General features: G+C 43.7%; 1 protein-coding gene and 1 pseudogene across 1 annotated transcript; both read right to left on the reverse strand.

Moving 5' to 3' along the window:
- Positions 1 to 9475: 9475 nt before the first annotated feature.
- On the reverse strand, positions 9476 to 96427 carry LOC142831549 (uncharacterized). Its single transcript, XM_075941775.1, has 16 exons — positions 96311 to 96427; positions 59259 to 63671; positions 57253 to 59162; positions 55905 to 55976; positions 54576 to 54647; positions 49351 to 49422; positions 47866 to 47946; positions 28514 to 28585; positions 24361 to 24435; positions 20522 to 20640; positions 16530 to 18250; positions 15625 to 15726; positions 10919 to 10968; positions 10066 to 10099; positions 9845 to 9990; positions 9476 to 9608 (listed from the first exon to the last, which is right to left on the reverse strand). The coding sequence occupies exons 1-16, from the start codon at positions 96425 to 96427 to the stop codon at positions 9512 to 9514; spliced, it is 9153 nt and encodes a 3050-aa protein (XP_075797890.1). The 3' UTR covers positions 9476 to 9511.
- Positions 52234 to 52372, reverse strand: LOC142832088 (U1 spliceosomal RNA; annotated as a pseudogene).
- Positions 96428 to 117488: the final 21061 nt, after the last annotated feature.

A 117488-nucleotide genomic window follows, 5' to 3' on the forward strand; every position in this document is an offset into this window, starting at 1 on the left:
ACGACAATCATGGAGTCCACTGCTCACTGTACTATTGTATTGTTTCTGAATACGGTTTCCTTGCCACTTTGCAATCTGTGTTGCCTGGATTCTTTAAACAAGATGCCAAGAGTCTGGAAATGTTGATCCAGGCAACAATGTCCAGCAACATTTCCACGGCCCACTTCAGCTCTGAGGAGCCAGACAGATGGTGCATAGCAGCTCATCTCCTTACAAGTTTAATGTCTCAATTCTTTTCCTATTTCCCTTATTTATTTCATCGTATGTGTGTGTGTGTGCATGTGTATAGACGTGCATGCCACAGCAAAATTTGGAATGGACATGCAGGGGGTCAGTTCCTTCCTCCACGTGGGACTGAACTTGAGGCATTGGGCTTGGCTCCTGTCCTCTGAGCCATCTCAACAGCTCTGGCCTCAACTCTTGGGGAGGATGTTGTGTGGCTAGACAGGTAGTAGCAATCTTGGAGGCCGCTGAGGATAGTCTCATTATCTGCTTTAGATTCTAGCTCCAGTTTACCATATAAAAGGATGGAGGAACAGGGGACTTTCTTGGGATCCTCTAAAGGACAGCTATTTTCTCTTGGTTAAAAGAATAGAATCTTAACTTCTCCCTCAGATGCTAACTAGATATAACAGTCTAATCTGCTTCCAGGATTAGAGAGATTACATACTATTGGCCCCTCAAAGTGGTCCTGCCAGTCACCTGGTCAAGAGACCACCCCTCAGGGAAGCTGATTTAGCTGAAGGCTTGCTAAGGGGATGGGAGGAATAATTATCCCCTTAATGAAGTGATGGACTTACACGCCCCAGATGCCGCTTCAGACCCTCACTGCTAAGCCCACCCTCTTTTCTCATTTTCTAATTCTAAACCGAATCTTTTTCTTTTCCCCTTTCTATGCCTTCCTTAGATGCTGAAAAAAAAAACCAGAAGCATGCTTGCCATAGCATATGGAGATTTGTTTTCCCTAAAGATCCTATAGCTCCTTACAGACCCCCACTACTGACTTAAAAGGCGTCTTCCTCCCACACCTCCATCATCTGCCTCAGCAGCTTCAAGAATTTACAACTTGTCCGGCCTGTTTTTCTTGCAAGATACAGTAAAATGACCCTTCAGCTTCCTCCCAAGATCCTTTTGAAATTATTTTAGCAACCAGACTAAGAACATTGTTACCGTTGCTGAACTCCTTTTTCCCCTAATGGACAAAATGCGGGTTCTTTGCATGGCTTCTTTGCAAAATGACCCTGAGTCCTCCTTTCAAACTTCCAAACAAGCTTTGTGCTCAGTTGGAACCTCCAGTTCACCTATACTAGATCCGGAAAGCCCCATTCCTCTCTCTCCTCTCTCTCTCCAAAGTCCTCCCTCTCAGAGAATCTCCAACAGAGGGAAGGCACCAAAAAACCCAGTTCCACATTTCTGGTGGCTACAAGAGCTTCTCCCCTGAAGTTGCCAGCCTCCCAAGTTCTTGCCTAAAGCACTCAGCTTTTGATCGTACTTGGGCACAAACCCAGCTTGTGACAGACATGTCATTACCCCTTGCCTACAACCTATATAAGCTCCCTGCTTTAATCCTGGCAGGGGTGTGACTTCTCCTGCCTCTGTCTCTGGGATTGGAGAACTCACCTGGGGAGTTGCTTTACTCAACCTGTTCATTCACTTTTTCAATTCAGCTTAACCTGGCTTACTGTGTGGACAGAGGAACCTGATATCATGATATAGAAAACCTATTACTAGCCGGGCAATGGTGGTGCACGCCTTTAATCCCAGCACTCGGGAGGCAGAGGCAGGCGGATCTCTGTGAGTTCGAGACCAGCCTGGTCTACAGAGCTAGTTCCAGGACAGGCTCAAAAGCCACAGGGAAACCCTGTCTTGAAAAACCAAAAAAAAAAAAAAAACAAAAAAAAAAAAAAGAAAACCTATTACTCCCACAGAAAAGGAAGCGCCCTTCTGCCACCATTGGGCGCTTGAGGCATCTCCTAATTTTCTTAGAAACTTGGTTCAGGCTAAACAAATACTTGTGGCTTCCATGCAGAAAAGAGTATCAGGGTGACCCCATCCAAAGAAGAGTTGGGGGTTTATAGAAGATATTTTACTATAGGCTTAAGAGAGTTAAAAGAGATCCCAGAACAAAAGGCACATTCAAGAGCATGGGTGGCGGGGGAGCGAGCAGGGCTCCACTGCCCTTATAGGAGTCACATGTACTATAGAGACCGTCATTTTGGCGGGGTTTGAAGTGTCTTTAAAGGTGGGTGTGGGACAGAAATCAGATCTCAGGGTGGTTCCCGAGGAGGAGCTGAGCATTTAAGAGGATTCCAATTGATAAGGTAAAAGTCTAGCTCTCAGGAATGAAGGTCGGTGGGATTGCTTCCCTGTAAACAAAGTTAAGCCTTGTTTGGATTCCCAAGAGACCTCTGGGAGAGAAGGCTGACAAGGCCATCTGTGCCATCTTTAAACCTGCTTCGTTGTTAGTCTAAATTCCAAAAGGTCCTTATTTTAAAGAGTATTTTTAATTACTTATATCTATATTGGTGCAGGTGCCCATGGGGGCCAGAGGTATCTGATCTTAGGGCCCCTGGAGCTGGGGTCACATGTGGCTGGGAGCCACCTGACATGGGTGCTGGGAACAGAACTTGGGTTCTCAGGCTTCTGTGGGTGACAGAGTGGAGCTGCGTTGCTGTCTCCTTGATATAGACCTTCTTTTAACCACCGAGCCAGCCCTTCACCTACCGTTTCCCCCTTAAAAAACATCTTTAAAGGCAATACTATATCTTTGTCAGCAGCCTTCAGAGCGCAAGTTCGTTGTGCTGTTATCCTTGCTTCTCAACCCAAACTCTAGGTGAGGGCCTCTTCTCCTTTATCCCCATCATTTTCCATCTCTCTAGCCTACCTCAGTCCACTTCCTGGGAAATTCATGAATTTTTAAAAAATGAAGGAAAGTATTGGTGTATTGATAAGGAAGGACGTTGCCATACTCAGGCAGTAAGTAGTCTAGACTTTTGAAAAAAAAACTGAAACTATCCATGCTAGCCAGAGGAGAATGGTTTTTCAGAGGTGGAAGATGGCGGGGAAGGGGGGCAAGAGGGAGGGGGCAGCGGCTCCATGGGTTGAACAGCTACCTCAAAGGACCAGGAAAAGGTACTTTAACAAGCCGGGGGCGGGGGACTGGGGCAGGCAGACATAGGGAAAAGGTTAGTGACCTGGGAACCGCACTTGGTTTCTGTGCTATGCACATACACTTCTCATGACCCGCCCAGCATTCCAAGGTCTGTGCATACATGTTCACATACTATATGCACACCTTGGCAGCCAAGACTCCTGCCTGAATCTGCAAGCGGCATGCATACTTCACTCTGAACAACTGAATGAACATCTCCTCCCCTTAAGGACCATCCCATCCAGCCACAGATTCCATCCAGTCATACACCAGCTACATCCAGTTACAGGGGTGGAGGGGGCCTCTGGCTTGAACTCATCTTGCCTGTGTGAAGTCTGAATGAAAATGGCCCCCATAGACTCGGAGGCAGTGGCTTTATTGGAGCTGGTGTGACCTTGCTGAAGGAAGTGCATCACTGGGGTTCAGGCTTTGAGGTTTAGGATGCTCAAGCCAGTCCCAGTGTCACTCTCTCTTGCTGCTGCCTTTGGATCTGCATGTAGAACTGTCAGCTACTTCTCCAGCGCCATATCCGCCTTCATGCCGTCATACTTCCCACCATGACAGTGGACTAAACCCCCAGAACCAACTGTACGCCACCCCCAATAAGATGTTTTCCTTTATAGAGTTGCCGTGGTCATGGTGTCTCTCCACAGCAATCAAAACCCTAACTAAGAAGGTGTGCTTGTTCAATAAAGCAAATTGAGTCCTCTAAGGGAATTTGTAGGGGAAAGTCCCTATTAGCTTTTTTGTGCCCGTGCTCAATACATGTGCATTCCATGTGCAGTAGAAAAGAGGATGCAGAGCTTTAAACTGTCTACCAAACCAGCGATCACCCCCACCCAGGCAACATCCTGAGGCCCTGACTACCTTCACTCATTCACTCTTATTTTAATTAATTTATTAAACTTCATTTTATATTCTAGCTAAAGTTCTCCCTCCCATCCTGCCCTCTCTTACCTCCCCCCAGCCTATCTCCCACCTACCCCCCAAAAGATAAGAGCTCCCATGGGGAATCGGTACAGTTTGGCACATTAATCTAGAGCAGGACAAAGCCCCTCCCCTCTGCATTAAGTCCGAGCATGGCATTCCCTTAGAGGGAATGGGATCTATCAAGTTACCTCAATGCACCAGGGATAGATCCTGACCCCACTGCCAGGGGTCCCTCAAATAACTCAAGCTTCACAGTTGTCTCTGGCATATGGAGGGCCTAGTTTGACCCATGGAGGCTCCACGGCTGTCTGTTGAGCTTGGTTCAGGTGTCTCTGTAGACAACGCCAGCATGCGCTTGACCTTCCCTGTTCATGTATTCCCTACTCAAGTTAAAACAGTGTTGATTTAACAATAGGCATTAAATCTTTTAATTGCTCTATGAATGGGTTTCTCCAATGAAAACAGGTAATGATTATATCAAATTTGATATCAGGTTCTTGTAGGAAGTCCCTTAGGTCATTTCCTGATGGCAAAATGTTACCTTGTCTGTCCCTTGTTGATCTGAATTCATTAGTACAATGCTGGTCTTTGCCACACCTCTGCATACTCCTGGGGCCTTCTTTAAAGGTTAGCTCTAGAAAAAAAAAACTGTTTCTAGGAATGCCTTGCCTACAATCCCTTATCAAATGACCTTGCTTTCCATAATTAGAACAGCTTATATTTTGATTTTTCTTAAAATTTTAGAAATATCTTTTACTATAGAGTAGCATCATAAACGTGAGATCCAATAGCAATCTGTAATCCATTCATCTGTTGGTGCTGATCTTGTCTTTAAAGGCACAATCACCCCTTTGCATTCTGAATTAGTATTTTCAAAAGCCAGAGATTCCATTAATTTTGTCTGACTTCTGGATATACTATTCTATTTATATCTGAAGTTAATCTTTGCAAAATATCAGTGTGTGCTTTTTGGGGGCCTTGTATAATTTTAGTAAAGGACTCAGACTTCTTTCCTGATTCTTCAACCTTGTCCCAAGCATTTAAAGTTGCTAAACGACATAGCACCAAGGTATGATCATCAAATTTAAGCTGCCTTTGTGATTCAGCATATTGACCTTCACCTAGAAACCAATCTTTGGAAATATTAATGCCTCTAACCCTATTTCATTGTTCTATGCTCCTCACTTCCTCTCTCCACCATGTTTGTCATTGTAACTGAGGACCAGTTTCCCATATTGCTGTTGCCCAGTCTTTCTAGTCCTGGGAGATAATTCTGTTCTGAGTTTAATATGATGTTAATATCTACTTCATGTAGGATGAATGCTTACCATATGAAACAACCATTTCCTTAAATCTCTTCCAATCTAGTATTTCTATAGAGTTCTATTAACTTCTTGAAAACTTTGAGGATGTCTATAGTCTCCTTGTAGTTCTTGTATACGAACTGGATAAACTAAGGTTGCATCCTAACAACCTTGGGCTGCTCCTCTTCAATTTCACCATGCAGTGATGTAGTAGGTTCTTGTCTAAATTCCTCTGTTTGTAGTTTTCTTATTTTCATTTATATGTCTTTCCAAGGATTGCAGCTTATCAATCCACTTTTCGTATTTGGCACAGGAAAACCACTGTGACGATTAAGGATAAAATATGATTTACTGGACTGATAGTAATTATAACAATTGATATTATGTCAATCTCAGATAAGTCATTTATCTTTTCATTTCCTGCTTCTAATTTCAGTCTTTCTGTATCACTCTACAGGATTCTAATTCCTGAATTATGATATTTCTCATCCTTAACCTGAGAAATGTTCCCCTTTTAATATTATTTAACTCTTTGAGGACATTCTAGGTGTCTTAACAAACCTGATGTCTTTCCTATTTGTCTGCAGCTGGCATGATTTCTCTGCCACACATTGGAGCACCAAATGTTGCTTTTTGACTAAATCTCAATTATTCAATTTAACAATATAGACTGGAGAGCCAGATGCTGAAGTGAACACCTGCAAACTCAGATAGATAGATAGATAGATAGATAGATAGATAGATAGATAGATAGATAGATAGAGTGAGAAAGCACCTGCATGACCCTCCTCAGCTGACATCCCAGGATTGTATTCTCCTATGCCATCTCAAAGGAAATTCTTCCAACTGGATGTCTCTCCTTTCTGTTTCCTGTGTGTCTCTCCCTCCACAGACTTCCTCTTATTCTCTATGACTTTTTCCTGTCAACTGGTTGCTTGTTCTGCCCTTGACCTGTGATTGGTTTTATTTAATCATGATTAGAATATTAAAACAGAAAACCTAGATATAAGGTGTGTGGTAGGGCTGAGCCACAGCACAACTCATGGCTTTCCAGTAAATAGTACAATCTCAGGGTTCACAGTGTAATCAAATATCCTGCAACATTAGGTCAATCTTTATTTCAGAGTCTTTGTTTCCACCTGTGCATCTATCTTTGCCTGTGGAGATTACTGCAGAGAGGCTGCAACAGAAAAACTCCAGACTTACTCAGAGGGCTTAGGGGAAGAAGGAAAAATAAGGAAAACCAAGCTGATGGTGAGGTGACCCTGGTGGATGCAGTTTCCACATGCAGCTCTGGCCAAAGCCTGCAAGCAACTGGCAAGGAGCTATTTCATAAATTTGTGCCCCAAAAGTTGGGTGCTAGTTGAAGCATAAATCTAATTAATCTTATCAATAAAAACCAGAAGTTAGAATTGGGGGTAATATCCTGAAAGATTAGAGAAGCAGAGAGAGAGAGAGAGAGAGCCATAGTCCCTTCCTACCTCTTTCATCCTCCATCTAAAAAGGCCAAGATCCTGTCTCCTTTCTGAACATACCTCCAGACCTCTATGGTTAACTAGTGGCTAGCTCTATCCTCTGACTCCAAGCAAGCTTTATTTGTCAGAACACAAACAAAACTCACATAACTTTGGTGGGAGGAGCAGGAGCCAGCTGTTCACACTGCATCCACACTCAGGGAGCAGAGGGAGATGAAAGCCAGGGCTTCACTTTTCCACACTGTTGAACTACCCAGACCTTTCCACAACTTACTTTTGGTCATGGTGTTTAATCACAGCAATAGTAACACTAACCAGGACATTATTAAAATAGTGATTTCCAAGAAATTGAAATTTCCCCACAATCTAGTGATGGGAAAAGGAAAAAGCCGAAGCCTGGGTCAGTCAGAGATTCTCAACAATGTGCCAGAGAGACGGGATCAGAGCTATGTCATGAACAGGGTTACTTAGTAATGTATACTTCTTGCCCTCTATTTGAATCTAAACTTTATGTCAGGACCAAGAAGATGGACTCGAGGAGTCCACTTCCCAATGTGGCCACATTGGATAAATCTTCTTCTCCTTTTCATGACTGTTTCCTCTATCAGCCTTTTGAGCCTAGTTTGTTTTGAGGGCTGGGACATAGGCTTGCACCCTAACAACTCTAGTTACCCTCTTTATCCAGAATGATAGCAGTTTCTAGATAACCATTACTCTAAGTTCTTAAACACACAGACACGGAAGGTCAGGGCTCCTCTTGTCTGGGGCTGCTCTGTTCTCACTACATGTCCTTCTTCCCCCTTCACGATGCTTCTGATGACCATGAGGGTCAGGTGTAGCTACAGGTCCTTACCAGGAGAATCAAGACGATTTCTGACGATGGCGAGGGCCAGAGGAGGGAGGAAGGGATGATAAGAGGGATATGGCCACCTCAGAAATAGGGATAGATGATCCAAGCAGGAGACTATAGCCCCTGACTTCTAACACCGTTTCCCTTATGTCTAAAAGATATGAAGCCTGGCACAGTTATGCATGCCTTTTATCCTGGTACTCGTAAAGTAGAGGCAGGTGGATCTCTGTGAGCTTGAGGCCACGCTGGTCTACAAAGTGAGTCCCAGGACAGTAAGGGCTACATATGGAGACCCTGTCTCTAAAAACCAAAATAAATAATGCTAATAATAATGAATGGTAATATTAAATAAATTGATGTGGAAAGTGCTTGTGTTGCCAGTTCTAGGGTGAAGAATAACGTTTCTCAAAACTTGTTTTCAGAAATGAACAATGTAAGCAGCTGTGTGGAAAGACCTGGCCCAGGCTTTGGGAAGCCCAGCAACAGAGGCTCCTCTATTCTTGTTTGTCAGCTTCTCTTTGTTTCTAACTGTTACCAAGGTCAACAGCCCTTCCACTCAAGTGTAGCATTGGAGCTGGCTTGAGAGTTTTTGTCCCTGTGTCAACATTGTAACTAAAGTGCCCAGCTCTGTGCCTGGTCCATCCTTGGTCCTCAGGAAGAGTGGCATCAACTTCCATATGGATGCTGACTTTTGTCCACAAAAGGTTTGTGTTTCTCCAAATCCCTGTCTCTGCAGCATGACAGGGTAAGGGCTGAGAGGCTTCGGTCTGTAAAGGTCTAATAGCTTATGATGATGTGTGGTCTAGGGTACTTGAGCAGGCTGCATTCTGCTTACATTCCAAGTCCTGTGGCCTGGACCTCACTGGTAACCTCGAGGTGGCCCAGACTAACCTTGAAGTTGTAGGAATTCTCTTGTCTGGACCTCCCAAGTCCTGAGATTACAGGCCTGCCCAACCCCAGCTACTCGAAGACAGTTTGGAACAATGCTGCTATGGTAGTTTGTTGGGGCAAATGGCAAAAGACATAAAAGTCCAGCCCAGGGCTTGGCACTGAGTACACACACCATTCCAAGGGGGCAGCGGTGGGTGCAGCTTCCACTGCCTCCCCTGTCTTCAAGATACTCCCTATTCTTGTCCTTTAAGATGCCTTGCTAACGACACCTCTTTTGCAACCAGCTCACTGACCAGCCAGGTGAGGACTAGAGGGCCACTGGCTCTGCTTGGACCCATAGCCAGCCACGCAGGCCGGTGGTTCCCCAGCCACACTGCTTCTCTGGGGACCCAGAATGCTGAGCATCCATGACAGGTGCCGGTCTTTGTATCACTGAATAGTCAGTATTTTTTCTGTGTTCAGTAAGCACATTCCCCATTTTGAAATCATGTGTGTGTGTGTGTGTACGGGGGGGAGGAGAGGAGTGTCTAGGTTCATGCATGCTATGGCAATCACGTGAAAGTCATAGGACAATATTTGGGAGTTGGTTTTGGCCAACCACCTTGTTGAGGCAGGGTCCCTTATCTGTTTTTTTGCTCTGTACTCCAGGCTAGATGACTTTAAGTGATTCTGTCTTCACCTCCTATGTTGCCCACGAGTGCTTCCATTACAGATGCTTGCTACCCATGCAGCATTTTTTTTTAAACTTGGATTCTAGATCATTGGCTTGCATGGCCACTGCTTTCACGTGATAAGTCATCCTACTGGCTCAGCTCTAAACTGCTCTACATCGATTTTCATTTACTTGTGTACAAAGGCCTTTGACACTCACGAATCTACCAACAGTAATTTATTAATAAATGATAGCAGATCATTCTGTGCCTTCAGTGTCATCAGCTGCTTCACTCTCTTCTGCTTCAGAGACTGACAGATTCCGGGCCGGCGGCATCACTTTTCCCTTGACGTCCCTGGAAGAAGAGCAATGCCAAGACTTTCAAACTTTGAAATGAGGAACTTGACCTTAGCTTCTCATTTGAGCTAGACATTTACCGTGATACATTTTGAATGGTAATATCGTCCTGTGCAGAGGACTCCTTGACCTGCATTCCCTCAGTCATGCTCTTATTTCATATGTCATGTTCGAATAAATCTGTGAGCCACTGAGCATCTTGCCCTTAGCTCCTCATTTGAGCTAGACATTTACCTCGATACATTCTTTTTGAAAATCTCCTCCTCTCCAGAGGACTCCTTGTCCTGTAGATCCTGAGCCATGTTTTTCTTGCGTGTGTCGTGAAGAGGTCTATACATATCCCTAAGCCATAGTGGCCACCTTAGCCAGAAAAATCCTTCCTAGGAAAGAGAAAGGGAGACATTAGTTCTGTTAGCCCCACCTTCTCCAGCCACAGCACCGAGTCTCGGGCTTACCTGACTCTCACTGTCCTTGTAGTATTTCTTACTCCTTGGAAGAAAACACATGCAGAAGACAGTTAGTAATTGTGCTGTGCTGTGCTGTGCTGTGTGTGTGTGTGTGTGTGTGTGTGTGTGTGTGTGTGTGTGGTGTTGTCTGGGGACATCTCGGCTCTCCCCATAACAAAGATCACCCCAGCACTGGGACTTAAAAATTCCATGCATATCTGGCTGTTGTAAGGCCCCACAATGCCCCTGGGGAGATCTCTGCCTGTGAATTGTCCTGGAGCAGAGGCACCAGCATGACAGTAGCCCCACTTATTCCACTGAACCAACTTCTCCCTCTGAAGAAGCCACCCTGGGCAGGAGCCCTTTGCTCTCCTGCAGATCAGCTCTCACAGGCAGACTTGCTGAGGAGAGGGAGGGGCTGCTCCTGCTTGCCTAGCTGCTTTATCCTCCAAGTACAAAGCCCAAGTCCACAGCACAGCTCACAGACTCACAGGGTTTCACCCTGCAGCCTGCCTCTGCTGAGGAGTTATAAGAGCAGTTTAAAGGGCACAGCTAGCTGTGCATGGTGGATCATGCCTGTGATTCCAATCCTTGGGAGCCTGGAACAAGAGTCTCAGGCCAGCCTCGGCTATGTAGTGAGTTCTGTATGCTGCCAGCAGCAGAACAGGCACAGCCTAACCTCCTTTCCTTAAAGAAATGGTGACAGTTGGAGATGTCTTTGTTAGTCTTGTGTACATTTGCCTTTTTGGGGAGCCAGGCAAGCCATTAGGGGAAATAACATTCTTCCTGAGTTTCCCAATGAGACCCAAGCTCTCTGCTAGCTCTCAGGTTCTCTTTGAACAATTGCTAATCTTGTATTTACCCTGTGGACTTTTCTTCATCTCCACGTCTTGCTGCTCTGTGAAAATAAATCTGTTTTGGAAGAAAACATGATCATGATTATAACAGTGACTGAAGTCTCCAATCTATATCTACTCCCTTTCCTTAGCTGACATCTACCCGCTGCTCTTCTCTTCTGTAGCACCTCATTTAGGGGGTCCCATGTAGTTGGCACTTAATATGGTGTATTGACTCTTTTACCTAAAATTAAACAAGTCCTAATAAAAACTCTTAAAAGTCAAAGAATATCTTTAACTTCATCAACGTATATACGAGAAGAGCAAGAGCAGAATGTCTCTGACCACAGCCACGAGCCTTTGTCTCTGGTGAGCTTCTGAAATGTAATATGGAAAATAAACATGGTATTGAGGAGGAGGGAACTATTATTGCTATTATCTGAAACAATGAACAACCAAAAAGTCCAAGACAATCGACTAATATTTCATTAGAATAAGAGGATTCAATACTGTTGGCTAGTCACAAAATACAGACAAAATACAGAGAGCAGGATACAGAGCCCAATAGATTTTGCACGTATCTCCCATACAAACTAAGCAAGTTCTCATTTATGATAGCAATGGAGATGGGCAGTGTTTCAGAACAAATGTAACTTAGGATGAGTAAATTCTCTGATGAAAATGCTAATTATTTTCAAGAACACTAAGAAATGACAAGCCACAGAGAGAGTTTCTGTCTAAAAAGAAAAGGCAATCTAGAACAGCAAAAGCTTGTGGATCTGTCTCGGTGTAGAGTGCAGGGCCTGGTTTAATCTCAAAGAGGAGGAGAGGGAGAAGGAGGTGGCAGCAGCAGAGGCAGCAGTGAAGGTGAGGCATGTTGGAAAGGCATCAACCGTCAAAGTAGAACTGCAAATGCCATGTCGTCCTATGCAATCTGATCTTTTCCCCACTTCCGTGTATGTGCCCACATGTGTGGTGAATGTGTGGGCACATGTGCATGTGTGAATGATTACGGAGGGTTGAGGTTGATGTTGGATATCTAGATAGCTCTTCCATCTCATTCCCTGACTCAGATTTCATCAAATCCAGAGCTCACTGATATGACTAGCCTCATTATGCAGCTCGTTCTTGGGCAATCCTACGTCTGCCTTTGGGATGGGAATTACAGGTGGCCAGCATGCCGCCATGTCTGACTGGAATTCCCCAGGTCCTGAGAATTTTTTTTTAATATTTATTTATTTATTATGTACACAGTATTCTGTCTGCGTGTATGCCTACAGGCCAGAAGAGGGCACCAGACCTCATTATAGATGGTTGTGAGCCACCATGTGGTTGCTGGGAATTGAACTCAGGACCTTTGGAAGAGCAGGCAACACTCTTAACCACTGAGCCATCTCTCCAGCCCAGGTCCTGAGAATTTTAAATCTAAAGTCTAATCTTCATGTTTGTGTGGAAAGTGCTTCAACCACTGAGCCATGTCCCCAGTACAAACATTTATTTTCTTTTTTCTTCCTTTTTTCTCTTTCTCTTTCCTCCCTTCCTCCTTTCCTCCCTCCCTCTGTCCCTCCCTCCCTTTCTCACTCTCTCTTTCTTTTCCTTTCTTTTTAAACAAATAAGATCAGCTGACGTTTGGTAGGGAAATGTTAAGAATGATTACACAATGTATGGAAAACAGAACAGAGAACAGGAGCTTGCCCTGTCAAATCAACAGGAGTTATCCAGCAATGTGGGGCTCAGTTAATGTAACCAGCGGGAGTTACCCAGCAGTGTGGGGCTCAGTTAATGTACAAAGCAACTCTGATTAATGCTGTGCTTCTTGACTGGTGCAAGAACAACGTCAGGATCAGGTAAGCATCCAGATGGAGATGCATCTTAGACCAGTGAAGAAAGAGTCAATTAGTCAATATAAATTATTTCACATCTAGATATTCTTGTGAGGGAGGTTGGTCCCTGACTCAACCATACCCGCCAAAAATGAAATAAATTCTAGGCAGATTAAAAGAATCTATAAATAAGAGGCTGGAGAGATGGCTCAGCAGTTAAGAGCAATGGCTGCCCTTCTGGAAGATTGTGCAATATTCCTATGCACTGTGTAAATATATGTCACTGTATACACAGAAGGAGGCACAGGCCGGTAGATGAGTGGCCTCGGCTACAGACACTTTCCTTTTCCACTGGGTTGTTTTACCACGAAATATATTAACGCTTTGGGTGGTTTGCAATGGTTTCCTAGTACTCTCACACTCCCAGTACTTCCTGTTTGTCTCTGAGGGGGCGAAACTGACCAGTGAAGGGTCCGGGTGCAGGCTTAGGGATCAGGGGAATGAATGGGAGATTTACTCTTGGTTTGGCCACTGGGCCTAGGTGCTCTTCACCCTAGGAGAGGCTGATAAGCTCTTCCCAGAGGAGTCTGAGATTAGATCAGACAAAGAATGGAGAACTCTGTGCTGTGCTCAGCAGGCACAAGCCTTCTATCCCAAAGGATGTGGAAGACAGCGTCCAGACCCAGCAAAGGCCTCTGCCTATGGAGTGGAAACAGACAACTCTTCCCCCACCTCACATTCATTCTTAAAACCACTGCTATTTTCTCTCACTCATTTCTTCCTCATATTTAGTAAAATATGTTTCTTTAAGGTGAAAAGTATCTTTTAGTAGCTGCCCACGAATCCCTCAAATGACCAATTGTTAGAGTGATATTTCAGAAGTCTTAGTGTCTGGGCAGGTAGCACAGTGGTAGAGAACATACTTAGCTTGCACAAGACCTAAAATTAATCCCCCAAACCTCGCCTATACATGCAAATGGTTAAGAATAACTGGTCTGTCCATTGCTTTTCTCTATATGATACTTACTTTTTAAAAAAAATATCGTTAGACTTTTTAGACAGTGTTTAATGTAGCACAGGTTGGCTTCAACTCACCATGTAGTTGAGGGTGGCTAGAACTCCCTATTTTCTTGCCTCTGCCTCTAAGGTGCTGGAATTAGGGGAGTGTGCCGCCAAGCCTGGTTCTGTATGCTACTTTAAATATGCATTAGATTTTTATTTTTCTTTGTTTGGTAGTTAACTTAATGTCAGTTTTCTCCTCAACACTGTCTGAGTAGGGTCTCACCCCAACCTCTGGCATCCATTTTGGGATGTTGGATAGAAAGTTCTATTTCAAGCCCCCTCTCCTGGGAGTTGCTGCAGTCCAGAGTCCATCTCTGAGAAAGCCCGCAAAACGGTGACCCCTCCACAGAGAGGGTCAAGACCACTCCTATAGGCTATTTAAACTGCCCCTCAGAGAACAAACACATATTCTCCCCAGTTTTCCTTCCTCCTCTCCATGTTCTGCCGGAGGACCACCCAGGAGCGCTGCTATCCATTAAACCTGGGCTTTTTCTAATTAGGTTTGATCTGGTCTGATTTGGCTTATTCCATCCGTCCGCAGAGAGGTTTGTTGGGCCAAAAAAGCTTTACAAACACCTTGACTATCTACTACAGGAAAATACGGTGTGCGTCCAGTCCTCACAGATACCATCCAAACGGGCAGAAGAGAATGAAAATGCGCGTGAAGGGCTGGAGAGATGCTTCGTGGTTAAGAGCACAGCCACTCTAGCACACACTGCTCCTCCAGAGGACCTAGGACTGGAATTCCAGCACCCACATGGTGGCTCACAACCACCTCTAACTTGGTCCAGGGGATCCCACAACCTCTTCTTGCCTCTGAGGGCATCAGGCACAGAGGGGTTTTTCCAGGGTATGCTCCTCTGGGATGAAACATTTCTTCTAGGAGGGAAAGGGAAGGCTCACTAGACTCAAGCAGTAAATGGGAGGTAAACAAAAGGTCACAATCTTGAAAAACAAAATCATGCAAGATTCTTGAGGGCCCCTGCCCAACAGAACCAAGGGGATGAAGTTGCTGGGACTGGAGACTCTGAGCGGTAACTGCAGATGGAGACAACCGACTGTGGCAGGGGCTGGTGCTCTGCAGGCAGAGAGAGCCCAGAATTTGGGGATTTGGGGAGCTGCTGCTCATGTTGGGAGAGGATTTCAGGTGATGCGGCTCTTTTAGAGTCACACTTGCTCCTTGTAAATTAGTAACCCTAATAAAGAGACTCACTGCTTCACCAAAATGGTGCAATGTTTACTGTGGTCTGTCATGGACTTTCTCGGTAAGTAATGTGTGTGTGTGTGTGTGTGTGTGTGTGTGTGTGTGTGTGTGGTCTCCCCAGAAAAACATCTATCACACAACAGTGGCGCACAGACATGCATGCAGGCAAAACACCTATACACATAATTTTTTTTAAGTACAAATAAATTCCAGCACAGTGGTGAACAGTACACTCCACTAAAGAACAATATAGGACTTTACAGAGATTTCCCTGGAGGTCACAACCACATTAGGTGTGGAGGTGCTGTCTGTACAGGGGCCAGAGGACATCCTCCCGGAGGTCATGAACTGATCCCATGCTGATTTCTGCCTTCTAGCCTCAAAATTCCACCATCCTCACTGACAGAGAACTCTCCACTGCTCCCACAGCCTCTCACAGCAACACCACCAGGCTGACACCAAATCAGAACGTTACATAATGACCTGACATTGAGGAGCCCGACTTCAGAGAGTACCTGTGGACACTCGGGGACATTATTTGTAGACAGAGAGGGTCAGCGGCTCAGGTTTTCAGTTCGTGGCCTCTAAACCTATGACACAGACCGAGCACATTCTGGACACAGGAATGTATTGTTGTCCTTACCTCAACGAGACAGAAAACGATAATCAACACTGTCACTACTACAGTTACAGACATTGCCAAGATGACTTTGTTGTTGTAGCCGTATCCCGGAACTTTTGTGTGCTAAAAAGTACAAGATAAATGAATAAATAGGCATTTCTGTTGCCAAATAATAAAGTAAAAAGAATTAAAAAAAGTAAAGGCTAATTGCTCAAAAGTCATTCTTGAGCTGCGCTTGGTAACTCATGTATATAATCTGGGAATTGGAAGTTAAGATAGGAGGACTGCCATGAGCTTGGTATCAACTTCGGCCACAAAGTGAGCAGGCTATTTTGGGCTATACAGTGATATTCTGACTCAAAGAACCAAGGCCTCAGGATGTACTTCTGTGGTTGAACCCTTTGTTTAGCTTGTACTAGGTGCTAAGTTTGATCTATATGGAACAACAAAACAATATTTCTTTTTTTTAAAAAAAAACCCTAAAAACATTCTTCCAGGTGAGTAGCTTTCTTATTTATAAAAGATCATACTGAATGCAATATGCTACATGATTTTTTATAGTACATTTTATTATATTCTGTGTTTTAAGTCTGCTTCCATGTCTTAAATTTAGAAACGCAGTAAAAGTTAGGTGTGGTAGCAAACACATTTAAACGCAGCACTGGGAGGCAGAGGCAGGTGGATCTCTGTGAGTTCCGGGCCAATTTGGTTTGCATGAGAATTCTGGGAATCCAGGGCTACACAGTGAGACCCTGTCTCAAAAACAAAACAAAATAATACAGTACATATAAAAATACAGTGGGAATCATTGTGTTGGCTGGGCTAGAGTTATGCGGACAATACAAGATCTGAAGTAGGAGGCCCTGGTCTTTCTGCTTAAGTGACTGAAAGGGTACACAGGACCCATGTTCCAGCACCGTCCTCACCTGACTTTGTTCCAGATCCTTCTGTTTGCCTTGGGTTTCTGTGCTTTCATTGATGTAGTTCTCAGTTTTCCACTGGTCCGTATCCCAGTCGGCCCTGGACAACTTGAATTCTTGTTTCTCACTGAGAAGCTTCATCAGGAGGCCGGTTCTGGAGATGAGCTTGGCACAGAACAGTTGTACACGGGGGTCAGAGCAATCCATCTTCAAAGTCCTGATCACGTGAGAAATAAGCTTTCTCACGTTGTTGTTGGGGATGAGGGGCTGCAGCTGCTGGTTTAGCTGAGATTCAAAGCGTTCACCTGGTGACATCAGTAATGGGTAAGCAAAATCTTTGAAATGGTCATGGGAGTCAGACCCCAAGGTGAAGTCTAACTGTGGCTTGCTTGTTTGCTGAGCAGTTGGAAGTAAATCAGATGTAGACCCATTAGACTCTACAGTAGGATTCTCAGGGGGCATATTTTCTAATGCAGCTTCTTTAGGCCCAGTGAGGGCTAGTTTGAGGATGTTTTCTACAGTATCATCTATTGCTGCCTGATTTTCTTCAAGTTTTTTTGTAGGAGGTTCTAAGGCAGCATCTAATTGTGAAAAAGGCTTTTCTGCATAACTCAGGTCTCCTAAAGATGAAAAGACCCCTTCTGCAGGGGAATTTACCAGGCTCCTCACTGCAGAGGATGCTGGACTCTTTGCAATCAACCGGAAATGAGATATTTTCTTCCTAAGGTTTCTATGTCTATTTTCAGACAGTAAACTAGGGTTAGACCCCTTCGTTCTTTTCGCATTGGCATTTGCACTTTCTAAAACAAAAATGGTGTAAGACAAGTCTTTTCGTCTGTCTATGAACTCAGGCAGCGATTCTGTATTGGGAGTCTTGTCCACCAGTGACTCTGCTGTGGAAGAAGACACTGCCTCCCCATGCTCCTTTCTGAGCAAGGGCTCTTGGTGGGAGGAATTTTCTACTAAAGTCTTGGGCTTCTGTACCAGACTGAGCTGCTGCAACACCGCTGTGGGTGGGCTCCCGAGCTGTCCGTCTTTGGCAATACTCTCCATAGGCGTCTGGACACTCTGCTTATTCCACAGGCTCTTGTCACTCACTCCCTTAAAGTGCCTTTTCTGTATGCTTCCTGTCCCCTTGAGTACTCTGTTCAGGCTGTGGAGTCTTTTCTCTGCCTTGTCAATTTCTGCAAGACTGTTTTCCTCTGCCTGGGCAGGTGCCCATCTCTTTCGTTGTTTAAATTTGGGACTCAAGTGGCCAGACTGCTGCATAAGCATGGCAGTTTTCTCTTTCTTCCTAACCTCACCAATCTCTACATCTAATAAATTGTCCAGAAAATAAAGTTTATTCAGTTTATTTTTGTAAGCCATCTTATTTGCTTTTGGTACAGGGTTAAGAGCAAGCCTCCTTGAATCATTTTTGTAGGATTCCAGTGAACTGTCTGCATTTTGTACATTAGAAAACAGTAGTTTTATGAATGGTAACAATGTCGACACCACATCTTCCAGATTTCCCTCTGAGAAATATGGCAGTATGTAATTCAGGGCACTAATCACATCACTTTCATCATTAAAGTCGAGCTGCTCGTCCATGAAGCCTGAAGAGCTAAGATCATCTTTTTCTGAATAGGCTCTCTCTGGTTCAATAGTGACCTCAGTGCTGGTGTTCTCCTTCCGGGCCTGCAACACCTTCATGAATGGTCCTTCGGGGTTTCCTATAGATGCTTCAACTGTCAAAGATGGAGAGATTGCTTTGGGTCAGAAAATGCTGGCAGCCCTTTTTCAGTCCACGGTCATTCAACCCAACCAAGTAAATCAGGGGCCAGCAAATACCGGAGGAAGTGAAGAGAAAACTAAACTCAAATTTAAACCTATGAATTGGCAATGACAACCAGAGAGGACAGAACTAGCAAACTAGCTGCTTAGAACACACAAGCGTGCACACAGGGCACTGACGGAGAGTTGTGCACGTTCCTGCCTCAGCAAAAGGGTGTGGTTGGAATCCAGGGTCTCACTAAATAGCCTATATGGCCTTGGAATGGCTCCTTTTGCCTCAGCCTCCCAAGTAGGTGGCATTAACACCACGTACCACCACACTCAGTTTAGAAAAACACTTAGAAAATCATTTGCTACCAGACATGGTGGCATACACCTGTGATTCTGGCAAAAAATTTCCAGAGTCAGAGACAGGCAGATCTGTATGAGTTCAAGGCCAGCCTGGAGTATCCAGGGAATCTCAGGCCAGTCAAGCCTATATAATAAAATCCTGCCTCAAGAAACAATCAAACAGTTAATTAAAAATCACACAACTGATCCGCGGATAGAAAAAACTTGAGGCTGAGCACAAATACAGACCTGGCCAATCTGGGCATGTTCCATTAGGAGAGGCTGGCAGCATTTACTGATTCTAGAACGAGAAGTTCTTGGATTCCAAATAAAAGTGCATAGTAGTGTTAATAAAAAAACTGCAAAAGAAAACCAAACAAAACCATCTACACCTGCCCTATAGGTCAGGGGTGCTTGAGACCATGTACATAAAGCCAGCTTTAGACCACAGTGCAGTATATAAGAGACCACTGCAGCAAGGTGCCAAGCACAGTGCACATATAGTTCACATATTACCCCTCCCATTCCAGTCCATTTCTGCTCTTTTCATGTATGGAAATTTTTATATGTATATCCTTCTTTTGCTTTTTTGAGACAAGGTTTTACTGTGTGGTCCTGACTGTTCTGGAACTCATTCTGTAGATCAGGTAGGCCTTGAACACACAAAGATCCACCTGCCTCTGCCTCCCAAGTGCTCGGATTAAAGGCATGCCCCCTTGCAGCAGCCACCACCACCTGGCTAATAGGTATGTACTTTCAAAGGATTCATTTTACGTATATAACTGTTTTGCCTGCATTTGTGTGTGTGTACTTCATGTGTGCCTGGCCTGCAGAGGTCAGGCCAGGCACAGGATCCCCTGGAACTGGAGTTATGGATGATTGTGAGCCACAGTGTGGATGTTGGGAACTGAACCTTGGTTTTCTGCAAGAGCAGCAAGTACTTTAAACCACTAAACTATCTCTCTAGTTTTGTGTTTGTGTATGTATGCTCATTCATTCATACATACATACATACATACGTGTCTGTAAGTGCATGATGTATATGTGTGATGGTTTGAGTGTGGAGATCAGAGGGGAGCCATGTGGAGTTTGTTCTTTTCTTCTACCTTTATGGGGGTTCCAGGGATTGATTAAGATCACCAGATGTGTGTGGCAAGCATCTTGACCCTCTGAGTTATCTCGTTTGCCCACTCAACAGTCATATTTTTAAATAATGCATTAATATCTGAGAGTTCAATTTTCACAAGGGAGAAATTTAGAAGCTAGGGAGTTTTATTACGAATGAAGGAATAGAAATAAACAATTGTTAGTTTAAATTTTAGGAACATCACAGAAGGGGGCATGGTGGTAGAAAGCTTGTAAGAGCCAGAGGACCAGGAAGTCAGATGTGAGATTCTGTTGTCTAGGAGTGACAAGAAAGTTATGTTTATGATACCTCAAAATACAGTTGCCTACACACACCCAGAAAAAGCACAACACTGGCATCCATGCTAAAGGTCACAAGGTCCCACTCCTCGACAAAGAGCTGCAGAAAACTGAGGGCCTCTGAGCGAGGCAGAGTCTATCCCTCCCATGGATGAGCTTCCTAACTGGCTATCCAATAAAAGTGGTCAGCCATGAATCAGATACATACAAGCAACATAAAAAAAACTCAGCAAGTTCTATTATAGATTTATGTGTTTATATATCTGTATATATAGCAATAATAATCAAGAAAAAGTCAATTTGAGAGGGAGGAGATATGGGAGAGGTTGGAAGGAGGAAAAGGAAGGCACGAAGGGAAGTGATTTAATAATTAATTTTAATTAAAATAAAAAGTAATTTAAAACGAAATTATCTTTACCAGTTAAACATTATATGTCAAAATTAAAACATTCATCAGGCAAGAGACTCACGACAATGTGTGGTGTTTGTCAGACATCCAGTATGGCAATGCAGTTTGACTGTCTTGCAGACAACCTCAATATCAGCTTTATATTTGCAGAGGCAGCAGGCCATATGTCTAGGTAAGATTCTATAAATGGAAAAACAGAGAATTGGTTTACTGGAAAAGCCTTACTGAGGTACAGAAGAGGCAGGCCAAGGCCACCACAGGGTTGCAGAGGACAGAGTTCTTGAGGCATGTTCAGTTGGGTGGGGACTCAATGGCAAATTGCTGCTCTCTGATACTGAAAGTAATCATGGAGGAGGACAGAGGTGTTCAACAGAAGAGCAAGTGTCGTGTGTGCGTGCGTGTGTGTGTGTGTGTGTGTGTGTGTGCGCGCGCGTGTGTGTGCGCGCACACCTATAACAAAGGTGACAGGAACAGAACCAGGTGACACTGATGGTAGAAGTCCCTCTCCTCAGCTTAAGTCTCACTCTGGGTTGGTCATGCACAGGAAGAAGGGCCTGGGCAAGCCTCCAACCTAGGTAGAATTTATTTCTGTTTAAGTGGAAGATACTAGAAGTCATCTTAAACCTAAAACTTCCTCCTTTAAGCTATGTCATGTAGTTCAATGGCATCAAGGATCACAACTGACCAAGCCTCATAATGTGCAGCTGAAAGAATAAGGGCTGGGGATGCAGCTCTTTGGTATGGTACTCCTGTATCAGTGCAAGGTCCTGGGCTTGATCTTAGAATTATACACACACACACACACACACTCGCCTCACAAACACACCACACAACTATACAAGCATACCACATACACACATACCATATGCACACATACACACATATGACACATGCACACACACATATACAACACACAATACACATACACACACACACATAGACCACAGTAAGTAAAATGTAATTGTAAAGAGAGTCCATGAATTGATAACAGTACTCAAAAACAAAAGCTGGGTAATTCTCTAAAAGAACACCAGTTAATAAATGTGTCAGTTTAGATCACCAAGTAACAATTGCTTCAGACAAGTTTATCTTTAGGCACATCCACGTGAAAGATGCTTGGGAGGACACGTGGTACAGCAGCAGTGAAGGCCCATTGAGGAGGACGTATGGTACAGCAGCAGTGAAGGCCCATTGAGGAGGACACGTGGTACGGCAGCAGTGAAGGCCCATTGAGGGGGACGCGTGGTGCAGTGAAGGCCCATTGAGGGGGACGCGTGGTGCAGTGAAGGCCCATTGAGGGGGACGCGTGGTGCAGTGAAGGCCCATTGAGGGGGACGCGTGGTGCAGTGAAGGCCCATTGAGGGGGACGTGTGGTACGGCAGCAGTGAAGGCCCATTGAGGGGGACGCGTGGTGCAGTGAAGGCCCATTGAGGGGGATGTGTGGTACAGCAGCAGTGAAGGTCCATTGAGGGGGACGTGTGGTACAGCAGCAGTGAAGGCCCATTGAGGGGGACGTGTGGTACAGCAGCAGTGAAGGCCCATTGAGGGGGACGTGTGGTACAGCAGCAGTGAAGGCCCATTGAGGGGGACATGAGGTACAGCAGCAGTGAAGGCCCATTGAGCGGGAAGCATGGTACAGCAGCAGTGAAGGCCCATTGAGGAAAAGCTTTCCTTCTGGTCAAGAGGATGGGACTCAGATCTGGGACATTAGTGACATCATTCCAGTTGGGCAAGTCAGCCACCCCTGGAAGGGAACACTCCACAAGAAGGTAGACCCAACTTAAACCATGCTAATGAGGTGAGAACGGTTTTCTCTTAGATGAGACAATCTCTTCTCCTTCCCAGAATTCCTGGCCTCCCTGCGGTTGCTGTGGAGTCGCCACGCCCTCCTGAGTCCTTACTCTGAGAGCTGCTATTTTCAGTTTCCTTCTCTTCGATCCCATTCTAGATGCTGGCCACAGCCTGATGCGCGTTTTCTAGTCCTTTGGGCCTGTCCGCCCCCCATGATGCTCTCTGATCCCCTTTAACTACGTAGCTGTTGGAGTGGCGTGGTCTCCCCCTTTCCTCCTTTTGTCTGATACTTCCAGGCAGCAGCTGAGCCCACAGCTTGCTTAGTCTGTTTGTTTACTCTAATTGGCTTCAAGGTTCCTTTTGAGTCCATTCCTAACCCTAATTTCCCTGGTAACATGTGGTATCTGTAGTGGGGCTTCCCCAAATTCCCATAGATTATTTACCTTATAAGTACCATGTTTAGCCAGGTGGTGGTAGCCCATGCCTTTAATCCCAGCACTCGGGAGGCAGAGGCAGGTGGATCTCTGGGAGTTCGAGACCAGCCTGGTCTACAAGAGCTAGTTCCAGGACAGGCATCAAAGCTACAGAAAAACTTTATCTCAAAAAAAAAATATACATACCATGTTTAAAACCAACTTAAAGGACTTCAACATACCACCTTTGGGTGATCGGATTTGACACAATAGGCCACCTGAAATTCCCGTCAGGAAGGCAGTGCCAGATGCTTGTCCTGAACTATTCATCAGGAAACAAAGACAGATTGAGATGCCAATCTATAAAACACACAGACATGAGTAAGAAGCCAGACTTGATGATCACAAGTTCAAAGTAACCTAGGCTACAGGAGGGACCCTGCCTCATAGCCAAAACGAAACCAAACCTCAACCAGAACACAAGACACCTCATTCAGTGTGGACTCTGACTTAAAGTAAGCATACATGGTAAAAGGTCGTTTGCATATGACTAAATATTATAGAACACCAACTAGTAAAGAGTTAAGATGGCAACGACACAAACAGCACTTGAGATGAGCTAGCAGGAAGGCAGGAAGGCAGGCTTGTTTTTTTTTTTTTTTAATGGTTTTTGGTTTTTCGAGACAGGGTTTCTCTGTGGTTTTGGAGCCTGTCCTGGAACTAGCTCTTATAGACCAGGCTGGTCTCAAACTCACAGAGATCCACCTGCCTCTGCCTCCCAAGTGCTGTGATTAAAGGTGTGCGCCACCACTGCCCGGCCAAGCTTCTTTTGTATCCCAGACTGGCCAGGAACTGCTAGTGTAGTTGAGGATGGCCTTGACTCGGAAGGACAAGTATTCACCACGATGCTGGTTTGTGTCCAAACCCAGGGCATTATGCACACTAGGGTTGACTTTACCCGCTGAGCTATACCCCCAGTCCAGAAGAACACTGTTTAAAGACATCATGTTTTCTCGTCCTCTGCTGGTGAGATACGCTAAAGATCATGCTCAGTGAGAGAAGATGGCCAAAAGGCCACTGTGGGATGTCATTTATGAGATGTTCTAGGGGAAAGAAAAGCTATAGGGCTAGAAATAAGATTGGTGTATCACAGGGGCTGGCGGTGGGAAGGGTACAAACATTCAGGAGGGATCCTTAGGGAGGGGACAAATGGTCTATATCAGTTCTGTAATAGTGGTTAGGGAACTAACTATGAAAGCTTCACTAAACTATGCATTTGAATTAATTGCATGAACATTATATCTCAATACCTCAGACTCAAGAAATAAGGCAAATCTCAAAAGAATTTCAAATACAAGAAATTATAAAGAAAGCTAGGGCTGACAAGAAGGCTCAGCAGAAAGTCCCCTGTCATGCAAACAACTTTGATCCCTGGAACCCACAGTGTAAGAAGAGAGCCATCTCAGAAAGCTGTCCTCTGCCTTCCATATTCACACTCCTGCCTGCACACACACATGCACACACACACACGCACGCACTCACTCGTGCACAAACACATCTGTACACACATATGCATGCATGCATGCACACACACATCTGCACACACACACGCATGTCTGCACACACATGCGTTCACACATATACACATTAACATTTTTAAACGTAAGTAAACTCATCCTAAGAAAGTAACCCTTACAGATGCTCCAGCTCCAGGGTCATCATGAGGATGTTCTCAAGCGCTGTCATTGGCACATGTGTTTTCCCCAGGTCTCTGAAGGAGAGAGATTTCATTAGGAACCATTTTCATCACAAGCGGTCACTTATGCTCTGGTTTTCCTATAAAAGTATCTGGTTTAGGAATTTATTGTTGGGCTTGGAGAGATGGCTCAGAGGTTAAGAGCATGCACTGCTCATGCAGAGGATCTGAATTCACTCTCCAGCACCCACGTTGGGCAGCTCAGAGTCACATGGAACTCCATCTCCAGAGCCGCTGCCACCCTCTTTTGGCCTCTCCCACACATGTGGGCATATTAGCACACACACACATACAGTTAAACATAACTAAACGTAAAATCTATTGCCATTGAAGATTATTTCATAGAGCTCTTTTCGAAAAAAAAGAGCGGGTTTAATATTTGCTTAAATCAATAATCTCGGCATAGAACACAGTCTGTCTCCATCACTGTCTGACTCTCATTTTGATCCCGGCATAGAACAGAGTCTGTCTCCATCACTGTCTGACTCTCATTTTGATCTCGGCATAGAACAGAGTCTGTGTCCATCACTGTCTGACTCTCATTTTGATCCCGGCATAGAACAGAGTCTGTCTCCATCACTGTCTGACTCTCATTTTGATCCCGGCATAGAACAGAGTCTGTCTCCATCACTGTCTGACTCTCATTTTGATCTCGGCATAGAACAGAGTCTGTCTCCATCACTGTCTGACTCTCAGTTTGATCCCGGCATAGAACAGAGTCTGTGTCCATCACTGTCTGACTCTCAGTTTGATCTCGGCATAGAACAGAGTCTGTCTCCATCACTGTCTGACTCTCAGTTTGATCCCGGCATAGAACAGAGTCTGTGTCCATCACTATCTGACTCTCAGTTTGATCCCGGCATAGAACAGAGTATGTCTCCATCACTGTCTGACTCTCATTTTGATCCCGGCATAGAACAGAGTCTGTGTCCATCACTGTCTGACTCTCAGTTTGATCTCGGCATAGAACAGAGTCTGTGTCCATCACTGTCTGAGTCTCATTTTGATCTCGGCATAGAACAGAGTCTGTCTCCATCACTGTCTGACTCTCATTTTGATCTCGGCATAGAACAGAGTCTGTCTCCATCACTGTCTGACTCTCAGTTTGATCCCGGCATAGAACAGAGTCTGTGTCCATCACTGTCTGACTCTCAGTTTGATCCCGCATAGAACAGAGTCTGTCTCCATCACTGTCTGACTCTCAGTTTGATCCCGGCATAGAACAGAGTCTGTGTCCATCACTGTCTGACTCTCAGTTTGATCCCGCATAGAACAGAGTCTGTCTCCATCACTGTCTGACTCTCAGTTTGATCCCGGCATAGAACAGAGTCTGTGTCCATCACTGTCTGACTCTCAGTTTGATCCCGCATAGAACAGAGTCTGTCTCCATCACTGTCTGACTCTCATTTTGATCCCGGCATAGAACAGAGTCTGTCTCCATCACTGTCTGACTCTCATTTTGATCCCGGCATAGAACAGAGTCTGTCTCCATCACTGTCTGACTCTCATTTTGATCCCGGCATAGAACAGAGTCTGTGTCCATCACTGTCTGACTCTCATTTTGATCCCGGCATAGAACAGAGTCTGTCTCCATCACTGTCTGACTCTCATTTTGATCCCGGCATAGAACAGAGTCTGTCTCCATCACTGTCTGACTCTCATTTTGATCCCGGCATAGAACAGAGTCTGTGTCCATCACTGTCTGACTCTCATTTTGATCCCGGCATAGAACAGAGTCTGTCTCCATCACTGTCTGACTCTCATTTTGATCCCGGCATAGAACAGAGTCTGTCTCCATCACTGTCTGACTCTCAGTTTGATCCCGGCATAGAACAGAGTCTGTCTCCATCACTGTCTGACTCTCATTTTGATCCCGGCATAGAACAGAGTCTGTCTCCATCACTGTCTGACTCTCAGTTTGATCCCGGCATAGAACAGAGTCTGTCTCCATCACTGTCTGACTCTCAGTTTGATCCCGGCATAGAACAGAGTCTGTCTCCATCACTGTCTGACTCTCAGTTTGATCTCGGCATAGAACAGAGTCTGTCTCCATCACTGTCTGACTCTCAGTTTGATCTTGCACACACCCTACTGCAGCTGTCACTCAAGTTTCTTTTCACTTTAATTTCTAAACACCCAATTCCCATTTATTTAAAGTCCTTTCAGTCAGTATATACATCTATATTAAAAACACAGGAAGCTGGGTATTTTAATTTTTGAGGCAGGGTCTCTTTGTTAGCCCTGCCTGGCCTGAACTCACTATGTAGACCAGGCTGGCCTCAAATTCTGAGCAACCTACCAGCTTCTGCCTCCCGAGTGCTGGAACTAAAGGCACACCACCATACAGAGCTCCCCTCTCACTTCTTTTTTTTTTTAAACAAAATATTTACTTATTATTTATGCGTATGTGTTCAGGTGCCTGTTGAGGCTAGAAGGACCGAGTTCCAGGTGGTTGTGAGCCACCTGGTATGTGCTGAGAACTGACCCTGGGTCTTCTATAAGAGTAGTAAGTCCTCTTAACCACTTAGCCATCTCTCCAAACCCCTTTCCTTCTTAAAAAAAAAAAACTGATTTTTTTTTAAGTGTGTGTGCACGTGCACAGAAGTCAGAGGTGTCAGATTCCCTGGAGCTGGAGTTACAGGCAATCGTGAACATCCCAGTGTGGTTGCTGGAAATCAAACATAGCTCCTCTTTGTAAAAGTAGTATACACTGGGGCTCTTAAGCCATTAAGAATTTTGCTCTTCAGGAGGATTGGGGTTCCATTTCCACATCCACATGTGGCTCACAATCGTCTGTAACTCCAGTCATCTGGCGCCCTCTTCTGCCACATGTGGGCACTGCATATTCAGGTTGCCTAGACATTCACAAGGAAAAGAGCCACACTTGAAATATTTTTTATTTAAAAGGTAGGGTGGATCTGGGAGAGAAAGAAAGTGGGGAGGAAAGACTGGGGAAGAGAGCTGGGGTTGGGATGTAATATATATAAGAGAAGAATAAAAAAGAAAGAAAAATAGTATACACTTATGACTGTGCTTTCTGAGAAGATATTCCTACATTGTTTACATATACATCTCTATGTTCTTCAACACACTTTCCTCCTCAGCTGAATGTCTTGCCCATTGTATCCTTTATTTACCTTTTTCATGTGTGTGTGTGTGTGTACATGTGCCACAGTGTGACAGAGGAGGGTTATCTGTCTATGTGTTATTCTCATTGGTTAATAAATAAAGAAAACTGCTTGGCCTAGGTCAGAAGATAGGTAGGCAGGGAAGACAGAACAGAATGCTGGGAGGAAGAAGGCAGTGAGTCCGACACCATAGCTCTCCTCTCTGAGATGGACGCTGGTTAGACTCGTCTTGCTCAAAGCCACAGTCAAATGGCAATACACATTAATAGAAATGGGTTGAATTGATATGTAAGAGCTAGCCAATAAGAGATTAGAGCTAATGGGCCAGGCAGTTTTCTTTATTTATTTGCCAATGAAGGTAACACATAGACAGATAACCCTCCTCCATCAAAAATGTATTTGTGGAGGTCAGAGGACAAATAACACGAGCTAGTCCTTGAACTCAGGTCCTCAGACTCGCTGGAAACCCTCTATTTGTCAGGCCCTACTCTTATTTCTTTTATTTCATTTTCTTTTAAGAGACAGTGTCTCCCAATGCACACACACGGGTGATCTGTAACTCACAGAGATCTGCCTGTGTCTGCCTTCCAAGTGTTGGAATTAAAAGCAGGCACTGCCTTTCCTGGGCAATCAATGATTTTTTTTTAAAGATTTATTTATTTATTATGTATACAACATTCTGCCTCCATGTATGCCCACACACCAGAGGAGGGCGCCAGATCTCACTACAGATGGTTGTGAACCACCATGTGGTTGCTGGGAATTGAACTCAGGACCTCTGGAAGAGCAGACAGCACTCTTAACCACTGAGCCATCTCTCCAGCCCCTGATTTTTTTTTAAACATTAGTTAAAACTAAAATTGGGATTTTTAAAAAAATTTTAAGACAAAATGCTCTCCCGATGGAAATAAAGATGAGTTCCTTAGAACTCTTCTAAGGAACCATGAGACGGCTACAATACTCACAAATATTTTAATGCTGGCAACTTATAAAGGTAGGGATCTTCAACAACTGTCAGAGGGTTCTGGCTGAGGATTCTGAAAAAATGCGATAGAATTTATGTTACAAACAATGCAGCATCTTGAAACTACCTGAAAAGTTTGTATTAATTTCTTTGGCATGGACATTTATATTTTTAAAATATCATGATTTTTTTTTACCTATAACATCCTTTCTAGGTATATATTATTATATATATTATTATTGTATAATATACTTAGAATCCATGAATATCCTTCCCTTGGAAACCATCCACGAGTATAGAAAAAAATAAAGTAAAACGGAGGAAAGGGGGGATATAAAGGAAAAAATGCCAAAGAGCTTTTAGGTTTAAAAAACTCCAACAAACAAGTAAAAGGGTAATAAAGCCCTTAACCTCTAGGAAAGGCTTTTTGCTTTGTTTTGTTTTGGGTATTTTTTTTTCAAGACAGGGTTTCTCTGTGCAACAGTCCTGGCTGTCCTGGAACTTGCTCTATAGACCAGGCTGGCCTTGAACTCACAGAGATCTGCCTGCCTCTGTCTCTGCCTCCTGAGTGCTGGGATTAAAGGTGTGTGCCACCATTATGCAGCAAGGAAAGTGAGCATTGCATTATAAGAATTGAAAGGAACAGCCTAAGGTTTTCAGACAACCAACCTTAATATATCCAATAACTTTACAGGCTCTATTACAGCTAATTGGACTCCTGTGCCAATGTTAAATTTAAGGACATTCAAGGAAGCAAATAGTCTCATATGGCATGCATTCACCTTTTGTGAAGCAAATGTTAAACTTGTGGTCAGGCTTTAGAACAGCTGGTACAGGAGCAACTAGATACTCAGCATATTGAAGAATCAACCAGCCCTTGGAATTCTCCTGTATTTATTGTTAAAAAGAAATCTGGAAAATGGAGAATGGTAACAGATCTAAGAGATGTTAATAAGGTGATCCAGCCAATGGGCTCTCTACACTCTGGCATTCCTTTGCCTTTTCTATTTCCTAAAGGATGGCCTCTTATAGCTATTGATTTAAAAGATTGTTTCTTCACAATGCCTTTAAAGAAGGTACACTTTACAAGACACAGAAAAATTTGCCTACACATTGTCAACTAATAATTCTCAGCCTGCTAAATGATATCAATGGAAGATTCTCCCACAGAGAATGTTAAATAGCCCCTCCCTCTTCCAATATTTTGTAAGTCAATTTTCTGAATCTATAGTTTATTATTATATGGACAACATTTTACTACCTGATTCAAGTTGGATACTAAAAAATCCAAAGAGGAGACTCTATTAATTATTTAGGCTACAAAATAGGTTTACAAAAACTTAGACCTCAAAAGGTGCAAACTAGGAGAGATTGATTGTAGACTCTTAATGAATTCCAAAGATGGCTAGAAGACATTTCCAATCTCTGGCCTACTATTGGGATAGGTCCTGATGTTAATTCAAACAAAACCTTAGATAGTGACAAGGACTAGAATAGTCCCAGGGAATTATCAGCTGAGGCTGAGGGAATTGACTTTTAGTGAAGAGAAATTACAGAAGGAAATCCAGAAGATTCGCATGGATCTGAATCTTAATGCATTCTGGTCATACTACCCTCCAAACATTCCCCTACAGGAATTTTAATAAAAGGGAAGACATTATTTTAGAATGGACCTTTTTTTACTACACAATCTGAGTGAAAAATTAAAAACTTATTTGGAAAAGGTCTCTGAGCTAATTCTAAAAGAAAAATTGAAACTTTGCTGTTGAATGAGTTTTCTGTCCTGCCCAGGTCCTGCAGTCATTAACTCCCAAAGAAATCACACAAAGGTCTATATTAGTTATAAACCAATTGGCCTAGTAGCCCAGACTTCTTATTAGCTCTTATACTTATATTAGCCCATTATTCTTGTCCATGTCAGCCACATGGCTCAGTACCTTATTCAATGAGGCAGTCACTTCTTACTTCTTCTGTGGCTGGGTCACAACTGCAGACTAGGACTTCCTTCTTCCCAGAATTCTCCTGTTCTCATTGACCTGCCTCTACTTCCTGTCTGGTTGTCCTGCCTATACTTCCTGCCTGGCTAGTGGCCAATCAGTATTTTATCAAACTACAATGGACAGGATATAAACCATTGTCGCCCAGCACTCCTCATCATCTGTTTCTTTTTAAAGGAACAAGAATTCTGAATCTAATACACTTTGTTTAGCTTTTCTCTTGACCATTAGCCATAACAACTTGTAACCAATGTTGTAAACAAATGAAAAAAATATTTGTTTTATTAATCCAGCAGCATTTATAAACAAATACCTTCTATCAGCTATTGCTCCTTCCTCAGCTGTCAAGCAATTCAAAGACAACATAATAATAAATAGTATCCGACTTTCTGCATATTTTTCATCTTTATGTGGCTTTATTTTAACCTCTATTTCTTTTATTTTTAATTTTTGGCTTTTTGAGACAGGTTCTCTGTGTATCTTTGGATGTCCTGGAACTCTTTCTATAGATCAGGCTGTCCTTGAACTTACAGAGATACACCTGCCTCTGTCTACCAAGTGCCACCACACCTTGAACTTGCCTCCCAAGTGTTGGGATTAAAGGTGTATGCCACCACACCCAACTACTAGCTTTTTTCTTTTTTTCCTCTCAAGCCTACATATATTTTTAAACACAGTAAACCATTTAGAGGTTTTTTTTTCGTCTTTGAATCTATCTTTACAGTATATATCTCTCTTTTTCTGACCACAAGAGTCTTTAATTTGTTAAGCAATATGGAGATGATTAAAGCCGTGGCTTTGATGGCTGGATCCAGCCCATTTCTTATTTCTGAGATTCCAGGCTCATGGTGGAGGTACCAGCTGGAGCCATGTTTATTGCCACAACTCTATGGCATTTCAAGGTCCCTGCCAGGCAGGGCAATGGTGGCGCATGCCTTTAATCCCAGCACTTGGGAGGCAGAGGCAGGCGGATCTCTGGGAGTTCGAGACCAGCCTGGTCTACAGAGCTAGTTCCAGGATAGGCTCCAAAGCTACAGAGAAACCCTGTCTCGAAAAACCAAAAAAAAAAAAAAAAAAAAAAAAAATCAAGGTCCCTGCCAGGAAGCAAGCTGCAACAGTGTGCTCACAAACCACACTCAAATGCTCTGTAGTCGGACCTTCTGCCTGAAAGAGTCAGAGTTTGCAATGGCAGGATGGCCTAGAAAGCTGACATTTTAAAATGGCACTGTTTTTTTCTTGCTAAGGCTGAAAACCAAAGAGCATGCAGTCAGCTTTTCATCAACACCATTTAAGTGTTTTGTGACAGGATCTCTTAAAAGAGCTGCAAGGTTTTGCAGCTAAAGCTGAGTCAGGAAGCCTCTTTTAAATGAGACACATTTGCCTCTAGCAAGCAGAGCCCACTTGAGAAAGTGCTGCTATCAACAAGCCATGCTTTATTCTTTTCTGTCTAGAATTACTTCCAAAGCTCTCTCAGGCTTTATGTGGATTCAGTTGTCCATGTGGGTGCCATTTGTTGTTGGGGTGCTACAGCTTGCTTGCTGGCAGGGACCTTAAAATGCTGTAGAGTTGTGCCAATAAACATGACTACAGCTGGTACCTCCACCATGAGGCTGGAATCTCAGAAATCTAAGGAATGGGCTGGATCCAGCCATCAAAGCCATGGCTTTAATCCTTTCCATATTGTTTAACAAATTAAAGACTCACATGGTCAGTAAAGAGAGATTTAAAGATGAAGAAAACCTCTAAATGCTTTACAGTGTGTTAAAAATATATGCAGGGTTGGGAGAGAGAAAAAAAGGTTAAAGTTCTTAAAATAAAAAAAAAGAGAGTAGCTGGAATGGTGGAACATACCTTTAATCCCAACACTTGGAAGACAGAGGCAGGCAGACCTCTGTGAGTTCAAGGCATGGTGGCACACACCTTTAATCTCAATGCTTGGGAGGCAGAGTCAGACAGATCTCTGTGAGTTCAAGGTGTGGTGGCACACACCTTTAATCCCAGTACTTGGGAGGCAGAGGAAGGCAGATTTCTGTGAGTTTAATGACAGCTGGGTCTATAGAGGGAGTTCCAGAACAGCAAAAGACACATAGAGAACCTGTCTCAAAAAGCCAAAAATTAAAAGGAAAAATTAAAAAATAGAGGTTAAAATAAAGCCACATAAAGACGAAATATACACAGAAAGTCTGGATACTGTATGTTATTATGTTCTCTTTGAATTGTTTGACTGCTGAGGAAGGAGCAATAGCTGCTAGAAGGTATTGTTTATAAATGCTGCTGGATTAAATAACATAAATATTTTGAAAATACCTTTACTTCAAAATTGAAGTCAAAAGGTATGTTACTTTGGAGAAGAGGTTTTGCTTTTGTTTCCATAGAAAATGAGAGGCTATGAATTCATTCTGAGGTAAGAAAAAATCAGGTTTGATCAAGGAAGACCACCTGAGAAATATCTGGTAGGAACGGATGGCCCAGATGTCTGAGTTCTCATCAAAAACAAATTCAAGACTGCTGCCTGATATGATCAAGCCTCACAGGATATTCCAGTCATGACTTGGTGATAATTCTAAATTTTCTTTAGAGCCCCAGAAGATTATCAGTGCCCCCAAACAGCAGGAAGTAGCCTGGAAACTACATCTACATTCCCCCCAAAATGGACTATGGATGTTTTCATTTGTTCACAATGTTGGTTACAAGTTGTTATGGCTAATGGTCAGAGACAAGCTAAACAAAGGGTATTAGATTGAGAGTTCTTGTTCCTTTAAAAAAAAGATGGGTGGGAGAGTGCTTTGGGACAATGGTCTGTATTCTGTCAATTATATTTTAAGTAAATGCTGATTGGCCAGTAGTCAGGCAGGAAGTATAGGTGGGACAACCAGGCTGGAAGTAGGGGTGGGGCAATGAGAATTCTGGGAAGAGTGAAGTGCATTCTGTAGTTGTGACCCAGCCACAGAGCAAGCAAGATGTGACTGCCAAATAAGGTACTGAGCCACGTGGCTAACACAGACAAGAACAATGGGCTAATATAAGTTATTAAGAGTTAATAAGAAGCCTGAGCTAATGGGCCAATCAATATAGACCTCTGTGTGTTTCTCTGGGACTTAATGATCGCTGGAACTGGGCAGGACATAAACCTCATGACAACACTTCGTCCATTAACAGGAATAGACCCAGCAAAAATTATAGTACCTTTTAATACTAATGAAATTGACAAATTATTTGAATTAAGTGAACCCTGGCAAAGAACTTGTAGTATTTTTGAAAAGATGAGATTAGCAACAACTATCACGAAAGTAAGAGAATTCAACTTTTCAAGAGAACTAGCTGGATCCTTTCTCACATTGTATGGGGCACACCAATAACTGGAGCCCTTACATTCTATACTGATACAAATAAAACAGAAAAGGCAGGTTGCAAATCAGAAAATTTAAGTAAATTGGACCAAAGCCCGTATGATTTGTTCCAAAAATCAAAACTATAATCTATTCTCATGGTACTAAGGAATTTTAAAGAACCTCACAACATAGTTACCGATTTGCCATATGCAGAAAGAGTGTTTTACATATTAAAACAGCTGAATTTATACCAGATGATACAGAATTGATTTCATTATTTTTTCAGTTACCAAGATATAGTCAGGAATGGGCAGTAAAAAAGACTTTTCCATCATGTGCCAACAAGTCAAGGAAAGTATAAGGAAATAACCTACTTGTTCTTTATACAACCAAACACCACTACCTGCAGGAATTAACCCAAAGGGTACACAAAGGAATGAAATCTGGCAGATGGATGTGTTTCATTGTATAGAATTTGGAAAACTAAAATATGTACATCACACCATTGATACCTATTCAGGTCTTCAATGGGACTTTGCCTTGAGTTCAGAAAAGACTGATTCAATAATCACACATTTATTGGAAGTTATAGCCATCATGGGTATACCTGCACAAATAAAGACAGATAGTACTCCAGCATATGTCTTTAAGAAAATGGAACAGTTTTTTTCTTATTATAATATAAAGCATATTACAGGCATGCCACACAATTCTACAGGACAGGCAGTTATAGAAAGGTCAAATCTAACTCTAAAGGATATGTTAAATAAACAGAAAGGGATGATAAATAACCCCAGAAATAGATGGAATGATGCTTTATTAACTTTGAGAAAGGAACAGCAGCTGCAGAGAGACACTGGAAAAAACTACAGAATTAAATCAGCTGTTATACTTTAAAGATGTTGACATCAGAATGGAAACCAGGACATGTGTTACACTGGGGAAGGAGTTTTGCTTTTTTTCAATAGGAGAAGAAAAGATACGATCAAAATTGATAAAGATTCACTTCGACCAAGAGACATCTCTTAATTAGAAGAGTTGATAATTCATCAAACACCATGGCCATTTAATCAGAATCAACCTGTAGGGATAAGTCCCGCCCCATAGGGGGCGTGTTCGCCTCGGGCTAATGTTTACCTATAAATCTGGTGAGCATGCTCGCAGTGCTTGCTTCTGCTTTCCTGGTCTCCGCGGGAACAGTGGTTCTGTAAGTCTATTTTTCCATTAAAGCTGTATATATATTTTTACATTCTGTCTGCATTCGTTTACACCGTTACATTTTGGCATCCAATGTCGGGCTATTGTGCCCCCGACTCAAGCGCGTAGCCTGCTAGCTAACACAGCACGCTCCTGGGTGCTGTTTTTTAGTTCGTGACTCGGCCCCAGTGCCGAGTCAGAGACACACTCGGCCACACAGGCCCATTCTGCCCCCCATACTCACCAGAGCAATTAACCCCTCCCTGCCTGCCTTGGCTAAGTTTGGAGCCGAACCCCACTGCCTGAATTAGCGGAAGCTCAAGTACCTGCAGTTTTGCAACAAAAGCCACCACAGCGGCAGATTTGGTCTGATACAAAGTGACTTGGCCGGGCGGTGGTGGCGCATGCCTTTAATCCCAGCACTCGGGAGGCAGAGACAGGCGGATCTCTGTGAGTTCGAGTCCAGCCTGGTCTACAAGAACTAGTTCAAGGACAGGCTCCAAAAACACAGAGACCACCACTGGCAGGAACGGATCATTGCAGGTAAAAAATTTTTCCTTTATAAATTAAATGACTGAACACGTTACTATTCAAGAATTTAACAGGTTTTTTAATTGTACCATGTGGGAGATTTTACGAGAGGTGTCTATCACCCCACATCTATGGATCCTTCTGGGATTCGTAGTTTACATTTGCACTAAATGGTTTGATAATAGAAATATGGTAAATTCTTTATGAGACGAATCCAGGATTCTAAAGGCAGAGATTGAACGCTTATAAACAATTGAGAATGACAACAGTCTTCTCAAGAATCAGTTTGAAGTTCTCCAGGAAGAGAACAGATCTTTGTTTAACATGACTCGATCAACTGAGCAAAATTTAAAAAAGCTACAGGCTGATGTTAAGGAGAAATTCATTACTATAGAAGAGGGAACAGCTGATTTGGATCGTAAACTTCAGTCCCTTTCTGTAGGAACTGAAACATTAACTGAGAGAATCAAAACTGCTGAATGTGACAATCGGATTTTGTCTAAAGCTTATTGGCGGAAAGATTGTCAATACAAGAAGGCACGGTTTATGCCATAAAAATTATGTCCAAAGATGAGATGTTATCTCTAATGGACAAACTTCATACTTTAGAATCCTCAATGAAGGCTTTGGAACATAAATCTGGACAGGAGATTCAGACATTGCAGAAGGCAATGGTGAATAGAATTGAAAAGATTGAGGAATCTAAATTCTGATGAAAAGAGCAAAGAGTAGAAAGGCAAATTTTAACTACATCTGTGGATAAATCTCTCTGGGATAATTTCCACAAAGCTCTACCTACAGCTCTACCTGCCTTTCCATTAATAACAACAGAGAAGGTGATTGGTTCCAGAAACCCTAGGGTCATCAAGGAAGATACATGGGAGCCTGTCCGTATGAATGATCTCAAAGAAATTAAACAGGCTGTCATGACTTTTGGGATGCAAGCCTCTTTTGTTAAAGAGATGCTAAAATCTTTGGCCATGACAAGCAGAACAACCCCCTCAGACTGGCTCCAGCTGAGCTCTGCGGTACTTGAAAGTGGACCGCAATTAAAATGGAAATGCTTATTCAGGCAAGAGGCTAGACTTTTAGAACAGCAGGAAAAAGCAAAGGGAATTGACATTTCCCTAGATAAAATTCTAGGTGAAGGGCTCTTTTCCAACCCTCAGGAACAAGCTAATTTGGATGAAAACACACTCTCCATGTGTACTACAGCAGCCTTAAGGGCTTGGGACAGGGTAAAAGACCCAGGACAGAGAATGGAATCATTTGTCAGAGTTAAACAGGGTCAGAGAGAACCCTTTAGTGACTTTTTACAAAGACTAACTAAGGCTGTACAAATAGGGATATCTGACCCAGAAGCAAGACGTATAATGATTGAGTCTTTGGCTTATGAAAATGCAAATGTGGAATGCAAAAGGATTTTGGGGCCTTTAAAGCTCAGATCAGCGCCCTTGGAAGAATGGGTCTTGCATACACTGAATGTTGATACATTTGATTATGGCACTGAAGCATGGGTAGAAGAAGCAATTTCCAATGGTAAAAGGAGACACCAGAATACCAAATGTTTTAATTGTGGCAAAATGGGTCATATGAAAAAAAATTGTAGACAATGGATTTTCAGAAATAATAATAATGCATCTTCTAGAAATAACAGAAATAGGAGGACTCAGCCTTCAGGTTTATGTAGATTATGTGGAAAAGGCAGACATTGGACGAATGAATGCAGGTCTACAAGAGATAGACAAGGCAACCTGATACAGACGGTAAACGTGAGAACGGGAGCCTCACAGGCCCCCACTGCAAACATGGTTCAGTCATTTCCAGTTTCTACAGAGAACGTGCCTCATCAGGACAATTAAGAAGCCCCATGCCTACTGTTACAAGCAATACTGATCAGAAAGATGAGTTACATGTGTTTGGATACCGTCAAAATTAATAAAGGTTCGGTTTGAAGAAGAGAAGCCACTTGGAAAAGATAAATAACAATTCTTTCATAAGGATGGCGAGCATACTGATGGTAAGAAATACAGATAGGTTGGAGGCAGGGTTCTTTTCTTATCTCCACAGGAAATACTCATCTCCAAAGAAATTAAGGGAGCCTGAATATTTAATTACTGATGGATGGACACATTTTGTAAGTATTAATTATATATACATGTCTTATTAAACATTTCTTTATAAATATGTAGAGCTGGTTTTGAAGTTGGACTCTGGCTCAGTCCCTCTCCAATTCCAAGTAAGAGAAAAACCCAGAGTTTCTGGAGTTTCTGTCTCATGTCAAGAGCCATGATATGGGACAGAAAGAAATGTAAGTTTAGAAAACATCTTTGCTTTTCTTCATATCTATCATACATTTCATTGACTATATCTGTCATGCCTTTCATTGAATATATATATATATGTCTATATATGTCTATATGAATAATATTTAAGTTTTTCACAATGAACAATGAGTTTTTCCTAAAGTGACATTTGAAGTTTCCAGGAAGAAGATGGGGCCCCACAACAACAACTCTATCTGGTTGATATGACATCATGATACTGATAGCGCTACTACAAGACCTGTTTTGGGTACCAGCTGCACAAGACGATCCCAACTTGGTTAGCTGAAATGGTGCACATCTTGTACAACATTCTGGCCAGACCTCCACAAAATACTCAGAGACTATTTGCAATTTTAAAAGACATTGATCTTGAAATTTAACCATCATTTTACTTTCACAGAATCTCCCAGAAAGAACATCGCCCCCATAACAGCTGGAAGTAATTCTAGAGGACGACGTCCCCTCTCCCAGTAAAGTTTGCCCCTGGATTTAGGGACATCATTTAGGGGTTTGGAGGTTGGGAAAGGAATTTTATAAGCTCAGGGATCATTTTGGATAAAAAGGGGGAATGATGGGATAATAGATTTATAATTGTGAGTTACTGCTTTTAGACAAATATATTGGTATTGATTCTTGTATATTGATACAAAGTTAAATTATATTGACTATTGTATGCATGCATGTTTCTACCTCTGTTTAAAATATTTTTATGTATTGACATATATTGTATTGATATATATATATTGTATATATTTACCATATTGCAGTGTACATTTCTACCTCTGATTAAGATACTTATATAATGTTTGTGTATTGATATATATTTACCATATTGCAATGTATATTTGTACAGTGTTTATATTTGGAGGTCATTATCCTCATTTGTTACACAGTTGTTTATTGTCTTAGTCTTTAAGTTAGATAGATATTGAGAATTATATAGATAATAGTCATCTAAGTTTGTCATTTATAATTAGACTAATTAGGTTCTCTAGATATATAGAGATTATACTCAGTATAGATAGATAATCTTCAACCTCTTCAAAGAACTGTAGAAAATGGCCTTTAATCTAACTCAGAGTTTCGTGATAGTGAGACACAATTGCTCCTGGCAACACTGCTCTATTCCCGAGAGAATGTTGAGCACCAAAGACACTCCACCTGGAGCCTTTCTTTTTGGCAGAACTGGCCTTTGGGCAAAGAAATGCCTATACCTCAACCACTGACAGAGATACAGAGCATGCATCAATGGATAAAACAGGACTGTCATATCCTGCCAAGACAGGGTAAGATAGTTTTGAAAAGTTCCTTGCCTTTAATAATGGTATGTCAGTTATGTTAGGCCTTAGCCAAAGTTGGTTGACTCAACATTGCAAACGAGACTTTGGGTGATTGCTCAGGTAGTCAGTTGTCTCTGTCAATTGTTGCACATTTTGGATATATCTCGTTTGTTAAGTAATATTTATTCCCTTCTCAGATCTTTGACGAAGTTGAAGATTATATAATTGTAGTTACTCTCTACATTATTTAGACTCCTTGAGATAGAATGTTTAGCAAAACTTTTGTTCTCAATATTGTTTGTTATATTTATTATTTGTTATTATTGTATATAGTTGTATTTGGTTTAGTTCTGTCTTATTTAGACAAAAGGGGGAGATGTAGGGATTTGTACCGCCCCTTAGGGGGCGTGTTCGCCTCGGGCTAATGTTTACCTATAAATCTGGCGAGCGTGCTCGCAGCGCTTGCTTCTGCTTTCCTGGTCTCCACGGGAACGGTGGTTCTATAAGTCTATTTCTCCATTAAAGCTGTATATATATTTTTACAATCTGTCTGCATTAGTTTATGCCATTACACCAACCTATAAAACTGTCAAATGCTTTTCATTTAATCAGCTTGAACTTGCCAATAGGGAGTCTCTCCAAAATTAGAGTTGCAGAAGGGTTTTGTTCCTGTCTTTTCAGGAAAATAAAGGTATCCAGGTAAGAAATCTGAAGACCACTGGACAAATGAGACATCTGGAGAAACAAAGACAAATCATCCAGAAAAAATGTCTCAAAAAAGAGTAAATTGACCTATTGGTATATCACATTTCCAACATGATAAAATTTTATGAATATTCCCAAATATTTATTTCTGTTATTCTCTTTAGAAATATAATGAAAATAGTCTTTTGATAACCTCAGACTAATTAAAGATTAAAGTTGGCTTTGGAGTTGGACTGTGGCTCTCCTTCCCTCAACCCAAGCATGCTTTTTAAAGTGAAATCCAAAATCTCTGTTTCATGTCAGAAGAGCCACCTGACATGAAACTTAGTTAGGTGGGGAAAACTAAACTGAATGCTGGAAGAAAGGAGGCGGAGTCAGAGAGAAGCCATGGAGCCTTGTCAGAGACAGATGCCAAAATTTTACCCAGTAAGCCACTGCCACATGGTGATACACAGATTAATAGAAATGGATTAAAATTAATATGTAAGAGTTAGCCAATAAGAAGCTAGAGCCAATAGGCCAAGCAGTTATTTAATTAATACAGTTTCTATGTGATTATTTTGGGGCTAAGTGGCCAGGAACCAACAAGGCGCCTGTTGTTACAGTTGATGTATTTATTGCCTGTACATATTGCATAGAATCATTGTACTTACTGTATATAGTTTTTCTTATATTAATTATAGCCTTTTTGTTTTAGACAAAAATGGGTAACATAGTGATATTTCCTTTGTATTTTAATAAATAAAGCTTGCCTGAAGATCAAAGAGTAAAATAGCCACACTGGTCAGCCTTACAGACCAGGCAGTGGTGACACACACCTTTAATCCCATAGCTACACTAGTTAGCCATAGAAGCCGGGCAGTAGTAGTGCACACCTTTAATCCCAGCCCTAGAGAGGAATATAAGATGGGAGGAGACAGGTCTCAGGCTCAGGCTCAGGCTCATTCTGAGGATTCCCGGAGGCAGGACCACCATTTCATGCTGAGGTGGAGCTAAGCGCCAGTGGCTAGCTGCTTTGTTTTTCTAATCTTCAGGTTGAACCCCAATATCTGTCTCTGTGTTTTTATTATTCATGCTATAAGGAAAGGCTATTTTTAATGTCACCCATAATTCAAGGTATTTGTCAATTTTTAGAAATATAAAATGCTTTGTAGTTAGTTCACTAAGAAAAATAATAGGACAATTTCCCTGGATTTGGAGGAGAAACAGAAGACTGTTAGAGGAGCCACAGCCAGGCTGCTGTCACAATCAGCCTCCATGACATATTGTTCCTGTGCTCTTGATCAGCACAGACTGAGCAAGCCTATGGATGTGTCAGTCTGTTTTCTCCTTCCGCTGGGTTCCAGGAACCAAACTTAGGTCATCCAGCTTGTGAAGCAAGAGTTTTTACCTGCTGAGCCATCTCCACACCTAACCATAGCCTTTCCCCTTTATTTATTTTTTGACAGTGGTGGTGATTGAACCCAGGACTTCATGCACAGGTGGTGTGTGTTATTCGTGAGCTACGGCCACTACTCTAGCTCATACAACATATTTTGACCATATTCTTTTTTGCTTTGTTTTTCAAGGCAGGGTTTCTCTGTGTAGCTCTGGCTGCCTGGCACTCCCACTGTAGACTAGGCTGGCCTTGAACTCACAGAGATCCGCCTTTCTCTGCCTCCAAAGTGCTGGGATTAAAGGTGTGCACCACCACCACCACATGCCGTTTGATTACGTTCTTTCTGGAGAACTTTTAAAACACAATTTTCTGGACTGGCCAGTCGGTGCAAATGGCAGTTAGCAGGTAGGGGATTACTGCCAACTTGACAACCATATTTCAGTCACTGAATCTAGTTGTCTTCCACTTACACCATGGCATATGCAAACTAAGCAAGCAAAGGTTAAACAGTTGAAATATAAATTATAAGAATGACTAAATAGTACTAAATATTGGACTCACTATACAGCTCAGGATGTCCTTTTTACTCTGATCTCCTGACCTTACCTACCATGGGATTACTAATGTAAGCATTACCATGGCTTAGAAGTTAACTGTGTAAACCTCGTGCTCATTTGTGAATGCTTCTAGAAGAATTATAGTTTCCTTGTTTTCCTTTTCCCTAATCATGTCTCAAGATTAACATTTAATTAGCCATTGTCACTGAGACTTTAGAGATTAAAAACTATGACAACATGTTGACCTTAATGAAAACAGTTGAGTAAGGACATCAGAGTTCATCCCCCATAAAACAATGAATTATCAAACTGTGGCAATTTAACCAAAGGCTTATTGCACCCCAGAATCATTAATTAAAAAAACCCCAACTCAATTTCTGTAAGAACACTAAGATTTGTATCATTTTTAACTTGCCCTATATCATTCCTCATCTGTACTCCATGGTAACCTTACAAAACAGCCCACGGCCCCACTACTAGCAGGAGCAGAATGGAGCTGCAGTTCCTGCAAAGCCTTGACCCCAGGAATTGGTGGCTCCTAGTGAGACTAGATTTGTCTATATTTGACCTGACTAAGAATTTGCTAGTTCTAGAAACTTCCCCAGAAGATACTTCTGGAAAACGATTGCAGGCAAGTGTTTTAAATGAGGCAGTTACGTGAGGACAGTAGAGATAACAAAGAGCCTAAGCAATAGAACTGATGGGAAAGCAGAGGAACACAATGTCCATAGGAACTTTGAGATGCTCGTATGAGAGTTTGGGAAACAGAAGGCCACAAGCACTCTCCTGGGAATTTGGAGAGTCAGGCACATGTACGTATGCTTAAGCATCCATAGAAAACAACCCAAGAATATGGGAGGAAGTTCACCCCTGGCTGATCTTGGAGTTCTGCACATGTAGAAGGGGAAACTAAGGCTGCCTCCAAAAGCACCATTACTAGAATCCCAGAGGCATGCAGGCAGGCAGGCAGGAAGGAAAGTAGGTTCCTTAGAAGATGGTCAAAGAAAATAAACAGAGGGACCCAGACCCTGATCCAGCATGCATGAAGTATGAGAAAAAAGAAAAAATCCTTTCTTTTCTTCATCTACAAGGCCCATGAGCTTGAGAACATGCCTCCCCATATGAAACTCCTCAGTGTGGGATTCTGTGTTATACAAGTAGATTCCAAGAAATCAGGAATGTTGAGCTGGAATCTTAATCACAGTGCTGAGAGTCACGATGCTTAAACTTGCCATGAGGAAGATGGCCGTGAAGAACAGGCAAAGGTGGCTTGAGCCAGCAGGATCTGGGTTCAAACTCTGGGTCTGTAAGTTTCTAGTGAAGAGAGGTAAATAAGATGAGCCTGCAATCTGAATTCTTTTAGTAGCATTTTCCTTATCAAGTAGAGTAGGATTCAAAGACATCTAGAAGGGGCCTAGACAGAGCAGGTAACTCAGCACTAGTGACTTTGTATCTACAACGGGCCAGAGGTAGGAACCCTGGGGATGACAGATACTAGTATGCCCAGGAGCTCTACAAGTACACAAATTTATCTCCTTAAAAAATATTTATTTATTTATTATGTATACAGTATTTTGTCTGTGTGTATGCCTGCAGGCCAGAAGAGGGCACCAGACCCCATTGCAGATGGTTGTGAGCCACCATGTGGTTGTGGGAATTGAACTCAGGACCTTTGGAAGAGCAGTCAATGCTCTTAACCTCTGAGCCATCTCTCCAGCCCCCACAAATTTCTTAGAAAGAAACACAGCTCTCTGCTTCATAGGTCCAGTCTTAGTTAGGGTTTCTATCACTGTGAAGAGACACCAGGACCATGACAGCTCTAACAAAGGAAAACTAATTGGGTGGTTTACAATATTTCAGTTTAGTCCAAGATCATCATGGTGGGAGTTGGCAGCGTGCAGGCAGACATGGTGCTGGAGAGGGAGCTGAGGGCTCTACATCTTGATCTACAGGCAACAGGAAGTGAACTATCCCATTGGGCATGGCTTGAGCAGACATGAGACCTCAAAGCCCGCCTCCACAGTGACACACTTTCTCTAACAAGACCACACCTCCTCCAACAAAGCCACCCCTCCTAATAGTGCCACTCCCTTTGCTGGGCATTTTCTTCAAACCACCACAGGTCCAATTAGAAGTAGAAGTCAACTTCATGATAAGAGAACAATGCACAACAAGCTGAGTGAAGCTGCCCAGAAGACACAGTCTCTTAGTGGTCCTGCTGCTTGTTAATGGTTTCACTGCAAGAGTTTTGGGAAGAGTGAAAATAAAGTAACATGATTGAATATGTACCACATGCCCAATTCTTTTGGCACTACTTCATTTGTTTCAGTTTTTTATATAGTGCCTAGAACAAAAAAAAATCTCATGAATGTAGGCATCAAAAATTTGTTATAGGCAGAGGGAGAATTACTAGGATTGCAAGAGAGGGTGCCTTCCCACACCAGTGGGAAGAATAGGATGCCACAGAGCGAGGAAAGCTATCACAATGTTTGATGTGACCCTTTCAGAACTGCTGCATGGTTACAAATTAAACAACTTGCCTAAATCATCCCAAAGGACAGGCTTGAGTTGCTCTTTGCATCTTTAATGTTTTTGCATTTTGATGTAAGAAGCAGCTGCCAGGATACTGTGAAAACCAAAGGGAGGATTGTGTCCTGAAAGGAGCAACTTTTTAAAAAAATATTCAATTTTTTAGACTTACTAGTTTATGTGTATGAGTATTATGTCTGCATGTATGAAGGTGCACTACATGCAGAAGTCAGAAGAGTGCATTGGTTCCCCTGGAACTGGAGTTTACAGACAGTTGTGAGCTAGGATGTGGGTACTGGGAATCAAACCCAGGTCCTCTGAAAGAGCAACATGTATTTTGAACCACCAAGCCATCTCTCCAGCCCCAGAAGCAAACTGTTGGACATGAATAGATTCCCATAGGAAATCAATGCTAGGGGGCTAGAAAGAAGCACTAGAGTATTACTGGGCCCAATTTATGGCCATTTACTGCATGGATATTTTTAAGAGTGGGTAGACACTTCAGTAGGGATAAAACTTGAATTTTCCTTTCAGGGTTAAGCTATTGGAATAGCATTGATGGGCTGCAGACAAACTACCCAGTGATGTAGGATTTCCCTCTGTATGCTGCTAATGTCATTGCTTAATAAAGGAACTTCTTTGGGCCTATAGCAAAGCTACAGGGGAACAGAGCTAGGCAGGGAAAACTAAACTGAATAATGGGAGAAAGGAGGTGGAGTCTAGGAGAAGACATAGAGCCACTGCCAGGGTCAGAAATGCCAAAACTTTGCTGGTAAGCCACTACCACATGGTGATACACAGATTAGTGAAGATGGGTTAAATTAATATGTAAGGGTTAGCCAATAAGAAGCTAGAGCTAATGAGCCAAGCAGTGATTTAAATAATATTGTTTCTGTGTGATTATTCTGGGGCTGAGCAGCTGGGAACCAATAAATGGTCTTCTTCCTACAACCACGTGAATATGCTCAGGCTGAATAATGTGTAGCTCTTCTGTCTAGTGAAATCCTTCAGGGAGTTTATTATTAATAGCAATGAAGTGACTAAAAGAATGTTTGAAAACAAGCCACTGGTCTGGACCTGTGTAGGTAAATGAAGGAGAAGCACTTTAAAGTCGCGAGGGGGTGTACTTACCATATAGATTGTCAACCACTATTGGTTTTTTGTAACTTTTTGCATATGAAAGAGGCATGATTCCTATAGTCAATAAGACAATGGCACTTAACTAATGAGCTTTTGGTGTGTCTTTGACCTGGATTTTAGATTCAAGAGCATCTGACCCTGAAGGTACCGCTAACATGTTTCATCAGGGCTTGTCAGTAACATGGAGGCTGTATCCAAGTAGGTACCTGAAACCAGGGGTGAATCTTGAGAGGTCTGACCGTTATCTAATGGGAAATAAAAATAACAAGCAGAGTTTATTAATATAGAAGCTGCTAGGACTTTGGCACTTGGGCTTAGGTTTCATTCAGCCCTAGACAAAACTACTTTGGCTGGGATCTTTGTACAGACTTTTGTAATGCAGGGAGGACAGAAGTTCAGCTTAACAAACACTGCAGGAACTGTGTGCTATATGTCACAGGATTCCTGGTTTCTCCCTTGGCAACTTGCCTTTGGAAAGATGCAAGAAGCTTGTGTCCTACTGTGGGATATTTCCTGAAGAAAACTCCCTATCTATCACAAAGAGTTGAGTGTTGGATCCGAACAAAGGATCAAACTCCCACACACACTTGGTGGGTTGTGCCCCTTGTATGATGTGGGATTCCCTTCCGTATGCTGTGAATGCCATTGGTTAGTAACGAAGCTGCTTTGGGCCTATTGGTGCACAGAACAGGGCAGGCAGAAAAAGAGAGAGTAGGCGGAATCGAAGAGACACCATGTAGCCACTGCAGGAGACAGACACTGGACGGTGGATGGAACCTTACTGGTAGACCACAACCACATGGCGATACAAATTAATAGAAGTGGGTTAATTTAAGATATAAGACCTAGCTAGAAATATGAATAAGCTAATAGATCAAGCAGTGTTTTTATTAATACAGTTTCTGGGTGGTTATTTTGGGTCTGGGCAGCCAGGAAATGAATAAGCAGCCTCTGCCAACAATTGTTGTCAAGTTGTTTTTCTTTTTTTTAATGAGTTCTCACTATCCTTCCCAGGTCAGCCTTGAACTCCTGGGCTCAAGACATCCTCCCTCCTCAGCATCTGAGCAGCTGGGCTTACAAGCACACACTATGCTTGCCTCACTGAGCCAATCTGTGATGGTGACTGAATTCTGAGAGGTACCATTGTTCCATTCAGATAACACGATGTGACTATCAATGTCCAAAACCAGTTAGCTCTGCTCATCTCAACACAAGGAAGCAAACTCCCTTTCTGCCAAGATGAACACAAACTAGAGATAACAAGTCCATGCGCCTGCATGAGTCTTTCCTAACCCGCCAGACCCTCTGGTTGCTTTCCCCCAAGTTAGGAGTCAGCAAATCGTTCTGCAGAGGGGAGACTGCTACAAGGAACATTTACAGAACAGTTCATCCAGCCCCGGCACACCACAAACCCGTCCTCCCATGGGAACCAACTGTGAATCTGGGTTTCTGACCTACCAGACAGGTTACAGCCGCCCAAACTCAGATCCAGAGCAGAAAATCCCTCTTGAGTTTATAATGCCCTCCTGGCCACTGAATGTCACACAAAGTGGGATTTTTTGCTTTGTTTTGTTTTTGACACGAGTCTACTGTTAGTCCAAGACTCCTTCCAACTTATGATCCTCCTGCCTCTGTTTCCTGAGTGCAACTGCTGGTATTTAAGCATATGCCACAATGCCTGACAAACACAGATTTTTAGATAAAAGCTAATAAAATTCACTTTCTTCTTGAGGAAGAAAAGTATTATATAGAGCCAGGATAGAGCAACAAATTTTCTTTATGGATATTTTCAGCCATATAGCTTAATGCAGATGCAGATGCCCTCTTCTTATCCAGGCTGCCAAGGTGCCTGTTACCCACAGATAATGCATGACTTCAGAGGCATATGCATCCTGAGAAATAATGTTCTGGATAAGGAGGGGAGAATTCCTCAGGCAAATTTTCAGCTTTCCATTTCTGGGAAAGCACCTCTACCTTTTGCTCCCTGGAGGAGTTGGTGTTAATCTTTGCTCTTTGCACCTCTATGTGGCATCCATTCAAGCAGCTGGGAACTGTGCATGGGAGAGGGAATCAGAGTGAAACTCACAAGCGGGTTTCCAAAAACAACATCACACATGAGAGCCACAGCACGAGGGCGCCATGACGATACCTCTCAGTGTTACTCACGTGGTGTTACTTGTGGTGCCCGTGCTGAAGGTCAGGATGAGGAAAGCTCATCGTGTCCTGTAATTTACACAAGTCTCCTGCCCTCCTGTGCCTTAGTGTCCTCATTGGAAAAGAATGAATGGGACAAACTACCCACATTCACACAGGGTTTACAGTTGGGGAATCTGCATGGGTTTTAACACACAAATAAGTATTTACTTTCTACTGCACTTACAGCTTCTGTAAAAACTGCATTCCATGCCATGCTTGAAATGTTCCATAGCTCAGTTCAGTGAGTAGATTGCACCCAAGGTTGCTAAAATAAAGCAAAAAAAGAGACATAAGTCAATGAAAAGATACTCTTTAGAACATTTGCATTTCTGGTGATTCTAATTTATATGTAATTAAACATAAATTCAATACTTACTCCAGTTGCTAAAAAAATCTGAGGACGATACTGGCTTATAATTTATACTTTCATATTTAGATATGGAATATGGAATACATTAGCCACAGTAAATGCTCAGCATATATATTTACATATGGAGTACATTAGCCACAGTAAATGCTCAGCATACATGTTTACATATGGAATACATTAGCCACAGTAAATGCTCAGCATACGTATTTACATATGGAATACATTAGCCACAGTAAATGCTCAGCATATATATTTACATATGGAATACATTAGCCACAGTAAATGCTCAGCATACATGTTTACATATGGAATACATTAGCCACAGTAAATGCTCAGCATACGTATTTACATATGGAATACATTAGCCACAGTAAATGCTCAGCATACGTATTTACATATGGAATACATTAGCCACAGTAAAGGCTCAGCATTTTTGTCAGTGATTTCTGCTTCTCTAAGGGAGGGTTTTTAGCATCTCTGACATGCAGGTTTGTCCTATATGCTGGGGGATATTGAGGAACAGCTATGGTGTCTGGCACTTGATGGCAGTATCTTACCCACCATTGCCATGGCTGAACCTTTGCACTGAAAGAGAACTGGCGCTGTCACTACGCACTCTGACTCAGCAGAATTCTCTTATTCGTCCTGATTACAGACTAAAAGGATTTGGCATAGAATTTTTATGACTTTTCACTTGCAGTAAAGTTTTAGTTATTGTACTAAATAATGGATTTCATCTTGACAATTTTATATACATAACTGTCTCTCATTGTACTTTGATCTTTTCTGTTCCCCCGCTCTCCACTCCACTCTGCTGGTGTCCTCCCTCCTACATCAGCCTTACTTTCCTGTCTTCACACACACACACACACACACACACACACACACACACACACACACCACACACACCACACACACACACACCACACACACACACACACACACACACACACACACACCACACACACACCACACACACACTTTAGAAAAACGTGATGTTTTAGCTTTCTTTATCCCAGTATCCTCTCTGTTCTTCATCCTTCTAGACTCCCTTCTCACTCTGCATAGTGCTGCTTCTATTTTTAGCACACACACATAAAATCTAGGAATGCAGGTCATTGGCAGAACACTTGCTTAGCAGGCTTGTCCTATCACCAAAACAAACAAACAAATAAAAATGCAATACTTGTCTTTTTTTGAGTCTAGCTTATTGCCTACTAGTGAAGTTACAAGTCAGATATCAAAACATCACAAAGGTGATTAAAATTCAAATATGAACGGGTTAAATTTGTAACTTACATATACTTCAAAAAAGGTAATGACTCAAATGTCCTTCTTTCAATATAGCGTATTTTATTGCAGGATAAATCCCTAGGAAACATAAAAGGGAAATATTGCTTTGCTTAGCTATTAGGTTTCTAATATGACTATAATTCATATTATAACTCTAGTAGGATTAGAGTTTAAAATACATTGTTTTTGTCTAAACTCTAAACTTTTGAATTTGAATATTTTAGAGCCACTTCCTTTGTCCTAAGAGTCTCCTAAGAGTCTCACCCTTTATGATATTCTAAATAAAACTATGGATCTTGGTAGATATATTTTTGAGTTAGTCATTTTGAGAGATTATATGGCTTTTTATATTTGAAACAGGGTCTTTCCATGTAGAGCCAGGCTGACCTCAAACTCCTCGTTTTCCTACCTCAGTCTCCCGAGTCCTGGAATTACCGGCATATACCTGGTACCTGGGACCTCTAAAGATGTGGGTTCTCAGCTGTGCTTCTGACTTGCTGACTCAGTAGCTGTGGACTCAGAAGTGATATCAGCCAGCCCTTCAGGCGGTGCTGTCTGAGAGCACTGCTCAGCCCCACGGTCATCACCATGGTGGCTTGGCTTGGCATTCAAATTCCCAGGTAGATGCTCATGGGCGTTCCTCTCACTCACGTCTTTACTTTCGACTTCACTCTTGTTTTTAGTGTCTCGATATTCTCCCCCCCGAGAGACCTGTTTGGAGCTGTGAGATGTCTTAATGTGTTCTGACACCTGTGGCCAAGTCTAATAACCTGAGTTCAACGTCCCCAGACCCTCATGGTGGAAGAAGAGAACCAAATCCTGCAAGGTCATCTGATCTCCACACTTGTCTCTGGCATGAACTCACTCTCTCTCTCTCTCTCTCTCTCTCTCTCTCTCTCTCTCTCTCTCTCTCCCTCCCTCCCTCCCTCCCTCCCTCCCTCCCTCTCTGTCTCTGTCTCTCTCTCTCTCTCTCTCTCTTTCTCTCTCTCTCTCTCTCACACACACACACACACACTGAACAAAAATGTAATAATTTAAGTTTTTCAAAAAGAGGTCTGATGATTCCCAATGACACCCAATGTTCAAATGCTTTGGTTTCCAGATATGGTGGTGCGTGCCTTTAGTCCCAGTACTCAGGAGGCAGAGGCAGGATGATTTCTGCACTCAAGGCCAGTCTGAACTATATTGTGAGTTCCAGGACAGCCAGGGCTACAGAGTGAGGCTGTTTCAAAACACCAAAAAAGGGGAAAACGACACTGATTGTTTCCTTGAAACTCACTCAGATTTTCTCTTGAATGTCATATATGCTTCAGTTAATGTTCAGCATATCTCTCAATTTAAAAAACTACTTAAAACTGATGGGGCAGTGGTGGTACACACCTTTAATCCTAGCACTTGAGAGGCAGAGGCAGGTGGATTTCTGTGAGTTTGAGGTCAGCCTGGACTACACATTGAGTTCCAGGAAGGCCAAGACTACACAGAGAAATCTTGTCTAGGCAAACAACAAACAAACAAAAATTAGCTGTAATAGGATATGCGAAACACTGTACCTATTATTGGAGGCATGGAAGTTTATACTTCCGTGTCTATATTTATTATATTTTAATGGTTGCATCTAAGTTTTGCCAATCACAAGTTCCTTGAAAGCATGGAGATCTTATCTCTATCTATTGCCTACCAAGTTTTAGACAGACACAAATATTTAAGCAAACCACATTTATAAAACAAAGAACCGCTGAAGGCATAGGTACATGGCTATTTTGGAAGGAATTCAGTTTATGGCTTTAAGGATGACCCTTGTCGCGTATCTGCAGCATTAGGATTTGAATTTGTCTGTTCCTCAACCCGAGAGGGAAAGATCCATGTCCTCCTCATGGCTGTGTCTCCAATTATAGGCACGGTGTTGGCATGTTCTGTTTAAGCTAATCTTTTAAGTTGAGAGGCATTTTAAAAATTATTTGGAACGGGCTGGAGAGATGGCTCAGTGGTTAAGAGCACTGACTGTTCTTCCAGAGGACCTGAGTTCAATTCCCAGCAACCACACGGTGGCTCACAACCATCTGTAATGAGATCTGGCACCCTTGGTATACTTGGAGGCAGACTTTCTATACATAATAAAAATAAATAAAATCTTAAAAAATTAATTGGAATATATATGCGAACATGAAATAATTGCTTACCAAGTATTTCATAATATAAATAAAAAAGAAATACTCCGTTAGGAATTATTTCATTGTTTTTCTCCAAACATATTCATAAGGCTTGACAGTTCAGATGTATAAGATCTCAAAAAGATGACTTCAAAAGTGGTCATTTGGGGGGCATGATGGCACACACCTTTAATCCCAGTACTTGTGAGCCAGAAGCAGGTGGATTACTTTGAGTTCAGGCCATTCTAATCTACAAAGCAAGTTGCAGGCCAGCCAGGGCTAACTGGTGAGACCTTGTCTCAAACAAAACAAAAGTGGTATCCTTCAGGGCCTAGAAGGAAGATTTTTAACACTGTGAGAGGTGCACTTCCCCAAAGCTGTTACAATAGATTGTATAATCTATTTGCTTATTTGGCTCAGTAGGGATTAAAGGCATACACCCATGGGTAAAGGATAGAAACCAAGTTTTCAGTGTAGCTGGCTTTATGTTGAGGTCTTTGATCCATTTGGACTTGAGTTTTGTGTAGGCGATAGCTATGGGTCTATTTTCATTCTTTTACATGTTGATACCCAGTTATGCCAGGACCATTTGTTGAATATGCTTTCTTTGTTCCATTTTATATTTTTTGTTTCTTTGTCAAAACTCAAATGTTCATAAGTGTGTGGACTGGTATCTGGGTCTTCGATTCGATTCTGTTGGTCAGAAATCAAGTTTTCATAATAAACAACATAGTTTTTAGGGGAGACTGTGAATGCAGTCGCCTGCTACCATAAACTATGCAGTCAAGTTTCCCCAACTGGGGGAAATCGCAAGGGTCAGCACATCCAGAGTGTGTGGGTAAGCCTTGCCCCAGGAAACCACCCTGCCAGGTAGGTATTACATTCTTATTTCTAAAGAAGCAGAATTATTGTGAAGTATTTCTTCATTGGTAACAAGATTGCTGAAATTTTTATTGTTTTGTTAGTGGGTTTCACTGTATAGTTCTGGTTGTCCTGGGACTAATTAGGAATACTTTTTAAGCATCATTTCTAATAATCTATTTCTGACATGGGCATAAAAATGCTTACATTGAAAGTCTTAATAGTAATCTATTCTCCTAATAGGTTTATCATGTTGATGATATCATTTATGTAATTTGTGTGTTTAGCTGATTACTTAATATGGCAATGTTAAATTTAATTTGGAATTAATGTAAGAACATGTTGGGTATGGTAGGCACATGCCTATAATTCCAGCATTTGGGTTGTAAGACTAAAGTAGGCAGACTGGGGTAAGTTCAAGGTCAGCCTAGGCTATATAGGGAGACCCAGGTTCAAAAAAAAAAATAAGGGATATAGTACAGTTGGGCCCCAAGATTGCATAAACTGTGTGGTGGTGGATGCCAGTAATCCTAGCACTTTTGAGGTAGAGTCAAAAAAATTAGGTGTTCAAGGTCAACCTTGACTTTTTAGAGAATTTGAAGGCAGTCTAGGGTTATATTAGGCCATGCTTCAAAAAGAATAAAAACAAACCCCAAAACCCCACAAACTGTTAAAATATTCTGGGTTGCCTGGAGGTGGTGGCCCATGCCTTTAGTCTCAGCACTTGGGAGGCAGAGACAAGTAGATCTCTGTGAGTTCAAGGCCAGCCTGGTCTACAGATTGAGTTCTAGGACAACCAGGGTTACACAGAAAAACCCTGTCTTGAAAAACAAAAACCCAAACAAACAAACAAAAAACTAACAAAAATCAAAACAAAACCCCAAAGCACTCTGGGTCAATGACTTCGAGTTAATGTAAATGGCTCTTTCTTCTCTTTGATGGGACAGCTTGAAGTTAGTATTAATTCCATCTATCCTACCATGTAATCATTGTTGTGAAGGTTATATTAGCAAATATTTTAGAGTTTGAAGGTCACACATAGTCTCTATTGCAATTCTTTATTGGTTATCTTTTTTTTTCTTTTTTAGCCCTGTTAATTGTTTGGATATGAAGTACCCTTTTCCCCCACAGCCAACCTGAAAGATAAGAAAAGGATCATATACTGAAGGTTTGGTTCTCAGCTAGGGGTCTCTTAGTCAGTAGGCACTAAGGTCGTCCACGGCTTAACTCACTGCTGAGTTCCTTCTGAATGTGCCACGAGGAGGTGGAGCCTAACGGGAGACAGGTAAATGGGGGTATGTCTTGTTACCAGGAATTTCTAACGGGAGAAGCAGGTGAATGGGGGTGTGTCTTCTTACCGGGAATTTCTAACGGGAGACAGGCAAATGGGGGTAGACAGGTAAATGGGGGTGTGTCTTGTTACCGGGAATTTCTAACAGGAGACAGGTAAATGGGGGTGTGTCTTGTTACCCGGAAGAACTTCTTTCACCCTGTCTGAAACTTTGCCCTACCTCAGCCTTCCATTACCATGCTCCGCATCACCACAGGCCCAGAAACAATGGAACCAGCCACCAGGAGCCAAAAACCTCTGAGTGGAAGGGCCCAAATAAATCTTGCCTCCTTTCAGCTGTTCGCATCAGGCACCCTGTCCCCTCAACAAAAAGGGCACTGGCACAAGTTCTCTAAAGGTGTCAACCACTCCTAACTCATGGGCTGCAGTAAACGAGAGCATGGATCAGACTTGATGGAGGTGTGACCGACTAGATCCAAATACAAGCATATGTCTTAGAAAACAAGGGTTGTGGGAGTTCCAGTAACTGCTCAGACCTTACTAACACCCCCTGCAAATGAAGTGCTTCTATCTGAATCTGAAGCTTGTCCATAGAAGTCAAGAAATTTAAGATGCAAGAAGGCATTTTCATGTTAGAGATGGGCTGACACGCCCCACCCAGACTGACTAATTGCAATTTTGTTTTATTAAGTTTTTGCCTTTAGAGCCAGGGTCTTGCCAAGCAGTCCTGGAATTGGTATGAAACCCACTATGTAGACCATTCAGATCTTCAACTTTCAGCAATCCTCCTGCTTTCTACCTCCGCAGTGCTGGGATTTTAGGCAAGCACTGTCAAACCCATTAGACAGATGAAGATCTATCTAATTCATATCCCTTGTTCATCCATAGATAACACATAACTGACAAATAGATATGCTTAACTAACTTACAAAACCTGGAGAGATAGCAGGCCTTCAAATGAGTCCTTATGTAATTCAGTCAGGAGGTTTTCACTGAGAATTCTGAAAGATTAAAGGTTATCTGGATCAAAAGTTGTCAAACAGATGGAGAACATCCAGTGGTGAGATGGGATGGAGAAATAAATGCTGTCTTATGCTATTGTCCCAAGCATAAGTTGGCACCATTTGTTTTTAGGGCAACTAAAATTTCACCTAGCCAACGGTCTCCACCCTGGAGATTTCATTTCTAGGTATCTAGTTTACAGAAACTTATGCATGTTCAGAAAGAAGTATATAGGATGCTTATTTCAGCCATACATATAGCAGAAAAACCAGATATTCTCTAAACATCAGTGGGCTAATATTGAAATTTCACTAATGTGTGCATACTATGAAATATTATGCATGATTGGCGATATATAGAGTAACTACGTATTAAAAAGAAACTTTACATATCATGAAGTCCCTGCCCTGACTTCCCTTCATGGAGAATTACAACTGTAAGGGGACATTAACTCTCCTCTCCCAGTTGCTTTTGCTTATGGTCTCTGTCCCTCAAGCAAAATAAAACAAATCCATTACCTCAAAGGTGAAAAATTAGAGCACAAGGAAGGTCTCTCTATACCTGATATTTAATTTCTATCCATTAAGAATGCAATTGTAGGCCAGGTGTGATTGCACATCTTTAATCCAGCACTTAAGGAAAAGCAGACAGATTTCTTTGAGCTTAAGGCCAGCCTGATCTACTTAGTGAGTTTCAGGTCAGTTGAGGTTACTTCCCTAGACTGTCTTAAAAAACACAACCAAAAAATGTTATCGTAGATGATTTCTATATGGGAGACAAACTTACATTGTCACTCTTTTCAAACAAAGTCCAGAAAATTTACTTTTAAAATCTGGGCAGCAAAATAACCCCAAGGGAAAGGGGACTTGTTGCCAAGACTGAAACTTGATCCAATCTCCGGGCAGAAGAAGATCAAGTTTTATAAGCTGTCCTCTGACTTCCATGTGCATGCCCTGGCTTTTTGTGCTCATGGAAATACATACAAAATGAAATGTAAAATAATTTTTGACTGCATTGATAGTGTTTCAACCTATGGCCTCATGCATGCTAGGCAACTATTCTCCCCCTGAGCTACACCTTAGTCCCCACAAAATTTACCTGAGAAATTCAGTCGGTATAGGTTGATTTTGGTTGTGAAGAGGAAATACCTTTTCTCAGAGGTATTTACCTCAAAATCTGGACCAAGGAGGATCTTACAGTGTAGTGTTTTATTGCTGCTCTTATTTTGTATTCATATTTGTAGAAAATATACTCACAGTTTCTCAGTCCAACGGTATGCTCTCCATACATTTTTGTCAATGTAAGAAATAGAATTTCCTTGGAAATTCCTGTGAAGAAACAGTTCATATACTTGAGTAAATAGGAAAAGACTAAGCAGAAGCAGTAAAATCATCGCACCCTCATGGCGGTGTTCAATGCAGAACGAAGAAAACCACCAATTTTCTAATTCCCAGATCTGTCAGTTCCCGAGGGCTCCTGGTGCAAGCAGTGAGATGTCTCCTTGGAACTCGAACTTCTAATCTGTGGGTGCGCTTTCCACTTCCTTCTCTGTTGTGTATCATACAGCCCAGCTCTAAATTTAACTCGTCACTAAATCCTGTCTTCTCTTCCTCATAGGCCACCATGGTGGAGGGCTTGGAGACATATATATTCTAAAACGATCTAAGATATGAGAATGGTGGAAAATGCCCATAAGCCTAGGAAACTCCAGGTCAGATTATACTACTAGTTTGTCTTTATAAAAACATTATCCTGTTTTATTATTTTTTCTCTTTCCTGGAAACTTCTAATGGCTTTCTATGTCTCCCTGTGTCACTTTCTAAATCTTATAGTTGATAGTATGTTTACCTATTTTTAATCTGACTAAATCCCCATTATTCTCATAGCCATGCCTTTGCCTAGGCTGTACTCTCTGGTTTTTCTCTATTCAATAATAGACATACTTTGAGCCACAGGTGAAGGTTTAATGCTCCCCTTTTCCTGATGTATCATTTTTTATGTTCTAGAGATAACACCATACATATGTGGCTCTCACAGTTCTTAACCTCAAGTTGTGGATAAAAGGTTATACGTCCTAGAACAAAGATGAGCTCTGAACAGAACTGAGAGATTGCACAGTATTAATAGCCAACATTCATGTATGTTAAGACTAAGATAAGTATTCCAGGTAATCAACTAACCCTCACAACAATCCTATGAAATAGTAGCCTCATACTCCACATTTCACAGGTGAGGGAATTAAGTCACAGCTAAGCACTCTTCCTAGAGTTGCAGAACTACCACGTGAAAGACCTGGGGTCAAGCCCCAGGAGTCTGAATCTCCTTTGACTTCTTCATTGCATGCTTACTAAGGAGATGAGTTATAGAGAGGCTGGTGTGAAATGGAAGAGCCAAAGTTGAGCAATGATACAAAGGGGCTAACTGGAGAAGGGAGCATCTTAGAAAGACGGAGGATGAGGACGAAGAAGAATTCATAAGCAAAAGTAAAAGCAGGAAGTCAGCCAGTGTTGGTTGGGGTGACAAGGAAGGTCCAGCAAGGCTTTGAGGAAAAGACTGCCATGTTAAGTAGAATGTAAAACAGAAATAAGAAAAGGTTATTCTTACAAAATAGTTAAAGTGCCTTTGTAGGTGCTGGGCCTTGGCACAGGCACTTGGTGGAGTCTCCGCATTGGGCTGAGATGAATACACAATAGTGTGCCATTTTCACACAAACAGAAGTCACATAGGTTGGTGCTTATGGAGGCATTTTGTTTCATTTTAACAATTAGCTTTCTTTCTGTATTAAAATTTGCAGCATATGGAGTTATGGTATATTCCACATCCATGGGTTGGAGTGTGACTTCACTTGGGATTTGCTGAGTCTGAAACTGTTCTGGAGATGGAAGTATCATCTTAGGATATGATGAAGAAGCTGTAGCTGTTGGGACTTCAGGCTCTAGAGTTTCTGAATTTGGATGCTGAGATGTGATCTCAATAACAGGTGGAGAATGGCTTACCACTGTAACAGGTTGTGGAATTGTGGAAGATTCTATGTGTGAAAACGGGGTTGTGACCTGAGTTGGATTTGGCTGCTGAGTCTGAACCTGGTTTGGAGGTGAAAGTGTGACCTCACTGTGTGTTGGAGGAGAGGATGTAGTTGTTGGAACTGTAGAACCTGTAGCCTTTTGGGGAGCCTCTGAGCTTGGATACTGAGACTGATCATGAACTAGAGCCGTCACTTCAAAATGTACTGAAGACTGAGCTACCATTTCCTTAGATGACTCTGTAGGCTGAACTGGTGCCGAACGTTTAACCACTGTAGCAGGTTGTGGAGTTACGGAAAACTCTGGGTGTGAAGGATGATCTGTGGCTTGAGTTGGGTTTACATGCTGATCCTGAACCTGGTCTTCAGGTACAAGGGTGATCTCCTGGTGTTTTGTAGGAAAAGCTGTAATATTATATGGGGCTACAAAAAGTCCAGTCTCTACAGTGGATATTGCAGACAGGGTATGGTCTACTTCTGTATGTTGAACCATGACATCAGAAAGAGTCGGCTGCTGAGTGTGATCCTGAATTGTTGGGATTTCATAAAACACTGGTGCTTGAGCTGCAACCTCCTCATGTGGCTGCTCAGGCTCAGGAAGGATTTCCTGTGTGCTTGAAGAAGGTTCAACATCCAGATGGGAAGTTGGAGTTGTAAGTTCCTGATCCAAAGACTTAACTGTAACTACAGCTTTGGAAGTATCTTGTTCTGGAAGTGTCATTTTATGGTACTGTGGAGGAGAAACTGTAGTTTCCTGTGTGGTTGTAAAATATTCAGTCACTTTGGTAGGCTCTGAATTCACAGTGGGTTCTAGGTCTAAAGGCTGAGATGAGGCAACAGGTGTTGTTGGATACTCAGTTGGTTCCGGACTTGGTGGTGCTGTAGGGACAACCTTTGTAGTTGTATCTGGGGGCTGAGTTGTGGTCTCCTGTGTAGTTTGAGGAAGTTCTACCTCAGTAGTAGAGTGTGAAGTTATGGCGAATTCCTGATCCAAAGCTTGAACTGTAACTTCAGTTGGGTGAACCTGAGAAGGTGTTGGAAATGTCACTTCTTGAAATACAGAAGCTTGAGCCCGTATCTCTTTAGGTGGATCAGAGGGCTGAGGTACGCTCTCTTGCAGAATTTGAGGAAGCTCTACTTGAGCAGTAGGTTGTGGAGTTATAGTGAGTTCCAGGTCCAAAGGCTGAGAGGAGACAACAGGTGCTGTTGGATACTCAATGTGATCCTGATGTGGCGTTGGAAGTGTCACCTCCTGATATATTGCGACTGGAACTATAATCACTCTTGGTGGTTGTGAAATCTGAATTGTGGTCTCTGGCAGAATTTGAGGAAGTTCTCCCTCAGGGGTAGGTTGTGGAGTTATGGTAAGTTCCAGATCCAAAGGTTGAACTGTTGGGGGCTTAGGAGGAGGAACTGTACTCATCTTTGTGGTTGTAGGTGGCAGTCTCTCTCTTGTAGGCTCTGAACTTATAGTGAGTTCCAAGTCTAAAGGCTGAAAAGAGACAACAGGCATTGTTGGATACTCAGGTTCACCCTGATGTGGCGTTGGAAATGTTACCTCCTGATATACTGGGACTGGAACTACAACCTCTCTAGGTGGTTCTGTAAGATGAGTTGTGGTCTCTGGCAGAAGTTCTCCCTCAGGAGTAGCTTGTGGAGTCACGGTAAGTTCCAGATCCAAAGGCTGAAAAGAGATAACAGGCATTATTGAATACTCATCTTGATCCTGACTTGGGGTTGGAATTGCCATCTGTTGATATATTGGTACTGGAGCTACAACCTTTTTAGGTGGTTCTGTAATCTGGGTTGTAATCTCTGGCACAGTTTGAGAACATTCTCCCTCAGTAGTAAACTGTGAAGTTATGGTAAGTTCCAGATCCAAAGGTTGAACTGTTGGGGGCTTAGGAGGAGGAATTGTACTCATCTTTGTGGTTGTAGATGGCGGACTCTCTGTAGTAGGCTCTGAATTTATAGTGAGTTCCAGGTCCAAAGGCTGAAAGGAGACAACAGGTGCTGTTGGATACTCAGTTTGATCCTGACGTGGTGCTGAAACTGTCACCTCCTGATATATTAGGGCTGAAGTTACAACTTCTGTAGTTGGTTCTGTAAGATGAATTGTGCTCTCTGGTATAGTTTGAAGAAGCTCTACTTGAGCAGTAGATTGATGAGTTACAGTAAATTCCAGATCCAAAGGTTGAACGTGGGGGCGCTTAGGAGGAGGAACTGTATTCATCTTTGTGGTTGTGGGAGGCTCAGTCTCTCTAGTAGGCTCTGAATTTATGGTGAGTTCTAGGTCCAAAGGCTGAAAGGAGACAACAGGTGTTGTTGGATACTCAATGTGATCCTGATGTGGCGTTGGAACTGTCACCACCTGATATATTGGGACTGGAACTATAATCACTCTAGGTGGTTGTGAAATCTGAATTGTGGTCTCTGGCAGAATTTGAGGAAGTTCTCCCTCAGGAGTAGGTTGTGGAGTTATGGTAAGTTCCAGATCCAAAGGTTGCTGATGTGGAAATGTCACCTGAGGATGTGTTGGTGGAGGTGTAGTCTTCTTTGGTACTGTAGCGTGGTCTGCTTCTGGAGTATATTGTGAAGTTATGGTGAGTTCCAGGTCCAAAGGCCGAAATGAGGTAACGGGGGGTTCTGAAACCTGTGTATTGGTGGGCTGTAGCACTGGAGATGGTTCCACATTCTCAGAGAGGTCTGCAGGTTGAGAGCGGGTTGTATGCTGAGCTGGAGAAGGTTCTGCACCCATAGTAGAATCTGGAGGTAGAAATGGGCCTTCCTGCTGAGTTGGAAAAGAATATACCCCTTTGTGGCGGTCTGCTTTTGGAGCTATAGCCCCTTGCCGAGAAAATTCAGTTTCAGGATATCCCGGTGTATGGGAAGGGGACTCAGTTTGGACTTGTAAAAATTCAACTTGTTCAGTGGGACCTATAGGCTGAAGTAGGTCCTCCTCCTGCTCCTGAAGGGAGTAAACTTTCAAAGAGGACTCTGGAGCTCTGGTTCGTGCTTGGTTTGGATGTTTAACTGTGGTTTTATGCAATATTGAATGCTCATATCTGAATATTGCTTCTAGATCTTCAGGTGAAAAGTACAGGGTATCTCCCAGTGGAGGAAGAAAAAACTCTTTAGGTGGTTCTTGAGGTTTATTTGGGAGTTCTTGCTGATAAGGTGACAATTCTGTACCCAAAGGGTGCTTTATGGGCAGAGATATGTTCCCCTCCTGCCCTGAAGAAACTTCTCCAGGAAGCTCTTCAGGCAGGGTGGGGACATCTGGATGAACTGAAGAATGCTGTTGGTTTTCAAGGAGGGTCGGAGGCAGAGTTATAACTTCTTGCTGGTCTTTCGAAGGTTCAGACCCTTGTTGGCTTGAAGTTCCAACCCCATTAATCAGCTCTGGAGGCTTAGCTGGGACACTGTGTGGTGCTGGAAGATGAACTTGACTAGGAACCAGGTCAGAACCTGCTGCCTCCTGATGTGCTGGAGGTTGAACTACTGTTTCATGAGGGAGCTCTTGAATTTGCACTGGGGTCTCCTGCTGGGCTGAAGAAGGTTCAAGCTCCTCTGGGAGCTCTGGATTCTCATCTGTGCCCCCGTGCTGGTTTAGAGAAGGGTTTTCATACTGAACAGGTTCTGGAGATTGAACTGGAGACTCTTGGTGATTTGATAAGGGTTCGATCCCTTCAGAAGGCTCTGGAGTTACAGCTGGATTGGTATGCTGGGTTGTAGAAGAGCCTACATCCTTTTCTGGGACTGTATTTGGCTTAACTATAGCCTCATGATGCACAGGAGGAGGTCCCACCTCTGTGGTGGGTTCTTGTGTTATGGTTAACTGCATATCCGGAGGTTGAACACTTAGAGAGGATAAGCTTGATTGGTGAGTCTGATGGTGAGTTGAGGGTGAAACAGTCACTTCATGATATTCTGAAGACAGAGTTGCTTGTTCGTGTTGGGTTAGAGCATGTTCTGAGGATTGAGTTGGAATTTCCAGTTCAGAAGGTTCAGCTGGCTGTCCCTGCTCACTGAAAAAAGGTTCCTCCTCTCCAGGGTACTCTAGAGGATGCACTGGGGACTCCTGCTGCATCAGAGAAGATTCCATCTCCTTGGTAGGTCCTGAAGTTATGGTAAGTGCCACATCCACAGGCCTAAATACAACATGTGGAAAGTGATAATGGTGCTCTTCACTCTGAGTTGGCTGGAATGTCACTTGGTGAATTGATGGAGTTTCAACGACGTTCTCAACAACTTGAAGGGGAGGCGCTTGCTCAGTTGGAGCTTCTTCAGGGAGTTCTGTAGGTGTAACTAAGACTTCTGGCTGGCTTCCAGGACCTGATCCTACCTCCTCAAGAGGCTCAGAATGTTGAGCTGGCTGCTCTAGTTCTATAGGAGAAGACTCATCCTCCAGAAGAGGGTCTGGATGCTGTGATGGGACATCCTGATGAATTAGAGAAGCTTCCTCCTCCTCTTCCTCAGCTTCCTCTGGAAGCTGAATTTGGGATTCCAGGCCACCCTCAGATGATTCAATCTCGGCAGGAGATTCAGAAAGTTCATCCGGATGCTGTTCCAGGCTAGGATAATGTGCAGCTTGCACAAGAGGACCTGGAGTCTGAGTTGGAGTCTCCTCCTGAGCTGGAGACAGTTCAACTTCCTTAAAAGGTTCAGAAGTTATTGTGAGTGCCACATCTGGAGGTTTGACTGTAAACATGGGCAAAGTATCATGGTGAACTTGATGCTGAGTGGGATATGGAATGGTTGCTGCTGGAGCTTCAGCTATACTCTGCATAGAGGATTCTGGAACTGGAACTGTACCCCCTTGCTGAACTATAGGACTGATTTCTTCAGGGAGCTTTGTAGGCAGAGCTGGAACTTCTAGCTGGATACCAGAATTTTCAAGGTCTTCAGGAAGCTCTAAAATCTCAGCTGGGGCCTCTTGTTGGGTTGATGAAGGCTCCAACACCTCAGTGAGCTCTGGAGTTGGAGCCAAGGACTCTTGCTGGGATAACGGAGGTTCTAACTCCTGAGAGAACTCTGAATTTGGAGCTGCAGCCTCTTGGTGGATTAATGAAGGTGCTACCTCCCCAGGACCCTCTAAAAGCGGGACTGGGGCCTCTTGTTGGATTAATAAAGGTCCCATATCCCCAGCACTCTCTGAAAGATGGCCTGGGGCCTGCTGGTGGCTCAAAGTATGTTGAGTCTCTTCATCTGCCCCTGAGATTATGGTCACTTCCAGATCTAAAGGCTTCACTGTGACATTTGGCATGTTTGAGTGTTGAGCTCTCATTCTTTCTGGAGGTGGACCATTTATCACAGGCTGCTCTATTGCTGCAGCCTCCTCAGAAGCAAACTGATGAACTGGTTCTTTCTTCTGAACTGAAGAATCCTTTTCCTTACGACGGGGTGGGAGGTGATCCCGGCCTTCTTGAGCTGCACCAAGGTTCTCTGAATCTTGAGATTGTGCCTCCAGCTGGTATTCAGGAGGCTCAACCTGCCCAGATGGCTCTGGAGGCTCCTTTCTGTTCCCCTGGGATTGCAGAGATAAGCTGTCAGAATAAGCTTCATTCATACTTGGATACCAATAATCATCCTCCATAGTTTCTTTTCGCGGTGGAGGTTTTGCAAATTGTTTTGTAGTAGTTCCAAAAGCCACCTTAGCAGGTTTCTTGTGCTGAGCCAGATCTTTCTTCAAGTCCTGGGATGAAGCTATGAACTTTGTAACTTTCGATTTCTCACTGTCTAGTGGTGGAACAAGTATTTCATATAACTGGCTATCTGTAGCCTGGTCCAGACCGGAAATACTTTTGAATTGTGGAGAGTATTTTTGATCCCGTTTTAGCTTTAAAATGTTCTCTGGCAGCTTCCGCGGTGGAGTCATTTTGTTGGTCAGATGCTGATGTGGAACAGTGAACTGATCTGACTCTGGGTGCGGCTGCGCAGAGGTATCCGTATCTTGGAATGAGAGAAAACTCTCCGTCAACTCCCGGGGTGGGGAGAACATCTGAGAGGGAGCAGAGGACCCCAGGTAACCAAAGTCCCCTGCACCTGCCTGGGATGTGTGAGCTTGCGGGGATTTGGGCGGACGATCAGAGAGGTGCCACCAGAGCTTGGTCGGCACCCAGGGCTCTGAAGTCAACCGAACTGGGTTCTGGACCCACTCCGCAATATGATCGGCCTGGATCACCACCAGCAAAATTTGTCCGGTGAGGAGACGACTTGGGGCGCAGAAGCAGAAGCTCAGGGGAGTCATGACATGTGGGAAGGACATGGCATGCAGTATGGGGGCGATCCACAGTGCTGCAGTGCGCTGGAGGGAGACAAACAGGAGGAAAGGCCCCTGGCCTCAGGGAGCCTTGGCACCTGTGGCTGCCCTGCCCCGCCCTTTATGACAGGATTCCTTTGTTACAAAAGCGTCACTAAGTGGATTCTGTACTATGAAGGGAACCTTCTACGTGACAGGGCCCACGTTTTCCTTACTCAGGGAAAAGAACACCTATTTCTTTGGGGTCCACTATCCCTAACCCGGATTTAAGTCTCAGTCCGGGGTGGTCCTTACCCTTTGTTTCTGTGGGGCAGAACTTCTAAAGTATCCAGGCAGGGTGGAGAGTGGACTCAAAAATGCCTGTCCAGGTTCAGGCTCCTCTTTTTCAATCACAAACAATCCGAAGTTATAAACGTTACAATAGACCAAAAGCTTGTTGGTGTTTTGGAATAAAAATTAAATTTGTAGGTATGTTCAAAATACGTCCTTCCCACCCAAAAGTGAGATATTTAAGACCTTCCCCACCCCCAAGCACACAACTATATGTTTTCATATTAGTTAAATGATCTATTTCTTAGTAGGAACATATGCCCCACCATTATGTTACTGATTCAAATAATCTAAATTTTGCTTCAAAAACAGAAGCTGAGTTAACATGTAAAGAATTTTAGTGTGTAATTATAGTAATCAGGGAAGCTGGGGATAAAGTCAGGGTCCTGATGAGTATAACAGAGGTTTTCTCACCTTAGATGATTGTTAGCTTGGGGGCAAGGGTCCCAGACAGTCAATGGCAACCAGAATCACCACAGGCCAGTGGTTACTGGATCCTTTGTCTGGTAAAGTCGGGGGATGAATTTCATGGGCAACAGGAAGATGGATTTACAGAAAAGACTTTATCATAGGTTCACCCTAATACACGTGCACACACAGCGATAAATATACAAATGAATAAATCTTGAAAACTGAGAAAAAATATAGGAAGCAAGCTGAGCTCCTGCAAGAGCAGGAGCCAAAGATGGTTGGTTACCCAGAGTCCCTATCTAGAGGTTAGCAAAATTTTGCCAGATTGAGCATCAGCTGCTCAGTCCAGGTGTCCTACCCAGGAGCTATTCATGTGCTTCTCCATTCAGACAGTTTGTGTCGAGACTGAAATTTAGGTCATGCCCTTAGACATAGTTTCTAGGGAGTTATGCTCATTACTGTCTATAATGAGAGAAAAAATAACAAGAAACTGTAACCAGTGTTCCTAAGTAATTTTATCATTTCTGTTTCTGGCTAAATATAATATTCTGGCTTCTCAAGTGCCTGATTGTTTATTTTTCTCCTGTTTCCATCAATGCTAATTTGAAATAATTATATAAGCCTTTTAAGATGGAAAACTAAGGATAACCCTTAATCGAGCTGGTAGCCACCCAACTAGAATTGCTAGTGTGTTCATGTTTGTGTTTATGGTTTATCTTTGTTTGCTCCTAAGTGTACCACTGTAATTCTCTTTAAAGATAATTAGACTGCCCTAACATTGTGCACTCCAAATGTTACTTCCTCACAAAAGATATTTGACACTGATCATTTAGGGGGTACATCTCTAAACAAGTACTTCGTTTTCAAATGAGTTTCTTTAAATGTTTGCTCTTAGAGTCAGATGCGGTGGTGTACACCTTTAATTCCAGCACTCCAGAGGTAGAGACAGGTCAACGAGAGCTACACATTAAGACACTCTCAGTTGCTTAAAATTGGCCTGAAAGTATTTCATTGATAGTCATTTCCCAACATTTGTTATTTTACCAATGGTGGAGTCATATCAGACTAACCATGACAGATCTCTTCCTGGTAACAAAGGATGGTTGAGATCAACTTACTGAGTGGATACTCAGTGATGTCTTCAGGGAATATTTAGAAAGAAAGAGAGCATTTCCAAAACAGAAACAAACAAATATCACACATTGCAGAGTGGCCCTTATTCATAAGATAGCAGTATCTGAGAGCTAGGTATGAAGATTATGAATTTGAGGTTAGGCCTGGACTATACTGTATAGCAAGGCTCTAAGTGTTTTAAAACCAACAGCAAAAATCGAGTCACTTTTGGAATGGAGTCTTTCCAAAAGTAACTAAAGCCAAGAAATTGTGGAGAAATGGTTCTTTTTTTAAAAAAAAAATTATTTATTTATTTATTTAATATGTATACAATATTCTGTCTGTGTGTATGTATGTCTGCAGGCCAGAAAAGGACACCTTATTACAGATGGTTGTGAGCCACCATGTGGTTGCCAGGAATTGAACTCAGGACCTTTGGAAGAACAGGCAATGCTCTTAACCACTGAGCCATCTCTCCAGCCCCGAGAAATGGTTCTTATACACGGTTATGTGTCCTGATTATTTTCTGACCTTGAGTCCTACATGAATTCTGTTTATGACAATTTTTTCAGATACAGGTATAGTTCACCTCAATATTAATATGTAAAACCAAAGAGTGGGGAAATGTGACCTTCCTGGTAGGAAGAACATATTCTAAAAAGACACTTGTGTCCCTCCCTTGATTAATAGACTATTGAAACAATGGACTGCAAGAAACTGGGATCCTCCTCCATGCACACCAAATCTCAGATTGGGAGAAGGAAAAGATTGAGACAGTGATGGGTTAATGGTGGTCACGGCCGGGACTGATTACTTATGCATACCTCTTCCTCTCTAAAGGTAATCCCATGTCAGAGTCCTAAAGATGGACTCTGACACTGTGAGCAGACCTGTTGACCTGTTCTTCTTCCTAATGTGGCTGCATTGAATCTCTTTCCTCTGACTTTCACTATTACCTCTCCCTCCTTTTTAAAAAATGTGTTTACTTTTATTTTATGTATGTGTGTTTGTGCTTGTGTATGCATGTATACCGTGTGTGTACAGGTGCCCACAGAGGACAGGAGATTCCTTGGAACTGGAGTTACAGAAAGCAGTGAATGACCTGGATGAGTGTAGGAGACCCTATATGTTGCAGTCCTCTGCAAGAGCAGCAAGTGCTCTTACTGCTGAGCCGTTTCTCTCCTCAACCCTTTAACTGGCATATTCATGATGAGTAGCTGAGCTTAGTTCATTAGAATTGCCAGGGCCCAGGCTTTGCTCCTAAAAATTCCAGTTAACACCCCCATTGGCAAAACAAAGATTACATGCCAGGACACTGCATACAGAATAACTTGCCATGAGACCCTCCTCCACAACCATGCTCCCCCAAACCACTGTCTTATGCTGCAGTTACTTGTTATTGCCTAGCTTACTACCCCTTTGCGTCACTTTTATATATTCTTCTTAGACCCAAGCCAGTTTGATAATTTGCTCAGTGTGTGTGTGTGTGTGTGTGTGTGTGTGTGTGTGTGTGTGTGTGGTTGACTAAGACCTGAACCTAGGGCTCATCACCATGCGTGATAATTACTCTTGGTGTAGGGTAAGTTGAGGTAGCAACCTTGAATAACCAGTCTATTAACGTGAAACAAATTCAAGTTTGAGACATGGTAGAAAGGAAGGAATTGTTGGCTAGGAATGGAAACATTCATTCTTTAGACTGTAGTAGAAAGTGAAGCATTCTAAAGTTTATGCACTGATGGGTTTTTTTTTTTGAGTAACAACAACAACAAAGGTTTAGTTGATAAATAATTGGTGGTCTGCATTTATTTCATTCTGTTATATATTTGAATTTAGTTTTCATTTAAATTGGTAAAATTATTTTGCTTTTTTATGATTAAGTTTTGACATAAAATGGGTTTTGCTATATTTTTATATATTTTTCATACTTGATGGTTTCTTTCTTTTTATTTTTCTTTTTTGTGCTTTTTTGGCTTACCAGTAAATATGTTCCATATGCTGCCATTAGAAATATTATACATATTTACACAGTAAAGTCTCCCAAAGTCTAATTTAAATTCATTTCTAAGCAAATGCACGCATAACTTTAGTCCAAATTCCTTTAAAATCAGTAATACTTAAATAAACCTAATAATTCTAATTTTTTGGAAGATAAAAATGCCTCTAGAACTATTAACACATTTTAAAAATGTTCTCACTTTACATTTTTTTGTGTGTGTATGTGACCTTGCACACACGCATACCACTGTGAGAGGACAACTTGTGGGTGTCAGTTCCCTACTGGGGATCAAACCTATGTCTTCAGGCATGGTAGCAATCACTTTCAGCTGTTGAACTAGCTTCACTGCACCACCCCCAAACAAAACCCTACAAGACAAAAAAAAAGCACAAAAAAGAAAAAATAAAAAGAAACCGTCAAGTATGAAAAATATATAAAAATATGGCAAAACCCATTTCTTAAAAAGATTTGTGTTGTGTGTGTGTGTGTGTGTGTGTGTGTGTGTGTGTGCGCACATAAGTGAAAGTTCCTGCAGAGGCCAGTGGCTTCAGATTCCTTTGGAGGTGGAGTTAAAAGCAATTATGAGCCACCTGACATGGGTGGTGGGAACCAAACCTGGGCCCACTGCAAGAGCAGCAAGCACTCTTAATTGCTGAACCATGTCGCCAGCCCTTACAAATGTGTTTTGCTGGGCTTGTGACAAAGGTTTATGACTCCAGCTGCTCAGGATGCTGTTTCAGGAGAATTGCAGTTCTAGGACTGAGTAGTCTACAGAAGGGGTTCAAGACCAGCTTGGGTGTAAAACTGAGACTCTGGCTCAAGATAACAAGGGGAAACCTGAAGATGCTCAGTGGCAGGGCACTTGCCTAGCCTGGTCTAGGACCTGGGCTCAATCCTCAGTACCCAAGGAGGAAAAGAAAGAAAGACTACTTTTCGTAAAAAAGATAAAAAGAAAAGGAAATGTTCCTAGATTAGAAAAGATTTTAAACGGTAAAGTCTTATACTAAGTAAAGGATTTTTCCAAAATAGAAAAAGTGAGGGCAGAACCAGAAGGTTCAAGTATGCCAAAGGAAAATTGGTGAAAGGTGAAACTTAAATATGGGGAATAAAGATATAATTTATAATATATATATAGTTATAACCTTTTGTTATAGCAAGTTTAACATATATGTGTTTACATATATGTGATTAAACTTGCCATAACTGAAGGTTATAAGTATAACTTAGGTGAAAATTAAATACACTGATATATAGAACTAAAACTATTTACTTCTAACAATAAAAAGTGGACAGGCATGGTGACTCACACCATTAATCCTTAGGCGATACAGGCAGGAGGATCAGGTATTCAAAGCCAGTCTCCCAAAGTGAATGTGGGGCTAACCTGGGCTATACATGATTCTATCTCAAAAACAAAATAAAAAACAACATATACTTACAAACAATAGCTTAGAGAATAAGACTTTTAAATTTTATTTCTTTACTGAATGGGCCATTAGAAACCTGGTTAGGTTTTATCCAAATGCCTCTGATACAACTGTGTTGTTATATAATTTTACTTTGTATTTTTATGTGTATGAGTATTTTGCTCATATGTATATGTGTACCTGATGTAGGTGGGTCTTCTCTCTATGTGTTACTTTCATTGGTTAATAAAGAAAACTGCTTGGCCTGATAGGTCAGAACGTAGGTAGGCAGGAAAGACAGAACAGAATGCTGGGAAGAAGGCAATGAGGCAGATGCCTCAGGCAGATGTGATGAAGCTCCGGCCCAAGATGGACACAGGTTAGAATCTTCCCGGTAAGCCACCACCTCGTGGTGCTACACAGATTACTAAATATGGGTTAAAGAAAGATGTGAGAATTAGCCAGTAAGAGGCTAGAGCTAACGGGCCAGGCAGTGTTTAAATGAATATAATTTGTGTGTTGTTATTTCTGGTGTAAAGCTACCCATGCGGGAGCCATGCGGGATAAAAAGCAGTCCTGCTTGCCTCCTCACTACATGTACCGTGGTGCCTGAGGAGGCCAGATGAGGGCATCAGATCCCCATAACTGAGTTATAGCTGGTCATGAACTGCTACATGGTTGTTGGGAACTAAAGCTAGATCCTCTCCAAGAGCAGCAAGTCCTCTTAACTGTGGACCCATCCTCCTTGTATACATGTGTGCATGAATGATACTGCATCAATATGGATGAGAAGGATCTGTGGTGGTTTGAAAGAAATGGCCCCCAAAGGGAGTGGCACTATTAGTACACGTGGCCTTGTTGGAATAGGTATCATATTGTTGGAGGAAGTGTCACTGTGGAGACAGGCTTTTGGTGCGGGAGAATTGCCTGTATTCTGTCAATCATGTTATAAATAAACGCTGATTGACCAGGCAGGAAATATAGGCAGAAAAACCAGACAGGAAGTAGAAATGATGTAATGAGAACAGGAGAATTCTGGGAAGGAGGAAGCTGACTCCTCCCACTCCTGTCCAGTCCACCGAAGCAGCAGGATGTGATCTGCCCCACTGAAAAAAGGTACTGAGCCATATGGCTAACATAGATCAGAATAATGGGTTAATTAATATAAGCAACCAGAACAAATAAGCAGCATGAGCTAACGGGCCAATCAGCTTATAATTTATGGAGACCTATGTGTGATTTTCTTTGGGGCTAAACAGCTGTGGGAACCGGGCAGGACAAAAACCCCAACAGCAAGCCGGCCCCGCTCATGTTACAGGCTTTAAGGTCTCATATATATGCTCAAGCCACTCCCAGTGTCGCAGACTACTTCCTGTTTGTTGCCTGTGAGTCAAGATGTAAGAGCTCTCAGCTCCTTCTCCAGCACCATGTCTGCCTACATGCTGCCTTGCTTCTCGCCATGATGATAATGGATGAAACCTCTGAAACCGTAAGAGAACCACAATTAAATGGTTTCCTTTATAAGAGTTGCTATGGTCATAGTTTCTCTATTTCCTGTTCTACGAACTTTAGATGATAAACTCTTGGATTCTTATTTCTCATCTCAAATGAATGCCAACTTCTGAGTACACATCCACATAGTCCAGAAAATCTAGGTAATATTCATCTTCAACTCCATTAGATATGGGAGAATCCCAAATTACTGAACTCAGAGTCCTTCTAGTGACATTTCTACTGGCTCTCATTCTTTCATATTTCTTAAGACACACTCTGCCAGATGGAACCCATACTTAACACTGGTTGGGTGAGCAAGAACCTGAGACTGGATAGTCTAGCAACCTAGTGGTAAAACCAAATAATACTGTTCTAAACAAACAAAATACACAGCAATAAAATGACTCCTAATAACATTCTGCTATACTCATAGACAAGTGCCTTGCTCAGTCATCATCAGTGAAGCTTCTTTCTGTGGCAGGTGGGAACAAATACAGAGACCCTCAGCCAGACTTTACACACAGAGAGAGCTCTCAGCACACTCAGCCATAAATGGGATGTCTCCATCAAATCCCTCCCCTCAAGGTTCAACAAACACTGTGAAAAAGGAGGCAGAAATAGTCTAAGAGCCAGAGGGGATGGAAGACACCAAGAAATAATGCACTCTAAGTCAGTATGATAAAAGCTCATATGAATTCACAGAGACAGAGACAGAAGAAGGCACAAGGCTTGTACAGATCTGTACCATGTCCTCTGTGTATACATTATGGCTTCCAGTTTAGTGTTTTTATGAGATTCCTGAATGTATGAATGATTGAGTCTCTGGTCCTTGGGTCTTCTCTTGGGCCCTTTCTCTTCTGTTTGTTTTGTCCAATTCTGATGTGTTTTTGTTTTATCACATCACATCGTATTGTATCATATGACCATTAATTATCCCTTAAAAGTCATTTGTTTTCTAAGGAGAGACAGAAAAGGAGTGGATCCAGGTGGGAGGGGAGGTGGAGAGGAACCGGGAGGAGTAAAAGGAGGGGAAACCATAATTATGATATATGATGTGTCAAAAAAATAAAATCTTAGAGAGAGAGAGAGAGAGAGAGAGAGAGAGAGAGAGAGAGAGAGAGAGAGAGACCAGAAGCACTCATGTGGAATATTTGCTTTGCTGAGAAAGTTGGTGCTGGTCATCTTCTGGGAAATGTTTCCTCAGGGCCATCTCATAAAAGCTGTGATCGAGAGGGGCCAAGGCAGTAACTTGTGCTGGCAGAGAAATCTGGTAATATTCTAAGGTTCTCTCAGGTGGTACTAGTTTTGAAGGCATGAGAGGGTCATAGAGAGAAGCTGAGGTTCAGTACCAGGAAAGGCCACTGGCAAAAGTGCAGCCTCAGTTGCAGAGGAGGCCCAGGACTGAAGGAGTAATGGAGAGAAACTGAAGCTTGGCATCATGTGGCAGGTTCAGAGGCCCTGAAAAAAAGCTCGAGAGGCTACTGATGAAGTTGAAGCAGAGACCCCAGCATTTTGGAAATATCAATGCCATATGATACAATACATGTGGAGTGGAGCCAGCTTGAACCTTGGAGACAAATTGTGGGTCCTTCAGATGACAAAGCAAAAGAAATGGAACCATTTCAAGACTCTGTGGAGCCCAAAGGATTATGGGTTGGTCCCAGACATCAAGCACTGAACTTTTTACACGGTCAAATTTTGACTTAACTTTGATTTGATTGTGAGTATGCCCTGATTCGTCCCTCTTGAAGTAAGAAAGTATTTAACTTATTTTTATTTTATTGGAGCCTGAAAGAGAATTTGGAATTTTATAGATAGGTCTGGAATCTTAGACCTATCTAAATATCTAAAATATTTTCCAAATATTTTAAAGAGAATTTGAACTTTAAAAGAGACTTTGGATGTTTTAAAGGGACTGAAATTTTTATGTGTTTGAATTTTTAAAGATTGTGAGACTTTTAAAAGTTGGGACAATGTGTTTTAGGTTACCGTGTTGATATTAACATGAGTTCTTGGAGATATACAAGAAGGAAAGATTATTATTCAGTAGTGATGTGTTTGTGTGTCAAACTGACAAGTGGTCAATTGTCCTGGCTGGTTTTCAAAAAAGTTACCTGGGAAGAGGTACCTCAATTGATAAAGTGCCTTCATCAGATCGCCCATAGGCAAATCTGTCGTGCATCTTATTGATTAGTCATAAGATGTGAGTGGGCCCAGCTCATGGGATTGTGATACTCCTGGGAAGGTGGTACTGAGACATATAAGAAGAGACAGAGCAAGCCATAAAAGACAAGACAGTTAGCAGTATTCCTCCATGGCCTCTGTTTCAGTTCTGCCTCCAAGTTCCTGTCTTGAGTTCCTGCCCTGACTTCCTTCAGTGATGGACCCTTTCCTTAGTTAGCCTTGACTGTAAGAGATAACACGCAAAACCAGGAATGGTGCTGCACGCTTGTACTGGTAATCCCAGTACTCAGGAGGCTAAGGTTGAGGCTAGCCTAGGCTACATAGTGAGACAGCGTGTCAAAGAATATATCCGGTCCATTGTGATGATTAATCTTCGTTGTCAGTTTCAGAGGATTTGGGATCACCATGGGAACATACTTTTGGGTGTGTCTATGAGGCTGTTTCCAGAAAAGCTTAAGTGAAGGGGGCGGCATCATTCTACGGGCTGGGGTTCAAGACTGAATAAAAGGGGGAAAGGGACCTGAGCAATGATAAGCATTCTTCTCTCTCTGCTCCTGACTGCAGAGGCAGTGTGGGCAGTCACATCACCCTGCCACGGGGACTGACTGTCATCAAAGCCTTGGACCGAATACACATTTCCTTCCTTAAGCTGCTCTCTTTGGGCGGTTCATCGCAGCAATGAGAAAAGTAACGGTGCTGTGTCATTGGAGTCCCAGAAGAAGAGCGAGAAAGATGTCTCTGCTCCCACAATCCCAGCAGAAGGATTTCAAGTTTGAGGCCAGCCTAGACTACGCAGTAAACTTCAGGCCAGTCTGAGCTACATAAAGAAACTTCCTCCATTTCTGAGTTTTCACTAGGAGTCATAGGGGAGAGGGGAGAGAAAGGAAGCTGAAGAGGAAGAGGAAGAAAGAGAAAGGGGAAGTGAGAGGGAGAGACTGAAGGAGGTAGGAAAAAAAGATTCCAAGAAATTCTTACATCATAGCCACAGGCAGAACAAATACGAAGAAAACCCTCCTAGGCCCATCATAATTAGAGGAAAACATACTGTGTGGTGTGTGTGTGTGCGCGCGCGTGCCTGAATGGCTACTGATTTCTCATCACAAACAATGGAGACCAAAGTACAGTGAAATTACATCACTAAATTGCTGAAATAAAATAAATGGTAATATTCTTCATGAATAGAAGCAGGGCTGGAGATATAAGCTGGTGGCAAGTGCAAGGCCCTGGGTTTGACCACTGTTGCTGGTGGGGGGGAGGGGAGAGGGAAGAGGAGGTGAGGGAGGAAGAAAAATAAATGTGTTTTCAAATAAATGAAAACTAGGAGAGCTTGTCACTGCTGGTTTTGAACCATGTGGATTCTAAAGAAAGTTCTTCAGCTGGAGGGAAATAAATAGCATAAGATATCAACTTGCATTTTCAGAAATGAATAACACCAAATGAACACATCAGTATATTGAAAGAGCTTTTCCTTTATTTTTCAAGTTTATTTAATTTTATTTTATGCACACTGGTGTGAGGTTATTGGATCCCCTAGAATTGGAGTTACAGACAGTTGTGAGCTGTCATGTGGATGCTGGGCATGGAACCTGGGTCTTCTGGAAGACCAGCCAGTGCTTTTAACTGCTGAGCCATCTCTCCAGCCTGACTTTTTTCTTTCTTAATTAAAAAGATTAGTGTGGGGATTAGAAAATTGTGTGGTGTGTATGGTGCATGTGATAACTATTGCAAAAACAAAGGACCTATAGCCTGGAGTGGTGGTGCACGCCTTTAATACCAGCACTTAGGAAGCAGAGACAGGGAGATCTCCATGAGTTTGGGGCCAGACAGGTCTGCATATTGAGTTCCAGGACAGCCAGGGCTACATAAAGAGATCCTGTATCAAAATCAAAAACAAAAAGCACCCCCCCCAAAGGAAATGAAATGGAGCTATAAAAATGCCAAGATTTTCATATTCCATGGGAACTGTCACAGTATTGATGCTAAGTAGACTGTAAAGTGTGAGAGTTTATTTTATGGAATCTCTGGAGCAATCATTAAGCAGAATGTGGAGAAGGCACAGTTGAGTCGACAATAGGTAAGTTAAAATAGGATTCTGAGAGCTGGGGAGACTGCTCAATGGGTCAAGTGTTTGCACAGTAAGCCTGTGCGGTCCCCGGAAACCACGGGGGAAAGCTGGCCTTCATGGTGTGTAGCTGTAATGCCAGCACTGGACAGGTAGAGACAGGAAGATCCTGGGGCTTGCCGGTTAGCCTTTAAAAGTCTTTACTAACCTGATAGTTAATTTTTGAATGACAAGATAGTAAATGAATGGTAGAGCCCAGTGGACGCTAGCTGGGTAAATACTGGTGATTGTGGATAGATGGCAGAGAGCCGACCGCAGGAAGAATGGTGCACTTAGAACATCATCGTCTTGCAATGATTTTAGTCATACTTGATCTGGAAAAAATAGGCAAATAGTTATTCAAATGAAAGTATGAGGGCCTATTCGGAGAGAAGAAAGGAGCCAGAAAGAGAAGGGAAGGGGAGGGAAAAAAGACTGTAATCCCATCACCCTGGAGGCTAAGGCAGGAGGATTGTGAGTTCAAAGCCAGCCTAAGCTACAGAGTGAGGCCTTGTCGCAAAATAACAGTAATATCCCTAATGTTATATGTTGAATGAAAATATCACAATTAAGCTCTTTACATGTACTTAAAAATTATCACGTAAAGAATAAACTGACTGGGTGGTGGTGGCACACACCTTTAATCTCAGCACTCACTCAGGGAGGCAGAGAGAGGCAGATCTCTGTGAGTTGGAGGCCAGTCTGGTCTACAGAGCTAGTTTCAGGACAGCCAGGGCTACACAAAGAAACCCTGTCTTGAAAAACAAAACTAAAAAACACAAAAAACAAAACAAAAAAACAAAATTAATGTGTGTTAAAACTGATGACAAAAACTTAAAAGTGTATAAAAGGAAACATGTGTAGTAGGAAGATGCCGTCCCATCCCATAAATGACTTACTAATTAAAGAAGAAAGGACAGCGCTGTAGTGGAGAGAGGAGGCAGCTACTACCTGAATGTGCTTAAGTTGGTGTCAAGGATGGGAACTAACTGGTGTCACCTGAGTCCCTAACATGATATTTCAAAAAGTATGTAATGCCCAGCAGAAGTGGCGCACGCCTGTAATCCCAGCACTCAGGAGGCAGAAGCAGGCGGATCTCTGTGAGTTTGCGGCCGGACTGGTCTACAAAGCAAGTTCCAGGACAACTAGGGCAACAGAGAAACCCTGTCTTGAAAACAAAAACAAAACAAAGTATGAAGCATAGTTGGGCTGTGGGGGAAGTGGTGCAAGCCTGAGTTCCAGGCAAACCTCGTCTACAGAGCGAGTTCCAGGACATTCAGGGCTACACAGAGAAACCCTATCTCAAACAAAACAAAACGAAACGAAAATGTAACATGTAAATTGTTTTCTAGAGAAAAACCAAAACCAAATCAACCAACCAAACAAGAAACACCCAAATAAATCTGTCAGGTATGGCCTAGAGGCAACTCGGACCTGTAAAAGAGAAGGCAGACACGGTTGATGTGGCTGCTGCCTCGGAGTCTGAAATCCTCTAATCCCCACTTCCACAAAGGAAGCTGACCAAGCATCCTAAACTATCAGGGCTGCAAGAGGCCCTCTGATGGACACGCATTAACTAAAGGCCTTTCCCCTTTCCCCTGCTGATTGGAAATCGGGACATTTGACTGCAAGCAAGTACTGGGCTACTCATCAACTACACATCGTGAGTCCTCCCGTCTTCAAGTTATGTAAGAAGGGTACCGGTTTAGCCTGAACTCACGGCCCCAGCCGCTCTCTCTCCAAAAGCCCAATTTCTTATCCAAATGGGCAGTTTACCTCAGGGTTCCTCTTGAACCCCTAGCCTGAGATCTTACATAATCTAAATCTCAATACAACATACAGTAAATCAACTAAAATTAGCATGTGTGCTAAAAAAAAAAAGAAAGAAAAATTACTTCTGGATGGCAAAATGGCTCTGCAGATTAAAGCGCTTACTGTGCAAACCTGAATTCAATCCCTGGAATCCATATAAACAAAAAGGAGGCTATGCTGTGGTGGCGCATGCCTTTAATCCCAGCACTCGGGAGGCAGAGGCAGAAGGATCTTTGTGAGTTCGAGGCCAGCCTGGTCTACAAGAGCTAGTTCCAGGACAGGCTCCAAAGCTACAGAGAAACCCTGTCTTGAAAAACCAAAAAATAAAAAAAATTAAAAATTAAAAAAAAAAAGGAGAAAAACCAAAACCAAACCTACAAAGTTGCCCTCAGGGTGTGTCACATATACACAACATTAATAGTAACAATAACAATAAAATGTAAAACGATAACTAAACAAACAGCTTGTTAAAATGTTTCTAATGACATGATAGTGTGGGTATCCACCAGAGAAGACTAACTGCTCAGATATAGAAAGTCTTTTTATTAGTTGGCCTTCGACTATACTGGATGTTTGGGATCCCAGGGTAGCCCTGAGCCTTTCTGAGGGTGAAGTTTTTAAAATTTTATTATTATTATTATTTTGGTTTTTCTAGACAGAGCTTCTCTGTATAGCTTTGGAACCTGTCTTAAAACTTACTCTGTAGACCAGGCTGGCCTCAAACTCACAGAGATCCACCTGTCTCTGCCACCCGAGTACTGGAATTAAAGGCATGCACCACCACTGCCAGGCTCTCAGGGTGAATTTTTTTTTTTTTTTTTTTGGTTTTTCGAGACAGGGTTTCTCTGTGGTTTTGGAGCCTGTCCTGGAACTAGCTCTTGTAGACCAGGCTGGTCTCGAACTCACAGAGATCCGCCTGCCTCTGCCTCCCGAGTGCTGGGATTAAAGGCGTGCGCCACCACCGCCCAGCCTCAGGGTGAATTTTTAAGCACAAAAACCATATCCTGGGTAAAAGTTTTTGTGCCCCATAAGTCTCTCCAGAGACTCAGCAATCCAAATCCAACCATATCAAACCAAATTAGAGAAGGCCCAGGTTTAATGGATACAGCACTGTGGATGATTTTCCAGCCCCCTAAAGAGGAGAGAAGAGAGACCAGAAAACCACCTGTTTGTTCTCTAGGGGGCAGTTTAAGCACCCTGTGGGAGTGGTCTGGAGCATTACTGGAGGAGGGGTCATCATTTGGCAGGTTTTCTGAGATGTGGCAGGGTTTGGAGAGAGATGGGCTATGGGGATATGGGTAGATGGGGTATGGTGGAATTTCCACCGGAACATTCCAGATTCTTTGGGTATATGGATGCCAGGGGCTGGGGTAAAGCTTCCATCTGAACACTGGGTTGACATATTTCAGTTAACAAGAACGGTTAGCCTGAAGCAGAACTACAGAAGCCAAAAGGCAAGGTTGGTACAATTAGAGACTTTCCCAGAACTATGGATGGATTAGGTCTTTGTTTCCATGTTTAGCAGGCGGTGCTGTCTACGTGCTGAGTTTTACATCCTGATGGTACTGCCATCATGGAGTCAGTTGTGCTAAGGCCTGAGGGCCCTTTGCAATGAAAGGTGCTCTAAGATGAATAAACAAGAGGCTGGAGAGGTGACTCAGTGGCTAAGAGTGCTTGTTGAACTTACAGAAGTTTGGTTCTTTCGTTTTGTTTTGTTTTTGATATAGGGTTTCTCTGTAGCTTTGGAGCCTGTCCTGGAACTCACTCTGTAGAACAGGCTGGTTTAGGATTCACAGAGATCCGCCTGCCTCTGCCTCCCGAGTATTGGGATTAAAGGCGTGTGCCACGACTGCCCAGCCTGGGTGTGGTTCTCAACACCCATTTGAGGATGTACAGCACCCATAACTCCAGTTTTAGGGGAGCCAGTGCCTTCTTCTGACCTCCTTAGGCACTGGGTCTGCACATGGTGTACATAAAAAAAATACAGACAAAATTACTCACACACATAAAATCAGTCTTAAAAAGTGAAGTTAACAAGACTTGACAGTTTATTACAATATGTGGTCCTGAGCTGGATTCTGTAACAGCAAACAAAACAAAACAAGCTCAGAGATGTCATTATTGGACCATTAGTGAGATTTAGTGATGGATTAGATAGTATCACATCTGGGCTGAACTTCCTCATTTTAACAGTTGTTCTGTGGTTGCACAGAGGCTGTGCTCTTATCTTTAGGAAACAGCACTCTATTATTTGGGGTAAAGGTCATGGTGTGTGTACACTGAAGGAGTGCTGAAGAGGTGGGGGACATGGAGATGGGGGGCACAGACCATGATAAAGCAATTGTGGTAGGATAACAGCTAGAAGGGACACCTGCTTCGTGGGGAGAAAACCTCGTTTGTTTTCTTAGAACCTTTCTGTAACCTTATTATTATTATTTTTTATAATAAAATGCTTTCAAGAGTAGATGTGGTGGTGCCAGCATTCAGAGGGCTGAGGCAGGGGGATCCAGAATTTGAGGCCAGTCTGGACAAGAGAGAGAGAGAGAGAGAGAGAGAGAGAGAGAGAGAGAGAGAGAGAGAGAGAGAGAGAGAGAGAGAGAGAGAGTGCTCGAATGAATATATTAGAAAAGGATAGGGGCTGCAGAGATAGCTCAGAGGTTAAGAGCACTGTCTGCTCTTCCAAAGGTCCTGAGTTCAATTACCAGCAACCACATGGTGGCTCACAACCATCTGTAATGAGATCTGGCGCCCTCTTCTGGCCTGCAGGCATACATGCAGGCAGAATATCGAGAATATACATAATAAATAAATAAATCTTAAAAAAAGAATAAAAGAAGATCATGGACTAAACATTCATTCTGGGAAACTGAAAAAGCAAAATACACTAAAGAGGAAGTGGTAAATAAATCTAATAGAAAAAAGAGTGCTGGAGAGATGGATCAGCAATTAGAGCACTGGCTGCTTCCTGAGGTCCTGAGTTCAACTCCCAGGAACCACAACCATTTCTAGAGGATCTGATGCCCTCTACTGTTACTCAGATGTACATGTAGACAGGGCACTCATAAATAGATAAATCTTTAAAAAAGCAAAAAAACAAAAAATCAAAAAAATAAAAAATAAAAACAGGTGTTGGTGGAATATGCCCTTCTCCCCAGCACTCGAGAGGCAGAAGCAGACGAATCTCTGAGTTCCATGCCAGCCTGGTCTACATCCAGACTGAGTTCAGGTCAGCCAGGGCTACACAGAGAAACCCTGTCATGAAAATCAACAAACAAAAGGAAACTTCAGACACGGCAAAGGTGACAAGAGAATATAATGGAAAGATTTATAACCAATAAATTACACATTTGGATGAGATGGACAAATCCTTAGAAAACTTACTGTTACCAGTAAGGACTTCTTAAAACAGGGGCACAGAAACTTCTGGAGGAACCACTTCATGCCAGTGAGATGTGTAGCTAACACTCTCGCTAGTTTTTACTGTGCTTTAGAGGGTTGCCCAGAGACTTTGCGGATTAAAAAAAAATTATTAAAACATCTTAATATGAAAAATAACAAATTAAAAAAAATTATAGGAGTCCCCAAATCATCATTAATAAAAGGCAGTTTGGAAAGTGGGGGAAGATTGGGCAGCACACGGAACCAAGAGCGGTTCATTTCCAGTGTGTGATACAGTAAAGGACATACAGAAGGTTTCTTGAGGATGCTGGTCATATTACTATATTTTAAAAACACGATAAAAATACTAGTGTGATCTGGCTGCACAATAGGTCACATTCCACGAATTCCCTGAGCTGAGCTGGCTGGCGGCCTATCCTCGGGGCTCCATGCCCAGCACTCTGCAAGTAGGATTGGGTGGAAAAGACCCTCCTGCCGGGATCAAGGAGGACTGTTCTTAGATCAAGGGTCTAGAAGTAGCTGTGCTCAAGTTAGGACCCAAAACACGCTGTCAAGGTTCTTTTGCGACAGAACATAGGCTTGTCAACCTTTGAAGACAAGTTGCTGCACGCAGTCTGCTTTTCTGGAAAATACCCCATAAACAAGTGATTATTTCTCATTCAATTGCCCTCCAAGATGCAGCTACACCCCCAAAACTTTACCCAGGATTTGATTCCCAATGGAGGGGTCAGGAAAAGGGACGCAGAGAAGAAACCTAGGCAGAGCAGTGTCTCTTTGGTACCCGCGGTGACATACTCACTGTTGCACTAGAGCGCCCCCTGGTGGGATAATTTAGAGCTGAACTGGAAGCTGGCCTGCCCCTCCAGCAGGGTCGCAGTGGGAGACCCTCGCTCTCCTCTAAGGTGGGGTCCAGGCTGCGCTTTTGATAATTGTCTTTGGAAACCTCGGGGCTGCGGTTTCTACTCTCCCAGAAGCAGAAGAGGAGCCGGAGGGATTAGTCCGCCTTGACTTCTTTGACATCCTGGTGACCCCTGAACATAGTGTTCTCTGGGTAAGACTTTTAAAACCATGAGATATGACTTGTAGGGCTGGACGTACAGCTCACTTGCAAGAGTGCTGGCCTGCACTAACGGATCCCCTGCAAAGGGTAAACACGATGGGGCGGTGCACACCTGTAACCCCAGCACTGAGGAAGGAGAGACAAGAGAATCGGGACTGTAAAGCTAACCCAGACTTCACAGTGATTTCGAGACCAGACTGGAACATCCGAGATTGTCTCAAAAGCAAGCACACAAAAACTCAACGTGTTGTAATTGTTCTGTACGACTTTATACTCCCAGATAGCGAATTTTGTTTTGTTTGGCAGTACAGGAGGGTTAAAGTGGGGGCAGGGGCAGAGGATTGACTTTAGGACCTCAAGTGTTCCAAGCAAATGCACCCAAACTGAGCTGTGCTTCCAACTCTCCTTCCCCTGCCCTCCCTCCCTTCCTCTTTTTTTTCCTTCAATAGAATGAATCACCTCAGCCTTATAAACAAGACTGTGTTTCCCAGCTGCCCAGACCCAAATAATCACCCAGAAACTATATTAACCACAACACTGTTTGGCTGATGTCTCGGGCATATTTCTAGCTAGCTCTTACATCTTAAATTAACCCATTTCTATTATTTCATATTTTACCACGAGGCTCATGGTTTGTTACCTCTTGATTCTTGGGCAGCTACATGGCTTGACTCTTGACTCCCCCTACTCTCTCTATATCTCTGTTCAGATTTTTGGCCTGGCTTGACTCTACTAAGCCATTGGCTGAAACAGCTTTATCAACCAAGAAAAGCAACACATGTACAGAAGGACATCCCACGTCACAGCCTAGAGCAGTGTGGCAGCAGGTCCTGCAGATGGGCAAGCAGAGCCTGCTGGAGGTCTGAGAAGCTGTGCGTCTGGCTGTCGCACACTGCCAGGGAGCAGCCGATAGAGTGTGCGCGACCACCGTGCACTAAACAATATGAGAGGGTTCAGGAAATTATGTGTTCATGGCAAAATGGTACAGGAACTAGCTCAAAGGGCCTTCCATTTCCAAATCTGGGATTAATCTGAGCATCAATTCGATGATGCTCGCCCAGTGTCATGAAGCAGGCCTGCAATTGGTAGAGGAGGAGGATTAGGAGTTTAAGTCCAGCCTTGGATACATGTGATCTTGAGGCTAGTTGGGGCTGCACAAGATCTAGTTGAAACAAACAAACAAAAGTAGTGAGAGTCGGGCAGGAGAGATGGCGCAGAGGTTAAGAGCAGTGACTGCTCTTCCAGAGGTCTTGAGTTCAATTCCCAGCAACCACATAGTGGCTCACAACCATCTGTAATGAGATCTGGTGCCCTCTACTGATGTTCAGGCATACATGCAGACAGAACACTGTAAACATAATAAAAACTTTAAAAAAAGAAAAAAAATTATACACCATTAAATAAAATAGCAATCCAAGAGCCTATATATATAAGCAAAATAGAAGAGAGAGACTCCTATAGAACACCAGTGTTGAATAGAGAAGAAATAATAGAATTAGAAAACTACATTCTGGGGCTGGAGAGATGGCTCAGTAGTTAAAAGCATTTGTCGCTCTTATAGAGGACCCGGGTTCAATTTCCAGCGTCCATATGGCAGCTCACAAACAGTTACAGGGGGTCCAACAGGCATACACATGGTCACATATATGCATGCAGTCAAAACATTCCTACACATAAAGTAAAATAAATAAAACTAAAATTAAGTTTAAAAAATTGTATCCAACAGCTATCCTAGAACTCATTAGCCCAATCAGGAAACTTCAATGTATTCTTTAATGAGAAAAAGTTTGTTGAGAAGCCGGGCAGTGGTGGCGCGTGCCTTTAATCCCAGCACTCAGGAGGCAGAGGCAGGAGGATCTCTGTGAATTTGAGACCAGCCTGGTCTACAAGAGCTAGGTCCAGGACAGGCTACAAAGCTACAGAGAAACCCTGTCTAGAAAAACCAAAACAAACAAACAAACAAACAAACAAATAAATAAATAATTGTTGAGAAATAAAAGAATTGTTAAACTAGTCTCAAAATGTTGACCTATAAAAATATTTACTGATGCCAGGTGTGGTGGCGCACGCCTTTAATCTCAGCACTTGGAGGCAGAGGCAGACAGATCTCTGTGAGTTTGAAGCCAGCCTGATCTACAGAGTGAGTTCCAGGACAGCCAGAGCTGTTACACAGAGAAACCCTGTCTCAACGCCCCCCACACCCCACAATTTTACTGCTGATAAAGAGATAGCCATTTCTTATTGGAAAATCTGGCTGACAGATGACATCCTTGACCCTTAAGTGAGCAAGGTTAATTGCCATAGTAATTAAATCAAAATTTTCATCCACCTGATAAGATGCAAAAGGAACCCAGCTTCCCTCTTTATGCCGTCCCTGCTACTGATAAATCCCCAAAGCCTAATCTCAAGGAAACACGGGCAACATTTGCAGAATAAGCATCCTGTAACCTTCAAAAGGAAGGTCCAAGTTATCAAAGCTGAGGGCAGAATGAGGAACTTTAAACAGACAGCTATTTGGCTGGGGTATATACAGCTCAACTGCTAGAGTGCTTACTTAGCACGAATAAGGTCTGGGGGTTGGTTATAAACTGAGTGCATAGCTCATACCTGAACTTCCAGCACTGAGGAAGCCGAGGCAGGTGGTGCTCTGTGAGTTTGGGGCCAGCCTGGTCTACACAGTTAGTTCCAGACCAGCCAAGGCTACATAATGAGACCCTGACTCAAATTACTTTTTCCCGAAAAATTAAACACTTCAAAAATGGAAGCATTTTCAAAGTGGGACCAGCCTGTGATCTCAGCACTTAGGCGAGGAGCAAGAGCTCAAGGTCATCCTCGTTGCTATGCTGAATCTGAGGCCAGTCTGAACTGCACGGGGCCCTGTCTCCAAAACAAAACACACACACACACATACACACACACACACACACACACACACGTTTGTTTGTTTTGAGACAGGAACCTGTCCTGGAACTCCCTCTGTAGACTAGGCTGGCCTGGAATCCACAGAGATCTGCCTGCCTCTGCCTCCCAAGTGCTGGGATTAAAGGCGTGCGCCACTACTGCCGGCCTATATATTTTTAATAAAAAGAAGATAATCTCTTCCTTTTATTCTGGAGATCTTAAACATTGACGGATCTATTATATGTTTGTTTATGCTTTATGGAACTTACCTACTTGAAACATCTACTTTTTCTTTTTCTATTTTTTATTTATTTATTTGGTTTTTCAAGACAGGGTTTCTCTGTGGCTTTGGAGCCTGTCCTGGAACTAGCTCTTGTAGACCAGGCTGGTCTCGAACTCACAGAGATCTGCCTGCCTCTGCCTCCCGAGTGCTGGGATTAAAGGCGTGCGCCACCACTGCCCGGCTACTTTTTCTTTTTTTAAAAAAATTTATTTATTTATTATATATACAGTGTTCTGTTTGTATGTATGTCTGCAGGCCAGAAGAGGGCACCAGACCTCATAATAGATGGTTATGAGCCACAGTGTAGTTGCTGGGAATTGAACTCAGGACCTCTGGAGGAGCAGTCAATCTGAGTCATCTCTCCAGTCCTAAAACATCTACTTTTTCTTAGTTTGTTGGTTGCTTATTTAGGCACACACTCTCTCTCTTTTAAAGATATTTATCTAATTTTATTTGCATTGGTATTTTGTCTGTATGTATGCCTGTGTAAGGGTGTTGGGTTCCCTGGAGTTACAGACTGTTGTGAGCCGCCATGTGGGTGCTGGGAATTGAACCCGGGTCCCCCTGGAAGAGCAGTCAGTGTTTTTAACTGATGAGCCATGTTTCCAGCACCAGCACTTTCTCTCCATTTATATATTTTTATTAATTTATTTATTATATAAATATATATTTCAGGCCTGAAACTCACTATGCAGTTCAGGCTGGCCACAAACTTGTAGAAATCCTCCTGCCTCAGCATCCTGATAGCTGGCATCACAAGCGTGAGTTACCACATCTAATTTAAAACTTTTGCCAGGTGTTTTTTTTTTCCCTTTGATCCCAGCATTTGAGGCAGAGGCAGTCAGATCTGAGTTTGAGGCCAGCCTAGTCTACATAGCGAGTTCCAGGACAGTCAGGGATACATAGAGAGACTCTCGAAAAACTAAATCAGAGCCTAGAGAGAGGCTCAGAGGTTAAGAGAGCACTGGCTGTTCTTCCAAAGGACCCAGGTTCAATTCCCAACACCCACATGGCAGCTCACAACTGTCTATAACTCTGGTTCCACCCTCATACAAACCTACATGTAGGCAAAGCACATAAAATAAAGAATTAAAATTTTGAAAAAAAAAGGAAAAAGCAAACCAAACAAAAACCCATTTTTTACCTTTTGTGTGTTATTTCCTTAAAGAGACTACTAGGCACTCTGAGGCCACAGAGCCTGCTTCTGTGGGTACCTTTCCCATTGTCACATAGTCACTCACAAGCTACAAGGCTTGGTGCAGAATCATCTGCATAGCTCAGGGGCCTCTTTCAATTTCAGGCCAAGGGGAAACCATTGTCTCTTGGAAGTCACAGAGGGGCTCCAGGGGCAGAGCCTGTGCTAATTGCCCTTCCGTGCTCGGCAGAGCCCCTGGGAGTCAGGAATATGTGTCTTGAGGGAAATATGAGTCACCCCGCCAACGCACAGCTGCACTCTCCCAAGCCCAGCACAATGGAGATGTGGAAATTAGGGGCAGTGCGGGATCTATATCCCAAGCGGAGTTCACTCTCTTCCTGTTGTTACATTGTGAAATGGAAACACTGTTTCCTGGGAAAAGGGCCAAATTCCACCAAAGACACGGCAGCTGCTAAACGCTTCTGTGTTTGTAGAGAACAGCTTGTTTTGAACGCTGGGTGTTGGTTCCAAACAGAGTTGAAAAGAAAGGGGGGCTCAGCTCATAGATAGCATAAGCTTGTCAGGAACTCTCTAGAACTTAGTTCTTGATTAGGTCAAGTGATTGAAAGTGAAAAGGGCCATGCAGGTCGCTTGCCACATATGCACGTCAATTGTTCTGACATGTCCCTCATGGATATGAACATACTTCATCCTTACAACATCCTTGGTTATTATTGCTGCGATTTTAATTAAAAAATTACATGTGTGGGTGTTTTCCCTGCATGTGTGTCCGGGCACCCGTGTGTCCTTGGTGCCTGAGAAGGCCAGAAGAGGGTGGTGGATCTCCTATGGAGTTGTAGACAGTTGTGAGCCACCATATGGATGCTGGGAATTAAACTTGGGTCCTCTAGAAGAGCAGCCAGCTGCTCTTAACTACCAAACCCTCTCACCAGCCCTGTTGAGTGTCATCTTGGTGGCCTGGAACTGCCTATGTAGCTGAGTATGACTTTGAACTCCGGATTCTCTTGCCTGCATGTCCCACATGCTGATATTACAAGCCTATTCTTTTTGTTTCTTCTTGTTTTTCAAAACAGGATTTCTTTTTGTAGCCCTGGCTGTCCTGTAGACCAGGCTGGCCTCAAACTCACAGAGATCTGCCCGCTTCTGCTCCCTGAGTGCTGGGATTAAAGGAGTACACCACCCCTGCCTAGCAGGCCTAGTCTTATACATGTTTCTGTTTTGTTTTATATGGTGGTTTTTCCATTACACTGTACTTGCTAGGAACAGGAGTAGCTCCCAGAGCCGACTGTAAGCTCCCTAAGTCCCAGACCTTGTCTTTCCATCTCTGGGATCCCACATCCTGCTTGTACATCTCCTAGCTCTCTTGTTAGATTTTTGGTCATGAGCCCAGCCTTTACCGGCTGCGTCATCTCTCCGGCCTTCCTAGCTATCTTCTAAACCCAACTCCTTACTTTTTTTTTTTGTTGCATTTATTGTGTCTGATGCAATACATGCATAAGTGTTGAGTACACACGTGTGGAGGTCAGGGGATAATTTGAGGGAATCAGGGCTCTCCTTCCAACCTGAGGGACCTAGGATTGAACTCAGATTTCCAGCTTGGTGGCAAGGCAAGCACCTTTTCTCACGACGCCATCCTGCTGGCCCTTCCCTATCTCCTTGTCATCGAGGAAATTTATGATACATAATAATGGGATGATATAAGTAGTTGATTTATTTGTTTATCACAGAGTGACTAAATCTAATTAAACCAGGAAACATTTTCAAGAGCGGCTATATACAACTGAGAAATGACAAAGTTTAATTTTAGGGTGTTTGAGACTGGTTTTCTTGTAGCCCAAACTGACCTCAAACTTGCTGCGTAGTAGAGAATAGCGCTGAATGCCTGGTCCTCCTGGCCTCCACATCTGGAGTGCTGAGACAACAGGTGTGCACCATCACACCTGGTGTCTGGGGTGCTGGGGGTCCCGCTGAGTATTGTCTATGCTAGGCCAGCAGTCTCCCAACTGAGCTACAATCCTAAAGCTGGAATCACTTTTAAAATATTGTGTGTTGGAGCTGGAGATGTAAGTTATGGTGGAGCATATTTTTTGAGGCCGTCTTTCTTTTTTTTAAAATATTTGTTTATTTATTATGTATACAATATTCTGTCAGTGTATATGCCTGCAGGCCAGAAGAGGACACCAGACCCCATTACAGATGGTTGTAAGCTACCATGTGGTTGCTGGGAATTGAACTCAGGACCTTTGGAAGAACAGGCAATGCTCTTAACCTCTGAGCCATCTCTCCAGCCCCAGAGGCCATCTTTTTTAGGTTGCTATGGAGTCCAGCTAGCTTTGAACTCAAGATCCTCCTCCTGGGGCTGAGAAGATGGATGGCCCAGCGGTTAAGGAAGCTTGCTGTTCTCGCAGAGGACCTAAGTTTAGTTCTAAGCAGCCATGCCAGATGTCTCATAATCACCTCTAACTCCAGCTTCAGGGCTGTAACATGCTTTTCTGTGCTCTGCTGATACACAAATACCTGTGCACATGCGCGCGCGCGCGCACACACACACACACACACACACACAAATATTTTTAGAAACCCTCCTTCCTTGAGCTCCAAGTGTTGACAATGCAGGTATGTACCACCTTCCCCGGTTCCTTTGAAATATATCTGTGTTCCCACCAGAGAGGCGTCAATGAGGTCCTGGTCTAATTGGACAGAGCAAACTACACATAGAAAGAAGTGATGACAAATGACCATGATGCCAAGAGAGGTGACAGCTATGACCTGTCTTTGGAATAGGGTCGATCAGGCGAACTGGACTAGCAAGAGGCTACTGTGAAGGAGGGAGAAATTCATAACAATCATTAGTATGTATTTAAGGCTAGATACCTGGCAGAACCCTGGAGCAAAGCCTCATGACTCCACCGTCCCCTGTAAGGTAAAGCACAGAAGATGCCTTCCCTCCCGAGGGAGCTGACAAACGTGAACCAGCACTGCTGTACCTGCAGTGGGAATCCAAGAGAAGAGGTTAAAGGCAGAGACGGGGCTGGAGAGATGGCCCGGAAGCCCTCCACCACTCCCCCCGAAGCTGACTCACGGCAAACAAATGATTAGACTGGATATCGCTCTTGCAATCCAGAGGACCCACATTCAGTTCCCAGCACCCACCTTAGGTGGCTCACAACCACCTGTACTTCCAGCTCCAGGAAGCCCCAGGCCCTTCTTTAATCTAATTTTTTTAACTAAAAAATTTTTTTAGATTTATTTTACTATTTTATGTGTATGAGTGTTTTGCCTGCAGGGATATCTGTGTATCAGATTCGTGCTTGGTGCCCAAGAAGGTGATACACCTCCATGTGGGTGCTGGGAATTGAACCCAGGTCCTTCACAACAGCAAAAAATGCTCTTAACCACTGAGCTAACTCTCCAGCCCCTTTTTTGACTTTTTAAAAACAGATGTTGTTTTTATTCTATGTGTATGGTTTTTTTCTCTCTAAATGTATGTTTCTGCATTACATGCATGCCTAAGGCCTGAGGAAGCCGGAAGACGGTGCCGGCTCCTCTAGAACAGGAGTTACAGATGGTTGTTAGCTGCCATGTGGGTGCTGGGAAACTAACCTGAGTCCTTCTGCAGGTGCAGCCAGTGCTCTCAGCTGAGCCATCTCTCCAGGCCCTCTTCTGGCCTCTGCAGGCACCTGCTCTCCTGTACATGTACCCACACATAGACACTAGTGTTTACTTATAATTAAATATAGAACAGTAAGATTCTGGAGATGGCTCAGTTGAAAACACTGGTTGCTCTTGCAGAGGACCAGGGTGTGATTCTCTACATAGGTGGCTCACAGCTCTGTATACGTCCAATTCCAGGGGATCGGTTACCCTTTTCTGGATTCCTAGGGAATCCATACACACATATGCATACACACAGTGTACAAACACACACATACAAATAAATACATTTAAAAATCTTTGGAATAACAAAAATGAAATAAATCTTTTAAAAAAGGATACAGCAATAAAGGAAGAATACACTAGACCCTGGTAGCCTAGTGGTTAGGATTCCATGTTCTCACTGCCCTGGCCTGGGTTTGATTCCCGGTCAGGGAAACAATGCTGTAATTTATTTTAAAATGCAGGGAAGACCAGTCTGGACTATATAGAGATCTCCAGGAGAGCCATGTAGTGAGACCCTGCCCCTTCCCCCCCCAAAAAAAAGCAGAAACAACAAAAATTAGGCAGGACATGGAGGCACACAATTTTAATTCTAGCATTCTGGAGGCAGTGGCAGGTGGATCTCTGTGAGATCAGGGCCACTCTGGTCTATATAGAAAGTTCCAAGAATGCTAAGGCTACATAGTGAGACTGTCTTGAAATGAAAGTTACTGATTGATTCATCCATTGCATTTCTGAGGATGGAACCCAAGACAGGGTCTTACATACTCTAGGTATGCGACTCCACTAAAGTAGATTCCTTCCCGGTACCTATTTTGTTATTTGTTCGTTTGCCTGAGACAGGGAGCCAAATGGCCTCAGACTCATTATGTAGCTGAGGACCTTGAGCTCCTGATTCTCCTGCCTCTGACTCCCAAATGCGGACCCTGCATGTGTCGCTACACTTCGCTGCCAGCATATTAATTTTTTTAAAAAGAGGAATATTTGAAGAGGAGAATTATATAAACAGCCTAAATCCCTTTCCATATACATCAGAGAAACAAGAACAGTGCTTCTAAAGCTTGTGTGAGGGTGCCTGCTGCTTGTGGCAGCTGTGAGCCAGCTGCTGAGGGGCTGGCCTTGGTTTCTCTGATGTAGGGACACATCATCTATCCCAAGCGTTTATTGTTCACAGAATGCACTGTCTCCCTGGGATCTGTCCCAGCTGGGATCCAAAGCTGAGCAGAACGGATAATACACCTTTTGTTGCAGTTCCTTAACTGCAAACTAGTAAAACTAAAGACAGAACCATGGAGAGACGGACAGTGCGTGGCTATTTTACCATCCGCGTTCATAACTTATGCTGTTTCCAGGGTTGTGAAGGTCCCTTCCTTTACGGACACTCCTCTATCCGGCAGCCCTCTCCCACTCCCCCAGAACCTTGTTCACAGAGAAATCGTGCCCTTTGTTGAATAAATGCATGATTGGAAGTATGATGAAGCCCTGGGCGTCGAGCTGCTGACGTGTGTGTGTGTGTGTGTGTGTGTGTGCGCGCGCGCGCGCGCGCGTGTGCATGTGTCTTTCCTGCATCAAAGATGACATTTGTTTAAACCTCACGATTTATTTTGTGGACTCGTCAGCAGCTGAAGCATACAGTGGAATGGCACTCATTTCAGTGAGTGGACCGAGCAGCGGCAAACTCAAAGATAAATCTGAAAGTTGGCAATGGCGGGTGGAACGCAATTACGAAGGAAAAGAAGCTGCCAGTTTCCCCTGAAATGAGGCAAACGTTTCAGGAAAGGATTTCTGGGCTCCAGGTCTGTGTCGGGGTTGGTAAAGCATTGAGCAGGACCCAGCACACCCCCTGTTAGAGTGAGTTGGCGTTTAATAAAATGATGTGTACATTTTTGCAGCATAGCTTTGCAGGGGCAGGGCCCTTTTGCAAAAATTCTTCGGGAGGGAGGGAGGCACCAGATGAGTCAGTTCTGCCCTCCTCAGAACAGGCAGGATTAAGGTGAGAAATGAAACATAAAGGGCTTTTAGTCGTCTCCCTAAAACCACCTCTCCCTGTGTACCCTCCTGCTGACTCCGACCTCAGAGTGTGGCGTCGGACTTGTTCTCTCCGGTTCCCAGAGATTAGGTGACCATTTGGGGAGATCATGGAACCGCATGCCCTTATCTAGTAGAGAAAGGAAGGCCAAGAGAAGGCAGGTAGCTCGCCAGGGTTCATTCCAGGTTACTGTTGGCTTTTGCACTTAGCCCTAGGTCTCTGGACTCCACTGGCACTCAGAATCTTTCTTTGGGGCAGGAAGTGGGGCAACTATGGCGATCGTCCCTAATGGAAACGCAAACCATCTTCTTCCTAGTATACACCAAGGAGCTGGCAGTTATGAGCAGGCGCAGAAGATTCCATAGCACAGAGGTCTAGGACGCAGGCTGCCCTGCTCCCATATCTGGCGTTTAGCCGTCCCTGGAGCCACCCCAATTCCCTTTTCCACAGAGATACTGAAAACCTTTTCCCTGCTTGGGAAATCAGGCTTGGGGTTCCCAGGCTGAATGGGCTCGGCAAAAGGTCACTTCTAGTCCGGTACCGGCTATCCTTAAGAGGAGTAAAATACTGCTTTGTGGGTACTCAAGTCCAGCCAGAGAATCAGTAATAATAAAATGCCGAGCGTGATGGCACTCAGGAGACAGAGGCGGAGGCAGACGCAGGTAGATCTATTTGAGTTCGAGGCCAGCCTGGTCTACAAAGTGAGTTCCAAGACAGCCAAGGCTACACAAAGAAACCCTGTCTCGAAAAACAAACAACACAACAAAAGAAAATAATAAAAATGAGTATATCACTATGAAACAACCTGGTTTGCACCCCACCTTACTGTTCACCCCCAGTACTAACACACATACCATTCCCGCCTCCCACCACCACCACACACACACACACACACACACACACACACAGACACACAGAGCCAAGCAGAGGGGAAAACTGAGGCAAGAGAATCCTAAGTTTCCAGCCTGGGCTAGCTAGCTACCTAGTGAGAAAGGAAAAAGGAAGAGAGAGATGGTGAGGGGACAGTGTGGGGGAGGGAAGGGAGAGAAAGAAAAAAAAAGAGAAGGGGAGAAAGGGGAGAAAAGGAAGAGAGAAAGAGAACTATAAACTTGAATCTGATCATGCTTCTGAAATCAACCCAATTTATAGGAAACATGAGGCAGGAGTGTGCTAAGTCACAGGGACCAGCGGCAAAGTCTCAAGAGCAACCTCTGGACAATGGATCTGCTGGGAGCAAGCAGACACAACCACACACTTTAACTATTAACCCAAGAGAAAGGAGATTTTTGGTCACTTGTTTTTAACGCCAAAGCATCCCTTTTGAGGGGAAAAGCAGACATCTCAACACCGCACAAAATCATTTTTCCATATGATAAAAATAACAGCATCTTAAACATCTATTTTTTACAGAGGCATATATGAAATTAAAGTTTTGAAAATGGTCCACCACCCACATATATGTCCTGAAAAATGAGTACTTTATTTTAAAAATATTAACATATAAAAACATTGGGAGGCCAGCAAAATGGCTCAGGATAAAGGTACTGGCTATCAAGCCTAGCAACTTGAGTTCAACCCCTGGAGAACACATGGTAGGAGAAGACAGACAACTCCCACAGTCTCTTCTGACAGCCACACTTGTGTCCCTGCGTCTGTACACACACACACACACACACACACACACCCCAACACAAAACAGAAGCTGGAAAGATGGCTGGGCAGTTAGAGCACTTGTTCATGCAAAGGATCTGGGTTCAATTCCCAGAACCTACACGGAGGTTCACAACTATCTGTAACTTCAGTCCCAGGGAATTCAACACCCCTTTGGGCCTCCGAAGGGACTAGGCATGCACGTAATATACATACATATACATACACACACACATATATACATACACACACACGTGTAGGCAAACCACTCATGAACATAAGATTAACAAGTCTAAAATAAACAAATATAAACAAACAAACAAACACACAAATCACTGGGAAGTATAATTTAGTGGTTTGAATGAGAATGCCTGAATGCTTAGTTCCTAGTTAAATTACTGGAACTGTTTGGGAAGGGTTAGGAGGTGCGGCCTGTTGGAGGAGGTATGTCAATGGGGGTGTGTTTGTTTCAAAAGTCCATGCCAGTCCCAGTATCTCTTTCTCTACCTGCTGGCCATGGATGGGGAGATAAAACCCTCAGCTACGGCTCCAACAACATGCCTGCCTGCTTCCCAGCATGATGATCATGGACTAGCACTCTAAAACTTTAAGCAAGTTCTCTGTGAGTTTGAGGCCAACCTGGTCTACAAGAGCTAGTTCCAGGACAGGAACCAAAAGCTACGGAGAAACCCTGTCTCGAAAATTAAAAAAATAAAAAATAAATAAAAAAAATAAGATGTGCTTCTTGGAATAGCAATCTAGTGTTCAAAAAAGACCATGAGAAATTCTAGAAATAAGCAATTTTCTGGGGGGCTGGAGAGATGACTCGTGGTTAAGAGCACTGGTTGCTCTTCCAGAGGACCTGGATTCCATTCCAAGCACCCAGCAATTCATAACTGTAATTCCAGTTCCAGGGGACCTGACATCATAGCTAACACTGATATTCATAAAATAAAAATAAAAATTTTAAAAACCTGCAATTAAGGGCTGGAGAGATGGCTCAGAGGTTAAGAGCATTGCCTGCTCTTCCAAAGATCCTGAGTTCAATTCCCAGCACCCACATTGTGGCTCACAACCATCTGTAATGAGGTCTGGTGCCCTTTTCTGGCCTGCGGGCATACACACAGACAGAATATTGTATACATAATAAATAAATTTAAAAACAAAAAACAAAAACCCTGCAATTAAAAACAACAACAACCAGTTTTCTGGGAGTTAACTTATATAGCATGGCTCTTCAGTACTAACAGAAGTTAGAATTTGTTATAAATAATGTTGCCTAGCATATAGGAGGGTCTAGGTTCAGTACATTCAGTATACACAGTAACATATACAATCATAAATGATGTCACATATATTTTCAAATTTGTTATTTCTAGGCTCCTGTGTCATTACAGAGCATGTCTGTCTCTGCGGCACTTCAGAACACAGCATCCCATTCTATAGGGACAGGGAGCCCATTATTGTGCAGCACTTGTAACTGCCTAACGAGCTGATGAGCCTGTCACTGGTAAATGAAAAGGAAAAATTAACCCAACCTATATCACATGATAGCTGCTGCTTGCACAAAAAAACAGAAGTGAAACCACCCGACCCTGAAACAGAGAAAGTACCATGCAGACAAAAACTGAAGGTAAGGCTGGCGGCAGCTCAAGAGACAGAGCGTGTGCCCAGCCTTCATGAAGCCCAAGTTAACCCCAGCTCTAAAGAAAACAAGTGACTAATCCCCCTCGTCTGCAAAGGAACACAGCTGAGGAGGACATTATCAGGGGCCTTCTAGGCCACCAATGAGACAAAGGAGGCCAGCCAAGGCAACAGACTCCCAAGAGCAGAGAGGGCCAGTTTTGACTACCTGGACCCTGTCTTTAAGCAAAAACAGTAGGAAAAAAGAAAGAAAAAGAACTGATCAGCAGAAACAGTCGACAGTGTTTTCATCTAAAATTTGCTTCCCCCCAGACAGTCCACGTCCCAGCCAGGAACTCACTACACAGAACAAGCTAGTCTCGATCTCAGAGATCTCCCTGCTGAGTGCTTGGGCTAACAGCCTGCACCACTCTGATCCATCCATTTGTGCCCCAAAGAACGATGTCTCTATCCAAAGGGGTTTTCCTTGCCATTTAAGGAAATATTAAAGTTTTAAAACCAGTAATGTTTATTTTTCTAAATAAAACATTTCCAGAACTCATTCAAGAAGAGGGTGGGGTTCCCAAAGGGATGGGGGTCCCCTCATTTCCTAGTCCTACCGTTTTCTAGCTGCATCTAACTCCGTAAATCGGAACTCTTGTACACCCTTAGCCACTTGCAGATCACTTTCATCCCAGCACTTGGGAGGTGGAGGCAGGGAGGGCCAGAAGTCCAAGGCTAGCTCTGGCTAGTTAGAAGGACCTTGTCTCAAAACAAAGACCAAAACATAACATCAAATACCCATAACTCTCCTCTACTGTGCAAAACCAAAGGAAAAAAACAAAACTACATCCAGGAGTAGTGGCCCACACCTCTAATCCTAACACTTGGAAGGCAGAGGCAGGTGGATTTCTGTGAGTTTGAGGCCAGGACAGCTAAGGCTAAATAGAGTGACACTATCTCAAAAAAAAAAAAAAAAAAACAATCAAAAAAGTCAAACTAACAGGAATGAGCGGGGGGAGGGGGATATTATGATCCAAGTACATTACATGCATGTATGAAATTCTCAAAGAATTAATAAGCATATATTAAATCTAAAATAACAAAAGGACTGGAGAAAGGTGGCAGGAACCGAGGCATCAGAGTTGGGACAGTTAAAAAAGATTTAGGCAGAACGGTGTCCTCGGGATAAGGCCAGAGAGAAATTACCTCTATGGTCCGCTAGGAAGTTAGGGTGAGAGCCTGTAAGGACAAGAAGCACACGAGACTTGCAATAAAGCTGAGATGACAGTTCAACAGGAGACCACTATAGTGGTGGGGCAACTGGAGGGACAGACGTAGGGTGGGATGACGGAGTAGACCTTGAGAGGTTGCGACGAGAAACCTGAGCCAGAATGGAGGGGCGAGGGAAGGTACAGACGAGCTGAGCGAGGAGAGTGATGTTGAACTTTGAGGTGACGAAGGGATGTGGCTGGGACTGGATTGCAACTGGGCTAAAGAGGGGTCACTAGGGAGGCGACACTTACGCAAGACCGGTGGTAAGGGGTCCCACCCGGCTCGGGGCTGAGGTCGGCTGCGGTGGAGACCAAGGGGAGGGACAGGGTGGCCGCTGGCTGCGGTGGGAGCAGGCCCGGGCAGCGAAGGGCCGAGGTTCCCACCCCAAGGATCAAGGCACCTAGAGGTCGCGAGCGGCCGCGAGGTTGCAGACCCACCGCCGGTTCGCGTCACGGCCCGCCGCCCCTTGCTTCCCTTTACGCCCAGACCCAGACTCACCATAGGGAACAGGAGCAGCAGGCGGAGCTCCCTGGACCGCGACCCCTCAGCTTGCAGGAGACGCTGCGGCTCCAGCGGCACTGACAACAGGAAGCGGCGCGCAGCGTCTGACGCCATCACGTTGGTTCGTTTCTCCGGCCCCGCCTCCGACCCGCGAAGCCAATCATGAGGCCTAGAGAAGCCCAGGGGGCGGGGCCGAAAGCTTTTACCTGTCTTTGCCCGGCGAGGGTGTCAGTGCAGGCCGGCGGTCCTGCGGCTCCGGACCCCGGGTTTTGGGCAGCGCAGAGAGGCTGAGCCACTCGGAGCGTCCGGGCCGCCTGTCTCCAGCAGATCCGCATCAGGCCTGACCCTCAACCCCATCTGTGCTATTTGGGGGCTGTCGTTTCGTCTCCTTAAGCCGAAAATGCACACTTGTGGCACCACTAACCCCAGTGCCTCCGCAAGGGAATTAGTACTGGAGTGGGCAGATCCTGGACCCAACTGGGACCTTACAATCTGGTTTTCCGGAGCCAGGAAACAGTTGGTTTGGCTTGTCTTATACCACGTGATCTCCCTGAGCGCTCCCTTCGATGTGTTAGTTTAATTTGCTTGCGGTCAGCCCCTTGAGGCATGAAGCCCGGAGGACCTGCTTTTCGTCTTCTCACAGTTTAATTGCTTTTTTTTTCCATTACAGAAAGTGACACCTGTCTTTCCTAATGGACTCCCGAAGACAACTGTCAGAGCAGGAGCGTGGCTGATAGGGCAGGGCAGGCGGTGTAGGAACTATACCCTTGCAGACTTTGCCCCAAAGGGAATGCAGGACCTAAGTGCGGGCCACAGAGGTGGGGACTGTTAAAGAGAATCCTTAAGAACATGCCATAGTGAATATGCTTCAGTCTCTGTGAGTTCATATGAGCTTTGCTCATGTTGATTAAGAAGGCCTTGGTGTCCTCCATCTTCTCTTATACCCTTTCTGTTTCTCCCGTGGGGTTCCCTGAGCTCCAAGGGGAGGGATTTGATGGAGGCTTCCCATTTGGGGGCTGAATGTTTCAAGGCCTCTCACTCTCTGGCTGTGGGTCTCCATATTTGCTCTCATCTGGTGCAGGAGGAAGTTTCTTTGATGATGGCTGACCAAGGCACCGATCTGATTATAGCAAGTATCATTAGGATTTATTTTATCACTACATTTTTTTAAAGACTAGTATTTGGTTTTACCCTAGGTCTCTATTTAGTCTCTGGTTCTTGGTCACCCCAAGCACATCGGGTATGGGTTCCATCTGAAGTTAAAGTCAAATTAGTTACTGGTTGGTTACACCCACAAGCTTTGGCCGCCGTTGCCCTAGCATACCTTGCAAGCAGTGCATCATTGTAGATGATAGGGTTTATTGCAGGCTTGGTGTTTGGTTTCACATCTGGTAGTGTGCAAAGTACCTTCCTGTACGAAAGGCGCTAGAACACAGGGGCGAAGGCTCAATATAGGCACCAGATCCTCGTCTCCAGGTTCAGTGAGTTGCGTAGGTGTTGTTCAGCAATGGGACCTTGCTGTCGGTTTGGGGACAGCAACACAGAGTCTTGGCAACACCCTGGGTTGTTTGAGGATGTCCATGGGTCCCTTTGGCCAACAACTCAGTGAGACATAATCCACTCCCTGTACTAACGTTTCATTTGGTGACAAGAGATAGCCAGGTGGGACTCTGTGTCCAATGTTATTTGGAGATTCTGTTTAAGTTGCCTTCATATATGGAAGTTTATCCTGTACTAGGTTTTCATACTACCCCTCAAATGCGTCTTATTTTAGTTGCCTCTCCCAATGTCTTCTCCTTCTCCCCTTCCCAGCTGATTCTTCTGTTCCATTCTTCCATCTGCCCATAACCCTTTCCTAACAAGATCTGTCTGCTCCCTCTAGTCCCTTACTCTATACCTACCCTCTGTGGTTATGTGAATTTGTAGATTGAATATCACCGACTTAACAGCTAATATCCACATGTAACTGAATACATATCATATTTGTCTTTCTGGGTCTGGGATACCTCACTCAGGATGATTTTTTTTTAGCTCCATCCATTTGCCTATAAATTTCATGTTGTCATTTTTAAAAAAATGGCTGAGTAGTACTCCACTTTGTAAATGTACCACATTTTCTTCATCCGTTCTTCTCCTGAGGAATATCTAGATGGTTTCCAGTTTCTGGCTGTTTTGAATAGAGAAGCAAGGAACGTGGTTGAACAAGTGTCTTTGTGGTAGGCTAAAGCGTTATTTGGGCTGGGGATATGCCCTAGACTGGTATAACTGCGTTTTGAGGTAGATTCCCACCTTCCTGAGGAATTGTGAACATGGGTCTGTACCAGAACCTCTGTGTTTATATTTATGGCCTCCAGTTTATGCTTTTATTGGATTTCTGAGTGTGCAAACAAGTGGGTCTCTGGTTCTTGTGCCTTCTCTTGGATTCTTTTCCTTTGGTTCATTTGTCCTTTGATGTGGTAGTTTCTGTTTTACCTTGTTATATTTTATTTTGTTGTGTTTAAAACATGAATGAAGGACTGGAGAGATGGTTCTTCAGTTAAGAGCACTGACTGCTCTTCCAGAGGACCCATATGGCAGCTCACAACTGTAACTCCCGTTCCAGGAATCTGACAACCTCATACAGACATGCATCTAGGCAAAACACCAATGCATATAAATTAAAAATAATTTTACAAAATGAATGAAAACCTAGCCACTGGGGTTAAGGTTAACAACTGAACTGTCATTTATACCGGCTGGGAGAGGGAAAATGGGTTTTCTCCAATGGAGAACATCAAGCACTCCAGGGCAGGCCTCATGTTCAGGAGTAGTTGACCAACATATAATGGACTCCATAGTTTTTTTTTGTTTGCTTTTATTTGGGTTACAGTTTTATTTTTATTTTTGAGTGTTGTTTTGTTTTCTTGGTATTATTGTAATATTGTTTTTTTTTTTTCGAGACAGGGTTTCTCTGTAGTTTTGGAAGGTTTTTGTTGTTTTTTTGAGAAAGAACTTTAAAGTTGGGAGGAGATGATCTGGAACAACTTAGGGGAGGGAAGAATATGATCAAAGTATATTTAGATTTAAAATTACTTTAATTAAAAGCATAATAAAAGAGTACACAGAGTAGCTGGATTATAAACTTCTTTTATAATCTACCCCAATTTTCTCTCTCTCTCTGTGTGTGTGTGTGTGCGTGTATGTGTGTAGGTCTGTAGATGATTTTTATATTCTCTCTCTTCCCACCTTTATGTGGGGATGGAATTTAGGCCAGGCTTGTCCACCAAATGCTATTCCCAATCCCAAGCTCTATTGGCCTGAGCTTTGGTTCAACTCACCCTGGGTTTCAGCATCTAAAGGCCAAGGGCACTATGTCTGCTCATCTCATTTGGGGATTACCAGGTCAATAATTCTCTCAGCAGGAGTGAACCCCCTCCACAACTGTAGACTGACTGGATCTGAATGTTTGAGGGCACAGGTGATGACTCAGATGGAAAACTACAAATTAAAGACACATAAACTATTACTTTGACCTGGGTAGTGGCAGGGCACGCCTTTGATCCCAGCACTCAGGAGGCAGAGGCTGGAGGATCTCTGCAAGTCCTGAGACCAGCCTGGTCTACAGAGTGAGTTCCAGGACAGCCTAGGAAATACAAAGAATCCCTATCTAAACAAACTAAAACAAACAAAAGCCAAACAAACAACCTGTGATGCTTGGTCTTATCTGATACAGGCTCTACAGGTCTAGCCTTACTTCCCAACCCTTACATTACTTAGAAGTAGGTTTTTCTAGTTTCTCATTTAAAAAATCTACTACCAATGTCCTGGAGGTCAGGGCCATCAGTTTTTATAATGAGATCTAAAATCATACACACACACACACACACACACACACACACACACACACACACACACATTGCATATTATATAATATATATTATAATAATTATAATCAAGACACCCCATGACACGCACACCATCTCTTCCCTTTATCGGCCTAACCCTGAAATAGCTCGACATTGAATAACCCTTTGTAGGGACTAGGGAGCAACTGTCGTGGGTCAGTGTCCCAGGGTACCCTTTATACCCATGTGGCCTGAGCCTGGTAGCAGTAGATTGAGGATTTGGTGTCAGACACCTCTGGGCACAGACCTCGGCTCTAAAGGGCACAGTCTCTTTACAGTTTATTGGGGAAATATTGTCCGGAATGTAATAACCTTTAACAAACTGGTCTGTGTTTCATGAGTCACATGAGTCCCACGGGGAAGCTGAAGGACAGAATGAAACGCATTCGGGAATATTCCCGAGTCATTCTCTAGGCAGAACTTGGCGCTAAGCACTGGGGGAAGGAAAGGGGCTAAAGAGGAAAGAGATATGGTTCTTGCCCTGTCAGGGATTCTGACCCCATAGAGAACTCAGTCCACCAGGCACTTCCTGTCATGATGGTGAGCACTAGAGGAATGAGCCCAGGCTATACAGTTTCCAAACCAGGGCTCTTCGCACGCTAAGGGAGTTCCAGCACTTCCCAGCATCCAGTCTCATTGTGGCTGGATTGTCCTTTCCTGTTTCTGGGCATTGGGCTTCCTCCACTGACTTGCATTGGCCAGTGGCAAGATAAACAAAGTGAGCATGTGTTTGCAGAGGCTTCTTGACGCTGTGTTGGTCTCTGTTTTCACAGGAGAGCCTCTCTTTGGTACCTGCTGCTTCTCCAGTCTGTTACAGAGTCAACAGGGTGGAATTGGGCTGCAGGGAGTTGGAAACCAGCCAGCATTATGGCGTCACTAACATAGCCAGCTGAAAACCAGAAAGGATTCTCGTTCTAATCCCTACAGTCCAGAATGGTTTGTTCCACCAAGTTACTGTGGCAATGGCTAATTCATTCCTTTTGTTAGGTTATAAGTTCACACTGAAAGAAAGAACCAACATATAGTTGGCTAAGAGAGAAGCTTATTGTGTTCTCATGGAATAATGTGGTTAAGAAGTCCAGGGCAGGGCACCTAGATGGTTCTGTGGATAAAGGTGCTTGCTGTTGCTGCTGCTGCTGCTGCTGCAAGCCTGAGTTTGATAGACGGAACCCACATAAAGGTTGAAGGATAGAATCAACACCACAGAGCTGTGCTCTTACCTCTGTATGTGCACTGTCCCCCTCTGCCATATTCTTACCCCACATACACAATAATAAGAAGTCCAGGATGTAGCTCAGTTGTAATTGTCCAGCTCGTGAACCCTGGGTTCCATCCCAGCACTGAGGCATGATGGCACGGTCCTGCAATCCCAGCACTCAGGTGTTTTAAACAGTAGGGCCATAATGTCAAATTCTTTCTTCTATACATAGTAGTAGGACAGCAGCCTGAGCTGTCTCAAAGAATGATTAGTTTAGAGAGGAAGTCCACTATTTACAGGGCTGAGGCAGGAGGATCAAGGTGAGTTCAAGGCCAGCCTGGGCTACAGTGTTGAGACCCTACGTCAACCCCTTATCCAACAACAACAACAACGAAAAGACCAGAGTACATTTGTTAGCCCATGGGTAAGTCTCTTGGCTTTGTCTTTTCACAGTAAAATTTAACATATATTCATATATATTATTTAATATATACAAGGAACGCTGCATAAATGTGTATGCCATCCTTGTACAGGGTGGTTGTGTTATTAATCTCTGTATCTTTCTAATTTTACTATACATATAGCCAAAGTGAGCGCTTAAAGTGAAATTTGGTTGTGTGTGTGTATGTGTGTGTGTGTGTGAAGGGAACGTGCCACTGTGTGCATGTGGAGGGAAATGGACAGTTTGTAGGAGCTGTTTTTTTTTCCCCTACCATGTAGATTCCTGGGACTGAACTCAGGACTGAACTCCCTGGCTGAGCCTTGATGCACTGAGCTCTCTGGCTGGCTCCCGGTCTGCCTTACTGCTGCATCTTCCTGGGGAATCTGCTTTCCTCTGAAGCTTTCATAGCGTCTGCAGACCAAAATCCCAGTTTCCTTCAGCTGCAGATCCCAAACTCTCCACAGCATGGCACCAGACCCTCCTTCACTGCCACCATTTTACAGAAATCCTCCACTTTATCCTCTTTCCACCTCTGCTGTAGCCTTCAGGTCCCACCCCGACTCCAAGGGTTGGGGACTAGGCTGTGTTCCCCTCTCTCCTATCGTCCAGGTCTCAAAATGACAGAGCTTCACCCCAAGACATTAGGAGTCAGAGCTTGCGGGGCCTGGTAAGAGGCCCTAAGCTACAAGGTGGGTGTCCATCTGGGCAATGTTGCCTGTGTGGGGCAGCTGGAAGGTTGGACCCCAGCCTCCCTGTCAGACTTAACGACACCATCATTCCTTGTACTGACTGTTCTGTCCCACCCCTCACTTACACCTCTCCCAGATGACCTCCAGCATGGAAGAGACCAGGGAACCTTTGCCACCTGCCTAATCTTTGGTTAGTAGTTGGTAGTAAAAGTGAGTGTGCAAGGCTTGATAAATACATCTCTCTGTCTTGGAGACTGATTTCGGAAGGGAGGCAGGAGGCTGGGAAGGGGAGGTGGGAAGGACCCACAGCTTAAATAAGTAGCCCAGTGCTGTCCACGTAAAAGGGCAGTGCAGGAGGGAGATCTTGCCTAGCTTCCTAACAAGCACGAGGCCCTGCGCAGACAGTGTCTGAAGAAGGGACACTTGTTTATAGACGCTCTCCCATCCCCCAGTGGCCTGCAGATCATCTGCCCTTTGTTACAGAGAGTAAACTAAGGATCATCCCAGGCATCTCAGGAGTCACCACCTTACCTGCTAACTGGCCAGAGTGACACTGGGTCTCTGACAGTTAGGCCTCCACCATGTAACTCTTTGTGGGCCTCCCTACTCTTCCAGAGCCTTGAACATCCATTTGTCTGCCCAAAGTGCGGTAGGTAAAAGGGCACCTTTGAGTACAAGTGGGGTTTTTCTCATCACGCCTGGATGTAGAGGTGTGGTACAGAGTGGGACCAACCCAGTGGAAATTGGCACTTCATTCTGTGCAGTTCCGGGAAACCGAGAAAGCACACACTCCATGACTCCCTGGCCGGAGGTGTTGCTGGTAATGTGCGCGTGTGTGAGATGCATTAGGGAGAGAAGAGATGGCTGCCATCTGATTCCTCCTCTGCAGTCGTGATGTGCACCTCCAGAGGCCACCTGGACACTCCTGGGGACCACGAGACTACAGTGACCCTAGCAGTGTTCCAAAAGATGACCTGGCTCCTTGACTTTCTGGAAAGCAGCTGTGACAAAGGAACCTGAAAGCTAAGAGGTACAGCCCCTCACCAGCTGCCACCACCCCAGAGCCTTCAGCAAAAAGCACCAATGGCTTGGACGAGATCCCTTTGGAGACACGAAAGTAGAAGACAGACTTCTGCAGAAGGGAAGTAGGAACTCCGGTGGGGAGAGATGACCTGGCGGTGGAGGAGGTGAGTGCCATCAGAGTGTGTTATCCAAGGGGCTGGAGAGATGGCCCGGTGACCAAAGACCATGCGCTGCTTTTACCCAGAGCAAAGCTCAGCGCCCAGCACCCATGCCAGGTGGCTTGCAACCAGCTTTAACTCCAGCCCCAGGGGGATGCGATGCCCTCCTGTGGCCTCTGTGGACACCTGCATCCACATGCACAAACTGTGCACAGCTGGTGCACATCATCAGCAATAAAACAAAGCAGAAAGTCATAACGAAGCCAATTCTTTCGTACAATTGATTTACTGTAATAAACAAGGACACACTAACGTTCTCTACTAAAGAAATTAAAATAGTCTTTTTGGTTTGAAATGTTAATAATGGCTTCTAGTTTCTTGTCTGAGGGAATGTGCCATGTCAGGAAACACGTATTTGGTACCTGCTCCCCAGCTGCTGCCACAGAGCTCCTAAATCACCTGGACACTTTCACTGTGGTCAGAGCACCATTTGTTTGGATAAGATCACTTTTGCTGGGCTTCTGGGTGAAGGTTAGTCATCAGCAAGAACAAGCCACAACTGCATGCCTGAGATAGTCGGCTTCAGTCCATGTGTCCTGGTGAGAGGTAAGGAGGTGGACACAAACAGGCCAGGTATGGGGACACACACTGGAACCCCTCCACTCTCAGAATGCTGAGGATGCAGGTTTACCAATTCTGGGCCAGCCTGGGCTAAAATAAAAGTAATACCATGTCTCAAAAGTCAGTCAGGCTTGTATGATGAAGGGTTCCATAAAAGTCCCCAAACATGGGGATCACAACGGTTCTGGGTTGATGAACACAGGGAAGGAATGTTCTGCCCCCAGCACCATGCTCCCGGAGCCTTCCCTGCTCACCTCACCTATGCACCTCTTCCCCTGGCTGTTCACTGCTCCCCAGAATTCTTTGTCAGCAGTAGGAAGGGAACTGTTTTCCTGGGCTCTGAGTCATCCTAGCAAGGGATCACCCTGAGGTGACCGTCAGGCTGGTAGGATGCACTAGTGACAACCTGGACTGTGACTGCCATCTGAACAGGGACTGCGGGCGAGCCGAGCCCTTATCTGAGCAGTCTGGCACTAGCTAACTCCAGTAGAGCTAAGTCCAGCTGAGTCTAGGACCTGCAGCTGGTGTCTCCAGAGAGCTAGAAAATTGCGTGGTGTGCCCCTCTCCAGCTGGTGTCAGAAGTCCTGAGAATCAGTGAGGTGGCAGAAAAAAGGGTGCTTTTCCTGCACCCAGGCAGTTTAAAAATAGGCCCACAAATTCCTTGACTCTTTCAAGAGACGGTGTCTAGCATCCTCTTCCCTCAAATGTGGAAACTTCGGAACCGAAGGCAGTGACTCCGGCTTCTGCTTACAAGCAGTCGATGCTCCTAACCTCATGTGTAAAGGAGGGGGAACACTCGCCATATCCTTTTGTGGGGTAGAAAATTATAACCGTTACTGAAAACCTGATTTGTAAAAAAATGAGCAACATAGAGTTTAAGTGGCTTTGAGGAAAGCTGTCTGCTGGATACGACATGTTAGCTGCATCCTGAACTCTCAGCAGCTCTGAGAAGACCTGCACAAGAGCTGGGTGATGGTGGCACACGCCTTCAATCCCAGCCCTCGAGAGGCAGAGGCAGGTGAGTTCGAGGCCAGCCTGATCTACAGAGCGAGTTACGGGACAGACTCTAAAGCTACAGAGAAATCCTGTCTAGGAAACAAAACAAAACTAAGTCAGCTCACGAAACTACCTATCATGGAGCCAGAGAGGGGCCCACAAGGACTGCCCCTCCCTGAGGATTTACAGGCAGTTAACAGTTAGGGAGAAGGATACTTGAGTCCCTTGCCCTTACCCAGTGGCTTTAGAGGCAGTTAACAGTTCCAAGGGGGTGGGGCTCATGATGCCCCTTCCACTCCCTGTGGTTCTGTTGACAGTTAGCAGAAGCTGGTGTGAAGGAGTAGTAGAGAAAGAGGTTGTTCTTCCTCTCAGCAGAAGATGGCCTGTAACACCCCCTTACCCTTGGATGTGGGCTGGGATTGTTGATTGGCGTTTAACTGGTCGTGTGCTGAGTCAGTAGTTATGCTAGGTGCTGTCTAGTCAAGACCATAAAAAAATCCTCTTCTTTTTTCTCCACCTCTCTGGAACCACCAGTCAAGTAGTCAAGTAGCTTGGGGGGAAAGACCCACGTGGACAGGAACTGAGGGGCCCTCGCAGCAACCAGCACTGCTTGTCAGCCATGTGGGGGGCTCAAACGCCTTGTAGATAGATCCTGCAGCTTCTCTTTTGGGGGGCCACAGCCCTGGCCCAGATCAAACAGTATCATCAAAAACTCCTAGCTGGAAAAGCTACTTCTGAGCTCTTAACTAAACACATTGTGAGGAGCGGGTGTTTGCCGTTTTAATTCAGTTTTGGGGGTGATGTTGACATCAGATGGAGATGCTCTGAACTTGGGGAATGGCTAGGGACTTTGGCCCCAGGTTCTGTCTCCCCTTCCATCACACAGACCCCACTGATTGTCCTGAACACACATTCCCTTGTCTCCTGTCACATGAAGGGGACACTACTAACACATGTTGCAAATATAAAATAAGGTGACGTTTTTGGGGAAGGAGGGACTTGCAGAATGATAATGGAGCATGCTCAATCCCTTTTCCTGCAGCCCCACCACCAAGGTTTCCCTAGAGCCGGGTAGAGACATGTCTCGCTTACAGCCCAGACCCAACCGTTCAAGTTCAACTGTTTACACAGGCTCTCTCAGGCTGCCTTGCTCTGCCTCCTCCCAACTGCCACCTCTCCTGTGCCAGCTATGGGTCACCTCGCTTCACCATCTCCTGAGAGTCATCTGATGTCCTTGCTCGGTGTTGGTGGTATCAGAACTGTCATTTCACGTGTCGAAACACCTCCTCTTTTAGGGTGTGTGCCTGGGCTGAGGACAGACCCCTCATCGACAGGCTGGCTGGCCAGGCACCAGGTGGCTCTCACAAACTCTGCTTCGTTTTCTCCCTCCTGGATTGAACTTCTGATATTTTCCTTGTATGTTCCCTCTGGGTTTTGTGTTGTTCCAACTTTACCATCTGTCGACCCACTCCCCATGTTAAGATCTGTGTAGGAAATGAAGTACCTGGGGTGAATGCCTCACTTAGAGTTATGCGTCAAGCTGTCTGGATGGGGAGAGCTCCATGTAGTTTACTGTGCGTATAACTTGGATGTAAGACTCCATAATCTAGTAGGGCGGTTAGTGGCTCACACTCCCAGCACTTGGGAGGCAGAGGTAGACAGATCTATAGAGCTAGTTCCAGAGCAGCCAGGGCTATGCAGAGAAGCTCTTCCTCAAAACAACAACAACAACAACAATAGACTCCATAAACTACAGCATACATAATACAAAAAAAAAAAAAAAAAGAAAAACATCAGCGAAAGCAGACAGTTAAGTGTGCGGAAATAGCAGGGCCAGAGACTCGGGCAGAAAGGGCAGGTATTAAGACCTCATAAAGCCAGTACCCTAACCTCCGGCCCAACAATCTCAACCCACACATCGGCAGCAGCTTGTCTAGAACAATGAAGTCTGTCACTGGGATCCGGAGTGGGATCTGTGCCACCATCTCCACCCCACCCCTCAGTCTTGGCCCTTGGACCTCTGTAGCCTCACACGAGCCTCCCAGGTCCAGCCGACTCAAAGCATTCATTCCCTGTAGCGTCTGGCCAGTGTTGGAGGTCCATGGCTAGGAAAACCCAAAGTTCTCTTTAGAACCCAGTAGGCCATCATTAAACTAAGGCTTTGAAAATCCAACAAAACCTTGTTAGTCTAATGTAGGAAAGGACTTGACCTTACCTTAACATGGCACGTGGCACTCGACACACCCAGAAAACATTCGTTACATAATAGCAGCCACCCCTTTTGAAAAAAGAAAGGGATCCTGAGCCAGAGAGAGAAGGCAGGAGTAAGCTAGTGTTACTTAACCCCTGGCCCTGCAGCTGACAGCTAGACCCAGAAGCACAGGCAAGCCACCCAAGAAAGCGATAAAGCCAGCTGAGGAGGGAGGACAATGAAGAATGCCCTTCCCAGGAAGACAGAGGATAAGTCTGCAGGCTGTATCTCCCCAACAGGGACTGCAGGGGGAGCCTCCGGAATGCGCTTACTCCCTCTCCTGGCATGTGGAAACCCGTTTTGTCCTCAGAGGAACTTTTTTGGGGGTTCCCTTCATGGTTGCCATGTGTAAATGGGAATTTTAGAGGGCACCCTTTGGAGCGCCACAAGTTACCAGGGAAACAGTGGTCCCCTCTTGAGTTCTTAGGCCAGCTAATGAAAGAATTTAAGAAGAAACTAAGAATACCCCAGAACTTTATTAGTAGTTAAAAGAAAAACCAACAGATTCAATGCAATGCCCATCAAAATCCCAGCAAAATTCTTCATAGACCTCGAAAGAACGGCACCCAGCTTCATATGGAAAAGCAAAAGACCCAGGCTAGCCAAAACAATCCTGTACAATAAAAGAATTTCTGGAGGCACCACAATCCCTGACTTCAAACTTTACTACAGAGCTACAGTACTGAAAGCAGTCTGGTATTGGCATAAGAACAGACAGGAGGACCAATGGAACTGAATAGAAGACACGGATATTAATCCACACATCTTCGAACACCTGATTTTTGACAAAGAAGCAAAAAATGTCAAATGGAAAAAAAGCATATTTAACAAATGGTTCTGGCATAACTGGATATCAACATGTAGAAGAACAAAAATAGATACATATCTATCACCACGCACAAAACTCAAGTCCAAATGGATCAAAGACCTCAACATAAAGCCATTCACGCTGAACCTTATAGAAGAGAAAGTGGGAGGTACACTTGAATGCATTGGCACAAAAGACCACTTCCTAAATATAACCCCAGCAGCACAGACACTGAGAGAAACAATTAATAAATGGGAACTCCTGAAACGGAAAAACTTCTGTAAAGCAAAGGACACGGTCAACAAGACAAAACAATAGCCTACAGAATGGGAAAAGATCTTCACTAACCCCACATCAGACAGAGGTCTGATCTCCAAAATATACAAAGAACTCAAGAAATTGGTCATCAAATTCCAAATTTGTCACATAATCCAAAAAAAAGAAAAAATGGAGTACAGATCTAAACAGAGAACTCTCAGCAGAGGAATCTAAAATGACTGAAAGACACTTAAGGAAACGCTCAATATCCTTAGTCATCAGAGAAATGCAAATCAAAACAATTCTGAGATTTCATCTTTCACCTGTTAGCATGGCCAAGATCAAAAACACTGATGACAACTTATGCTGGAGAGGTTGTGGGGAAAAGAGAACACTTCTGCATTGCAGGTGGGAATGCAAGCTGGTACAGCCCCTTAGGAAGTTAGTGTTGTGATTTCTCAGAAGATTAGGAAACAACCTTCCTCAAAACCTACTAATACCAGTTTTGGGTATATATCCAAAGGATGCTCAATCGTGCCACAAGGACATGTGCTCAACTATGTTCACAGCAGCTTTGTTTGTCATAGCCAGAACCTGGAAACAACCTAAATGCCTCTTGCCCAAAGAATGGATAAGGAGGGGCTGGAGAGATGGCTCAGTGGTTAAGAGCATTGCCTGCTCTTCCAGAGGTCCTGAGTTCAATTCCCAGCAACCACATGGTGGCTCACAACCATCTGTAATGAGGTCTGGTGCCCTCTTCTGGCCTGCAGACATACACACAGACAGAATATTGTATACATAATAAATAAATATTTTTTTAAAAAAAAGAATGGATAAGGAAAATGTGGTACATTTACACAATGGAGTACTACACATATTTACTGTCGTATGTCTATGCATAATTGGGACACATATGATTCAAATCAGACGGATCATGGTAAAGAATATTTGAACCAAGCAAAGACTTACATAATCCAAGCTTATCAGTCAAAACAGGAAGATTGCCCATAACCTGATGGAGGAAGGTCATTGGTTAATTAAATAAAGAAACTGCTTGCCCTGATAGGTTAGAACATAGGTGGGTGGAGTAAACAGAACAGAATGCTGGGAGGAAGAGGAAGTGAGCTCAGAGATGCCATGTTCCCCTCTCCCGGGCAGACGCGATAGCTCTGCTCTCTGAGGCAGACGCATGAAGCTCAGACCCAGGATGGACGTAGGCTAGAATCTTTCCCGGTAAGACTGATGCTACACAGATTATTAGAGATGGGTTGATCGGGATATGAGAATTAGCCTGTAAGGGCTAGAGTTAATGGGCCAAGCAGTGTTTAAAAGAATACAGTGTCCGTGTAATTATTTCGAGGCATAAGCTAGCCAGGCGGCTGGGGTGCTGGGGACGCAGCCTCGCCACTCCTACTACTACAATAACCCGTTATTAACAACTAACTCTGCTGTTCCTCAAACCCTTAAAAGGAGGCTGCAGATACTGAACACTACACAGCACGACAATCATGGAGTCCACTGCTCACTGTACTATTGTATTGTTTCTGAATACGGTTTCCTTGCCACTTTGCAATCTGTGTTGCCTGGATTCTTTAAACAAGATGCCAAGAGTCTGGAAATGTTGATCCAGGCAACAATGTCCAGCAACATTTCCACGGCCCACTTCAGCTCTGAGGAGCCAGACAGATGGTGCATAGCAGCTCATCTCCTTACAAGTTTAATGTCTCAATTCTTTTCCTATTTCCCTTATTTATTTCATCGTATGTGTGTGTGTGTGCATGTGTATAGACGTGCATGCCACAGCAAAATTTGGAATGGACATGCAGGGGGTCAGTTCCTTCCTCCACGTGGGACTGAACTTGAGGCATTGGGCTTGTCTCCTGTCCTCTGAGCCATCTCAACAGCTCTGGCCTCAACTCTTGGGGAGGATGTTGTGTGGCTAGACAGGTAGTAGCAATCTTGGAGGCCGCTGAGGATAGTCTCATTATCTGCTTTAGATTCTAGCTCCAGTTTACCATATAAAAGGATGGAGGAACAGGGGACTTTCTTGGGATCCTCTAAAGGACAGCTATTTTCTCTTGGTTAAAAGAATAGAATCTTGGGCTGGAGAGATGGCTCAGAGGTTAAGAGCATTGCCTGCTCTTCCAAAGGTCCTGAGTTCAATTCCCAGCAACCACATGGTGGCTCACAACCATCTGTAATGGGGTCTGGTGCCGTCTTCTGGCCTGCAGGCATACATACAGACAGAATATTGTATACATAATAAATAAATAAATAAATAAATAAAAGAATAGAATCTTAACTTCTCCCTCAGATGCTAACTAGATATAACAGTCTAATCTGCTTCCAGGATTAGAGAGATTACATACTATTGGCCCCTCAAAGTGGTCCTGCCAGTCACCTGGTCAAGAGACCACCCCTCAGGGAAGCTGATTTAGCTGAAGGCTTGCTAAGGGGATGGGAGGAATAATTATCCCCTTAGTGAAGTGATGGACTTACACGCCCCAGATGCCGCTTCAGACCCTCACTGCTAAGCCCACCCTCTTTTCTCATTTTCTAATTCTAAACCGAATCTTTTTCTTTTCCCCTTTCTATGCCTTCCTTAGATGCTGAAAAAAAAAACCCAGAATCATGCTTGCCATAGCATATGGAGATTTGTTTTCCCTAAAGATCCTATAGCTCCTTACAGACCCCCACTACTGACTTAAAAGGCGTCTTCCTCCCACACCTCCATCATCTGCCTCAGCAGCTTCAAGAATTTACAACTTGTCCGGCCTGTTTTTCTTGCAAGATACAGTAAAATGATCCTTCAGCTTCCTCCCAAGATCCTTTTGAAATTATTTTAGCAACCAGACTAAGAACATTGTTACCGTTGCTGAACTCCTTTTTCCCCTAATGGACAAAATGCGGGTTCTTTGCATGGCTTCTTTGCAAAATGACCCTGAGTCCTCCTTTCAAACTTCCAAACAAGCTTTGTGCTCAGTTGGAACCTCCAGTTCACCTATACTAGATCCGGAAAGCCCCATTCCTCTCTCTCCTCTCTCTCTCCAAAGTCCTCCCTCTCAGAGAATCTCCAACAGAGGGAAGGCACCAAAAAACCCAGTTCCACATTTCTGGTGGCTACAAGAGCTTCTCCCCTGAAGTTGCCAGCCTCCCAAGTTCTTGCCTAAAGCACTCAGCTTTTGATCGTACTTGGGCACAAACCCAGCTTGTGACAGACATGTCATTAGACAGGCATGTCATTACCCCTTGCCTACAACCTATATAAGCTCCCTGCTTTAATCCTGGCAGGGGTGTGACTTCTCCTGCCTCTGTCTCTGGGACTGGAGAACTCACCTGGGGAGTTGCTTTACTCAACCTGTTCATTCACTTTTTCAATTCAGCTTAACCTGGCTTACTGTGTGGACAGAGGAACCTGATATCATGATATAGAAAACCTATTACTAGCCGGGCGATGGTGGTGCACGCCTTTAATCCCAGCACTCGGGAGGCAGAGGCAGGCGGATCTCTGTGAGTTCGAGACCAGCCTGGTCTACAGAGCTAGTTCCAGGACAGGCTCAAAAGCCACAGGGAAACCCTGTCTTGAAAAACCAAAAAAAAAAAAAAAAAACAAAAACAAAAAAACAAAAACAAAAAAAAGAAAACCTATTACTCCCACAGAAAAGGAAGCGCCCTTCTGCCACCATTGGGCGCTTGAGGCATCTCCTAATTTTCTTAGAAACTTGGTTCAGGCTAAACAAATACTTGTGGCTTCCATGCAGAAAAGAGTATCAGGGTGACCCCATCCAAAGAAGAGTTGGGGGTTTATAGAAGATATTTTACTATAGGCTTAAGAGAGTTAAAAGAGATCCCAGAACAAAAGGCACATTCAAGAGCATGGGTGGCGGGGGAGCGAGCAGGGCTCCACTGCCCTTATAGGAGTCACATGTACTATAGAGACCGTCATTTTGGCGGGGTTTGAAGTGTCTTTAAAGGTGGGTGTGGGACAGAAATCAGATCTCAGGGTGGTTCCCGAGGAGGAGCTGGGCATTTAAGAGGATTCCAATTGATAAGGTAAAAGTCTAGCTCTCAGGAATGAAGGTCGGTGGGATTGCTTCCCTGTAAACAAAGTTAAGCCTTGTTTGGATTCCCAAGAGACCTCTGGGAGAGAAGGCTGACAAGGCCATCTGTGCCATCTTTAAACCTGCTTTGTTGTTAGTCTAAATTCCAAAAGGTCCTTATTTTAAAGAGTATTTTTAATTACTTATATCTATATGGGTGCAGGTGCCCATGGGGGCCAGAGGTATCTGATCTTAGGGCCCCTGGAGCTGGGGTCACATGTGGCTGGGAGCCACCTGACATGGGTGCTGGGAACAGAACTTGGGTTCTCAGGCTTCTGTGGGTGACAGAGTGGAGCTGCGTTGCTGTCTCCTTGATATAGACCTTCTTTTAACCACCGAGCCAGCCCTTCATCTACCGTTTCCCCCTTAAAAAACATCTTTAAAGGCAATACTATATCTTTGTCAGCAGCCTTCAGAGCGCAAGTTCGTTGTGCTGTTATCCTTGCTTCTCAACCCAAACTCTAGGTGAGGGCCTCTTCTCCTTTATCCCCATCATTTTCCATCTCTCTAGCCTACCTCAGTCCACTTCCTGGGAAATTCATGAATTTTTAAAAAATGAAGGAAAGTATTGGTGTATTGATAAGGAAGGACGTTGCCATACTCAGGCAGTAAGTAGTCTAGACTTTTGAAGAAGGAAAGGAGGGGGGACATGGGGAAACAGGAGGATCGGGATAAAGGAAGGTTGGATAGGGGAGCACGGAACCCCATTTCTTAGTTAAAGGACCCACTTTAGGATGGGCAGGAGACTTGACCCTAGAGGGGCTCCCAGGTGCCCAAGCTGAGGCCCCCAGTTAGTTCCTTGGGCAGCTGAGGATAGGGAACCTGAAATGACCCTATCCTAGAGCAATACTGACGAATATCATGGATATCATCCTAGAACTTTCATCTGGCGATGGAGATAGAGACAGAGACCCACACTGGAACACTGGATAGAGCTCCCAAGGTCCCAAGGAGGAGCAGAAGGAGGGAGAACATGAGCAAAGAAGTCGGGACCACGAGGGGTGCACCCACCCACTGAGACAGTGGAGCTGATCTACTGGGAGCTCACCAAGGCCAGCTGGACTGTTACCAAAAAAAAAGCATGGGATAAAACTGGACTCTCTGAACATGACGAACAATGAGGGCTGATGAGACGCCAAGGACAATGGCACGCGGTTTTGATCCAAGGCAATGTACTGGCTTGGTGGGAGCCTAGCCAGTTTGGATGTTCTCCTTCCTAGATATGGACGGAGGTGGGAGGACCTAGGACTTACCATAGGGCAGGGAACCCGGACTGCGCTTTGGACTGGAGAGGGGGGGAGAAAAGTGGGGGGAAAGGGAGAGGGGTGGGAGGAGGGGGAGAAGAATGGGAGGAGGGGGAGGGAAATGGGAGGCTGGGAGGAGGTGGAAATTTGTTTTTTTTCTTTCTTTTCTTTATTCTCCTTTTATCAATAAAAAAAACAAAACAAAACAAACAAAAAAAAAAACTGAAACTATCCATGCTAGCCAGAGGAGAATGGTTTTTCAGAGGTGGAAGATGGCGGGGAAGGGGGGCAAGAGGGAGGGGGCAGTGGCTCCATGGGTTGAACAGCTACCTCAAAGGACCAGGAAAAGGTACTTTAACAAGCCGGGGGGGGGGACTGGGGCAGGCAGATATAGGGAAAAGGTTAGTGACCTGGGAACCGCACTTGGTTTCTGTGCTATGCACATACACTTCTCATGACCCGCCCAGCATGCCAAGGTCTGTGCATACATGTTCACATACTATATGCACACATGGCAGCCAAGACTCCTGCCTGAATCTGCAAGCGGCATGCATACTTCACTCTGAACAACTGAATGAACATCTCTTCCCCTTAAGGACCATCCCATCCAGCCACAGATTCCATCCAGTCATACACCAGCTACATCCAGTTACAGGGGTGGAGGGGGCCTCTGGCTTGAACTCATCTTGCATGTGTGAAGTCTGAATGAAAATGGCCCCCATAGACTCGGAGGCAGTGGCTTTATTGGAGCTGGTGTGACCTTGCTGAAGGAAGTGCATCACTGGGGTTCAGGCTTTGAGGTTTAGGATGCTCAAGCCAGTCCCAGTGTCACTCTCTCTTGCTGCTGCCTTTGGATCTGCATGTAGAACTGTCAGCTACTTCTCCAGCGCCAAATCCGCCTTCATGCCGTCATACTTCCCACCATGACAGTGGACTAAACCCCCAGAACCAACTGTACGCCACCCCCAATAAGATGTTTTCCTTTATAGAGTTGCCGTGGTCATGGTGTCTCTCCACAGCAATCGAAACCCTAACTAAGAAGGTGTGCTTGTTTAATAAAGCAAATTGAGTCCTCTAAGGGAATTTGTAGGGGAAAGTCCCTATTAGCTTTTTTGTGCCCGTGCTCAATGCATGTGCATTCCATGTGCAGTAGAAAAGAGGATGCAGAGCTTTAAACTGTCTACCAAACCAGCGATCACCCCCACCCAGGCAACATCCTGAGGCCCTGACTACCTTCACTCATTCACTCTTATTTTAATTAATTTATTAAACTTCATTTTATATTCTAGCTAAAGTTCTCCCTCCCATCCTGCCCCCTCTTACCTCCCCCCAGCCTATCTCCCACCTACCCCCCAAAAGATAAGAGCTCCCATGGGGAATCGGTACAGTTTGGCACATTAATCTAGAGCAGGACAAAGCCCCTCCCCTCTGCATTAAGTCCGAGCATGGCATTCCCTTAGAGGGAATGGGATCTATCAAGTTACCTCAATGCACCAGGGATAGATCCTGGCCCCACTGCCAGGGGTCCCTCAAATAACTCAAGCTTCACAGTTGTCTCTGGCATATGGAGGGCCTAGTTTGACCCATGGAGGCTCCACGGCTGTCTGTTGAGCTTGGTTCAGGTGTCTCTGTAGACAATGCCAGCATGCGCTTGACCTTCCCTGTTCATGTATTCCCTACTCAAGTTAAAACAGTGTTGATTTAACAATAGGCATTAAATCTTTTAATTGCTCTATGAATGGGTTTTTCCAATAAAAACAGGTAATGATTATATCAAATTTGATATCAGGTTCTTGTAGGAAGTCCCTTAGGTCATTTCCTGATGGCAAAATGTTACCCTGTCTGTCCCTTGTTGATCTGAATTCATTAGTACAATGCTGGTCTTTGCCACACCTCTGCATACTCCTGGGGCCTTCTTTAAAGATTAGCTCTAGAAAAAAAAATACTGTTTCTAGGAATGCCTTGCCTACAATCCCTTATCAAATGACCTTGCTTTCCATAATTAGAACAACTTATATTTTGATTTTTCTTAAAATTTTAGAAATATCTTTTACTATTGAGTAGCATCATAAACATGAGATCCAATAGCAATCTGTAATCCATTCATCTGTTGGTGCTGATCTTGTCTTTAAAGGCACAATCACCCTTTTGCATTCTGAATTAGTATTTTCAAAAGCCAGAGATTCCATTAATTTTGTCTGACTTCTGGATATACTATTCTATTTATATCTGAAGTTAATCTTTGCAAAATATCAGTGTGTGCTTTTTTGGGGCCTTGTATAATTTTAGTAAAGGACTCAGACTTCTTTCCTGATTCTTCAACCTTGTCCCAAGCATTTAAAGTTGCTAAACGACATAGCACCAAGGTATGATCATCAAATTTAAGCTGCCTTTGTGATTCAGCATATTGACCTTCACCTAGAAACCAATCTTTGGAAATATTAATGCCTCTAACCCTATTTCATTGTTCTATGCTCCTCATTTCCTCTCTCCACCATGTTTGTCATTGTAACTGAGGGCTAGTTTTCCATATTGCTGTTGCCCAGTCTTTCTAGTCCTGGGAGATAATTCTGTTCTGAGTTTAATATGATGTTAATATCTACTTCATGTAGGATGAATGCTTACCATATGAAACAACCATTTCCTTAAATCTCTTCCAATCTAGTATTTCTATAGAGTTCTATTAACTTCTTGAAAACTTTGAGGATGTCTATAGTCTCCTTGTAGTTCTTGTATACGAACTAGATAAACTAAGGTTGCATCCTAACAACCTTGGGCTGCTCCTCTTCAATTTCATCATGCAGTGATGTAGTAGGTTCTTGTCTAAATTCCTCTGTTTGTAGTTTTCTTATTTTCATTTATATGTCTTTCTAAGGATTGCAGCTTATCAATCCACTTTTCGTATTTGGCACAGGAAAACCACTGTGACGATTAAGGATAAAATATGATTTACTGGACTGATAGCAATTATAACAATTGATATTATGTCAATCTCAGATAAGTCATTTATCTTTTCATTTCCTGCTTCTAATATCAGTCTTTCTGTATCACTCTACAGGATTCTAATTTCTGAATTATGATATTTCTCATCCTTAACCTGAGAAATGTTCCCCTTTTAATATTATTTAACTCTTTGAGGACATTCTAGGTGTCTTAACAAACCTGATGTCTTTCCCCTTTTAATATTATTTAACTCTTTGAGGACATTCTAGGTGTCTTAACAAACCTGATGTCTTTCCTATTTGTCTGCAGCTGGCATGATTTCTCTGCCACACATTGGAGCACCAAATGTTGCTTTTTGACTAAATCTCAATTATTCAATTTAACAATAAAGACTGGAGAGCCAGATGCTGAAGTGAACACCTGCAAACTCAGAGAGAGAGAGAGAGAGAGAGAGAGAGAGAGAGAGAGAGAGAGAGAGCGAGAGAGCGAGAAAGCACCTGCATGACCCTCCTCAGCTGACATCCCAGGAGTGTATTCTCCTATGCCATCTCAAAGGAAAT

Source organism: Microtus pennsylvanicus, chromosome 11 (genome assembly GCF_037038515.1).
Source record: "Microtus pennsylvanicus isolate mMicPen1 chromosome 11, mMicPen1.hap1, whole genome shotgun sequence".
NCBI classification, from domain to species: Eukaryota; Metazoa; Chordata; class Mammalia; order Rodentia; family Cricetidae; genus Microtus; species Microtus pennsylvanicus.

Bases quoted from the DNA above. Each gene is read 5' to 3' on its own strand.
- LOC142831549 (XM_075941775.1), bottom strand. From the start codon at position 96,427: ATGGCGTCAGACGCTGCGCGCCGCTTCCTGTTGTCAGTGCCGCTGGAG. The intron at 10,969-15,624 runs GTAAGGACAACA...CTTCCAAAACAG, and splicing joins TCGTTTTCTGTCTCGTTGAG to ATTTATTTTCACAGAGCAGC. The intron at 9,609-9,844 runs GTAAATGTCTAG...CTCTTCTTCCAG, and splicing joins TTCAAAAAGAATGTATCGAG to GGACGTCAAGGGAAAAGTGA.